This window comes from Engystomops pustulosus, chromosome 1 (genome assembly GCF_040894005.1).
Source record: "Engystomops pustulosus chromosome 1, aEngPut4.maternal, whole genome shotgun sequence".
Taxonomy (NCBI): Eukaryota; Metazoa; Chordata; class Amphibia; order Anura; family Leptodactylidae; genus Engystomops; species Engystomops pustulosus.
The window spans coordinates 199,697,762-199,841,940 of record NC_092411.1 but is presented as its reverse complement, the minus strand read 5'-3'; the positions used below and the strand labels follow the sequence as shown (position 1 = coordinate 199,841,940).

The 144,179-nt window shown below is 41.2% G+C and overlaps 2 protein-coding genes across 4 annotated transcripts; one reads left to right on the top strand and one right to left on the bottom strand.

The window, feature by feature from the left end:
* The first annotated feature begins 13,979 nt into the window (after positions 1–13,979).
* HPGDS (hematopoietic prostaglandin D synthase) lies at positions 13,980–72,530 on the top strand. Its single transcript, XM_072117860.1, has 6 exons — positions 13,980–14,111; positions 31,995–32,136; positions 63,980–64,072; positions 69,484–69,584; positions 70,908–71,000; positions 72,222–72,530. The coding sequence occupies exons 2-6, from the start codon at positions 32,004–32,006 to the stop codon at positions 72,384–72,386; spliced, it is 585 nt and encodes a 194-aa protein (XP_071973961.1). The 5' UTR covers positions 13,980–14,111; positions 31,995–32,003; the 3' UTR covers positions 72,387–72,530.
* Positions 72,531–81,624: 9,094 nt separating this feature from the next.
* Positions 81,625–143,062, bottom strand: SMARCAD1 (SNF2 related chromatin remodeling ATPase with DExD box 1). Of its 3 annotated transcripts, XM_072117830.1 has the most exons (24): positions 142,905–143,062; positions 128,974–129,117; positions 127,100–127,262; positions 125,568–125,715; positions 117,267–117,330; positions 114,193–114,290; positions 112,870–112,968; positions 111,060–111,144; positions 105,353–105,714; positions 98,972–99,174; positions 98,319–98,409; positions 97,263–97,362; positions 97,019–97,078; positions 96,865–96,940; positions 96,596–96,731; positions 95,473–95,610; positions 93,226–93,321; positions 92,516–92,633; positions 92,317–92,438; positions 91,324–91,512; positions 86,859–86,977; positions 86,067–86,249; positions 83,271–83,380; positions 81,625–82,130 (listed from the first exon to the last, which is right to left on the bottom strand). In XM_072117830.1, exons 2-24 carry the CDS (start codon positions 129,080–129,082, stop codon positions 82,069–82,071), a joined length of 2,931 nt encoding a protein of 976 aa, XP_071973931.1. In that variant the 5' UTR covers positions 129,083–129,117; positions 142,905–143,062; the 3' UTR covers positions 81,625–82,068. The 3 variants fall into 3 exon arrangements, with proteins under 3 accessions (XP_071973931.1, XP_071973941.1, XP_071973948.1); XM_072117840.1 differs by lacking the exons at positions 105,353–105,714; positions 111,060–111,144; positions 112,870–112,968; ... (4 more) ...; positions 128,974–129,117; positions 142,905–143,062 and adding an exon at positions 104,840–105,074; XM_072117847.1 differs by lacking the exons at positions 105,353–105,714; positions 111,060–111,144; positions 112,870–112,968; ... (4 more) ...; positions 128,974–129,117; positions 142,905–143,062 and adding an exon at positions 104,720–104,856.
* Between the last annotated feature and the right edge of the window lie 1,117 nt (positions 143,063–144,179).

Sequence of the window (144,179 nt, the reverse complement as noted above, 5' to 3'; positions counted from 1 at the left end):
TTAAATATACTGGGAAACGGAAAAAAATTTCAACTGCAGTGTGATTGACATTTTATTTTCACGGCTTTCACTCTGGCTTTCACTTTGAACAGCTCATTTTTGGGTTGGTACAATCACATGGATACCAAATTAAGGTAGGTATCATAGTTTGAATAGATTTTTAAAAAATGAGTCCTTTTGTACAAAAAAAATCTTCATTTCACCATATTCTGGCACTAATAACTTTTTCATACTTCAGTGTAGGGAGCTTTGTAAGGTGTCATTAATTGCTACCATTTTGGGGACTGTACAATCTATTGACCTCTTTTTATGTTTGGAATATGCAGCAATATGCAGTAAATACCCATGCTGTGTGGGGAGGGCTCAGCCCATGAGCCCTCTCCATAATTCCCTTGCTTCCCATGGATGTACTATTAAAGTGGTTTTTGGCAAGGATTTAATGATCATTATATACTTTGCTTTTTATTTTGTAATTTTTTGTTGCTCTCTTTTTTTCTGGTTTCTGGCCACTGGAAACTCTTACCTCTAATTATATTTTTTTACCAGGCTCAAGCACCATTTCCATTATTAAAGGCCGACTCATCTAGACTACCTTCAAAGGGATGATGATAGCTCCTCCTTCTGTAGAAGGCTGGTTGTGCATAGCTTCAGCTCCAGAACTTGATGCAGTCTTTTTCCAGAAGGGGACTGGATACCCAAAAGCGCATCTTCAATAACCATTTGAGCACACTGCTACATAGATTGCACTTTTGGTATACTTGCCAATGAATAGAGAGTATTTCATTCAACAATCCTACTGTCTCTTGTCTTTCATCCTGGTGGTGGATGCCCTTTAAATCCAATGACCATTGACAAGGTCATCCAGGTTGATGTTTGATGTTACATAATTTCATCAGGATCCATGAAACCAATATGAAGGATGTGGATTCATCATTCTTATCCCTACCGATGCTATGTGCCTCAGCCTAGTCCTGGTTTGAGTGACCTTGAAATATGAGATATGTATCTTTTGTCCCCAGGGGGTGTTGTGCCATGTCAGATAAAGCATATACATATGTGCCACCTGATGAGGACACATGCAGGTTGCAAGTTTATATATTATTGCCAAATATATATTGATTACAGTTTTACGTCTTTGTGGCAAAGAGATAAATTAAAACCTTCTTTTTCTGCCAAAATGTGTTGGTAGAAATTAATTGACCCATAGCTCCAAGCCAGGACCATGTGTCTTTGGAGCATATAAAGATCCTGTAGATAGGTCAGCAGGTTATGGTGGTGTGGCATAAGACCATATGAAGATCCATTTGAGGGCCCAGGCAGATTATGACATGATGGTAAATGACCATAGGAAGACCCATCCACAGATTACAAGCAATCTCTTAGCAAGCAAAGGCAAACCTCTTCCTCACTCAGCTCTTGTATGGTTCATATGCTCAAGAACATTTTCCCTCAATCAACAGCCTTGTGACAAAAACCTCTTGACCTGGATTATTTTTCTAGCCATCATAAACAATTATTTTTCTACAAAGCCAATCATCAGCCCCTCTGTGTATAACACCTATGGTCCAGGCAGCTCATTCACTTCTGGAGTAGCCGGAGGTATCCTTAGAACATCCTGTGACCCTTCAATATGTGTGACATCTGGAAATAACTCATCCTCCTTAAATGGCTCCCCTGCCATTGTGTCAAAGTATTGTGGGCTCTATAAGGAAGTAAACACAAATTACATATAAAAAATAGAGCCTATTCTACTAACGAAAAGCAACAAGGAGAAATAAAATTCACAAGGGGTATCACACATTAGTTAGAAACAAATCAGGATAAAAAGGTTAACGGCTCCATTACAGAACAAAGAAAGTCAAATAAACAAGGATAGAAGGGACATCTCCACTACCTCATAAAGAATTTTAATGCTTCTTGTATCTGTCCTGATAACTGGTCCAACTGATTTTCAAACTTTTGACTGAAGTAACAATTAAATAAAAAGGGTCAAATAAAAATGAAGAAGATACAGTGACAAAGGAGCAAGAATACTGTAGACAAGTTAGGATAACTTACCTAATAAAGAACAGGAATTGACATCCTTTGCCAAATACATCTTTGATGTATATCTTTTTCTATCTCCTCAAACTCCTTTTTAAATATGTAAAGATAGGAGTTCCTACTAAAGTGCCAAAGCTCATGGCAATCATAAACTAGAGTGATAAACCTTTAAACATCCATGTGACATGACACGATTAGTAATCCAAAAGCTAGTTGGTCATGTAATGCAATTTAAAGAGCCTGGGAAAACCACTTTTCCACTAGCCTAAGCAAACTACATCATTGGTCATGAAGGTATCTGACCAACTATCCACTCAATACAGGTAAAACAGATATGACTAGAATATAATCCGTTTTCACCATTCACCAGTCTCTTTTTTACTGTCATGTGCAGCTGGACTTATTCAGCATCTTGTATCTGGTCTCAAGCCCATAGCACATAAAGTAGATAAAGAAATACATGCAGTTACCATGCAAAGCTGCACAAATATCATACATGATCCGGATATCAACATTCAGTTGTATTTATTTCTATTGCCTTGGGAAATTTCTTTGGATTACTTTACAAGTTGCTTCAAACTATTCAGGTTTCCTGATACCATCAACAAGATTGGAGAATTGTAATATTCTTCCATTATGCCTTATGATAAGCAATAGCTTCTATCAGGGCCTTCTGAAGTTAAAGCCTGAGTACAGCTTTGTTGTTTATGTTGTTGCCAATAAAAGGATTATCAACATTCTCTCCTTATCATACTATAAATGCTAACAAAGAATATTGGTTTTGCAGTAGTACAATTCTACATTTCATACTGACGGCAACATGCAAATGCATTTCTGCTTTTGTGTCATACATTTTGAATCACTGTAAGCAGATTTTAACAATTGAGGAGAAAAGCAATGTTTTCTTTGCAAACAAGAAGGATTGAGTCAATTTATGAAAACTTACTAGACTGGGGAAACACTGGTTGGATTTTGAAACCGCAGGCTTTTCAAAGCTGATCCAGAATCTCCAGGAATAATTCACAATGCTGGTTCCTAATATGCAGCACAAGCCCTTTTTGCTTCATATTTTTTATCAGCAAGTTAATCGGATTTGCTTAAAGGACATCTACAACCAGGATGAAAGACTGTATGCAAATGAGCCTGAGGGGCTCAAAGCTCCATTTACACCTATGGGGCCTGAAGCCACTCAGGCTCATTTGCATACAGTCCTTCATCCTGGTGATGGATGCCCTTTAAATCAATGACCACTGCATGCTACCAATGCAAATCGGTGCAGATTAGGATTCCAATTGCAATCATGCATGTATGGTATAAATGGCCTGGCCTCTTTGATAGTACTGTGAAAATCCTTTTTAACAAGACAATACCTTTATATAATTAATTAATTTAATTCTTTTAGGGAAACTGCAATCTCACCTTCAGAGTTTAATACTAATTTTCAGTAATACTGAAATCTTTTTTTATTTCTTACAAAATGTTACTTTGTTTTTGACTGGTTGTATAATTTCATGTACAATTTTTAGCCTCATAAAGTGCTGGGCTTTGTGGCTCCTAGCATCCAATCACACTTCAGCTTTAATATTTACAAAGAAAGGACTCTTCAACACACCTCTGACTGTATACCCTTACACATGGACAGAATTTTAATAATAGTTTAACCAACAATTATTTTTTCGCTAATTACATTTCTGAAAGAATATACAGTTGACAAAATAATTGCAAGTTTATGTTGTGTCTTGTATGCTTAGCTTAATAAAATTAATGGAGAAAATAGCTGCTGAAATGAAGCTAACAGAACTGGACACTCTTCTTAACACTACTGGTCTCCTGATGATGTCAAAGTTTGTTAAGAAATCAATTTGTTGTTTTCATGCTTCATCAGGTTTATAGGAAATTCTGAAATGAAGTCTATTGCATGAGAGATTTTGTCAACAGAATGTTACGGAGTATTTTGTTCAAAAGAAAGATGCAATACATACTAAATAGAGGGTAACTGGATCTGAACCAAAATATAGTAAATATAGCAAAACTCTAAATTTATGTAATATTTACAATAATTCTGTAGTCCCCATCTCTTTAACCATATTAAAAACTATAAGGGTCATTCTTTTGTAGACTGATGCGACCTTAGCAGCTGCCTGAAAGAAATGTCCTTAAACTTTTAATGACGGTCATTAAGTATAAAGGGAATAGTTGCCAACACGGATACTCTTTGCACCTTCATGTCCCTTGGCTTCAGGCTGTTGTCCATTGCCAGTCAACAAGCAAGCTACCATTTATCACAGCTAAGTCCCAGAACATCTAGCGCAACTGTGAAAAACATTACAAAGATGTGATACATAAAAGTCAACTTTGTAAAACACTTTTCTAAATTGTCAACTTTTTAAATTATAATTATTGTTGTTTTATAAGGAACGCAGTAAAAGTCATTGTAGGTGATGCATTACTTCAAATAAGAATTTTAAAGTTTGCTCTCTGTGCTGGATTTACTGTTCTGAATGGTGAATTGCCGAACTGAACTCAGCATGTTACCGCAATCTCTTTCTACCTTTGCCTAATATTTGTAGAAAAACAAACAAGAGATAAACAGAGGATGGCGCCTCGGTGATATCTTCACGTAAGTATGGAGTAGTAAACACAAAGGCCCACAGGGGTGCTACTCACCTATTTTCCACTTGGGTAAAGGTAGAATATACCAACCAAGGGGATCCAACCTGTAAGGTGTTTATTTCATTTTATTGTATTAATTGTATTTTGTTTTAAATAATTTTATGTAATAAACCAGTTCTACAGAACTTTGAAGTAGAGTCAATTCCATTGATATTGATGTTGACACTCCTTTTAAGTTTTTTCCAGTACGGAAAGGTAGCAACATTTTCTGGCCGTATTTTTCTTTGCCCTATATTTCTTTTTGCCTAATATTGACCTATAGTTCATGTAGGAGATAAGAGCTGAAAAATGGTGAGCACTGAGAAACAGTTATACCCCCCAATGAGCAGATCTAAACACATTTAGCTGCTGCTGAGAGGTCCGAATAACTTTTTAGAATGTAATAAACTTGTGATATTTCATTTGCATAAGAAGCCAGTAGAGTCTTTCAGTAGGACTGAAATACAAAAGCAATTCTGTGCTTAAATGTATTACATAGGCTGATACTTTTGGTCTCCATTCTGTGGCACCCTTAGACCACTGGATGAAACTTATTATGTCAGAAGAAGTGGAATATTGTGGTTTGACGAGATCAGGGATTTGCCGGAGTGGACCACGTTTTCCCTAGTGGAACAGCCAAATATGGAATGGTACTTTTAAAGAGGTATTCTTGTCTGGGCATTCACATTCAGTTTAATTAACCTGCCATACATAAACATTTCTTCAATTAGATGATATTAAAAAAAAATGTTCCTGTGTGAAGATAATTTCTCATAAATGTAGTGATATGGTCCCTTAGAAACAAGACTGTGTCCTTGGATACGAGCACCTCTGCTGGAGTGATTGCACAAAGAAAGAAAAGGTTTTTGTATATGAAATATCTGGGAGTTACTGTATGTCCCACAGCCGTCCTGTAGTAATGAATGCTGAAGCCAGGAGGTCAGGCAGGGCTCAATAGTACATGTCTAGCCGGCGCTGCCTAAATGTGAGATGGTCGTATCTGAGGAAGCTATCTAGTTTCTAAGGAACAGCATGGCCACATTTTTGAGAAATTATCTTCACACTGGAACATTTTTTTAATGACATCCAATAGAAAAAAAGTTTATATATGGCAAATTAAATTAAATGTGAATGGCCATATGGGAATACCCCTTTAAGTAATGCAACTAGTTCTGCCAAAATATAATTTGTATGTAATTTAACAGAAAAAACTGAAATCAACACTTTTCAAATTTATAAAACTAAGATTGTGCCAAAAACTGGCAGTATGGGTTAAATGTCTCTTACTAGACTTGTTTCCTACAATAGTCACTAAGTTTAATATGATGAGTGGAAATGTAAATATGAGCTGATTAGTTGGAGTTATGAAGTTTGTAATGTAGCATTCATCTGACATTCCATGAGCCTCCATTGATTTTTAGCTTTCACCCGCTGCTTTTTGGTATAATTGATTATGTCTCATTTAATAGACATCATTGCAGCTGTAGGTCAAGCATATTTTCAGCATGAAGACACCAGAAAAGGTCATATGCTATATATAAACGTAAATACATTATATCAATGCTGTATACTCAGTACATGAACTATGTATGTCATAAAATGTAATGTTTCACATGTGTAAGTTCTCATGTTACTTGGTAGTTTTATCTGAATTGCTCAGGGCATAATGTTTTAGATTCTTCATGTAAGTAATGTATAGAGCAACATTAGGGTTGTTTTTACATTCACATTTTTTTGTTGTCACTTTAGAGAGATTATTGGGGAAATGTATTTCACCTCTCTCTCCAAAAATTCCTTCTGGTACTTGGACACACTTTGAAAAAAAACAACATTAGGTTGTTTAATCAAATCAATCTAGGGTGTGTTCAGATGTTGTCTGTAATATTCCTATGATCTAATGATTTTGGCCCCCTAAGGGGATATTTACTGTGAGCAGACTTGTTGCAGAAATCTCTGTGACTGTCCTATTTATATGAATGGGGCTTGTAGTATTACATGTGCTTTACATTAAAACAACCCTTTCCAGCTTTAAAGGGAACCTACCACCCCGATTCTACCTATAAAGGTAGAAGGGGTGGTAGGTGGATGAATGGGATGTGGGGATAGCCCTTTTTTGGGCTAATCCTCACGTCCCGGGAGTCTTTTACAAAACTTTATTGGAGGCGTATGTAAATTTTTTTATGCGGCTACTGGGACGTGGAGTAGCCGGACATGAGGCTACTAGTCGTGGCTACTCCACGTCCCAGTAGCCACGTTACTCCGCCTACCATTTAATCTTCGGCGCGCAGCTCCTCATAGCTGACGCTTAACAAAATGAATAAAGCCTGGATTTCTCATGATTTCCATTCTCCACCAGGTGAAAGCAGCTCAACCTGAATAATTCTCATGTATGCACTCCTCCTCCTCATTCTCCTCCTTCTCCTCTTTGTAGACTAAAGCAGAGGCAACTGGCTTTTTTTTGCCAGGGCTCTAGCTATAGTACTCTATGTATTTAATTTTTCTGGAGGACCACCTACCCGGTCCTCTGTTTTAAAAAAATGTTGGGAGTGCCACATACAGGCACTCTATGTATTTAATTTTTCTGGAGGGCCACCTACCCGGTCCTCTGTTTTGAAAACTTTTTGGACTGCCACATACAGGTACTCTATCTATTTAATTTTTCTAGTGGGCCACATACCCGGTCCTCTGTTTTGAAAACTTTTTGGGAGTGCCACATACAGGCAATCTATTTAATTTTTCTGGCGGGCCACCTACCCGGTCCTCGGTTTTGAAAACTTTTTTGGACTGACAGACATGTACACTATCTATTTAATTTTTCTGGAGGGCCAACTACCCGGTCCTCTGTTTTGAAAACTTTTTTGGACTGCCACATACAGGTACTCTATCTATGGAGGGCCACTTACCCGGTCCTCTGTTTTAAAAATTTTTTGGGAGTGCCACATACAGGTACTCTATCTATTTAATTTTTCTGGAGGGCCACCTACCTGGTCCTCTGTTTTGAAAACTTTTTGGGAGTGCCACATAGAGGTACTCTATCTATTTAATTTTTTTGGTGGGCCACCTAACCGGTCCTCTGTTTTGAAAACTTTTTTGGATTGCCACATACAGGCACTCTATCTATTTAATTTTTCTGGCGGGCCACCTACCCGGTCCTCTGTTTTGAAAACTTTTTTGGACTGCCACATGCAGGCACTATCCAAATTTAATTGTCTCCATAGCAGCCTCACTCGGTCACTCTGTCATCGCCATGCTGTTGCCCATAATTTTGGCATAATGGTGTGATTGGGCAGCCTCAGAGGCATCCATGCATGTTGCCCCTCCTGTTTCCTGTCCATTTCTGTGATGTTTCCATCATTTTCTGAGATTTCCAGGTTTTTGGCCAAGCTTCCCTGTGCAGAGCCTTGGTCCACTTGCTCGAGTCTCCCATTGAATTCAATGGGGTTCGTTATTCGAAACGAGCACTAGAGCATCGGAAAAAGTTTGACTCGAGTAACGAGCACTCGAGCATTTTAGTGCCATTAGGTCAAACATGTGAAATCCTGATGACAGGTTCCTTATAAGGACAGAGTGTAAAATGGTATACAGAACACAGCACTCTTTTCATTTTTCCATGCTCAACTTCCAAAAGACACAACTTCCAAATATCACAATTTAAAATATTTTTAAATCCTTTCCTGTAGGGGAAAAGACTAAAACAGCTATTTTACCACTTGTTTTCCATTAAAACTTTTACACAGTTCAAAGTACAGTATAAAAAACCATAAAACGATTCTGTAGGTTAGTATTATTAAGGAAACACCAAGCATGTTCAGGTTTTCTTATGTTTTATTACTTTAGAAAAAAAATTACTTTTAGAGGAAAATTAATTTGATTATGTGTTGCCATATTCTACTAGCTATAACTTTTTTATTCCACAGCCGTAAGAGAATATTTAGGATTTGTTTATTCTGGGATAAGATCATTTAATTGGTACTATTTTGGGATACATTTAACTTTTTAAATTGCTTTATATTACATTTTTAGGGGAGGTGCTTAGCCAAGGTTGCTATAGACCCAGAAACAGCCATTTTGTATGTGTGTGTGTTTGTGTCTGTGTGTGAGTGTATTTATTGTATTTTTTGCACACTATATAGTTTATTTTGAGAAAATGGTCAATTTTGCTGGGTTTTAAATTTGCATTATTTTTTTTTTTAATTTTAGCATTTTTTTTACTGTCCGGTTAGGGGACTTCCACATGGGATACCATGACCCTTGGTACAATACACTGTAGTACTTACATTGTGCATTTGTATTGTAACTGTCAATAAATCACTGACAGTTTGCCTTTTAGACCCAGTCATGGACTGGGCCTAACACATGGCAGTCAAAGAGATCTGCTGCCCTGGCAAACCCAAGCACACCACAAAAGTGTTGTATGAGAGATCCGAAAGTGACATTGGGGACCCTATCAGGTAGCAGCCCTGATGAACTGTTGAGTTATACCTTTGTGTGTATTGTTAATAGCAGCATGACTGTGAAATGCATTTATATTCCTGTATTGTAGATGGACTTGGAACAATCTGGTCTACTGGTGTTCTCTTCAACTCATGCACAACCCTACCCCATTAAGTCACTTCTGAAGACTGTAAGCAAAGGATAGGAAGTGTGCTATGTTCAGTGAAGATATCCAATACACCAGTGCACATGAGCACTACAAGTCCAGCTACAATCCTAGAATATAATGCAATTTTTGCAGTCCTGCTTTATAACAACACAAAATGTTTAATGGATTCCCATGAAAAAGTAAACTGCCTGGCTTCCTGCTTGCTGCTCATCTAAGCATGCTATCTAGCATGCTCATCTTACCCCTTACTGACACATAACATAATTGTATGTCATGGTGTTGTTAAGGTTGTATGAAGAAGACCCACAGCTCAAGGCCTCTCCACACAAGGTAGTTGTCTGTTGTATTATACAGTAGATGCATAAACAACCTGTTAGGTGGCATAATCCCTAAACAGCAACAATTCATAACACATCAAAAGGAGATTCTTTTTGGTTGCCATGACAGCTGGGAGCCTTTGACTCAGTGATATCTATTGCAACCTGCTGTGGGCTGATATAGCAAAGCAATAAATTCTGCAATATAGTTTTGTGAGCGATAAGACCTCTGAGGGATGAAACACCCTAGTGGAACTAAAAAGAAATGTAAAAAAAGATTTTAAAAATTCAAATAACCTCCCTTTCCCTAGAATGCTCATTTTCCTTTCCCTAGTGCCCATTGCCAATTTTTTGCTATACATAAAGATTTGAACAAAAAATTGTACAGTTCTCATAAAGGTATCAATGAAAACTTCAGTTGATCAGCTGCCATGACAGGTGGCAGTCACTGAAAGGTACCTATGGATGTCAATCAATCATTACCATTGCAGGCAGGTGTCAAGCAGGTAAGTTGCTGTGAGGTAACCAGTCTTTGCTAAGTAAGCTCCTATGACATCACAAGCTAGCTGCTACGACATAGGATTTTGACAAGCAATCTGTTTTATAATTTTAAGTGGGTTTTAGTAAATCCTCTATAACATCATAAATAGTTTTTTGGTCAAAAAAAAACATTTACAAGCTGCTTTTATATCACAATAGTGTTTCAGTTAGTCAAGTTATTGAGTAATATCATCTGTGCTTCTTCGTGGTTAACTACAATGATCTTAAAAGGTACATACTCAAATAAGATAGAAGATTCTAATAGGTGAGCCTTGTAAAATAGGTAAATTCCTAAGACATTAAAAAATTAGGGATCCTTTGCCATTCTTCCTTACAGATCCTCTCCAGTTCCCATAGGTTGGATGGTAAATGTTGGTGGAGGCCATTTTCAATTCTCTCCAGAGATGCTCAATTGGGAAAAGGTCTGGGCTCTGGCTGGGCCAGTCAAGAATGGTCACATAGTTCTTCTGAAGCCACTGCCTTGTTATTTTAGCTGTGTACTTAGGGTAATTGTCTTGTTGGAAGGTGAACCTTTGGCCCAGTCTAAGGTCCAGAGCACTCTGGAAGAGGTTTTTATCCAGGATATCTCTATATTTTGCCCCCTTCATCTTTCCTTCAATTGCAACCACTTCTTCTGTCCCTGAATCTGAAAAACACCCCATAGTATGACACTGCCACCACCATGTTTCACTGTTGGAATTGTATTTGGCAAGTGATAAGCAGTGTTTGGTTTTCTCCATGCTCACTCTGGTTTTCTCACTCTGCCATAAAGTCCTGACTAGTGGAGGGCAGCAATGATAGTTGAATTTGTGGAACTTTCTCTCCCTCCTGCATCTCTGGAGCTCAACCACAGTGATCTTTGGGTTCTTCTTTACCTCTCTCACCAAGGCTCTTCTTCCACAATTGCTTAGTTTGGCTGGATGGCCGGGCTGAGGAAGAGTTGTGGTTGTCCTAAATTTCTTTCATTTAATAATTATAGAGGCCACTGTGCTCTTAGGAACCTTAAGTGCTGAATAAATTATTTTGTAACCTCAGCCAAATCTGTGCCTTGCCACAATTCTGTTTCTAAACTCCATGGGAAGTTCCTTAGTCCTCATAGTTCTCTTGTGGTCTGACATGCAATTTGAGCTGTGAGGTATTATACAGCCAGGTGTGTGCCTTTCCTAACCAATCCAATCAGACTCCAATAAAGGAGTAGAACCATCTCAAGCAGGATCAGAAGAATTTGTGCAGAGTGTACAATACTCGTATTGTGAACCCCCCTCTCAATGTTGCTCCCACTCTTTGTTCCCCCTGTCACTGTGGCCCCTCTCTCTGCTCCCTGCCTCATTGTGCTTCCCTCTCATTGTGGTACATGCTATGACCACCCTATTTGTACTCCCTCAAATAGTGCCCTCCCTTTCATTGTTCCCTCCAGTCCTTGCTCCCATTTTCCTTGTTTTAGTTTAATAATAAAAATAAAACTTTAGCTATTAATCTTTTCCAAGTCTCCTGAAGAAGCCATACTTCTCTCCCACTGCTATGTGCATTTCTAAAGCCTGTAGGTATTATGACATGGTGATGTGGGAAGCAAAGAGCTCTCTTTTTCACCATTGACTCCAACTATATCTGCCTCCAAAAGGATGCTCCACTTGGGGGGTTCTGGGAAAATATGCAAAGTTTTCCATGATGGCATAAGGAAAACCACACCTTTTTAGCTACCTTGTAAGTCAGCTCCCTTGACATCAAACATGACCTGCAAGAGGCCTTATGACAGTGGTGGCAAACCTATGGTACGGGTGCCAGAGGTGGCACTCAGAGCCAACTCTGTGGGCACCCAGGCCTTTTCCCCCAACACAGAGCTTGAAAGACAAGTTGAGTGACTCTAGAGTGCCACATGTGCCACAAGAGTGACTCTAGAATGCCCAGGATGTGCCCCATTTAGCGCTATTTAAAGCAGCTACTAGGATTCTTCCTGTTCATGGGGGCCCTTGAAGGGAGCTACAATGATAATCTGAATTTCTCCTACTTTCTACCGTATCGCTGTCTTGAAGATGTCATTAAAATTAAAAGCTCTGGCAGAGGAGTGAGCAATAAGTTGGTGATTAAATTGCCTTGTTGTCACTTTGTCATAAATAAGTAGGATTTTGTGTGTAGTTTAGGCACTTGGACTCTAAAAGGTTCACCATCACTGCCTTATGACATGATGCGGGATTAAAACCAACCCAGTATATCTATTTCAGAAGGAACACACTCCCAACTGTAGACAGCACTGTTTCCATCTGATTGGGTCTCCTCAGTACAGCGTAGGGAACTGGTTTGGCTGGGTGAGAGGCTTGTGACGAGGGTCGTGAAGTAAGAGTTCTCCTTATGGAGACTGTCAATTAAGGCCACCATGTAGGGGTGTGGAGTCTTATAGCCATGGATACTCCACCAGGGGGAGTCAGGGCAATATGCATATAAGTTTTCCATGATGTGATAACTAAAGGCACAAGGTAGCTAAAAGAGGCATGGTTTTCCTTATCCCATTCTGGAAAACTTTGCACATTTTGCATTATTATACTTTGCATTATTATCTTTGAACTCCGCTCAAATGAGTTGCATGTTTACAAACTGATTGCAGCCATAGAAATGAACCATTTAGGGATAAGGACAATGCTTTTTAATCATAGATTTTATTTTGTATTTATATTGGGTCATTTAATTTGAATGGCGGTTCTCTTTAAGGTGCTAACTCCTAATAAATATGTTTCACATAGTATAAAATAGAGTGTTATCAGTAATGTAGAATAAACAATAACATACCTAAATTTCTCCTTATATTGGCTCAGTGTAAATGATAGCTATAACTAAGTGGCTCAAACTAACATTGAAATCATGTTTACGACATGGAGAACCATCCTTGTGATAAACTCTATCATTCTACACCTCAAATAAACCTTTAGATTGCTGCCAAAATAATCTTGGGGAGGGCATATCAGCAGCTGTACAGGCTACAAAAATTATTTAGATTATTTAACCTAGACACAAATTTAGACCTAGACTGTTAATCATACACAGTAAAAACTACTTACCAGGATCAAAAACGATGCCAAGGTACCTATGCTGATATCAGATTAAAGCATATCAAGTATTGTATATCAATGGTCTGTCCTCAGAATGAACACTCAGCACAAGCTCCTTTTAGGAGTGATGTGTGCTTGGAAAAACATGGGACACACAGCTTTATGTACCCCACACTATCACTCAGCAAAGCCACATCAAAATAAAATGCTATGGGTGTTAAAATATGGTGCCCCAAGCAAATAACAAAAACTATATAAATGTAGTATTGCTGTGATTATAATGACCCACTGTCACCAACTGGATGCCAGAGATCAGAACCTGACCTTAAAAAACGGTTTAAATCAATAAGAAAGGACAAATATACATATATATAAAAAGTTATACTGATTTTTTTTCCATAAACAAATCCACACTTTTCTCTACACCATGTTGAAGCAGACCCATGGATGGTACACCAGGTTCAATATGACAGGATCGCCATATGTTTGAAAATAAAACCAAAATCTAATGCACGTGACAAATAAAGTTTGAGGCAAAATTGTGTCTTCTAAAAGCTGGGTAGCAGGGACTTATTAATTTGTCTAGTAAAGTGAACTTTAACAACTTGTACTTAAACCTGGCAAATACAAAACTAGGATCTGACCTAAAGGACTTTCACATGAGTGTGTGGCATAACCTAGATTAACCTCTTTATTTAACTATTATACAGTGAATGTTACTCGTCCTATCCTCTAGGGGGCAATATTGAGTTATCAAAGCTGGTTTCTTCCTGTGGGTGGAGTAACTGAATGCAGGGAACAGTTCAAAGTTACTTGTGTCTGTGAGGCCAGGCTTATTGCATAGTCACATATTCTGTGAGCTGAAACAGACGGTTTATACTTTCCTGACTTCTGAAGACTCTGGACTGTGAGGTAAAATTACAATTCTGTTATTCTCTTAACCACACACTGATGGTGAATTTAACAAATAAATAAAATCCTTCTCAACTTTTATATAAAATATGTATAGATTCTATATACTGAAATCCTATTATCTTGATTACCTTTGTTTTAATGTTGCTTTATGTCATGTTGCCGTGATGCTCTCTGTTTTTTGCAGTAGGAAGAGATGTGAACGACTTAAGCTAGGCACATACAGATCGTCAAAGAACACGTTCATCAGCTCTATATTTACTGAACATATTTACTGAGTTAGACTTTTGGCAGATCCACATACTAAATACACAATCGTACCTAGACATTCATGCACAACCAATAACTTAGACTCTACTCTGCCTATGACTCTACTTTGCCCTTAGTTTACCTAGAATAATTTGCTATAGAACTTGACTATGGATAAAAAATAGAATATAAATATCTACAATCAGAGTTCTCCAGGAACTTTTATTCTGTTGATACCTGTCACCGGAATGTGATTTCTAGCTGGTGACAGGTTCCAATAGTCTATGCTATGCTGATTTTAATATGCCTTTGTCAGCATTCAGAATAATTTCAGCAGCAAATAATAGTCTGATTAATATTACCTGGCTCCCTGCCAGCAGCATGTGGTGAGTCCCATGGGAGAGACAGCTGCAGCCTGTGTGGGCCTGTAGCTCTTCATGTATTATTCCTGTCCTCCACACCATCCCCTCCACACCATTCCCCTGCCTGCTCAATGCACATAACAGCAAGTAAGGAGGGGTCATGGAGAGCACTCTGACACAGGCACATTCCTGCTGACAGGTTCCCTTTAAACAAGGCGGCTCCCAACAGATCACTGCCCAATTTCCCACAGAGCCCTAGTAGCTATCTGACCCTATTCTTTTAGCTAAAAACTGTTTCCCTCAGATCCCCACAAAATCAGATGTCATGAGGCCAGGCTGACATCATTGCAGGTCCTCTAGTCTCTTAACATTAGCAAACTGTACCCCATGCACATCTGACCACATAAAATAATCGCAACCTGCATGGACTTCTACTGCTCTTCATGCAGGTTGCTGTGATTTCCTGTGATATGATATGCTGTGATTTTGTGAGAAATATGCTTGGTGTACAGTTTGCTGATGTTAGAAGGCTAAAGGACCTGCAGTGTTGTCAGCCTGGTAAAATGACATTACTGCTATATGGGGATTGCTGTATTGAGCCTGAAGAGGCCACGCCCACCATGACTTACTATAGACATGCTTGGTAAAATGATAAAGTTGAATATATTTAGTTAAGTTAGTTACTAGGCTCTTTGGGAACCTAACACTAGCTGTATTTGTGAAAAATGTGGTGACAGGTCCCCTTTAAAAAAAATTAGCCATTTGGCTAACTATGTATTTTCTGAAAGCAAAAAAGGACATACAGTATATCATATGTAGGAAATTTACTGCTCAATTCAATAATAAGAACCAAACATTTATACACATGCCAGGTGTATAATATCACTCAACATACACATGAATACAAATGACAATGGCAGAAAACGAAATTCATTCCAGAAATTTATTGGCACTCCTACTTATCTGTACCCCACAGTTTCTGACCACTTGTGGGGTATTTCTATATTCAGGACACAACTACGGAGTAAATTTTTGTCTTTAATCCTTTGTAAAAATAAATATTTTGGGGTCATAGAAAATTTGTTTGGAAATTTTTCACACACACTCAAGTCAGAGTTAATTAAGTTCCATGCAACACTTGTGGTGTTAAAATGCTCGTTTTACCCCTTGATGGACTCTTTGACAGGTATATTTTCCAAAATGGGGTCAATTGTTAGAGTTTTCAACTTTTCTGGTATCTCAGTAAGTTTTAAAACTATTGCATCTAGAGGTGACCCCCGGAAACTTGTCAGCGAGTGAAAGTGATAACCCTTACTTCTCGCTCCTTTTCCCTTGCCCACTTCCCTTGTGTGTGTCACTTGTATGTGTATCTGTTTTACCCGCATGTTTTTTAGTTATTATATATTTACATTGCAACCATTGTTGGAGGTGTCCGCAAATGTGACAGCAACCTTCAGCAGCTTCGCTTATCTAAGAAGAATATGTTGTTCTACTGATATACAGTATGTACTCTTGCTCAAACAAAACTAGTCTACATAAGTAAGCCAACCATCCAATATGAGTACAAATGTATTCTGTCCTTTGTTTTGTGCATCTTTTGTCAAATATATATTGTACAACAGTCTTTTCAATAAAGATCTCGGCCCACAAAGGTGCCCCCCAAAATTTTAATGGCACTGCTTACGTTCTGCACTTCACCATGTGCCAATACAACAGGAAACATCCAGATGTGGGGTATCGTCATACTCGAAAAAAGTCAGCATATAACATCCATCTTTTTTTAATTAATGTTTTAAAAGGTTAATTTTCTTATAAAAAGCTGTTTTTAATAGTTTTAGGGGTTAAGGTATAAGAATGGGGTGCTTTAGATGGGTTTCTTATAAATATAATACAGTATAAACCTCTATTAAAATAAATTTCTGACTAAAATAATTTATTGTGAAATTTCCTTGAAAATTTGGAAAGTTGCTGTACAATTTGTAAGCTTTATAAAAAAACATTGAAAAAAATGCCACTGACATAAAGCAGACATACACTCACCGGCCACTTTATTAGGTACACCATGCTAGTAACGGGTTGGACCCCCTTTTGCCTTCAGAACTGCCTCAATTCTTCGTGGCATAGATTCAACAAGGTGCTGGAAGCATTCCTCAGAGATTTTGGTCCATATGACATGATGGCATCACACAGTTGCCGCAGATTTGTCGGCTGCACATCCATGATGCAAATCTCCCGTTACACCACATCCCAAAGATGCTCTATTGGATTGAGATCTGGTGACTGTGGAGGCCATTTGAGTACAGTAAACTCATTGTCATGTTCAAGAAACCAGTCTGAGATGATTCCAGCTTTATGACATGGCGCATTATCCTGCTGAAAGTAGCCATCAGATGTTGGGTACATTGTGGTCATAAAGGGATGGACAACGTTTTTCCAATCTTCTACTGTCCAATTTCGATGAGCTTGTACATATTGTAGCCTCAGTTTCCTGTTCTTAGCTGAAAGGAGTGGCACCCGGTGTGGTCTTCTGCTGCTGTAGCCCATCTGCCTCAAAGTTCGACGTACTGTGCGTTCAGAGATGCTCTTCTGCCTACCTTGGTTGTAATGGGTGGCGATTTGAGTCACTGTTGCCTTTCTATCAGCCAGTCTATACTGATGCTCGGTTTGAACTGCAGGAGATTGTCTTGACCATGTCTACATGCCTAAATGCACTGAGTTGCCGCCATGTGATTGGCTGATTAGAAATTAAGTGTTAACGAGCAGTTGGACAGGTGTACCTAATAAAGTGGCCGGCGAGTGTATGTTTAATCTTTGGTAGTCATTAATTTGGATGGTAGGACCAATCATTAAAAGCATAATATTTATAATTCAGAAAAAGGCAAATTTTCCAAAATTTCACAAAATTTCCAATTTTCTTTTATAGTAAATGCAAAATGTATCCACCAAAATGTCCTGTTAATGTGAAGAACAATCTCAAAATCACTTGAATAATTTAAAGCATTCTAAAGTTATTACCGCATTTAGTGACACATGGCAGATATCAGGCTGTTTCCTAGTCGTGAAAATGAGCTTTGTCTTAAGTGTTTAATATTAGGTGCCCAATATATAATAAAAAAATAAATAATAAATAATAGGACTATAGTAAAGCATTCAGAGAGCTTCACCAGAGGTCACAGTGCAGAGCAGTCTGTCTGTAACTAGGGGTCGTCTGTATGTGTCCTTAAGTAGTGGACGGCCTGTATTCAGTTCAGTCATTATGTTCTATATATGGCAGGTTAAAGCCTTAGTCATATTGCAGGAAATTCATTTAACCATATCTTTGGAAAAATTGGAAAGCAAACAGTCTCTGAAGGTCTCTACAATCTGTCTCTTTGCCTACAGTGATGGGCATTTTCAACTTCCAGTGACTGCTACAGAGATGGTTTGTATGCCACCAAGTTACTCTAGTTGTCTCAGTTGCCTGCGCTCCTCACTTACACTCTGCTCTGACTTTACTGCTTTTGCCTGAAACAGCATGGGGTTACAATACATATAGAATCATGCCCAGCGTCCCAACAGCACTGCCAGTATGTCCCTGTAAGCTCCTTCTACTCACATGGGCAGTTCAGTGCTGCACCCGTAGTATCCTGAGCACATATCAGGGCAACACATATTTTCTGCAGTGCTCCCAATAGATAGCAAGAATATCAGCAGCAGCCAGTGATTGTCCTTGTACAGACGATGACATCGCTGGGGACCTCCCTTCTGCCGGGCGTTGTATACCCATAGGCAGGGGAGGGATGTAATACCTTGGATCCACCCCCATTGCGTCCAATGGCCTTTACTGAGCGTATGTGTTGACAGCAGGAGGGAGCAGGACAAGCTGCATCTCTCCAGCCTTTCTTTTCCACTATATACAACATGCACTTTGCAAATTTCAGGCAAAGGCTGACATCTGCCAGTATATGTCTATGGATATGCTCAGTATATATATGTCAGGAGGTTTTATGGTGTATACACTGAGTGTTTCATATAAACGACATGTGGATGTAGCCCAAGACAGTTCCTTTAAAAACAAGCCAGTTGTTTCCACATACCAGAAACAGGATGTTTACATTGACATTTATTCATTGAACTGCTTCCAGAATGATTTTACAACTTCAGATCATTCTGTTATTTACAATCTAATGTATTAATAAAATGTAGATTCCAGTCTTGCCTGTATGTCTCTATTTATATTCAGTTAGTTATTCAGTAGGACCCAAATTCAATAGATGGTTGATGTTGACTAAGAGGCAGGAGCTACCTATTGGCACTGTAATTAGTATATATACAAATCATTTACAATAGAATGTGAATAGCTGTTTATAATTACGGAATTATTGGATAGCATTGCATAAATGGATATCTGTCTGAGGTGTCAATTTGCAATTCTGAGCCCCGATAGCAAGGTATAGCAGTATAAACGTGGAGAAACATGGATTGGATACAGTTGATGTTACCAGGTCTACATCTCAAGGTAACACAGAGAATGAATTGTGTTGTGTGTATTTAGAATTGGACAGCATTTGGCATGACTCATACAATAGGGAAATAAAGTTCTGTAATTTGACTGTAGTCTCTCTACTTGCCAATAGCATGCTTGTCAGAACTATTTTCATAGTCCAGCAGTCCAACAGTATAAGTTTTGTAAACTCTTTGTATGTATCTCTCCCCTTGTACTTTATACAATCGTAAAGTATTAAAAAAGACAATATAACAATTCCAAACATATTACAATAAAACACAATGGGTTTACAATTTTATCAATGAAGCTTGTCTTCTGTAGTCACAGCGTAAACCTCCCAGGTTGTGAGGCAGAAAAATATCACCACACCCAGGGGTGTAGTAAAACACTCAAAGGCCAAGGTGCAAAAGGTCAATTGGTTTTCCCAATTCACAACAAAATCATTGTTCCATATGATGGTTTGTAATGTAGTATTTTAGTTGTATATGTTTCCTACGATTTGTAAAGCATTAGGGAATATGATGGCGCTATATAAAAGATTATTATTATTATCTAATATTTTTGGGTCTTCCAGACTCTTTTCCAATGGCAAAAATCTGAGTTATCTTGTTTGTTCTTCTGAGATGATGGGTAGGGGGTGTATGAATCATGACATATATGACAGTTTTGTTTTTAGGCATAGTATGGTGAACTATGCCTAAAAAAGTCGCTTTGTGTGACCAGGAAATTGCAACTTTTTTCCAGTTTTATGTCGAGTGGGTGTAGCTAGTGGGCATGCAGCCTCATAAGACAATACCAGTATTATAAATTAATATAGGCTAGTTACATCTCTGACTTGCAGCACTGTACCTGCTTTAATATCTTGGCAGTACATATAGAATGCTGCCATTTTTTTCTATTTCACAAGGTCTATGTATGGTGATATCATCATTCACTAGTAGAAAATTAGTCAATATTAATGTTCACTTTAAGTTAATAGAAAAATATGTTTATACAATGTTCAAAAAGTACTGCATTCTGAGAATTTATATAGTCGACTTTTGTGCCTGTGCGCTTCTGTACTTTGTATTGTTTGTGTTTCTTCCTTTTTCTTGGCAAAGAGAATAGCAGGGATTTGAATTTTTCATACAGAGGATATCATAAGTTCATACTACTGAAAATGTGCCTTCACAATACTGTGCTTGGGAGTCGTCTAAGATTATACATTTGCCACGCCTGTTGTTGCTGGCATAATGTACTTGGAGAAAAAAATGTGAAATACAAAGGTCCTTTATTGATTTTTTTTTAATTAGGTCAACCTGATTCTACAAATAAATAAGTAGAAAGATTGTGATTGGTTCTATTTGTAGCTCAAAGGGCAAATTTACAAAGACATCTCACTGCTTTAGAGTGCATTTGCCGTATATACACTAGTATAAGCCGACCAGAGCATAAGCCGAGGCCCCTAATTTTACCACCAAAAACTGGGAAAAACTATTGACTCAAATATAAGCCGAGGGTGGGAAATCATTGGTCACAGCCTCCCAGTATATAGCCAGCGAGGCCCTAGTAATATATAGCCGACTCCCAGAAGTATATAGTAAGCCAGCCCCCAGTAGTATATAGCCAGCCCCCAGTAGTATATAGCCAGCCAGCCCCCTTTAGTATACAGCCAACCAGTCTCCTTTAGTATAAAGTCAGCCCCCTTTAGTATACAGCCACCCCCCTTTAGTATATAGCCAACCCCATTTAGTATATAGCCAACACCATTTAGTATATAACCAGCCCACCCCCAGTAGTATATAACCAGCCCACCCCCAGTAGTATATAGCCAGCCCACCCCGGTAGTAAATAGCCACCCCACCCCCAGTAGTATACAGCCAGCTAGCCCCCTTTAGTATACAGCCAACCAGTCCCCTTTATTATACAGCCAGCCCCCTTTAGTATACAGCCAGCACTCTTTAGTATACAGCCATCTAGCCTTCTTTACTATAATGCCAGCCAGCCCCCTTTAGTATAATGCCATCCAGCCCCCTTTAGTATAAAGCCAGCCAGCCCCCTTTAGTATACAGCCATCCCCCAGTTTGCCCAGCACATAAATAAAATAAACTTACATACTCTTGATGCTCCAGTCTCCACGACTCCTCTTCTTTCTTCTCTCAGACGGGAAAAAAACCTGTTCTTGCACTGTTCCAGTCAGCGCACACTATAAGGGCATCAGCGGCAACACCACCGCATCATAATGTACTGCCGTGCTTCTCTGCCGGCTTTTACAGCAGAGAGAAGAAAAGAGAGGAGCCACATGGAGCATCGGGAAGCCGCGGCAAGCATTGTGGGTGCCAGAAGGTGTGTATGTAAGTTTATTTAGTGTCCCTAAGCCCATGCCCTCTAAGGTTCTCTTTAAAGGGAACCTGTCACCACATTTTCACAAATACAGCTAGTGACAGATTCCCATAGAACCCTATTAACTAACCTACTTCCTTCTTTTAGCTAAAAATTGAATAAATTACATCCCCATCATTTAACTTTATCTTAATTTATCTTATCTTACCTTGAATCAGAGGAGGCATGTCCTGCTTTCCCAGCCCGTCCCATATACTCCTCGCCATGTCTCATCACGCTTCTCAGCATGCCAGGTGACCAGGGTGATGTCATTGAAGATCATTTCCAGTTACAGACATGGGGTAGACATTGTAAATGTATCTTATCACATGGCAGTATCAGGGCATGATCACAGCAGAACATGCTGTTATGTGGAACACTGAGATAGAGCTCTGTTATATCACTTCATGTCATGTGACCAGTGTGATTTAATCTAAAGTCCTGTGAGATTTCCACAGTCTACCCCATGTATGTATGTTCAAATGAAATAACAGCATGCTTCTAAGAAGGATAGGGGGAAGTAGAAGTCCTGGGAGGCATGCTGTAATTTCATGTGAACAGATACGTACATGGGGTAGACTGTGCAAATCTTACAGGACCTTAGATGACATCACGCTGGTCACATGACATGAAGTGATGTAACAGAGCTTTATCTCAATGTTTCACATATCAGCATTCTCTGTAGCAGTGAGACCTGAGTGAGTAATCACTGAATGTGCAGGGCCTCATTGGACTAACTTAGGCGAGTAATCAGGCGAGTTGCATATAAGTTTACAAACACAGATTTTAATATTACAGCCGTGGAAAGAAACCATTTATAAATGGGGCAATGCTTTTTAAACATTTAGTATTAATTTTGGGTGGGTTCATTTGCATGGCAGGTTTGCATGACTAGGGTTTGTGACGGGAAAAATAAGCCTTTAAGAAGCAAAAGTATTGTCCCATATCAATCTATTTTATCAATCTATGCTATAAGTTAAAATGGTTGGGTAGGGGCTTTTCTGATAAATAAGTATCCTGAAGAATATCTGAAATAATGTGTACATGTTGGCACCAAAAAATGCCTTATACCGTATATACTCGAGTATAAGCCGACCCGAGTATAAGCTGAGACCCCTAATTTTACCACCAAAACTGGGAAAAACTATTGACTCGAGTATAAGCCGAGGGTGGGAAATGCATTGGTCACCCCCCCCCCAGCATATAGCCAGCAATCCCCCAGCAGTATATAGTCAGCCAGCAATCCCCCAGTAGTATATAGTCAGCCAGCTCCCAGTAGTATACAGCCTGCCAGCCCCTAGTGGTATACAGCCACCAGCCCCCTGTAGTATACAGCTAGCCATCCCCTAGCAGCATACAGCCAGCCAGCCCCCAGTAGTATACAGCCAGCCTGCCCCCATGTAGTATACAGCCAACCTTCCCCCCATGTAGTATACAGCCTGCCAGCCCCCATGTAGTATACAGCCTGCCAGCCCTCAGTAGTATACAGCCTGCCAGCCCCTAGTAGTATACAGCCAGCCCCTAGTAGTATATAGCCTGCCAGCCCCCAGTAGTTTACAGCCAGCCTGCCAGCCCCCAGTAGTATACAGCCAGCCTGCCCCCAGTAGTATACAGCCTGCCTGCCCCCAGTAGTATACAGCCTGCCAGCCCCATGTAGTATACAGGCAGCCCCTAGTAGTATACAGCCTGCCCCTACAGCACTTAAAAAAAATAAACTTATATACTCACCCTCCAATGTCAGCGCGGCTCCCTGATGTCCCCGATGTCAGCACGTCCTGTCTTCTTTCTTCTCCGCGGCTCCTCTTCTTTCATCTTGCTTCTCTCATGGATGCGGCCATGTTTTCTTCTAGCAGGCACATCTATGATGTGGCCGCTGCTGACGTCATAGTATGCGTGGCCAGCATGGAAAACATGGACGCGTCCATGACAGAAGCAGGAAGAAAGAACAGGAGCCGCTTAGAAGAAAGAAGACCGGACGCGCCGACATTATGGAGCCGCACTGACATCGGGGAGCTGCGGCAACATCGGAGGGTATATAAGTTTATTTATTTTTAAGTGGGGACATTTTTTTGTAATAGAATCGTGTTTAAGCCGAGGAGACGTTTTTCAGCACATTTTTTGTGCTAAAAAACTCGGCTTATACACGAGTATATACGGTATGTCCTGTTCCATGTTTATCAATTGTTTGAGGCAGATTTTAGACATATTTCCGATTATGGAAGTTCCACAAAAGAGGTGTGGCCATGAGTAATGGCAGTGACTTCACAAGGAAATGTGTGAGCCAATTTTGGTGCAGTTTGTTTTTATTATCACACAGTGATAAATCTGGCACAGTACAAGACAGTCTAGTCTAACTGAGCACTGTTTTACAGAATTTTGATAAATCTGCCTCATTGAATTGATAAAATAAATGTATATTAAACCTTACAATCTATAGTCACTGCTGAAACTAAGAAGTGCAATTATTCCAAAGTAAAGGATCATGCTCAAAGTCTTAGGCTATTGTTGCTATGCAATATATCTTCTTAAAAAAGGAAATCAACAATAGTTTATTTCCAGGAATTTCAAATGATATCCTAAAACATTGCTGACTTAGTCAAATGTCAACTTACAATAGGATATTTGTATTTAGCATTCTACAGGTTTTGTGATATTAGATAAAGATGGGAAAAAACTTCTTGTTCCCAGAGAAGAGTAAACATTAGAGATGAGCGAGCACTAAAATGCTCGGGTGCTCGTTACTCGAGCCGAACATTTCCAGATGCTCGAGTGCTCGTTTCGAGTAACGAGCCCCATTGAAGTCAATGGGAGACCCGAGCATTTTTCAAAGGGACCATGGTTCGGGAATAAAATGTGTTATTTAATTGAAAAAGAATGTCTTCTGATAATTTGCAAACATCTGCGATCTATTCTTCACTGTTCCGCGCGTATATTATCTCCCGACAAGTTAGCAGATGTAAAGAACAGTGAAGAATAGAATAAAAACAGTGAACACAGTGAACACAGTGAACACAGGATCATTTAAGATAAAAACACAGTGCAGAACACAGTGCAGAATAGATTACAGATGTTCGGCACATCTGCTTACTTGTCGGGAGATACGCGCGGAACGGCGCGTACAAAATAGCATGTGAAGAACAATATATATGTGTGAAGAAGACATTGCAGATGTATGGAAACATCTGCAATGTGTTCTTTACACACATATATATTGTTCTTCACATGCTATTTTGTTCGCGCCGTTCCGCGCGTATCTCCCGACAAGTAAGCAGATGTGCCGAACATCTGTAATCTATTCTGCACTGTGTTCTGCACTGTGTTTTTATCTTAAATGATCCTGTGTTCACTGTTTTTATTCTATTCTTCATTGTTCTTCACTGTGTTTTTTTAATTAAATGCTCGATCTCGAGCAGGGGAAATACTCGTCCGAGCAACGAGCCGTCTCGAGTACCCTAATGCTCGACCGAGCATCAAGCTCGGACGAGCATGTTCGCTCATCTCTAGTAAACATCCTTTGCAGTTTTATGTTAGCTTAAAGGAAACCTGTCAGCAGAAAAAAACCTCATATTATTATTATTTTTAGAGCTTTTATATTATTGATTTTTCAAGAATAAATATGTATTTATATTAATAGTACAGCTGACAATCTTTTTCTTCTGTTATCTTTATACATTTCGTATACTCTTAAATGTAAATTATGTTATAAGTGATTTTAAGAAGATTGAGATATTCCAGATCATGTTTTTTCTTATAGTCCAGTGTGATGGAATCATTCATAAAAACAACTTTAAAGCTGAAGTACAGTTCTCCCATGAAGCACAGGAGAATGGTTCTGTGCCACCCTATACACAGGGATGTCAATCAAAGAAAAGAAGAGGTTCTGAGGCAAGGAGAGCTTGACGTTAGTGTTTAGCTTTCTGCCTCTCTGACTTTATACAAATAATTTGCATATCGCTTAAAATTTGATTTTGTGCATGATATCCTGATTATGGGCCATGAAAAAACCTAAAATATCTCTTGCCTTCTAAATGTTTCATAATCAACTTAAAGGGGTTGGCCACTTTTCAATAAATCTTATCCATTAACCATGTCTATGCATATATACACTCACCGCGCCACTTTATTAGGTACACCTGTCCAACTGCTCGTTAACACTTAATTTCTAATCAGTTAAATCACATGGTGGTAACTCATTGCATTTAGGCATATAGACATGGTCAAGACAATCTCCTGCAGTTCAAACTGAGCATCAGTATGGGGAAGAAAGGTGATTTGAGTGCCTTTGAACGTGGCATGGTTGTTGGTGCCAGAAGAGCTGTTCTGAGTATTTCAGAAACTGCTGATCTACTGGGATTTTCATGCACAACCATCTCTAGGGTTTACAGAGAATGGTCAGAAAAAGAAAAAACATCCAGTGAGTGGCAGTTCTGTGGGCGGAAATGCCTTGTTGATGCCAGAGGTCAGAGGAGAATGGGCAGACTGGTTTGAGCTGATAGAAAGGCAACAGTGACTCAAATCGACACCCATTACAACCAAGGTAGGCAGAAGAGCATCTCTGAACGCACAGTACGTCGAACTTTGAGGCAGATGGGCTACAGCAGCAGAAGACCACACCGGGTGCCACTCCTTTCAGCTAAGAACAGGAAACTGAGGCTACAATTTGCACAAGCTCATCGAAATTGTACAGTAGAAGATTGGAAAAACGTTGCCTGGTCTGATGAGTCTCAATTTCTGCTGCGACATTCGGATGGTAGGGTCAGAATTTGGCGTCAACAACATGAAAGCATGGATTCATCCTCCCTTTTATCAACGGTTCAGGCTGGTGGTGGTGGTGTCATGGTGTGGGGAATATTTTCTTGGCACTCTTTGGGCCCCTTGGTACCAATTGAGCATCGTTGCAACGCCACGGCCTACCTGAGTATTGTTGCTGACCATGTCCATCCCTTTATGACCACAATGTACCCAAAATCTGATGGCTACTTTCAGCAGGATAATGCGCAATGTCATAAAGCTGGAATCATCTCAGACTGGTTTCTTGAACATGACAATGAGTTCACTGTACTCAAATGGCCTCCACAGTCACCAGATCTCAATCCAATAGAGCATCTTTGGGATGTGTTGGAACGGGAGATTCGCATCATGGATGTGCAGCCGACAAATCTGCGGCAACTGTGTGATGCCATCATGTCAATATGGACCAAAGTCTCTGAGGAATGCTTCCAGCACCTTGTTGAATCTATGCCACGAAGAATTGAGGCAGTTCTGAAGGCAAAAGGGGGCCCAACCCGTTACTAGCATGGTGTACCTAATAAAGTGGCCGGTGAGTGTACGTACCTGTGTTTTTGCCTCCTGTGAGAGCTTCAGCCTTTTCCTGTTATCCACATGCTTTATTTCAGGCATCAGGGGTAGCGAACCCACTGGACCACCGGGACCGATGACATAAGCCGACACCTGGATCCGGAATCTAAGTGGTACCCGGTTTCCACCAGAGCCTTGGACTTGCTGCGGCGTGGTACCACCGGGTCGTTCCACAGGTGCTATGAACTCGGTGGCAAAAAAGGCGAGGTACAAAGACGTTAAGCAGAATCGTACTTGGGGACAGGCAAGAGGTCAGAATGGGCAGCACGGGATCAGAGTCGGGGATGTAGGAATAGGTCAAGGCAGGCAGCGGAGGAGCATAGTCAGGAATGGAACTGGGGTCACAATAAGAACTCACAATAATAGCACAGGGCATGGAACACAGCTTTCTCTAGGGCACAAGGCACAAAGATCCAGCAGAGAACACATGAAGGGGCTGGGAATTTATCATAATTGGAAGCCAGCCAGCAGCAATTATCAGTGTGATGGCCCTTTAAATCTCAGGAAGCCAGTGCGTGCACGCCCTTGGAGGTGGGGTTGCACACGCTGTATCACCGGAGTCAGTGCTGGATCGCGTGAGGTAAGTGAACCAGCGGGCGAGCAGGGCAGCGGAGAGGGGCACGGGTGCTCCTGCGATTTGGGAGTTGGGTCGCTGGAGCACCTGTGACAGTACACCCTCCCCCCTTCGCCCTCCCTTTTTTTCTTGGACTGGAGGTATTTTTGCAGCAGGCCACCATCCAAGATGTTATCCTCTGGCTCCCAGGATCTTTCCTCTTGCCCGAACCCCTTCCAGTCGGTAAGGAAGAACTGCTTCCCTCTAACTGTCTTCATATCCAGGATCTCCTTTACCTCGAAGACATTGGTGGAATCAGCCTCAGGAGCAGGAGAAGTCACTTGCCAAGTGAAGCGGTTCAGGATGACTGGCTTCAAGAGAGACAAGGAAGCAGTTCAGGATGCACATGGAGGGAGGAAGGCCAAGCGCTTCAGTACCTCAAATGGACCCAGGAATCGAGGACCAAGTTTATAACTAGGAATCTTCAAACAGACATAGTCCATGAAGCCGGAAGATGTGCAGGAAGAACAGGTTGGCAAGGTGTGGAGCTGATGCAAGACATGGCTGAGGAATAAAGTGGGACATCTTGGAGACCTGGTCGGTTACCACCTAGATGATGATATTGCCCGAGGAAGATGCAAGATCAGTAATAAAGTCCATTGCCACGTGAGTCCATGGGTATCGGTAATGGCAGAAGACCAGCAGGTTTAAGGTGAGATTGCTTGCTTCGGGCACAGGAAGTGTAGGTACCCACAAAATCCCATACATCCTTGACCAGATCTGGCCACCAGTAGAAACAGGAAATGAGGGCGACAGAGCTTTACACCCCAATGTGCCCATCCACATGTGAGCAATGTCCCCAAGTCAGTATCCTTTTCCGAAGGGCAGGTCGGGCATAAGTCTTGCCAGGAGGAAGTTGCCAAAGGTCCACTGGGGCAGCAAGAACCAGCCATTCAGGAGGAACGATATGTCTGGGAGCAGGATCTTCCCTAACAACATTTAAGGAACGAGAGAAAGCATCGGCCTTAACACTCTTCTCTGCAGGAGAGAAATGTATCAGGAAGTTGAAATGGGAGAAGAAGAGAGCCCATCGAGCTTGCCGTGGATTGAGACGCTGGGCAGTCTGGAGGTACAGGAGGTTTTTGTGATCAGTATAGATACTAACTAAATGACAAGCACCCTCCAGAAGATAGCATCATTCTTCCAAAGCAAGTTTAATAGCCAGAAGCTCCCGATCATCAATAGAGTAGTTCCTTTCTGCAGCTGAAAAGGTCTTGGAGAACAACCCACAGGTGAGAGTTCGGCCTCAGGGCCCCTTCTGGGTGAGAAAGGCTCCGGCACCAACGGATGAGGCATCAACCTCTAGCAGGAGCGGTTTCAGGCCGGTGATGGAAGAGTGTCTGCTTGCTTCTCTGAAAAGACATCAGCAAAGTCCACATATAGAGCAGGGAGACCCACCAGAGGCATGGAGGACTTCGGTAGCGAGGCGGTGTAGACGAGATAAGGCAGTTCCAGACAATGTGTCTGGCATTCGGGTCCCCAGCGGAGAACTTCACCCATCTGCCAGGCAAGCACCAGTACATGCTGCTGCAACCACGGAAGGCCCAGAAGAACTGAAGACCTGCACTGTGTTAGCATGTAAAAAGAAAGTCTCTCCTTGTGCAAGATGACAAGATGACCAGCAACTTCTCGAGACGAACCACAGGAAGACGGTACTCAGAGACCAGGGTAGCATCCACAAAGTGTCCTTTTGGACCGGATTCCAGGAATGCAGAGGCTGGAAAAGGATTACCTATCTGCTCTGTCCACCTGCATCGGTTCCTCTGCAGCTGTCATGGCAGGTGGCTGAAGCAGTCTTTGGAATGCAGGAGCCAGACGAGGAAAATTTTGGACACGAACTTGCGCTTGCTTGAGAAGTTGCTCCTCAGAGCACTCCATAAACTGGATATCAGTGTGAGTGGCCAGAGGAATTAATTTACTCAGAGTAGACGGCAAGTCACATGCAGACAGCGCTTTTTTAACTTGTCCCCAAAGTCCTTTTTTAAAAGGTCCAATCAGGGCTGCTTTGTTCCAGGCTAGTTTTAGAGGCCAAAGTACAGTAACCGAACCACATAGTCACCAACAGATGAGTCCTCTTGACACAGGTTCAGGAGAGCGGTCTCAGCTGAAGACGCCTGTGCAGGTTCCTCAAAGACAGACCGGAAGTCAGCGAAGAAAGAGGTGATGTCAGCTGTAACCGGGTCTTTTCTGTCCCAGAGAGGATTATCCCATGCCAGGGCCTTCCCGGAGAGGAGGCAGATGATGAAAGCCACCTTAGCCTGTTCCTTGCCGAGTCGGCATAAGCCGGGGGCTTATAAGGGGGCCCTGCACAACTTGGTGTGCTGGGAATTAATCACAATTGACAGCCGGCCAGCTCCAATTATCAGTTCGCTGGCCCTTTAAATCTCAGGAAGCTGACGTGCATGCGCCCTAGGAAGCGGGGGCAGGTGGGCCATACTGCCGGAGTCGCGGCAAGGTAAGTGAACCAGCGGGGTCTGGGGCATCGGAGAGGGACACGGGTGCGCCTGCAACCTGGGAGGTGGGTTGCAGGAGCACCCGTGACACCATTCATAATGGCAGCATCCAGTGTGTCTATTTTCTCTCCGTCCATCCCACTGATATACACAGGGAAAGGGGAGGAGGGGAGGATGAGTCATAATCTCCTGCTGCAGGTCCCTCCTATTTACCAGTGTAGGATATTTGTTTAAATGTCTATACAGAGTGCACAGAGTCTGAATACAGCAATAAAGGCAGCCTCAGGGATTATTATTAAGGCAGCAAAGGCACATAGGCAATTTAAAGAGTTAAAGAGTGGCCAACTCCTTTTAGTGGTATTACTGAGAAATGTTTAGGAACCAGAAAAAATGCAACACCACAAAGTTACAGAGAAAGGTCACTGGAGCACATGTATCATATGTCTGGCTTTGTCAATCTGTTTTGGTTTGATAACTCAGGGAAGACTGCAGAAAACTAGACAACGGAGAACTTTGAAGGACTTTGAGAAATTTGGAAGGCTGTTTTAGGCACAAAAAATTTGCAAATGAGCACATGCACCATGAAATGTCTCAACAGTTAAAGATAATGGCAAGCAGAAAGTTTGATACATGTGCCATTGCCATTGCTTTTCTGACACAACTATAGTACCCCTCAAAAACCCTTCTGACCTTAACATCACTGCAAAAATCATACCAAGGGGCACATTTATCAGGGCTTGTACTCCAGATTCCTGGGGTACAACCCCTGATATAAGTGTTATTCCTGGGATAAGCCTGGAATTGCAACTCCATACCAAATGGGTGTAGAGGAGTGTGAAAGCAGTGTGGCTGGTGCCTAAGTGGCCCAGCATGTGTGTTCCTATCCCGTGCCTGCACCTTGTGGGCACAGCACAGCGCAGCTGCCCACCTATCTAGCCACTCCTGCTTCCTGATCCTGTGGTTTCTGGAGAATGGAGGCACTAAGTGTGATAAATTTACTCCAATGTTTTTCCATGCCTGAGCGATACACACAAACTTATATCAAGTAAACAACAATATCATTGCAGGAAACTTGACCTGACTGACTGTTAGGCTCTTTCTCCAATAAACACTGATCAATGTAATTTAACAATTTAAACGGTAAAAGGAAGGAGGAGGCGCCCATGAGTTGCAGATGGTTGTCATGGCCGGGCTACCATAAACGAATGCTTATTTCAACATGCCCAATAGATTGCCTGTCAACAAAAACTGGCAGTCTATACTCACAATAAAGTTCATTAAAATGAGAAAAAAATAAAAAATAAGAGTAAAACTCTTTTTTAATTAAAAAAGTTACAAAAATAAACACACACAAAAACTCCAAAAGGGAATATAAAATGTCACCTAACCTGTATATTAAACACTATAAAAACACCCCTTCAACCGCTTGTTAAAATAATTAATAAAAAAAGATAAATCAACAATTTAATTATATGTGAAAGTAGCATTAATAAAAGATCCATCTCATCTTTCTAAAATTAAGCAACAATATGGGTACCTTACCAACAATTGATGTAAGTAATAGCTTATGGACACATTTTTTTCTATGGGCTCAAGCACATGGCCGTGGTTTATATGGATCCTGCAAGACTTAGAGCAGCTCCTATTTACGCCAATGTCTGTGGCTTGGACAGTCTTGCCTTTTGTTTCCAGGGCTATACACTAATTGCCTAGAGATATATTTCCAGGGGCCTACCTTTTTTACTATATTGATTGATAAGTGATATTTGGGGACTGCATCATTGGATATAGTTGTATTACTGCTATATGGTAAAACACCATTGGGTGTATACTACATAGGGTTACAACCAACCTAAGGCCAGCTATGATTTTGCTAGTATCAACCATCCTTACTCTAGGACAATATTATTGATATGTGACTCCCACTATCTCATATATTATATGTGAAGTAACAAGTAAGTAGTCAGGTACTTTTACAGTTACCCATTTCTTCTATTTCAGGATTAAACCATGCCGAACTACAAGCTGACCTATTTCAATTTCAGAGGAAGAGCTGAGATTATTCGTTACTTATTTGCCTATACAAATACTGAATTTGAAGACCATAAAATTGAATTTAGTGACTGGCCTGCACACAAAGACAGTAAGTTCTGATAGTCCATGGATTCTATATTAATTTATAACACTTAGTTTATGTGGAAGTAAAAATACTGTTAGTCCCAAATGTATGCACATATATATTCTTCCTTATAGTCTTATAGAAAAGTTCTAGGACTTCTGTGAAGAGATGCCAATACAGTAGTGGCCTGAGCTAAAATATAGACAATGGGGCAGATTTATCAAGTGTCTGAAAGTCAGAATATTTCTAGTTGCCCATGGCAACCAATCACAGCTCCCCTTTAAAATAATCATGAGCGCTGGTAAAATGAAAGCTGAGCCGTGATTGGTTTCCATGGGCAACTAGAAATATTCTGACTTTCAGACACTTGATAAATCTGCCCCAATATGTATGAAAGTATGAAATGACTGCAAAAAATATACATTTTTAACCACTAACCATATCAAGTATGTACAATGAAATTAGGGCCACCACTATACAATCCAAAATGATGTATTCTTTTATGTTTAAACAGCCCAAAAAGACACATGACAAACATAGCTACAATTTGCTTAAATTCGTAGCATCTTTCCTTTTTTTTATCTTCTCTACCTTCCAAAAGCCAAAACCTTTCTTTTTATGTACAGTGCCCTATGAGAGCTTGTTTTCTTGGTGGCACCAAGTGCCTTATGAGAGCTTGTTTTCTTGTTTTCTTAATATGTCAACAAAGAACTGGAAAATGTAAAAAATAAAATAGGTGGATGTGACACAGAAATGTTTTACGGGCTTTGTTTTTTGGCTTTGACTATAACTTTGACTACTGGTCTGTGTTCCAGTTGTGAACTGAAACTTTGCATGCTGTGGGTTATATAAAGGATCATTTGTGGAAGTGCTATTCTCTTTTATTTTGGGATCATGCAGTCAGCTTCCAAGGAGTGCACCCACTATATTTACCTTTATCACGGGTACAGTGTCCCTCATTAAAGGAAACCTGTCATCGGCAATTGTCCTTATAAACCACTGGCAGTATATTGTCAAACAGCTTAAGACCTTCTAGGCACAAACCTGTTTAATTATCATTAGTAATTGTGGTCAATATTCTACTGTAGAGAGACTGTGTGGTAAAGATCTAATGTCAGTGATAGGTGGCATATTGATATCCATATTCTTGAAGGGGTTGGCCACTTTACCTCATGTTTTTTGTAATGTGTGTGTAAGTGTGAGGGACAGAATATTAGATAATTTACCAATATACATCTATTAATAGTTCTGTCCTACTTTATTGATATGTAAAGTGAAGCCTCCTGTCTTTTAATTCATCCACCAGACCATAAAATGGCTGCAGATGGAGGGTCATGTGATCTATATCTGTCCATGAACAATCCCCCTGCCAGGACCTTGATCTTATGTTCATGAATACTATCATAAGTTCCAGGCAGGGCAATTGTTAGTGGACTAAATAATATCATATGACCCTCCATCTGCAGCCATTTTATGGTCAGAAATGTCTGGCTGATGAGGTAAAGACAGGCAGCTTCACTTTACATATCAAAAAAGAAGAGCAGAACTTTTAATAGATATATTAGCAAATTACTCATATTGGCAAACATCCTGCACCCCCCCTCCCCACACTGACACACACATTACAAAAAAAATATGAGGTAAAGTGACCAACCTCATAAACGCGTGTCACGTGAGGCAGATTCATGCTGCTAAGGAACCTTTCCAGTATGATATATAGACATTACATCTGATACAGAGGCTGACATGTTGAATACCATAATTAAGCTTATGGAATTTTTTGTAGGCTGTGTTTACATGTGTTTGCATTGTGTTTAAAAATACATTGCAAATACATTGGGAAAAGCACATCTCAAAATACATTTATGTTTTTACTATCATTAATACTGTTGTGTTTTGGGATGTGTTTTGCCTGAAGCATTTGCTGTCCCTTGCAAAACACAAGAAAATGCATTGTATAAACGCAGCTTTAGAATATACAGGTAGCATTTCCATGTAGCATTAGGTGGGCCCCCATAATCAATTTCACTGGTGGGCCCTCGTCCCTGTATGCAATGTATAGATATACTTACAATACAAAATAGGCAATTTACAGACTGGGTCAACGGGTTAAAAATTAGCTGAAAAAAATAAATAAAAGTATGATAATACTTATACTCACCTTCACTGATCTCGCACCACTACTGTTCCCATGGTCCCCAATCCCTGCTGCTCTCCACTGCATACTCCCATCCTTCCACAGCAGGAAATACTGGTAATACTGGATATTCCCAATTTCTCAGCATTGAAAGAGCAGAAACACAGAAAATACAAGTTAGGCTGACTACTCACAAATGTTGCAAAAATTTACATCAGCCTGGAATCTTCTTTTCACAGATCCTGGTGAACTACAGTCCAAAGGGTGAAAAACTATCTGACTACCACATGGTTTACTGCATGTAATGCAGCATTGTGCTGTTTGTTTAAAATATGTATGGTACACCACCTATTCAGATGAGTGTTTTTCACATCGGCATGTTATTAGTCAATGGACTTTTTCAGTGAGAAAGAAACACAGTAAGCACTATTTCTTCACACATGCCTTGCTGATAGGGATTTTTATGCAGGGCCCCAACAGCCCTCTTGACTTTTGTAAGGTGAGTCCTAATTAACCCTTTGAGGGAGGATGAGATAGCTGCCGGCAGTGAGATGACAGAGTAAAAGAAAAACACAGTCCGGTCTTCCGATGCACTCAAATCCAACCGTTTATTTCAAAAAACCCCAGCTGTATTTTAATACAGAGAAATCAGCATTTTGGGTGTTGTATGAAAGGAGATAAGGCACTTAGATTCTATTGGACATCAGCACATTCTGGGAAAAAAGTTAATTAATTGTGCTCAGTTCTCAGAGACCTTGTACACAGATATTGTTTATACTAAGAAGAAGATAAGTGGACTCCAGAATCATAATATAATCAAGGACAGACTGGCTTCTCATTAAATGTCAAAGGGTATTAGCTGACAGTCACGCAAACAGGTTACATAAAATGAAGTTTGAATCATGACATTAACTTGACAATGGTCAGGGAACATGGCCGCTGTATCTAAGATGAGACCAGATTTACTGGACCCACTGAGCGAATCTGCTCAGTTCCAGCTACTCTATAACATGTTGCTTGCACATCAGACTGCATTTTCTTGGTGACTGGTTCACCTAAACTCTATCAAATCCCATAAACATTGAGGATTTCTTCTCCATTGCTTCTTGATATTGCAGCACACAGGTGTGGCTTCATACAAACATACTCCATTCCTCGCCATAAAACATACAGTTTAAGTTTGATGTGCACATTAGCCACAGTTTTATGTCATAAAATGTCAAAATATTTTTAGTTTTTTGATATAAAACAAACAAAATCGGATTCTTATCATGTTCTTTTTCCCTACATTTATCAATAAGCAGTATAGAGCATAAAAACAACTTGATCCACAGGTCTGTTGGGAGTTTCTGCAATCCGTTTGCTAGCAGGAAGTCTATCGTATAATTCTGGTAGTAGACAATAAATATGTTGCAACTAAAGTTTGTTGCAAAATGAACTGTATAACATTGCTGTTAAAATATTTCTATCCTCTTTATACCCTATTCACGCATAAAGATGTCAGAATGCCTTAAAATCAAGTGGCCATATTCTTCTTTCCTTATTAGTATTTCAAAGGTCCTTAGGTATAAGCAGTAAACCAAGTAGAGAATCAGAATTTTCAATCACATTCAAGTCTTAGGGCCGTTCCACACTTGAGAGTGTGATGCGATGAACTCGCAACGCATGCTGCCCATATCGCACGGCCCAAACGCTGCAAACCAGGACTGAACTGACATGCTGTGGAACGGCCCTTAGGGTAGAACCAAAGTTGTTGGCATACACAAGACATAGAAACATTTACAATGTGGAACTCTTAAACACTATATTTTTCTTGGGCAAAAAGTTAGATATAGGTGGATGGATAAAAATCAATACAACCCGACAAAAGAAAAACATATATTACCAAAATGTGAGTGAAATTATATAACACCTCAATCTAAAAATATTGAAAATTGTTCCACCACCAATGCACAATAAAATACAGGACAAGCGCAGTCCACATAACGTCCCTTCTGCATTGGTTAGAACTGTGTATAGTATTTGTATTACAAGAGTCGGCAAAAAATATCTGCTTGATATACAAGGCCTAACACCAGAGAAACAAATAACTGATGAAAAAAACAGGCAACTATATTTATAAAACAATTGATTTTATTAGGTATACTTTAAAATTATGAAAAACATGCACAGTCTTCAATAATCTGGCGCCCCCTGCACTGTTTGTGTGCACCTTTAATGTAGAGCATGCGACGCAATTCTGTTGAGCCGCTGTAATAAAGGTGACTCACAGTCCTAATCGCCACCAGAACGTCCCTGTAAGTTCAGAATTATGTGGTGTGGCAGACACAGTGCAACCACGAGATAATACTGGCACATAAACTTTAATAAATGTGGGTCAGATTATGTGTAGAATATAAAATCAGCAGTTTTGAAATTTGATCTACAGACAACACAGTTGGAACATTCATTAATAGTATCCCAGGGCTCGTTATGGTGGCACAAAAATAGTACTGTAATTTTGCCAGTGAAGTTAATTTTTGGTGCAAGGGTTTCATAAATTGACGCACAACCAAAAAGAGTCTAAACTGACTCCACATTTAGGAGGATGAAATAGAACTCGGTAGACCACCTTTTAGTTGGTCTTATTGTGACCAAAAATTGTGCCAAAATAAATGTTGGGAACCGAGAAACGCAGGAAAGCCAATAATAAATGCCCCTCAGTGTGTTTTTAAGTAATTTCAAAGTATACCTAAGAAAATCAATTGTTTTAGATGCACTATATCTGCCTGATATGACACTATTTTTTTGTTAAGTAATAACTTTATGTAGTATAGCTTAACAGTTACAACAGAGTGTTTTACCAATCACAGCATATAACGGGGCTGAATAAAGTACAAAGTAAAGTGCAGTATATACAGAAATAAATTGGTTCCGTTTCTCCTTGGGTGAACAGTACATATAGATTATATAATGTCTGAATGTGTCTACAGGGTACTTCGGCATACTCATTTGTGTGTATGAATATGTATGCAGTATTTGTGGCCCACAATTTAATCCCATGTACTGTATACACAGATTCTGGATACATTTATGAATGGAGCATATTTGTTATGAATGTGATCAGTTGCAAGATTAAGATGTGTGTATTTGTACAAATTTTCCTAAATTATGGGGCCTGCTATTAGTTGTCTTCAGGACTGTTTGCTTTGGTAATTATAGTGCATTTGGGTTTATCCTAACAACCTCTATTAGAGTCTGCCATTAGGAAATCAATAAAAATGGCTTGTAACGGTGTTAAAACCCCTAAGGCACACCTGACTGTGGCATAGTGGTCTCTTGACTAAGGGATGGTTAATTGGTTTCTCACCTCTTCAGGGGCTACAATGTTTTTACATTTTTGGAGGGGTTTCTGTGAGCTTATTTGCTATAGATTCTCCTGAAGGCAGACATTACACTGGATCTTTAACCGCATGTTTTTCTAGATTTTCTGAAAGTGGACTGCATGTTAACACACTTGGCTTTGGGACAGAATGAAGAAATGGACTGATCACACTTGGAGTCAACGTAATGTAACATTTAGATATTTAGCAGTCTACAGGTTTTGCTTCACACTATACTTAACATTTTTGCAATCTTCCCTTTGTACATCTATATAATCCTAGACCATGTGTATTTGAGTTGCCATGATCACACATTTATTATACAAGAACTTGCTAAGCAAAGTAACCATTATAAATGAAACCTACAGAAAACTACACCTGCTTTTTCACATGCTCTTTGGTTTGAGCTTGGTGAAAGAAAGCTCAGAACTTTGAATAATATGCTTCATAAAAATTGTATCATTTCAAGGTCACATTGTGTGAGAGAAAGAGAGGAGGATGATTCCCTTGGGAAAATACGTTTTAGCAGCTGTGAAAAGGAAGGGTTGTCTTAATAATTTCTTACGAACATGATCCCGAAAGATGTTTAACAACCAGAATTTTAGATAACTTCAGGGATGTAGCTGGCTGCAGCTGAGCAGGGCAATAGAGTACTGTGTGATGACCTGCACTAGCCGCAAGTCAGATAAGACAAAGTAAAAAGAAAATTTAGGGTCGTCTCGAGTTTTGTTCTTTTAACATTTTTAATGTTTACGCCAGGAAAGCTCCTGATGTTCATGAAAAATGTGTCCATACACTTCTACTGTTAAACAGAGGCCAAAAGAGTAAACTTTTGCCCTCTGTCTGGTCAGTATACATCAGTACACTGTGGCAATTAAAGAATAGAATAGCACTGATATATTTCATCCTGCTGGTTACTTCTGTTTTAATAAACTATAAAAGCCCATGTAAGACATATGCCATTGTATGGCATCCATAACCAACATCACTTATATGGAAACATTGGGTGTGCTCAAGTGATGTGACTATCCATATATGGACAGGGAAACAGCAAGAAAACTGCTTGAACATCATCATCATCATAAAATCATTGTACTGTAGGCTGTCAATGATTGCTCCTATGACTGCTGACTGAAGAGGAGGGTCTGCTAAGAAGACATATTACACTGTATCCCTATAATATTGGATAATTTGGAGCCAAAAAAACTGAAAAACACACAGTGCATCTCAATCTTAGAGGATGAGCTGAACAGGAGATAAAAATTCACACCTTGTTATGTAGTGCATTAGACACAAAAATATAAATGGCATTCCAGAAGCTAAGGGTGCGCCCACACGCATGTGTTTTCAAACGCATCAGAACAGCTGAAAAGAGGAGAATTGCCTGATTACATAGCTCTTAATATCTTTAATGAACGCATGTGTTAACGCAATATTAACAAATGTGTTCACATAGCATTAACATAGCTAAAACTGCCTCAAAAGTTATAATGATTTAGTTTGAACGAGCAATGTGTGAACGAAAATGAAGGCTGCTGCAGCCTCTGAATCCCAGTATGTGAAAAAGAAGGGGAAACAATGCATAAAGGGAAATGCAAGAGCAGGCTTAACAGCAAATAGTAACCAGAAGTAGAGAGACTGAGCACATTTATTATATTGCAATTAGTTAGACTACATGTTTCGGAACAGCCTCTCCTCTTCATTAGGTACACATTATATACACTACAAAACATTATCAATAAAACTGCAAGCGTATAAACATGTATTCAAATAGTTTAAAATAAAAGATGTAACCTTTGGTTAGTAGAAGTAATTACAAGTAATTACAGTAGCTGTAATAGTACTCTATGCGGCTGGAACGGCGGCTCGAGTACTATAACTTCAGCAAAACTGTCAGTGTGACGTGGCCAGATGATGGCCACGTGGCACTGTAAATAAGATGCACAACTCGATGACGTCATCGCTCGTCGTGGCGTCATCACAGGGCATGGCGCATTATCCTGCTGAAAGTAGCCATCAGATGTTGGGTACATTGTGGTCATAAAGGGATGGACATGGTCAGCAACAATACTCAGGTAGGCTGTGGCGTTGCAACGATGCTCAATTGGTACCAGGGGGCCCAAAGAGTGCCAAGAAAATATTCCCCACACCATGACACCACCACCACCAGCCTGAACTGTTGATACAAGGGAGGATGGATCCATGCTTTCATGTTGTTGACGCCAAATTCTGACCCTACCATCCGAATGTCGCAGCAGAAATCGAGACTCATCCGACCAGGCAACGTTTTTCCAATCTTCTGCTGTCCAATTTCGATGAGCTTGTGCAAATTGTAGCCCCAGTTTCCTGTTCTTAGCTGAAAGGAGTGGCACCCGGTGTGGTCTTCTGCTGCTGTAGCCCATCTGCCTCAAAGTTCGACGTACTGTGCGTTCAGAGATGCTCTTCTGCCTACCTTGGTTGTAACGGGTGGCGATTTGAGTCACTGTTGCCTTTCTATCAGCTCAAACCAGTCTGCCCATTCTCCTCTGACCTCTGGCATCAACAAGGCATTTCCGCCCACAGAACTGCCACTCACTGGATGTTTTTTCTTTTTCGGACCATTCTCTGTAAACCCTAGAGATGGTTGTGCGTGAAAATCCCAGTAGATCAGCAGTTTCTGAAATACTCAGACCAGCCCTTCTGGCACCAACAACCATGCCACGTTCAAAGGCACTCAAATCACCTTTCTTCCCCATACTGATGCTCGGTTTGAACTGCAGGAGATTGTCTTGACCATGTCTACATGCCTAAATGCACTGAGTTGCCGCCATGTGATTGGCTGATTAGAAATTATGTGTTAACGAGCAGTTGTACAGGTGTACCTAATAAAGTGGCCAGTGAGTGTATATATATATATATATATATTCTACTGGAATAATAGCATGCTAAGCACCAATCAATATACAAAACCCCCAACTTATTAATACAAACCCCCCCCCCCAACATTTTTATATAGCCCTGCTCTCATATATGTAAAGGCTTCGTTATTTACCACCCAATTAAATTATATACAGCTCCCATATACAGATCCCCTACAGCTTAAATACAATCTTGCCCCACATATACAGTCCCCTCCCAGCTTAGTAATATACTGTACCCGATATACAGCCCCACCAGCTTAGTAATATACTGTATCCCAGATACAGCCCCCTCCCAGCTTAGTAATATACTGTATCCCATATACAGCCCCCCAGCTTAGTAATATACTGTATCCCATATACTGCCCCACCAGCTTAGTAATATACTGTATCCCATATACAGCCCCCTCCCAGCTTAGTAATATACTGTATCCCATATACTGCCCCCCCAGCTTAGTAATATACTGTATCCCATATACATCCCCTCCCAGCTTAGTAATATACTGTATCCCATATACAGCCTCCCAGCTTAGTAATATACTGTATCCCATATACATCCCGCAGCTTAGTAATATACTGTATCCCATATACTGCCCCCTCAGCTTAGTAATATACTGTATCCCATATACATCCCCTCCCAGCTTAGTAATATACTGTATCCCATATACAGCCTCCCAGCTTAGTAATATACTGTATCCCATATACATGCCCCAGCTTAGTAATATACTGTATCCCATATACAGCCCCTGCAGCTAAGTAATATACTGTACCCAATATACAGCCCCCCCAGCTTAGTAATATACTGTATCCCATATACATCCCCTCCCAGCTTAGTAATATACTGTATCCCATATACAGCCTCCCAGCTTAGTAATATACTGTATCCCATATACATCCCGCAGCTTAGTAATATACTGTATCCCATATACTGCCCCCTCAGCTTAGTAATATACTGTATCCCATATACATCCCCTCCCAGCTTAGTAATATACTGTATCCCATATACAGCCTCCCAGCTTAGTAATATACTGTATCCCATATACATGCCCCAGCTTAGTAATATACTGTATCCCATATACAGCCCCTGCAGCTAAGTAATATACTGTACCCAATATACAGCCCCCCCAGCTTAGTAATATACTGTATCCCATATACAGCCCTCCCAGCTTAATAATATACTGTATCCCATATACAGCCCCCTCCCAGCTTAGTAATATAGTGTATCCTATATACATCCCCCTAGCTTAGTGATATAGTAATATATAATATATACAGCACCCCCCAGTATAAAATGATTATGACCCCATATAATATATACTGAATCCCCCCCAGTATAAAATAATTATAGCCCCAAATAATATATATAGCATCCCCCCAGTATAAAATAATTATGGCCCAATATAATATATACAGCACCCCCCCTAGTATAAAATAATTATAGCCCCAAATAATATATATAGCATTCCCCCCCAGTATAAAATAATTATAGCCCCAAATAATATATATAGCATCCCCCCCAGTATAAAGCAATCATAGCCCCAAATAATATATATATAGCATACCCCCCAGTATAAAATAATTATAGCCCCATATAAAATACATAGCGTTCCATCATTCCCCCCCAGTATAAAATAACTATGGCCCCATATGATATATATAGCACCCCCCCCAGTATTAAACATTTTTGTAGTCCCATATAATACATACAGTACCTCCCCCCCTCCCAGTATAACATGACACCTCCCCACACACTTATTAGCCAACTAATTGGCTAATTAAAGTACATGAAAAATAATAAAATCATACTCACCTGCAGGCAGCTGCTTCCTCGACGCGCGGCTCCAGTCTTCATGTGGCTCTTCTGTGAGCCACGGCTCCGCACAGTGACACAGGCAGCGTGATGTCATGATGCCTATGTCACTGCTTAGAACGGAGCGACGCAGCAGCCGGAAAGGTGCGGCGTCGCTCCGCATAAAAATCTTTAAGACACAGGCGCGATTTATTTAGCTGGTGGGCGATTCGGGCGTTACTGGACGGCCGAATCGCCCACTTTAGAGCGGCAAATTTCGCCGCCCTTTACAGGGACCCGCATTCTGCCGCCTGAAGCGAGATTTTCATCTCGCCTCACGGCAGGGGCGACCCTGCCTGTTCTCACAGGAACAGGATCTTAATGTACTCAATGTACTGTCAAAACATGATAAGCAGACACTGCAGAGAAGAAGGAAAACAGCAGCAAGGACAAATTATCTCTGGGCAGATTACACAAGATGGTGTCTGAATCACAAGATGGCATTGAATGACAAGACCATTTGGCGTCTGGAGAGAAATATGATATCTCTCACATTTCCCTCCTTTTGAGTCTTGAATGACCTGTAACCTCCTCAAGCAACCTCCTCAAAGTCCAAGTACTTCAGGTGGGCTAAACCCTCACCTGCTGGACTTTTTAAGGTTTCACCAGATTCCCGGGAGGCCAGTTACTCAAGGGTTACAGGTCTGCATACTCAAATCACATAACTGAGTTTTCAAAGTTCACAGGATTGTTGTCTGGCTGGTTCTTTAACAAGGCAATAAAATCCTCCACTCCTGCTGTCCAGATGGGACACGGTTTCAGTAATTACATGTCCAGTAAAGTTGATTCCGTGATCAAACTTTATGGCCTCTTGGAGTCCAAACCTGCAGAAAATCTCACTCACCAGCTTCTTGGCTGTGGCTCAGGCAGTAGCCTTGATCACAAGAAAAGCTTCTGGCCAGCTGAAAAGAGATCAATGCACACAAGCACAGATTCATAAGTACCACTTTTTTTGCCACTGATCACTGCATATTAAGTGTAGAACCGTCCATCTTCTCCTGCAGACTTAGAGCTATCTACAAAAAACATCTGGGTTAAACAGTTACTTATCTGTAACATGGGAAAAACATGGGAACCCAGTAACATGGGCAAAACATGGGGACCCTCTACCCCCCCCCCCCTTCTGAATCCTGTAAGGCTGGCAACAGATTGGCAGGATTCAGGAGTCTGAGCTGTCTGGCCATGCTCAGATACTTGGGCTGTACTTGCGTGAGGACATTGTGCAAGTCATGTGAGGTTTGCACAGTAACTGGGTGATCTAGGATCAACTCACTGGCCTTGCTGAGCATAGTGCTGACTGCAGCTACTGCTCTGAAGTGATGTGAACTAGTATTCTTGAAAGCTCACCATCAAATATATTCAGTTAGCTTCAAAAAGGTATCACCTGATATCTTCACTCTTCTTCTGCTCTAGATGGCTAACATGGTACAAATCTACACTACTAGGAACTTGGAAGAATGGAACTGAAAACCCAGCTTATAAAGTTTGCACAGTTAAGCATCGACTTAATTTTTCAAAATGCAAAAATTAAGGACTCATCCTGGAAGGCATCACACTACGCAACCCTACCCGTAAAACTTCCAAGAGTTGCTTTGAAGAACAGCTGTGCATACGGACATCTGAAAGACATAATTAAGATTCTTTATAACAACAAGAGAAAAATACAGGAGGAAATACATGTCCTTAAGACACTACTGGAACGTGACACAGTGAACGTGAACGTGAACGTGATGAAGGACAAACTCCAATTATATTACCATAAACTTCAGGATATGATGATCAACAACAAAAAAAGAAGAAGCTCCATAGTAAGACAAAAATCTCCATCACCACAGGCACAAGTGCTCAGCCAGTTCACCAGAGCAGTGTTGTGAACCTTTCCTCCTATAAACCTGACAAACATGAAATGTCAGTTCTCTCCAAAGGTCTGTCCTTCTGCCCTGCAAGATCTGTGGACAAAATTAAACTCTGCAATGACATGGAGGAATTCTTTTGAAAAATAAGACTCAGAGAATTTTTCCATGACATAGACTTTCCTGACAGCACAGATTTGGAGACAGGACAGTTCAACAGCAACCCAACAAAAAGATCTACCTGGACCCCAAATCAGGAACCAAATCAACACTGGATACATACATTGACCGTTTTAGAAGAAAAGTGAAAACTAAAACCCTGGAGAAAAGAAAAAAACAAGTCAATAACCTAACCCTATGGGAACAAAGGCTATTAGATAATTGAAAGCAAACCCAGATATCATCATAAAACCTGCAGACAAAGGGGGTGCAATTGTCCTAACAAATACTTCTGGCTTTATCAAGGAAGCAAACAGACAGCTGTCCAACCCCATTCATTATAGTAAACTTGAAAGTGACCCCACAGAGGCCTACAAGAATCAACTAATTGATATGACCAAGAAGTTTTCAACTGATATGCAACACATGGTCAACCTTCTCATCCCAGAGGATCCCAGGCCAGGCTGTTTCTATATGCTCCCCAAGATACACAAAGATGGCAATCCAGGAAGGCCTGTTATTTCTGGCATTGGCACCTTGACGGAAAGCATCTTAGGTTGGGTGGAAAATATCCTAAAACCCATGGTCAGAAGTACTCCTAGCTACATCCAGGACACTTCTGACCTTTTAACCCCTTAAGGACGGAGGGTTTTTCGGCTAATTTCTCGCTCTCCAACTTCAAAAATCCATAACTTTTTCATTTTTACGTGTACAGACCTGTGTGAGGGCTTATTTTGTGCGTAACAAATTTTACTTTCCCGTAATGTTATTTATTTTAACATGCCGTGTACTGTGAAGCTGAAAAAAAATTCCAAATGTGGAAAAATTGAAAAAAAACCGCACGTACGTCACGTTCTTGTGGGCTCAGTTTTTACGACTTTCACTCTTCGCTCCAAATAACACGCCTACTTTATTCTTTGGTTCGGTGCGATCGCGGTGATACCAAATTTATATAGGTTTTATTGTGTTTTAATACATTTTCAAAAATTAAACGAATGTGTACAAAAAAGAAAAAAATTTTTTTGCTATCTTCTGACGCTAATAACTTTTTCATACTTTGGCGCACGGAAATGTGTGAGGGGTCATTTTTTGCGAAATGAGGCAACGTTTTCATTGCTACCATTTTGAGGTCTGTGCGACATTTTGATCATTTTTTATTTCATTTTTTATGTTATGTAAAAAGGTGTAAAAGTCGCATTTCGGACATTTGGGCGCCATTTCCCGCCTCGGAGGTCACCGCCGGCCGTAACCGTTTTTATATTTTGATAGATCGGGCATTTTGGGACGCGGCGATACCTAATATGTCTGTGATTTTTACTGTTTGTTATGTTTTATATCCGTTCTAGGGAAAGGGGGGTGATTTGAACTTTTAATATTTTATTAATTTTTTTTATTTTTTAAACTTTTTTTTTTCTTTTTTTTTTCACTATTTTTTAGACCATCTAGGGTACATTAACCCTAGATGGTCAGATCGCTCCTACCATATACTGCAATACTACAGTATTGCAATATATGGCGTTTTTGCAGGTCTTACATTACAATGAGCCACTGGCTCATTGTAACGAACCTGCATAAACCATGTAGCCTCGTGTCAAGAGAAGACACGAGGCTACCATGGTAACCGATCGCCGCCCCCCGATGACGTTCGGGGCGTGGCGATCGAAAAAAAGATGGCGGCGCCCGCGCGCCGCCGTCTTTTAAACGCCGCCCGCGACTTTGCGGGCGGCGTTTAGAGGGTTAATAGCCGCGATCGGTGCAAGCACCGACCGCGGTTATTAGCGGTGGGGGTTTTGTGCAAAATGCAAAAACCCCCACCTCTGTATGAAGAGGACTCAGCCCGTGAGCCCTCTTCATACATCCCTTATACCTCTGCGCCGTAGAGCTACGGCGCAGAGCGTTAAGGGGTTAAATAAGCTCAAGACTGTATGCCCACTTCCTTATGGTACAATTCTGGCCACCATGGATGTGGAATCTCTATACACTAACATCCCCCATAAAGATGGAATAGCAGCATGCCGGGCACACAAGAAAAAGCACACCCTACCAACAGAACTAGTCACAGAGCTCATACAATTTGTGCTCACCCACAACTATTTCTCATTTGGAGATGATCTGTACCTACAGTTTATGAGAACATCAATAGGTTCATGGTGTGCACCACAGTATGCCAATCTTTTCATGGCTGAACTGGAAGGTGCTTACTTATCTACATGCACCACAAAGCATGATCTACCTTCATTATATTGATGACATTCTGATCATCTGGACTGCAGGTGAGGAGGCCCTGCTTCAATTCCATGAAGTCTCTAACAACTTTCACCCCACCATCAATCTGAATCTAAGCTATTCAGATAAGGAGGTACATTTTCTGGATACCACAATACAAATTAAAGACAGATGCTTAACCACAACAATATTCCATAAACCAACAGACCGAACAGCCTACCTGAGAAATAACCGCTTCCACCCCAAAAATACCAGACAGTCTATCATATACAGCCAGGCTATATGCTACAACCGTATCTATTCACACAAGACAGACCTGGAAAAACACCTCCTGGAGCTCAGGGCTGAATTTCACCAGTTGGGCTACAGTCCAAAAGTGACTGACAACCAAATAAGAAAAGCAGCAGCCATCAACAGAGACCATTTACTCACATATGAGGAGACCTAACAGGAGTCAAGAGTACCCTTAGTAGTCACTTACAGCCCACAACTGGAGATCCTACGTCATATTGCCAAGGCACTCCAACCAATTCTGCATAAAGATACAGGACTAAAAGAAATATTCCTAGTCCCTGTTCTCCTGTCCTTCCGGCAGCCAGGGCTCTCTTGTCATGCCTCACAGGTTTTTAGTGTGTTTATTGCAGTCCTGCGTAAATAAGATGTCCCTGTATTTATCAATGTGTTGTTTTAAAGTTTTTTTTAATATCCTTTGATCATCACGGTCTAGTGTGTATAAAATGCTGTGAATTTTCTGTTTCATGCATAACATCATTTATGATGAAGAGAACTAGTATTCGAAAGCTCACCATCAAATATACTCAGTTTGAAGTTGCTCTACATGGCTAACACGGCACGAATCTACACTACTTAGGGGCTCCCCTCACAACTGAGTCTAGCCGAACTGAATAGAGAGCGTCTGGAGAGGCCACCATGTCCCTGGACTAGGACACCTGTGGAGTGACCTAGATACTAAAAGGTTTGCTGTCTGGGGCAGACAGGATTGCCAGCTTAAATGTGAACAGACCTTAAAGTTGACAACACACAGGTAGTATTTGCTGTGGGTTAGTCGCAGTTGCATGTCTATTGGTTAACCCAGTACTAGAATATGGCATGTATATTAAGTGTTAGCTTTTAAAACCTAACTTTTATTCAAGATAACAAATGTTACAAACCGACACAAATAGAGGAATTCACCATTTATAGCACGGCGTCACTGTTATCCGTATGCTGGTTATGTGCACGTATAATACATTTTTCATATGCACTCAATCACAGCATACTAGAAGCAAGCTAGACAGTGTCCAGACTCAGTGGGTGGCCTAGTTGGGCAATTCTAGGGGATCAGACCTTTACGGCTGATTGACCTATCATTATTCTATTTAGCCTATGCCTGTGAATTCTAGGGATGATGTATTTAAATGTGCAGTACCTACTACAGTGGGTACAGAAATTTGTTTCATTGCAGCCAATTGATAAAATAAAAAATGTTATTTTTTTCTCATGAATGTACCCTCTGCACCTAATCTTGACAGAAAAGAAACAGAAATGTAAATATTTTTGTTAATTTAATTAACCCTTCAAGAAGCAACCAGTTAGTACATTTGGACATTACCTCAAAAAAACTAAAAGGGAGCATTGAAGCTGCCAAAAAATCCTCGGGTAATAATGACTATGAGAAAAAAATACCCAGGATTTTAAGGAGGGCAATATTTTCAATGTTCCGAACCCACGCAGTGGTGATCCCGATTCCGAATTAGATCCCTCGTCCTCTGATTGTGAAGTCTCAGATAGTGACTCTCAGAGAAGAGTCACATCAGCCCCAGGTAAACAGTACCAATATCAAACCAACAGAGGCGGTACTGATTTCTCCACAAATAGAGGGGGACAGAGGGGAAGAGGACGTGGCTCAAGAAGAAAAGCCAGAGGCGGTTTTTTAGCCAGAGATCCTCCGATTTCAGACTATATGGTCAGGCAGAATCAACCCAAATAATGAAAAAGTCCAGCTTTGCAACCTCCCAGCTCCAATCTAATAACATGTTACAGATCATCAATCTGTCCCATAGAGAACTAACATCGATGGAGAGGAGGGTATTGGGACTTGGGCTTTCATTTGTACCGACGCCAATGTTTGATAGATTTAACTGGGTCAAGGACCTACAGTTATTCATTAGAAAATTAAAGTGGAAACAATTCTTCGTTCAAAACGATAGGAGAAAATGTTATGAACTTGTGCTGGAACAGAATGATCTTGAATGCCTTGAGCTTATTAATGAAAACGAACAAAATCTGGGTGAAGGCCCTTTCACTGACCTGAAGAGACCATCAAGGAAATTCCCCCCTGTGAGTAATGACTCCCCACTAGATGTGTTCCTGAGTTTGGTTATGGAGGATTTAAAAACTCTTGATGACCTCAAACAGGGTCCATACACAAACATCAGTAAGGAAGAGCATCAATGTATCCACAGCTTGATGAGTGATGATTCGATAGTCATCAAGCCCTCAGACAAGGGGGGAAACTTGGTTATCCTAAACAGGGAACAATACATAGGCATGTGTAAAAATATCCTGAGGGATGGGGCCTGCTATCACGTATTGGATGAGAACCCAACTCCTACCTTTACAAAAGCCCTTATACACATCCTTGATGAAGCTAGATCCCTTAGTTTTATCAGTGAAGTGGAAATGGACTTCCTCAAACCACAACATCCAAAGATTGCGACATTTTATAGCCTCCCTAAGGTCCATAAGGGATGCAATCCCCTTAAGGGACGCCTGATTGTGTCTGGCATTGACAGAGTCACACAAAATGCCAGTCTGTATGTGGACCGTATTCTCCGTCCTTATGTGCTAACACTATCATCGTACGTAAGAGACACTATGGACGTGTTCAGGGCCGGCTCCAGGTTTCAGTGGGCCCCTGGGCGACAGTGCCTCACTGGGCCCCTTAGCAGTGAACTCATGTGGTGGCATTAAAAACGCAAAACCTTAAGATACGAATATTAATATACACCCCCCCAGTCAGGCACCATTAATTAATATACACCCCTCCCCAGCCAGAATACAGTAATAAATATACCCACCAGGCTCCAATATTCCACCCCCCCCCCAGGCTCCATTATTAATATACACCCCCCCCCCAGGCTCCATTCATTTACATACACCCCCCCCAGACTCCATTCATTTATATACACCCCCCCTCCTCCCCCCCAGGCTCCATTAATTTATATACCTCCCCCCACGCACACACACACCACCCTCCATTAATTAATATAGCCCCCAGACAGGCTCCATGAATTAATAAAAAACACATTATTAGTGACCAGCTAAAAATAATAAACGCTAACTTACCTGAAGCGTTGCACACATCTTCTACATCTTCCGAGTGACAGCAGTGTCTGTCGTGCAGCAGCAGGGACGCTGGCGGCGTGACGTCATCACGCCGGCAGCGTCCTGCACAGTATTAGACGCTCCGCAGCAGAAATACATCGGCAGCGCCGATGCATTTATATTGTGTAGTGGTCCACTTGCGGTGCCGCCCCTTGTCAGCCGCGCCGGCACTGTGAGTACGGCGCTTATCTCAATTACATCGGCGAAGTATGCCGATGTAATTGAGCTTACTTATGTTGCCAGTTTGTGCTGTGGGCCCCTCTGGGACTTCTGGGGCCCCGGCACTTGCCCGGGTAAGCCGGGTGCTGGCGCCGGCCATGGACGTGTTGAAACGAATTGAGGGTATAGTGGTTGACTCAGAAACCCTTTTAGCATCTTTGGATGTTGAAGCTCTGTATAGTTCTATACCCCATGATATCGGGTACCATGCTGTGAGCACTTTCCTTAAAACTAGGGGGACTCAATTTAGAGAACACAACGAGTTCACGTTATTCCTCTTAACCCCTTAACGACTTGGCCTTTTTTAGTTTTTTCACTTCCATTTTTCACACCCCACCTTCAAAAATCTATAACTTTTTTATTTTTCCACATAAAGAGCTCTGTTATGGCTTATTTTCTGCGTAACAAATTGCACTTCGTAGTGACGGTATTTAATGTTCCATGGCGCGTACTGGGAAGCGGGAAAAAAATTCCAAATGCAGTGAAAATGGTGAAAAAACACATTTGCGACGTTTTCTTGTGGGCTTGGATTTTACAGCTTTCACTGTGTGCCCCAAATGACAGGTCTACTTTATTCTTTGGGTTGCTACGATCACAGCGATACCACATTTGTACAGGTTTTATAATGTTTTCATACATTTAAAAAAATTAAAACCTCCTGTACAAAAATTTTTTTTTGATTTTGTCATCTTCTGGCGCTAATAACTTTTTCATACTTTGGTGTATGAAGCTGTGGGTGGTGTCATTTTTTGCGACTTTTGATGGCGTTTTCATTGCTATCATTGTTAGGACTGTGCTACCTTTTGATCACTTTTTATTAATTTTTTTATATTTTCCAAAATGGCAAAAAAATGTCATTTTTGACTTTGGACGCTATTTTCCGTTACGGGGTTAAACGCAGTGAAAAACCGTTATTATATTTTGATAGATCGGACATTTTCGGACGCGGTGATACCTAATGTGTTTATGATTTTTACTGTTTATTAATATTAATATCAGTTCTAGGGAAAGGGGGGTGATTTGAATTTTTAGGTTTTTTTAATATAATTTTTTTTTTTTAAACTTTTTTTTACTTTTACTTTAACTATTTTTCAGACTCCCTAGGGTACTTTAACCCTAGGTTGTCTGATCGATCCTACCATATACAGCCATACTGCAATATGGCAGTATATGGGGATTTTACTCCTCATTCATTACAATGTGCTGATAGCACATTGTAATGAATAGGTTAAAACGAGACAGCTTCGGGCCTTCGTGAGGCCCGATGCTGTCATGGCAACGGATCACCGCTCCCCGTGACGTCATCGGGGAGCGAAGATCCGCGCCAAGATGGCGGCGCCCATGCGGCGCCATCTTTTTGAAGCCTCCGGCAGCATTGCCGGAGGTGATCGCGGTGAAAGCACCCGCGATCGGTGCTAGCACCGATCGCGAGTGTTACCGGTAAGCCTTTGCTGCAATATGCAGCAAAGACTTACCGGCTATGGAGAGGGCTCGGCCCGCGGGAAGGGGTTAAAATTCGTGCTTGAGCACAATTTTTTCACCTTTAATGGCAGATTCTACCACCAGCTCAGGGGGGTTGCTATGGGGAGCTCGTGTGCTCCCACAAATGCTAACCTCTTCCTGGGCTGGTGGGAGAAGGAGATCGTCTTCCAAGACAATATGGAGCATTTCGCATCGCATATCCTTTTGTGGATTAGATTCATAGACGATGTCTTGATTATATGGAAGGGACCTCAAGATCTATTTAAGGAGTTTGTTGCGACTTTTAATTCAAACCAGATTGGTCTATATCTTACCTTGGAGATTCAAGTAAAACCATCGCCTTTCTAGACCTATCTATTACAAAAACTGAATCAGGTAGGCTGAGTACTAAGATATATAGAAAATCGACAGCAACAAATTCCCTTCTTTCATGGAGCAGTTGGCATCCGAAACCACTCAAAAGTGGCATACCCAAGGGACAATATCTTCGGGTGAGGAGAAATTGCTCCGATATGTCGGAATACTTATCGGCAGTTTCAGATCTGAGATCCAGATTTCAGGATAGAGGATATTCTGATAAGGTCCTGAAAGATACGCATCAAGCTGCAATCATAAGCAACCGGGATGATCTTCTTACACCCAAAATCAGAGACTGTTCAAAAACTACCACATGAATCATAGGGACCTATGATTCTCAATACCAATCAGTGAGGGACATCTTGGCGACACATTGGAAGATCCTTAAATTAGACCCTGATGTAGGAGATCAGATTGGTGATGTTCCCCAAATTACATATAGAAGAGGTCAAAATCTTCGGGATAAGTTGGTCCACAGTCATCTTGGACCACCTTCTGGGGACATCCTGGCAACAGAAAAACTGTCGGGTCTGAATGATCAAATTAGTTATAGTTGCTTTCTATAATCCACCGATGTGGCTTAGCTGCCTAGTTCTTTCATTTCAGACTTAATGATCAAACTGAGATGATCTTGTCATCCCTCTTTAGGGACTAGTGTGTTTCACTTTATCTCATGTTCCCGCTCTGGATAAATGTATATCAATGTGTTGCCTAGATATATACATTCTATATTCTGGTAGGGCCAATTCATGTGCTTTAGTGCTTGGCCCATTGCAATCATATGTAGGATACCCTCTAACCCTAATTATCTGACTACATAACTGTACAAGTGAGTGATTTCTCGCAGGGATCTCTTCCTATATCTCTACTTCAGCAATGCCTTGTATGTTAAGTGAGGAACCGCGATACGATCCCTCTTTTGAACCTTTATATGTTTTAACCTGCCGTGGGGACTTTACATTAACTTGTTGATCGCCACGATACCTGGATCCGATCTTGATGTGGTGGGTCCCGACAGGTACTGTGGATATTAGTATTCCGCGAGTCAAGAATCCTGTTACAAGAATGGACAGGTTATGCGAGTCCTTGTTGTGACATGATTGGTCGCGCTAGGACGAGCCCTCTTCCAGATGGAGACGCCGCGATTGGTACTTCCCCATGAGAGGGCGTGGCGTTTCTCTATATAATCCGCGCGCTCCCTCAATAGTGCCGGAGCCTGTTGACAAATGCACGCACAAACAATAGGGTGTTAGTGTAATACAAAATCCTATGATCTACTCTATAAGCCTCTGATGATGTGCTTCCAATCTGGGAGCGTTGAAACGCGTAAGGCGGAGGAAGCATATAGGAATGAGTGCATGATTTGTGTGACTAGCACCTTAGTAGTGTGTTCGATACGAGACACATTGCAGTGATCAATAATTGATCAAACTAGACTGCATGATTGCGTGACACACTTCACTCAGTGGGAGATAGGGTGGATAACATTGATTGGGACCGTGAAAAATAGGGGTTCCCCTGAATCTACCTTTCAACACCCACTGAATTGCCTGTTTTATTAAATTTTGTGGCTGAAGAGTGGCCTCAGTTTTAGCAAATAATTAATAAAGTTTTGCAGTTTTAAAGTGTTCTAAATTTTCAGGCAGTAATAGTATGTTAAGGCTCGGCCTCTTTATTTGTAGTCCAAAATTTACATGGTTAGAACTTTTGAACACTTTAACTTACCAAAATGATTTTGAAATTGTTTTATCGTGATACATTCTACTGCATGATAGTAGTAAATTTTGGTGGATATGTTTTGTGTTTATTTATGAAAAAAAAACAAATTTTTGAATTTGTCATATTCAAAGTTTTAATGAGACTGATTTTTAACCCTTCGGGCAATGCAAAGTAATTAAAGCAAAACCCGCCATGGTATGTAAGAGGTTAATCACTGCACACTGATTAACCTTTACTTTTCAGGATCTCTGCTTGCTGTCAGGGCACTGTCCTGAGGAGGGGGGGTTACATTCTTTGACAACAAGCGTGGATCTGAAGAAAATATCCTCGCTGTACTCAAGCTCCTCTTCCTAGGACCCAGTTCCCTCCTCAGTTCGTGGGATAGTGCAGCTCCCTGGCCAGCCTGTACCGCATGCTGTGTGGCAGAGGAATCCCGAGGCCCTGGCAGCTCAGCATCGCTATTTTCAGATGGTGCAGCAGAACATGGGCCAGGGATCACTGCTGGTGCTTTGTGGGCTTGTGTAAATGGTGGGGATCCTGCAGTGCCGTGCTCCGGGGAGGAGGAGTGACGGCTGAGGGAGCTCGGGTGGGCTTTCAGTGCACAGACTCGGTGGCCTCATCACCTTTAACACCCCACACCAGGGCCGGATAAAGGTGGGTGGGGGCCCCTGGGCACAAACTGGTGGGGGCCCTTCCAATAATGTTTTTCGAAGTATATAGCCAGCCAGCCCCTGTAGTATATAGGCTGTCGGCTGCCGCAAAGTAATAAACTTTATACTTACCTCACCTTCCCTTCCAGTGATCCCACGATGCTGCAGGCTCTTCCTCGGTTTTCGGGCAGTTGCCGGCTACAGAAGACACAGCTGCCATCGCTGGGGGAGATCGCCAATGCATGTAGTGATCAGATGCCTACAGCGTGATGTCAACACTCACCGCTGGCGTCCCATCACAACCTGCTGCCACCGAAACAGTGCATCGGCGATCTCGTCCAGTGATAGCATAACTGACATAGCTGACATCCTAGACTCTATATGTGATGCTGCGCATCACACACAGAGACAGTCAGCGACTCAGCTCAGCTGTGGGAAACTGGTCGGGGCCCCTTTTAAAAATGAAAGTGGTGGGGGCCCCGGGGCTCCTTTAATCCGGCCCTGCCCCACGCACCTTCAGTGCTACCTGGTGCTGGACCTGCATCTCCTCCACCACTCCCGGGACTATGTGTTTGGCCTGGAGGGGACTGTCATCCGCCTGTGCTTCAGGCTGGAGGAGGCGTGGAAACGTAAAATCTGAGCCTGGCTGTGGGAGGTCTGCACCATCCTATCTCATATACAGGCTTTTCAGGCTATCTTGGTAGGTGTAATAAATGCTCTTGTCTGTCCCTTTTACCTCAGGATAACCAAAGCACAAGCAAACCAATATGTTCCTGTGTCCTACTTTTATTGCAGCCTTTCTTCCTTATTTCAGCTTTAGCAATATAACCTGAGCAATAAAAGAACCTGAAAAAGTGTCTAATGACTTAACATTTTACAGACAGTTCCTGATAATATCCTCAGAGCTGAATCATGATGGGAAATACCTAGGTGTATAAAGAGTGAATCATTAGTCTCCTTTCCTTTTCTCTATGATACTTGCTATGTACAGGTAGCCCTGCTGCACTGCTAACTAAAGGAATAAAAATGATAGGAAAAAGGCATAGAAAATTTGCTTTACCTGATTGAGTTTATTGCAAAGTTTACTACAGTGTTATCACCTTCTTTATTCATTTTGGAGATAAAACATAAACTGCTTCAAAGGTGTGATCTTGCTTTAATTACTATACAAGGATTGTGATTATTTGGGGTATAACAAATTAAAAAAAACAATCTGTTAGATACATTAGTTGTTCTGAAGAGTTTTTTAGCAATAAATATGAAAACCTTAATGAGATACAAAATCAAGCAGCAATATCAGGCATATATATTCTCATAAAATCAATATATTTTACTATACAGTAAACTCATTTATCAAATTAATGATTAATTAATATGTAACAGAAAAACATTTTTTGTTCCCATAGCAACTAATTTAGCAGATTTCATTTTAATTTATAAACTTAGAAGGAGCTATGACTTTGGTTTGGTATACTAGACCACCAAAGTGTTTTAGCGTCTCAATTTGATAAAAGTCCAACAAGCCAAATCAAACACCTCTGGCCGGCGCCACACAGGGCGCTTTGTCTGCGCTTGCAAACGCAGACAAAGTCGCGCCCACCGGGGCGGGCCTCGGCCCAATCGCATCGGCGTTTCTATGGAAACGCCTGCGATCGGGAACGAGCCGCCGGTGTTTTGCGTTAATTTAACGCGAAACACCGGCGGCTCGTTCCCGATCGCAGGCGTTTCCATAGAAACGACGATGCGATCGGGCCGAGGCCCGCCCCGGTGTGCGCGACTTTGTCTGCGTTTGCGTTTGCAAACGCAGACAAAGCGCCCTGTGTGGCGCCGGCCTCTTTGGCTTTGATGCACCTGATGTGGCGTTTAGCCCTTAGGCCCTTTCCATACTCACAAGTGTGATGCGATGAACTCGTATCACACTCGCATCCCATGCTGCCCAGATCGCACGGCCCAAACACTGCAAACCGGAACTGAAATGATATGCTGAGTTCAGTTCCGGTTTGCAGCGTTCGGGCCGTGCGATCCGGGCAGCACGCATTGTGAGTGTGATGTGAGTTCATTGCATCACACTCCGGAGTGTAGAAGGGGCCTCAAATGACCCTGTGTACTTTAGGTTGGGAGGAGTTCAGTGCATGCACTGTGGCATGTACAACTGATTAAATTGTTTTGTTTCTGACCATGTCTGTAATAGGGATACTGGGCATAGAAAGACAGAAAGGACTGTGCGCCCTAAAGCCTAGCCCCCCACAAACTGAACTGGTACCCTACTCCTGCACCTACTACCTGCTTGATCTCTACGGTCATGTGACATGTATGAATGTTTTACTAACTGGGCACTGTTCCCTTCCTAGACCACTGTGCACACACAAAACAAGACAAATGGAAAATGCAATCAGGAGTGGTAAACGGTTCAGCATCGCAACAGATGGAGCATACAAGAGTCAGATCGCAAAGACATAGGGGCAGATTTACTTACCAGGTCCATTCACGATCCAGCGGCGCGTTCTCTGCGGTGGATTCGGGTCCGGCCGAGATTCATTAAGGCAGTTCCTCCGTTGTCCACCAGGTGGCGCTGCTGCGCTGAAGAGCATCGGAACGCACTCAAGTTCACTGGCCTATTCCTAGTGAAGGTAAGTGCAAGCTCCGCGACACATTTTTTGTTAAAAATGCGTCGGTTTTTCCGAATCCGTCGGGTTTTCGTTCGGCCACGCACCCCGATTTCTGTCGCGTGCATGCCAGCGCCGATGCGCCACAATCCGATCGCGTGTTCCAAAATCCTGGGGCAATTCAGGGGAAATCGGCACAAATCGGAAATATTCGGGTAACACGTCTGGAAAATGCGAATCGGGCCCTTAGTAAATAATGAATACCAAACAAAAGATAACCCAATCCTCAATGTGCAATTCCTATTACTAACAGAAGACATGCAATACCAATGGAAGTATATAGGACACCCAAATAACTGACTAGTTAATAATGTAATTCCAAACTCAATCCATATTCAATAATATACAACTTTATTTAATCGGCCATCAAAAACATACGGTTAAAAACATACTTAAAAATCACAAAAAGTGTGGCGGTGGTTTAAAGTATTACAATACATGTACAGTAAATGTAAATACATTCAAAGTACCAAACAGACAATAGTATACAGAAATGGGCTGTAACCAATTATATTACCCACCAGGGTGTAGTGTATAGCCACAAATCGTGTAGCACAGTAAAGCTGACCACCACCACAGCACCCCGACGCGCGTTTCGCCGTCGCTTCCTCTAGGGGGTGTGCTGTGGCTTGGTGGGCGCCCAGTATATATACAATAGATCCAAAATAGTGAGTACCTATTTTGTTCCGGGAGCCATGTTCCGGGAGACGAACGACGCGCATGTAATGTGCGTCATAGTGAGCCGGAAGTCCGGCGCCACCAACGAGACGCGCGTATGAGCCAAAATGATGCGCATCCCACCGCCATCTTGGAGCCTGGCAAGAGTAAGGGAAAGCCGTTGATAGCCTTAATTAGGGTAAGTATGGCCTGTCATACAAAATGAATGGCAGGAATCTCTATTATTAGAATTTTGAAAGTAAACATTAGACTGTAGTTGATCAATCTGTAAACATTAAACTGGAATTAGGCATACATTCATATGAATAGAGGTAGAGTGACATTGCTTGATAAAAGTGAAGGAAAGTAATGTAAATGGGACGAGTTTGCAATAAATTGTGCAAGAAAGTGCATGTCAGTGCAAGTGAAAAAGTGCTTGTGAAGTGCCAGTGCTAATAATGAAAGTGGTGCGTGCATTTCAACCAAATGTAAATAACCCCCTTATAGTCAGTAAAACAGAGCCAGAGATCAAGAACCAGAAGAAAGACAGAAACAAACTAAAGTAGAAACTGAAAGGAGCTAGCAATACAAACAGTTTGACAGGCAAAGAAAGATGGCACACAAAGAGCTTAAATCAGAGTGTTCCAGATGGAACAACCCTTGTTGGTCCAAAGCAAGGATTGTAGAGAGTCAGCAATCCAGCAATAGAGCGTAGTTTAGACTGCGGACTGAAAACCACTGAATAGAATTCAACGCCTTCTCAGCCAAACAGCAGAAGACCGAGACACAGATTTAACATTGTCACTCTGAGCACAGTAACTTTCCCTCAGGGAAACAATGGGTACCGTATTTTTTGGCCTATAAGGTGCACCGGACTATAAGGCGCACCTCTAATAAATGCCTGCTAAGACATCTAGGTTCATATATAAGGCGCACTGGAGTATAAGGCGCAGGATCAAATGCAGTACCTAAAAATGACCAGCAGGTGGCAGACCTGTGCACAGTTCAAGCCAGCTACACTTCCCGGGAAACTTGTCTTCAGCATGTCAGAGAGCTCCGATCTCAGAGGTATGGCTGCTGAGGGTTAAAGGAAACCTACCACTTGAAGTGGCAGGTATAAGAAGGAAATACCGAGCACCAGCTCAGGGTGAGCTGGTGCCGGAGCTTATTTTTGTTAGTGTTTTAAACCGCTGTATCGCGGTTTAAAACACTTTTTAAACTTTATAGCCAAAGCTGCTTCGGCACAGGGAGGTACGCGCTGGGCGCTTACCATGCGCGCGACCGTGCGCACGGCTACATAGAAAGTGAAGGAGCGCCGAGCGTGTACCTCCCTGCGCCGAAGCAGCTTCGGCTTTAAAGTTTAAAAAGTGTTTTAAACCGCGATACAGCGGTCTAAAACACTAACAAAAATAAGCTCCGGCACCAGCTCACCCTGAGCTGGTGCTCGGTATTTCCTTCTTATACCTGCCACTTCAAGTGGTAGGTTTCCTTTAATGAAGGTGATGCAGCATGGGTTAAGCAGTCTCCCTCTGCCCCTTCTCCTTTCCTCCTCAGCCAGGGTGTTATTTCTGTGGGGTTCTCTGTGGCTCCTTCTCTTTCCCCTGTTACAGGGCTGTCAGGTATGGGGGATTGTTTACTGATGATGGTGATTGCCTCGTGGTCGGCACTATGGTAGCTCTGGTCTAGGGGAGGGCAGGATGGGCACAATGTTAGTTGTGGTGCCAGGGCACTTCAGGAGCTAGGGACCCTGTGTACTGTGAGGGAAGGTGCAGGAAATTTCTGGGGATGGAGCTATTAAACACTGGTAAATGTACAGTACATCTTGTCTGTAGTACATTTCTGTATAAGTTCATATATAAGGCGCACCGGCCTATAAGGCGCACCTTTGATTTCGGAGAAAATTAAAGGATTTTTGGTGCGCTTTATAGGCTGAAAAATACGGTATATAGATTGTTGCGGTGATCAGCAGTGACAAAAAAAAGTTTACAACCTGGTATTTGGGTGGACTGAATCATGCTCATGACTGAGCTTCTGAAACCTTTCAGCAGATCCAAACCACTTGGTTTATTGGATAGTTATCTCCATTTCAGTTAGCATCAATGTTTTAACAAAAACCAAATAGACTCTTACAGAAGCCAGCTAAGTCTGCATATAAAATTTAAATCACAGCTGCTTTCCATTTGACCGGCTGGGGTATGCTAGTCAGGATTCCTGTATTCGAAACTTGACAAAGAGAGAAATCTGAAGCCATGTAGGAAACAGTGAAATGCCTGTGCTCCCTTTTTCTGCACTATGAAAGCTCCATTGACTGTATTTATTTACATTCTCACAGGCACGAAATGAATGTCACACAGTATATAGGAGACTATTTATTCACTGAATCAGCTTTCCTAGTCTTAATATCCATATTAATAAAAATTAGTTTGAGGTTGAGTTTTGATTGAGACCTTTAGCCTTTTTTTCAGCCTGGTTTCCTCCAGAATTTCTAGCAAAATGCTCAATGGGAGTTAGTGTTGCTCAGTGGCTTGTCAGAATGTATTTTGTAAGAGAAAATGCATTCTAGACCCCAAAATGTTAAAAGTCGTAAGCAAGAAAAATAATTACATCACATAGTTGAAGCATAAAAGATGTAGCAACCAAAAAAAAACCTTAAGGGAATAGTTATTTGCTGAGAGGACTGCACACAATTATATATTTTACATGTCTGTCCTTTATTGAATGTGGTCAACCATAAACAGATTTACAGGGATGTTTCAATTATTCAATACCGTATTTTCTTTTTGTTTGACTGGTATTGTTAAAATCCAAAAAGGTTATAGCATCAGCCAGCAGGGTCAGACTGGGCCACTGGTGTATCAGTGAAAGTACCAGTGGGCCCTGACATGCGCTGACTTCATTCACTGATTGTAGTTCTCTTTGCTCCAATTTCTGATGACTCTACCACCTGCTGATTCCTTTGGGTCTTCAACTCTATCTGCGTCTTCCGAACAAAGTTAGTTTTGAAATAACTGACACTCCCCACAACATCATTGTGCCTCTCTGCTGCTGCTTGCAGAAGGGCGGCAGGGGCTATATGATGAAATCATCACCTGTCTTTCTGTTTTTTTTTTTAATTACACTGCAAGGTAGGTACGATTCTACACTATGAGATGGAAGATCATAAGAGGGGGCGCAAGTCAGAGCGGGAAGATGAGGGGACCACACTATGAGGTTGGAGATTAGAGGGGACATACTGTGAGGGGGGAGATGAAAGGGGCCACAATTAGAGGAGGAGATAATATGGTCGTGCAATAAGAGGGGGGGAGATGAAAGGGAGCCAACAATAGGAGAGAAGAGATGAGAGCAGGGACTACAGTATTGCAGGATTTTTTTACTGATATATAACATTATGCCAGCGGCATACTGTTATAGATCGTGCTGACCGACAAGCGTGGGAGTCTCAAACTTCACAGCAACGAATTGTCAGAACGGAACATTTCTAATAAATGCCATAACTCTGGAAAAAAAGAGGGATCAGCGCCATATGGGCATTGTCCTGTGTGTTTTAAAGACAGGAATCACTGTGGCGCAAATACTTCCACAGCCGAGGATTGCCTCCAGTTACCTGCTCCTCCACTTACTCTTCTCCTGCCTCCTTATCCAGTCAGGATCTGGCCGGTGCCACCAGTTTCAGCACAGCTATAGGGAAACAAGAGCAGCAGGCCATGCTGGAACACATCAGTCTGGGCAAAAGACCTCACAATGCCCAAAGTAGGGAATAATTCCATCCTAACACCCTGGATGAAATAAAGCTATTTACAAAAACAAACTTTTTAGAAAAACCTAAACAATGTTGAAGAACATAAACTTTTTTGTTCTTTTGCCACTAGCATGGGAACATCACAAGCCAGGTTGACGCACATGCTTTGTGCATATGCCAAACATGTGGAATTCCACTTTACATATCCTGAAAAAGCTGTGTGAGTAGCAGTAGGCAATAGTTGAGTTGCTGGATGCCTTGGGGAGTTAAAGTACTGACCATATGAGGATATGTAATTAGTACTGTCAGTGGCACTGCACTGTATCAATCAAGTGAACTAAGGCAGGACAATTAAGAAATACACAGATGCAGCTAAAAGTTTGCTGCAAATAGTACTAACACTGCTCCTTTATATTATATTTGTATTGCTGTATGATCCTGGAAATGTGAATAGTACTAATACTGGCCCTTTAAGATATTGCTGTATGATGCTGTCAATTATTTAAAATTTGCACTTGTCCCTCATCACATCAGCCTCCACTCCCTACCTAATTGCCCTGAAAAGGGCAATTGTATGTATTGATAGGGGCATTAAGACAGAAATTAGGAGGAACCTCAATCTACCTCTTTCTCCTGTTTGTACATTGGCCTTGTACCCTTATACAGCAGGGTCACATTACCTAACTAGCCAATCACAGCCAAGCTCACACTGGGGCAGGGCTGCAAGCTGGTTGATTGGCTGCTTATCAGTCAACCAACTTGCCACGTTTTCCCCAAAAACCTGAAGCCTGAGTGGCAGCCTGTTATTTGGTTTTGAACTTTGCATTTTAGGTTCGCTCATCAATTGTAGTCCAAAACTTACTATGTTATAAATATGTAGGTGTTTCTACCACAATCTTGTAATGATATACCGTATATACTCAAGTACAAGGCAAGTTTTTCAGCACAAATAATGTGCTGAAAAACCATAACTCTGCTTATACTCAAGTCTATTAAAAGAAAAGTGTACTCACCTTCCGACGCCCCTCTGGCAGGTCCTCTTCTGTACATCAATGCTGCGACATGTCAGTCTCGCTGACATTCTAATGTGTGCGCCGCCATCGGCACACACTCACTATGATGTCAGCAAGTGGCTGATGTCATGGTGCGTGCAATGGACCATGCAGGGACACAGAGCCAATGTCGTAGCATCAATGTATAGAAGAGGACCTGCTGGAGGGGCATTGGAAGGTGAGTACCCTTTTTTTCCCTCATAGGCTGGGTATATCTCAAGGAGGGGGTCACAGGTTACATACCAGGGACAGGGCCTACTGGGGGGGGCTGCTGGCTACATACTGGTGGGGTAGGGGCTGATGGCTATATACTGGCGAGACAGGGGCTGAAGGCTATATACTAGTGGTAGGGGATGCAGGCTATAAACTGTGGGGGGCAGGGTCTGCAGGCTATATACTGGGGGGCAGGGGCTCCTGGCTATATTTTGGGGGGCAGGGACTACAGACTATATACTGGGTGGGCAGGGGCTGCAGACTATATACTGGGTGGGCAGGGGCTGCAGACTATATACTGGGGGGCAGGGAAAGCTGGCTTTATACTGGGGGGCAGGGAAAGCTGGCTTTATACTGGGGGGCAGGGAAAGCTGGCTTTATACTGGGGGGCAGGGGCTGATGACTATAAACTAGGGGCAGGGGAAGTAGGCTATATGTGGGAGAACAAAGGCTGCAGGCTATATACTGGTGGGGCACGGGAAGCAGGCTATATACTGGGGGACAGGAGCTGCTGGACATATACTGCGGGCAAGGGGCTTCTGGCTATATACTGGGGGGGTGACCAATGCATTTCCCACCCTCGGCTTATGCTCGAGTATGTACTAAAAATATTTAAAAAATACTCTTTTAAATAGTTAGAAGAGTAAGAATACCATAGGTGCTAATTAACATATTGGGAGAACAGTATGTATTGATTTATTTCCTTTTCAATTTTCTTGCACATGGTAATCTCTATTGAAGTCTCCAGGAGTAACAAGAAGAGATGTTGGCAAAACCAAAAATTCCTCAGCAACAACTATTGTTTCTTTCCACTTAATTTCTCTAGCAAACTTTTTCTCTCCTACTCTTTCCATTCTCTTTCACTTGCTAATCTTTCTCATACAATTAGGTAATTTTACCTGTGAACAATCTGAGACGCAATTTGAACAGCTTGGCACCAGGTTTTGTGTTACTAAATCATAGATCATGTATTTTCTGCCCCCATACTTTAGCATACAATGTCTGCCCTTAAAAGTTTTGACTTACATGGTTTCATTCATTGCAATCGCTGATAATTTTCTATTGACGGTAACTCAGATCTTAATTACATAGCAATTTTATCACTATATAATGTTCTGATGATTGATCAATAACACGGAATCGTTGAATGAGGGATACGATTCCTTTTCATGTGTTCATTGAAGAAATTGCCAGGAGTGCTTATGGAAACAGTAAATTTACCCCTGTTTTTATTTCCCCACAGAATACCCCTTTGGAAAAGTTCCAGTATTAGAAATCGATGGTACTGTTTACTATCAAAGCCTTGCCATTGGGAGATACCTAGCCAAAAAAGCAGGTAAAGTCATTTGCTCTACACACACACATATGTATTGGTTAAAGATATACATTCATATTGATGGGCTGATGTGAAGATAGTTTATCAATATACGATAGGTCGGGGTTTGATACCTGAACCCTGGCTGATAAAATGTTCCTAGTCATTGCGGAGAGTATGAAACTCAAAACAGACAGTTCAGTGTAATGAACGAGGTGAGTATTTGCAGTTGAAAGGGAGCTTATCTGTAGTAACAACGATTGGACCCTTACCAATTCAGGACCCATTTCAAAGGTCAATTATCAGTATTTCCAGCTTGGATACCCATTTAAGTGCCATAACGGAGGTAACTACTGCAACCACATCCAGCTGCTGTAAAAGCCAGAAAACTCCTCCAGTGCATAGGATGATACCATAATAAATGTCACTGCTGGGTGGGGAGCACTGTTAGGGCTGTTAGGAATTTAGAATAACAGTTGAGGAATTCCATGAATATGTAATGTGGAAGGAAATGACCTTGAACTGACAGAACTGAAGACTGAAGTAACACAGCATAAGGAGAAGGGAAGGTGACAAGAGCACCAACGAGATTTCGGCTCTTACACATGGGAAAATAGCTTTCCAATGGAGAGACAAGGGTTGTGAAGACTAAAGTAAAAATTCTTTTTTAAAGCTGCAAAGGAGAAAAAAGCGCGACCATTTCTTGACTAGTAAAAGAATAAAGTTCTGAATAGAGATGAGCAAGTATACTTGTCCGAGCTTGATGGTCGTTCGAGTATTAGCGTACTCAAAACGGCTCGTTGCTCGGACGAGTATTTCGCCTGTTCGAGAACGAGCTTTCACTTAAGGAGTGAAGAACACATTGCAGATGTTTCCGTACATCTGGTAACTTATCAGAAGACATTAGTGCAGAAAAGGTGTTCTTCACAATAGTATGTGAAGAACAATATGTGTGAAGAATCCCTTGGTCCCCTTGAAAAATGCTCGAGTCTCCCATTGACTTCAATGGGGTTCATTATTCGAAACGAGCAATCGAGTATCGGAAAATGTTTGACTCGAGTAACGAGCAGTCGAGCATTTTAGTGCTGCCTCATCTCTAGTTCTGAATTTAAAAGGTGTCTGCTCACCTAATCGAGTGGTACTGGACTGATAGAAACTATCAGATAGCATCTGATGAAGAGTCCAGTACGGACTCAAAACGCGTCTTGCTTTTATAAGTAATTTGTTTTAAATAAACAAGAATTCTTAACTACTTCGTGGAGTCCAGCGCTGATCATCCAGGAGTATTTGCATCAGGAGAGCCCTGATTAACCAAAGACTAAAGTAAGTGATTTAGGAGTTAGATACTATAAATATAGATACCAAACAAACTCACTGCTTTGGAGGATAGCTTACAGATGAGATTAAGTGTTTGGTAACATTATCTCTAATGTTAAAGGGAACCCGTCACCACTATTTTCACAAATACAGGTAGTGACAGGTTCCTATAGAGCTCTAGTAACTATCTGACACCCTGCTTGTAGCTAAAAATTATTCTCCTGAGATTCCCATATATTCAACTTTACAGTTTTATCTGGTAACTAAGCATGGCTACAGTGAGTCTAGGTGGGCGTGGCCTCCTCGGGCTGAGTCCAGCAGCTTCTCTCCATCCCTATTGCTGTATGCTGCTATTATGCTGCTATAATGTCATGTGACCAGGGTGACATCATCTACACTCTACACTCTACACTAAGCATATATGTCATGAAATCACAGCATATTTTATCACATGAAATCACAGCAGGCTGCATGGAGAGGAGTAGAAGTCCATGGAGGCTGCTGTGATTGTTTTATGTGGTCAGATATGTACATGGGGTATAGTTTTCATATTAAGTAGCTTAAGGACCTTTGATGATGTCACCCTGGTCACATGACATTAGGCCACGCCCCCTGACTCGCTCCAAAGCTGCCTAGATACCAGGCAAGATTATAACTCTGATTTTATGGGGATCTGAGGGGAACAATTTTTAGCTAAAAGCATGGTGTCAGATAGTTACTAGAGCTCTTTAGGAACCTGCCACTACCTGTATTTGTGAAAATAGTGGTGACGGGTTCCCTTTAACACTATTCCACATCTCAGACTGTTTGTAGAGTATAGTAAGTATTTTAATACACAAACAAATAACTGACCATAGCAGGGTTTAACCCCTTATCACCGACACTAGTTTTCAGCTCAATGACCAGACTCGATTTTTCAAATCTGACATGTCTCACGATAATTGGTTATAACTTCGGAACGCTTTAACATATCCCGGTGATTTTGAGAATGTTTTCTCGTGACACATTGTACTTCATGTTAGTTATAAAATTTAAGTGATAAGTTTTGCGTTTCGTTCTGAAAAAAAGTGAAAATTTGGCAAAAGTTTGTAAAAATTCTTCATTTTCCAAGTTTGAAATGTTCTGGTTTCCAGACAGGAAGTAAAACTACCCAAAAAGTTTGATAATTAACATTTACAGAATATCTGCTTTATGTTGGGATGATATTTTATGCTTCCGGTCATTTTTCTAGGATGTTATGAGGTGCAGAACTTTAGGTGCCATTTTTCTTATTTTCATGAAAATTGCCATAACTCACATTTTGAGGGACAACTCGGCTTCCAAGTGACTTTGAGAGGCCTAAATAATAGTAAAACCTCATAAATTACCCCACTATAGAAAGTTCACCCCTCAACGTATGTAAAACAACTTCTATTAAGTCCATTAACCCTTTAAGTGTTTCACATGGGTTAAAAAATATGGACCTGCGATTTAGAAACTATGGAATTTTTTTGGAAATACATTCATTTAGGCCAAAACTGACATTTTCAGAATAAATTAAATGATGAAACGCACTGCAACGCTTGATGCCCAATTCCTCCCGAGTGTACTGATACCACATATGTGGTGGTAAACTGCTGTACGGGCGCACGGCCGAGTATAGAATGAATGGAGGCGCCGTCCACAGCAGATTTGTATTGTCACATTGTACGACCTATAAATTTTTATTTTTTTTGGTAATGCGATCATATGAGGGCTTATTTTTTATGGGATGAGATACAATGTATAAATAATTTATTTTGGGAGTCTAAAGCTTATTCATGAGATATTAACTATTTCAAGGGGGACACAAACAAAATCATCAATTTTTATTTTGGATTGTGAGCATTCCCCCCCCCCCCCGCTCACCGTAACGTAAAAATAATATTTTATCTTTATTCTCTGGTTCACTACGATTGCGGTGTTACCTCATTTATATAGTTTTTCTTATTTTGCTCAATTTTCCTGAGCAAAACCAATATCGGAGAAAATCGCATTGTTTTTACTATTGACAACTTTTCAGGGCCATAACTTCTGTATTTTTCTGTTGTCAGATCTGGTTGAGGGCTTATTTTTTGCGAAAACAGTTGTTCTTTTCAGTCGTATCATATTAGGTACCGTAACTTTTTTTGATCACTTTTTAGAACATTTTTTGTGATGGTGTTTGATGAAAAATTGTATATTATGGGAAGTTTTTCGAGTTTTTTTTTACGTAGTTCACCGAGCGGGTTCAATATTGATTTAGATATATTGTACAGATTAATACGGACGCGGTGATACCTCATTTATATAGTTTTTCTTATTTTGCTCAATTTTCCTGAGCAAAACCAATATTGGAGAAAATCGCATTGTTTTTACTATTGACAACTTTTCAGGGCCATAACTTCTGTATTTTTCTGTTGTCAGATCTGGTTGAGGGCTTATTTTTTGCGAAAACAGTTGTTCTTTTCAGTCGTATCATATTAGGTACCGTAACTTTTTTTGATCACTTTTTAGAACATTTTTTGTGATGGTGTTTGATGAAAAATTGTATATTATGGGAAGTTTTTCGAGTTTTTTTTTACGTAGTTCACCGAGCGGGTTCAATATTGATTTAGATTTATTGTACAGATTAATACGGACGCGGTGATACCTCATTTATATAGTTTTTCTTATTTTGCTCAATTTTCCTGAGCAAAACTAATATTGGAGAAAATCGCATTGTTTTTTCTATTGACAACTTTTCAGGGCCATAACTTCTGTATTTTTCTGTTGTCAGATCTGGTTGAGGGCTTATTTTTTGCGAAAACAGTTGTTCTTTTCAGTCGTATCATATTAGGTACCGTAACTTTTTTTGATCACTTTTTAGAACATTTTTTGTGATGGTGTTTGATGAAAAATTGTATATTATGGGAAGTTTTTCGAGTTTTTTTTTTACGTAGTTCACCGAGCGGGTTCAATATTGATTTAGATTTATTGTACAGATTAATACGGACGCGGTGATACCAAATATGTACGTGTTTTGTGTTTTATATACTTTATTTGCATTTTATGTGTTACTGGGGAGATTATGGGACTTTTATTTTATTTATTTATTTAATTATATTATAAAAAGATTTAATTTTTTTTTTTTTTACTTTTTTACATTTTCTACTTCTTGGCTTGAATAAGCGATCATCCGATCGCTTATTCAAGCCTTTACACTGCAATACCCTTGTATTGCAGTGTATAGTGAAAGTAACTGAGCATGCTGCGCATGCTCAGTTACTTACAGCCGGGTCCTGCGGTGAGAAGAGGAGCCGACAGCCCCGGGTCACTCGTCGGAACCCGGGGCAGCGGCAGGAGGGATCGGATCCCCCGGTAAGCACACCGGGGGTGTCCGATCCACGGGGGACACACTTGCACGCCGCGGTCATGCTTGACCGCGGCGTGCAAGGGGTTAAACACCCGGGATCGGAGTTTTTCCGATCCCGGGTGTTAGTGCCGGGTCTGGGCTGTGATATCACAGCCCGACACCGGCACCAGCGAGACCCGGTGTCCCGAAAACTTCTTCTGATGCGCCGCCGTAGAAAGGCGTCGCATCAGAAGAAGTACCCTTAATGACCGCCGTAAAAACCCGATAGGGCGGTCATTAAGGGGTTAAGGAAGAAAATGAACACAATTATTATACAAATATTATACAATGGCTTCCTTTGTTAACATTATTGGAGATCATTTTTAATATTGTATGTGGGAAGGGGGTGTGCTTTTGCTTAGTTTGTAAAATATGATTTGTAAAGCGCTACGGAATTTGATGGCGCTCTATAAAGATTATTATTATTAAAATATCAGCATCCCTCAGGTCCCCTCACATAGAGATCTGTATATTGAGATGACTATTGCCTTACATCTGATCTCCCTTTGTGTGTTTAAACAGCTCTGAAAAGGGAGCATTATATATTATGAGAATATACATTAATTACTAGAAGCAAAAAAATGGTCCGCCGTGCCATCCTTCTGTGAAACTGTAAATGTTTTATTTCTTTGTCACAGTGAAAGCCATAAAACCATAATAAATCAGCAGCAGTTCACAAACACATATAATACAGTAATTGCATCTATAAACAATTTTTCCATAGGTCTTACCGGAAAGACTGATTTGGATGACCTTCGCGTTGATGCCATATTAGACACCATTGATGACTTTGTATCCCTGTTTCCTTGGAGTGGAGATGAAAAGGTATAATGAGTTATGTAATACAGCCCTATAATACTATCCAACTAGATTCCAACAGAAAAATGGCACCAGGATTTCCCTTCATTTTGGATAGTTAAGTTACCGTATTGGGGTTGTTTAATCACATGTGGAACCACATGAAGCGCTTTGTGGCACAATTACCAAGGTCCACCGACTGTTCCAGACAGCTTTCTGTCCCACACATCACTGCTCCTTCTTTTAAAGTTGGCATGTCTGTGAATTGGACCCTGTGCGCTAGTGGCTTCATAGTGTACATTGCGCGTGCATTGATGGCGCGTGTCAGTGACGTTGGTGACAGAAGACTGGCCGAAGCAGCCGTGGATGTTGCTAAATTGTGACATGCGGTGAATATAATGCGCTGAAGCCAGAGCCCAGAGGGCCTCTGAAAAAGCCACCAAAGAACTTCAGACTATGGCTACATGCACACGAATGCGTGACCATAGACAGACCGGCGCCATGGAGAGGTGGATGGGCGACCCCTCGCCTCTCCACATGTCCTATCTTTTGCCCCATGTACAGGGCGGTGTGGTGCCGCACGTGTGCAGCCATTGCCGTCTATGGGGGAGGTATGTACATATGGTAGTGTGCATGGGGCCTTAATTGAATATTTTTTCTAAACCGTTTTTAAGGCTGATGCCGCACAGCAGGATTTAAAACAAAGGTGTAATTGCCTAATTCAGAACACAACTTACAGGACAGTCAGTATTTTTACTTTAGGGGTTATATTTAAGTGATAGATTTCCGTTCTCTTCTAGGCCTTTAACAAGTCAGTCAGAGATTTTGAGCTAGGGAATAGTATTCAGTAATAAAACCTTAATTTACAGTATAATGTCATAAGATCATCAGATATTTATTGCATTTTCTAATATAGTACAGAGTTTATATTGTTATTTTATTAATTAACTTTGCATTACCTTTGTGATTAAAAAATACAGTTTAACCCTTTGATTTTTAAAGCAATCTTATATACAGTACATGATTTTCTCCACACCTGCCTAAAACTTTTGCACAGATCTGCCTATGTGCACTACTGTACTATACAACAGCAGGTACAGCAAATATAAGAGCTAGTGCAGTATTAAATTATGATTAGGGATCTGAAACCTCTAGCCATTATGCCTTTAGTGTATACAGGAAAGGGTTAATTGTTATGTAAATTTAGGGATATAATTTAATACATATGTAATCTTATTTTTGTGGTACATATTTTTTTTTTCCAAAAAACTCTTTCTTAATATGAATGATTATACTGTTGCTGTCCTTTGCCATTTCTTGTGTTATACTGAGGAGTATGGTTTTCTCTAGGAAACGAAGGCGTACATTGAGAAGTGCGGTGTTAGCGTCTTGTCTGGCTTGGAAAAGGAATTGGGAGAAAATAAGTGGTTTGTTGGTGGATATGTAAGTACTCAAACACCCTTTTTATGTATGAAAATATAAGTCTGTTATAGGTCTGTGACACAAGCGTAGGGATTTATATTAGTAGCATTGAGAATAGAAATTTAAGCATATGCTAGGAGAAAAAAAAACCCCTTAGAAGTCAATGACTTCCTCTGCGTATTTAGAATAAGCAAGCAAGCAAAGGTTTTTGGATGCTTTCGTTGAGGTGTGTCCCTGTCATTCAAAGACCTAGTTCACACCTGCACTGATCTGTTATAATATCCATTGCTTTCAACGGACAGTGTCCTCTAGTCAAGCAGTGGCCCCTTTACACAAAAACAAAAAAAATCAAAAGGACACATGGAGGTACGGTTTCCCAAGGGTGGGGGGGAACTGCTCCTTTACAGCCACTCTAAGGTGCCTAGTGCGTAGTCACACATCACATGGTAATGAAAGGTGCTATATAACATATATTTTTCTATGTAAAAACTAATTTTTTTTAATACAAAAACTCTTGTATGTACTATGCTCTGTGGGGACTGGGGGAGTGCTAAAAATGGGTCTCCTGGTGACAGGCTCCCTTTAAATCTAATACTAAATGTTATTAAATTGGACAGGAATCACAAACTCATTGCAGATTTCATGTTCATGCAGTTGTTATAGTTGAAAATGCTTAAAGGGGTTGTCCGAGACTTCTTGAAAAAACAAATTCTGGCTGGGAGCAGGCTGCTTAAAAAAATAAAGATGTACTTACCTTCCGGCGCCCTACGCTGCTGTTGCGCTGCTCCGTGCGCCATGTATACAAAAATGGCCGGGGGAGCAGTGCTGGACTCAGCTTCCGGCCATGCCATGCCAACCCGTCCCTAATCATAGCATTGTATATGCGGGATGGATGGTTGTCGGGTCCGGCCGGAAGCTGAATCCAGCACTGCTCCGCGGCCATGTTTGTTTACATGGTGTGTGGACCGGAGCGACAGCAGTGTGGGACACCCAGGGGGCGCCAGAAGATAAGTACATCTTTATTTTTTTATGCAGCCCCCCCCCTGCCGGCCACCTTTTGTTTTTTTTAAGAAGTCTCGGACAACCCCGTTAAAAAGAAGGTTCTGCATCTTTATATGAGAGCAACCCTCACAACGGATTAAATCATGTATATTTTTAAATAGGGTTTTACAAAATACTAGCAGTGTATGAACCCATCCTAGGTACAAGCCATGCACTTATAATACATTTCCCCCTCATCAGGTAACCTGGGCGGACCTCTATTGGGACATCTGCAGTGATGGTATTGAACACTACCAACCTGGCTTTGCCAAAGATTACCCAAATCTTCTGTCTCTCAAGAAAAGGGTAAAGGAGCTACCAGAAATAGCTGCATGGATTAAGAGAAGACCACAGTCACAATATTAAGAAACAGAGCCTAAAGACCAGGATTCCAGCCTTTACTATGGCTCTCGCTTTTCATAGATGAAATTCATATACTGCAAATGTTTAGCTGATATTTAATTTCTGTATTAGCATGTCTATATATTGCTAAATAAAATTGATAAGTCAGTCTCTGTGTTATTCTTATTACAGAATTGTGAGGTCTCTGGTGATACTTGGTGAGTATTTAAATGGAAACAATCACCACATTTTCACAAATACAGCTTGTGACAGGTTCCTATATAGCCCTATTAACTAATTTAGCTAAAAATGGTTTCCCTTACAGCAACTTTATGTTATATTCCCTGGCATCAGAGGGGGCGTTTCCTGCTCAGCTTCCATCTACTCTTCCCCATGTCCCATGCCTCTTCTAAGTAATCAGCATGTGACCAGGGTGATGTCATCTAAAGCCCTGTTACATACTTGGGGTAGATGCTGCAGATGTATCTGATTATATGAAAACACAGCATACCTCGATGGAGGCTGCTGTGATTTCATGTGATCAGATACATACATGGGGTACACATTGAAGATGTAACAGGACCTTAGATGACATCACCTTGGCCACATGACTAAGTGCCCAATTACGTAACAGAGCTCTCTCTCTCAATGTATCATACAGCAGCATGTCCTGGCAGCAAGACCTGTCAATTAGGAACATTCCAATGGCAGGTTCTCTTTAACCCCTTCACGCTCCATGGCGGATATATCCGCCACGGAGCTGTGAAGGTTGTATGAAGAGGGCTCACGGGCTGAGCCTTCTTCATACAGAGATGGACTTTGCTGCATATCGCAGCAAAGACCCATGGCTATCACCCGCGGTCGGTGCTTGCACCGATCGCGGGTGTTAACCCTTTCTTTGACGCCGGCAAAGTCGATGGCGGCACTTCAAACGTGGCGGCGCATGGGCGCCGCCATCTTACCTCCGATCGCCGCTCCCCCGAACGTCATCGGGGGGTGGCGATCGGTTGCCATGGTACCCTCGGGTCTTCGTTTGACCCGAGGATACATGGCTTCTGCCTGTGGCTCATTGTAATGTATACAGTGCAGAAATGCCATATACTGCGATACAGTTGTATTGCAGTATGTGGCAGGAGCGATCAGACCATCTAGGGTTAATGTACCCTAGAGGGTCTAAGAAATAGTTGGAAAAAAAAAAAGGAAAAAAAAAAAAGTTTAAAAAATGTAAAAAAATAATAAAATATTAAAAGTTCAAATCACCCCCCTTTCCCGAGAACTGATATAAAATATAATAAATAGTAAAAATCAGACACATTTGGTATCGCCGCGTCCCAAAATGCCCGATATATCAAAATATAAAAACGGTTATTGACGGCGGTGACCTCCGGAACGGCAAATGGCGCCCAAATGTCCGAAACGCGACTTTTACACCTTTTTAGATGACATAAAAAATGATCAAAATATCGCACAGACCTCAAAATGGTAGCAATGAGAACGTTGGTTCATTTCGCAAAAAATGACACCTCACACAGCTCCATGCGCCAAAGTATGAAAAAGTTATTAGCATCAGAAGATGGCAAAAAAAATTATTTTCTTTTTTGTACACATTCGTTTAATTTTTGAAAATGTATTAAAACGCAATAAAACCTATAAATTTATTATCACCGCGATCGCACCAAACCAAAGAATAAAGTAGGCATGTTATTTGGAGCGCAGTGAAAGTCGTAAAAACTGAGCCCACAAGAACGTGACGCACATGGAGTTTTTTTTCAATTTTTCCACATTTGGAATTGTTTTACGGCTTCCCACTACATGGCAGGGAATAATAAATAACATCACAGGAAAGTAAAATTTGTTACACACAAAATAAGCCCTCACACAGCTCTGTACACGGAAAAATGAAAAAGTTATGGATTTTTGACGATGGAGAGCGAGAAATTAGCGAAAATACCCTGCGTCCTTAAGGGGTTAAATATTTCTGTAACAAAATTGAGCAGATGACTTCTGTGTTCTGTTTTTTTCCCTTAGACCAGTGTTATGATTACTTTATTTTTATATTATCACAATTTCCCCACAGGTAAAAAACACACGACTACGCATCTACATTGCTTTTTACAAATCACATTCATTTTAACTGGATTACGCTCTAGTATACCTGCAAGAAAATCTGTGCATAATACGCGGGGAAGATTTATCAAAAGTGTTTGGTTGCCATAAGCAACTACAATAGTTTTGCTCTCAGAGCTCAGCCTTAAAGTGGTATTCCAGGAATAAGTATAATTCATATACAAATGGGTCCTTAAAATATAAGCTAATATGTAATTAGTTATTTCAAATATCGCTACCCTTAGCAGAAAATGCTGTGGATATACACTGTAATGGAGAATTAAAATGCTACTGGCCCTTTAATCAGACCGATTATTTTCTCGGTGCAAAGCAGACACAGGACAGAAGATGGCCGCTGGTCACATGCCATGGGCAGGTCATGTGATCACCACTATGTTTGTCTGTAGTCAGTTGGTTGCAGTGCATCCAGTATGGCCAGTGTTGTGGCGAGACATCATACCAGTGAGGCATACCTCCCAACCGTCCCGCTTTCAGCGTGACAGTCCCGTTTTATGGGCTCTGTCACGCTGCCACGGAAAGGGGAGAGAATGTCCCGGGCCCCGCCCACTTTTTCCGCTTTGTCCCGCCTCCTCCAGCCCCCGTAGTTAAGAGCTGCAGAGCAGCCAAGGCATGGGGGCTGGTAGGAGGCGGGACCAGCCCCTGCTCCCTCCTCACATGATATCTGCACCAATCATGTGAGGAGCGAGCTCCGCCCCCGGCTGGCCACGCCCCCTCCGCGCATCCAGGGGAGAAGATGGAATGACAGAAGGTAAGAGACTGAGGGGGCAGGGGGGCCACAGGGAGAGGAGCCAGGAGGAGGATGGAGGCTACAGAAAGGACAGGGGTGCTGGGGCACAGGAGGAGGACAGGGGGGGTGCTGAAGGCTACAGGGGGGGGGGGGGGGGGGGGCTACTGGAGGAGGACAGGGGGTGCTGGAAGCTACAGGAGGACGGGGGGGGGCTGGAGGCCACAGCAGGACAGGGGGGGCTGGAGGCTACAGGGGGGAGCTGGAGGCTACTGGAGGAGGAAAGAGGGTCTGGGGCACAAGAAGAGGACAGGGGGGTGCTGGAGGCTACGGGGGGGGGGGGGGGGTTGGAGGCTACAGGAGGAGGAAAGGGGGAGCTGGGGCACAGGAAGAGGACAGGGGGGTGCTGGAGGCTACAGGGGGGGGGGCTGGAGGCTACTGGAGGAGGAAAGGGGGAGCTGGGGCACAGGAAGAGGACAGGGGGGTGCTGGAGGCTACAGGGGGGGGGGTGCTGGAAGCTACAGGAGGACAGGGGGGCTGGAGGCTACAGGAGCAGGACAGGGGGGGGCTGGAGGCTACAGGAGGAGGGTGCTGGTGGGCAGGAGGAGGCTCGTGGGGGACAGGAGGAGGCTGCTGGGGAACAAGAGGAGGCTGCTGCGGGACAGGAGGAGGCTGCTGGGGTACAGGAGGAGGATGCTGGAGGACAGGAGGAGGAGGCTGGAGGACAGGAGGAGGAGGCTGGGGACAGGAGGAGGATGCTGGAGGACAGGAGGAGGAGGCTGGAGGACAGGAGGAGGAGGCTGGAGGACAGGAGGAGGAGGCTGGGGACAGGAGGAGGATGCTGGAGGACAGGAGGAGGAGGCTGGGGACAGGAGGAGGATGCTGGAGGACAGGTGGAGGAGGCTGGGGACAGGAGGAGGATGCTGGAGGACAGGTGGAGGAGGCTGGGGACAGGAGGAGGATGCTGGAGGACAGGAGGAGGAGGCTGGGGACAGGAGGAGGATGCTGGAGGACAGGTGGAGGCTGAGGACAGGAGGATGCTTGAGTAGGCTGGGGGACAGAAGAAGGCTGGAGGGCAGGAGGAGGAGGCTGGGGGACAGGTGGAGGCTGCTGGGGGACAGGTGGAGGTGGGAGGAGGCTGCAGGAGGACAGGAGGATTCTGGAGGGGACTGTGGGACTGGAGGACAGGTGGAGGATGCTGAAGGAGGAGGCTGGAGGAGGACAGGGGGGCTGGAGGCTACAGGAGGACAGGGGGGGCTGGAGGCTACAGGAGGACAGGGAGGGCTGGGGCTCAGGAGCAGGACAGGGGGGGCTGGAAGCTACAGGAGGACAGGAGGAGGCTGCTGGTGGGCAGGAGGAGGCTGCTGGTGGGCAGGAGGAGGCTGCAGGGGGACAAGAGAAGGCTGCTGGTGGGCAGGAGGAGGCTGCAGGGGGACAGGAGGAGGCTGCAGGGGGACAGGAGGAGGCTGCAGGGGGACAGGAGGAGGCTGCTGCGGGACAGGAGGAGGCTGCTGCGGGACAGGAGGAGGATGCTGGAGGACAGGAGGAGGAGGCTGGGGACAGGAGGAGGAGGCTGGGGACAGGAGGAGGATGCTGGAGGACAGGTGGAGGCTGAGGACAGGAGGATGCTTGAGTAGGCTGGCGGACAGAAGGAGGCTAAAGGGCAGGAGGAGGAGGCTGGGGGACAGGTGGAGGCTGCTGCGGGACAGGAGGAGGAGGCTGGGGGACAGGAGGATGCTTGAGGGGGAGGTCGGAGGACAGGAGGATTCTAGAGGGGACTGTGGGACTGGAGGACAGGTGGAGGATGCTGAAGGAGGAGGCTGGAGGACAGGAGGCTACAGGAGGAGGCTGGAGGACAGGGGGCTACAGGAGGAGGCTGGAGGACAGGGGGCTACAGGAGGAGGCTGGAGGACAGGGGGCTACAGGAGGAGGCTGGAGGACAGGGGGCTACAGGAGGAGGCTGGAGGACAGGGGGCTACAGGAGGAGGCTGGAGGACAGGGGGCTACAGGAGACCACAGGAGGAGGATGGAGGACTGGAGGCTACAGGAGGATACATTATGAGGAGGATAGAGAACAGGGACCACACCATGTGAGGAGGGTTGGGGATAGGAGTACAGATAGGATTATGTGTAAGTTTGGGGAGATAAATAAAAGTGGAAAACGAAAACGAGGATAAAATTAAAGAGGGCTTTTACATGTTGCAGATTTGCTTTATGGGATATTATACGGGTCCATGGGGGTGGGGGGTGGCCAAAGTAAGGGGCACTTTACTATGTGGGGACCGTCAAGGTTGATATTATACTATGCTTGTGGGTGGGTGGGACAATGGGCGTGGTTTAGAAAAAGGGGGAGTGGCTTTTGTCCCTCTTTCTCTTGTCCAAAAGTTGGGAGGTATGGTGAGGTGATGAGCAGTGATTGCAGTTACACATCATTACTATGGTAACAGGACAGTCTGTTACATCACTGTGAGCAGAGCATAATAGGGAGGAGAAGTTACTGAAAACTAAATGATCATGGGGCTTATAGTTTCCAGTGGCGGCTATCTTGGTGATAACTTTGCCTACCTTAGAAATCCCATAACATTTTGTGAATCATAAAATCAAACTAACAAAACTCAATGTAATTAGTCATAAAATGGACTTTAAATAAATTCATTTATAGTATTATGGGTTTTTGTATCAGACATTCATATTCCCGGAAGACCCCCTTAATTTTCCCTGAACAGTTTCTAAAATAAAAACTTAGAATACTTTTGCTCTCAGATACTTTTGATAGGTGGTGGCCTAAAAGGTGAAGATACTGTACATTTTCTAATTTTTTTTGCCCATGGAAAGGTCTTGTGGAGAAATTGAAGGTCAAGAAAGGAATACATTCTCTCACCTTAAAGCACAGAGCTGCATGTGTATAATCACAGGGAATAAATGGCCGCCAGCCAGACAAGTCATTAAAAAGAAACCAGTCATGAGGATCTCAGGCAACAAGCCGCTATTGTCCTGTTATGCAGGACAGTGACTGCATTATCATGATTTGGAGAGAGTTAGCATTCTGTAGAAAAAGAACATTGAATCCCAATACTAAAGAGTCACTCCTGGGTTTATTAAAGGGATTGTGTCAGCATAGCAAATGGCTGTAATTGGGTCCAATGTATTGTGACAAGTACTTTCACCATTTACACTTATTACAAAATCTGCAGCCTTACTGAGATAACTCCTTTTGTCCTGGTTGCTGGCGCCCTCTAGTGGTAGCTGTGTTCCATCCTGAGCAACAGCTGATCTGGCCGAGTCTGCGCACAAGCATTCCCCCAGCTGCTCTGCACTACAGATCACTCCATGGCTCCTCTCCACACTGAGAGATCAGCTGACACACTGCAGCCAATAGGAAGTGAGAGAGGAGGAGGGGCAGAGATTGTGCTGTGATGGCCAGTGCTTACTAACTTCACATGTGCTTCCAGCAGCAGATACAAGGTAACTGCAGACATACATGACTATCTGCTGCACAGAGGAGTCCCCAATAACATGGATCATAGCAATACAGCAGCCCTCTCCTCCCTCCACCATTAGTCAGGTCACACAGGAGGCTGCAGAGATAACACAAGTAACAGGCTGAGCTCTGACCTCTCCTGATGCAGTCCTCCTCCTGTACTCTCCTCCATGCACTGTCCCTCCATGCTACCCTGCTCTCCTGCAAAGGGGTCCCTGTGCCTGACTAGCAGGGAAGTAGCTAAAGATCAAAACATGTGAGAAGCTGTCACCTATTTATCTATCCAAGTCCTATTATCTATCACCTGTCACCTATCTCATATCTATCTATCTTTCATATCTATCTCATGTCTATCCATCCATCCATCTCTATCTCTTTCACAGAAAGATGCAATTAACGGCTCCAAAGTAACATACAAAAATACAAAAGTTTATTAGTAAAAGTCATAAAAACAACTGAAAAGGTCCATGTTATTGCACCTAATTTTGTAAAATCAATGCATACATGTAGAGCAAAACAATGTATTCTCACAGCATCATGGTCGGTCAGGAGGACAGTAAAGTGTAAATATGTCGGAGGTCTAGAAAAATGCAGGGACGGCAAACTCCATGCATATCCTCACGTCGAAGTCACTTTGGAGTGACGATAAACGTGGGGTTTGCCTCCCCTGCACCCTCCTAGACTTCCGCCATGCATGTCAGCCTGACCGACCATGATGCTGTGAGAATACATAGTACGTGTGTACTATGTGCAGTGTCCTGTGTATAGTGCAGAGGGCGCCAGGTTCAGGATTTTTGGCGCACGTTCTTCATGAATCTGGTGCCCCCTGCACTGCCCCGACAGTGCACCAACTTTTTTGCACTTTTAACATGGGGCGTGTGACACATTTCTATTGGACTTTGCATGTTAAATCTGGCGCACGGTCAGGCTGAGCACCGGAATGCCCCCTAATTTGTTGTGTATTTTCTTATTCAAGTATGTATTGACATTGAATAAAAGGAGAGGAAGCAGTGTCAGGGCTTTGGTAGGTGACACACAGCACAATAGCAGATTCCTGCTGTGCTGGGGATCAGTAAATGCAGGGACTATTTGAGCACAGCAGGTGGAAGGAGTCTCTGAAGGCTGATCACTAGGCCCCTCCCACATCTGCTTCTGTGTGGAGCAGAATAGAGGCCGAACAAGCATCATAATAACAAATAAAGGTATTTTTACTTCCAGGTAACCATTACAAATAGATTTTTGAAATATGTTAACCTCTTTGACAGCTTTATGTAGTAAGTAGTTTCGTGGCATAACCCCTTTAATGATCGCTGTGTGGCAGTCACTGCATATATGATACTGTACCAGTTCTTTGGGCATGCTCTCCTGGACTGAATAAAAATCCAGTGTGACAATTGAACAAGTGTGCCTTGTAAAAAATGACCGAAACCACCAATAGTTATAGGAGTGAGGTCAACATCAGGGTTTAGTGGGACCATGCATACCAGCATACAGAACACATCGCATAGTAAAAATGGTTGTATATTCAAGAAATACAATCAGATCAGCTGCAACCGTGGACCAGTTGGATTTAAAATAAAATTAAAAAAAAATTAAAAAATAAAATTAAAAAATCAGCTTACCATGAAGCAATGTCAGGTCAGGTTAACAAAGATGGTTTGTAGGATGTGTGTGATCCAGGTAATATGACAGCTTCATTTACCAACACAATGATGTCACATCCTGGCTTTACTGATGTCCATCCAAACAAGGTTTAATATAGATAATAAATGATAATTTTCCCTTTGACACAAAATAATCAGGAGAGGGTATGCTAGTGTGACTTCTGCTCAAGACTCTTTACAGACTATTGTTTTTTTGTACTGCCCCCTTTTCTGCATAACTATTAACCCCAAGAACATATATCATTGTAAACCAGTCTTTATCCTGGATACCTTGTGGTTTGTGGGCCACAATCCTCACAACAGGCTCCATTTAACTTCTAGAAGATTATAGAGAAATGTCACCTGAAAATGGTACACATTGACTGCACTGGCCTTGTCCTTTGTTACTACATTTGCAAGCCTAATGTGGCAAATACAAGGACAGCAGACAAAGATCCTCTCTAGTGCCAACCTCCGCACTTGATTACAAATCATATGAGTAAAAGAAATCAGACAATACCTTTGTGAGGCTGAGTATATTTGTTGATGAGCTTTCGAGAATTCCAGTTTTCTTTGAAGGAGATTATGTACAACACGTCTGACTAAGAAAACTAGATTCTCAACTCACCACCAAAAATACACATTACAACACTACATATATAATTTTAAGAAATGCTGGCTTTTGTTGCCAAGTCATGAACCTAATATTTTGTAAAAGTATAAACCGAAAGCCCATGTAGGAGCCACCAATGCCAGCGACACAGATGCCCAAAGTACTGTCCAGGGTGAGCAGACAGCAGGCAATGAATGTATGTGATAATGTACAATTGCAATGGTAGGTTTCAAGGAACACTGGATAAATGGTTTAAGAAAATAACACCAAATCTACAAATCTGATCAACACTAGAATACTGTGCAATTAAAAAAAAAAAAAAATCCTTACTAGGTCAAATAAGGTAATTGATTTATGAGTCAACTATATCTAGCGGTAATCAATAGTCTCCTACTTAGTGTAAAAAAAAAAAAAAAAAAAAAAATAGATAAGGGAACAGATAGCACAGTCCTTGGCATCTGTAAAAAGGCACCTGAGGTAAGTGGCAGTTCATGGAAAATTCAGGAAGCTTTACTCATCTTATTAAGTCTACCATTATGTTGTGCAAGGGCCCTTTCACCTGACCATATTTACACAACAGATTAGAAATACTTTTAGTAAAATTACAAAACTTTCCACAAAATACTAAACAAAAAAACCTGCTGCTAAAACAAAGTCTACTGATTCAACACAGATGACTCTGCAAATATTTTATTTTTGCAGTGTAAAAAAAAACATTAAAAATTTATTCAATGGCATAGAGAAAGAAAACATGTACCAACAAAACAGAAAACATACAATTTACACACATACCTTGTCATAGAGCATTAAATAGGTAGGAGATGATATACAAAAATACTGACATCTAAAGAACTAATGAATTTGTTACAAACATCAAATTCTCATATCAATAATGGGTTTTGCAAAAAGTTGTTTATTCAGCTGCCGCAGGTAAGAAAGTACATTTTAAGTCATATATAGTTCACATTTACTAAATTCATGTAAACTGGTAGCAGCTCTTCATAAAAGGACAGTATTGGAAAGCTGTACAGGTGGTCAGAGTCCTAAAGACCAATGGCTTTAGACTGCATTTCCAGAAACAGGTGGGCAGCAAAAGGTTGGGTAGTTGTTTGTTGTTTTTAAAGACCTAGTGATGTTTTTAGAAGTGTTGCCATGTCAAGAGGTATGTTTCCTTCATCTCCTACAAGAGGGGAAAAAAAAAAAAAAAAGTTAAAACACAACCACCACATTCGCAGTTTACTAAAATCCATGTTATATAGGACCTGGCCATGCAGTAACAAAAAGCCACCCGCGTCACAAAAACACACAATTCCTCACATTTAACTACCTAATCATACACCAAACCCAATCATACTGTGACCAATGCATTTCCCACCATCGGCTTATACTCAAGTCAATAGGTTTTCCCAGTTTTTGGTGGTAAAATTAGGGGTCTCGGCTTATACTCGAGTGTAGAGGGTAAAAGGTATTACCATTTCCAAAAATTATATGTAATAAGTTCTACTGTACAAATATTCCAATATACTTTCTGACTTATTTTTTTTAGATCTCCAATTGCTGTCATTCTATAGAAAGCTTCTACCAGTGGACAGAAATCTGACCACGGTCACACAGGTAGTAAATGTAGAGATAATACACGTCACTCTAGGAGAGTAGTTTTTCGGGTGCTCGAGTAGGCTACTAAACCATCGACAATTTTCTCAAAAAGAATACTTGGCACTCCTTGTTCGTTTTCATTTGAACATGATACATTTTTTTATTTATTACAAGTGGAGGTTTAGAATGGCAATCCAATTCAAAAATGCAACGTTTCGGTCTACGCAGAGACCTTCATCAGGCACGGATTGCATGGTATATTGAGAAAGACAGGTGGATAGATGTGCGGTGCTATGACCGCTAGAGCGCTGGGGAGTGTAGCAGCGGACACATCCTCTCAGGAGGAAGGCGCTATAGCGGTCATAACACTGCACATCTATCCACCTGTCTCTTTCTCAATATACCATGCAATCCGTGCCTGATGAAGGTCTCTGCGTAGACCGAAACGTTGCATTTTTGAATTGGATTGCCATTCTAAACCTCCACTTGTAATAAATAAAAAAAATTATCATGTTCAAATGAAAACGAACAAGGAGTGCCAAGTATTCTTTTTGAGAACACAGGTAGTAAAGACAGAAGCTTTAACTTCACTATCTGTGTATCCGTGTTGTTGGTTACAATTGTACTTGTTATAAAATGCACCAAAGTGTTGCAGCAGAATGGTGATCCAAGATGAAGCGCTGCGTGCACAAATATGCATTTTAAACCGAATACGGTGACATACCTGTATCTGATGTGGTCATATCTTGCTCCAGTCTCAACTTCTGTTGGCTAATTTTTAACATGGACTCCTCTATTGTTCCTTTGCCAATCAATCGGTACACTGTGACTTCCCTTGGAGAGATCAAAGAAATGTCATACAAAGTTTTCTGATCTACTTGCATCACCGGGTGTACGTGGATGTACAGAGATATATTTGACAAGTTGTAATATTTTTTTTTTTTTTAAGTTTCCAGGGTCAGAAATAACGGACAGGTTTCCATGTATGATTATGAGGACTGAGGTAATCTCTGATAGTCTCCTAGTCATGAAGTGGTGGACCTATCAATCAATCTACTCTGCTGCAGTAAAAAGTGTATGTTAAAAAGGAATCAGCAGTTTAGACTATAGAAAACTGCAGTCAGTGTTAGACAGTAGTCCTGGAAAGCTGTGTAACCATACCTTTGTGTGCACTCAAGATCTCCTACAGCAGAGCACTAATCACTGTACTGCTGCACTGTACAGCCCCCTTCCCCAGTATAAAAACAGATGCCTGAACACAGAGGGCGGTGCTAGGCAGCCGTACATTGAAACGCTCTCACACACACCAATTCATTACAAGGAATTCAAGTTCAGCTACAAATCAATATAATGAAATGTAAATGCACTTTACACATTCTTTCGGCTACTTGCAAAGTGTGCACACACACAGGCATGCAAAATCTTGTGTTTCTGGCACAATGGGGATGGTCCACAAACAAGGTGATAATCTTTTTTACTAGGGATATAAAAACAGAATACACTGTGGGGTAGGTATTGACCCACATGTTGAAATGTGTGGATTAATACAGATCCAATACAGATCCACTGTGGTGCTCAGGAGGTGGTTACACAGATTTCCAGGGCCTTTACTTCAAAGATGCAGACAGTGTTGGGTATTAAAACTACTGACATATTCCCTTTAATAAGACATTGCCTCCCTTTTAGGGATCAATGGCTCATTCCTTAAAAGTAAACCCATCCCCAGGGATGTCATTTTTAGATGTGACAAGTTCCAATATCAAAAATCTGCATAGAATAGGCTATGTTATTATAATTTATATTTTAGACCCTCTAGGGTACTTTAACCCTGGATGGTTTGATTGTTCTTACCATATACTGCAATACTACTGTATTGCAGTATATGGCATTTTTACATAGGATTTATTACAATGAGCCACTGGCTCCTTGTAATGAATCTTCAGAAACCACGTAGCCTTGGGTCTGACTAAGACCAATCGCCGCTCCACGATGACATCACAGGGTGATCTCAGCTGCATCATTTAAATGCCACAGACATCTAAAAAGTATGTTGATGTCAACTAAGTACGGACAGTCCACGGAGTCAAGAGTCTTGACGAATTTCAAAAGCAATCGGCTTTCTTAGACATCCAGCATCTTAATGCATCCCAATGGAGTTCCTCTAGATACAGGCAAGTATCGTAAAGGGTGGTACTTTATCTTTCATTTAGTTGGAAACCACCACTTTTGAGAAGTAGGTTGATTAATGAGTGTAAAATGCATATCTCTATCTCTACATATATTTCAAAAACAGATGTGTATATGGGGAAAAAGTGATTTAGATTCAGAAATACAGCAATAGTTAAAAACTATTAAAAGTAGCTCATTTTATGGGAAAAGTACAAACCTTACCCTATACACCTGTAAATGGCTATATATGCTAGCGCCATGACAAAATAGGTTATGATAACGAGTGACTGATAGATATGTTGTTGCAAAATGGAGATGACCTTCGTTAATATCATGTACAAATACTAAAAGGTAATAATGCTATGACAGTAGACCATCAAATGCACCTTCAAAGTCTCAGAACTAAGTAACGTACACTACTAAAGATACAGGATTCTTATAATATTAAAGGGGTTTGGGTATGAAATAAAGTTCTCAAATTTTAATCCCCTAATAATATTTACACAATAAAGATCATTTTAACCCCTTACTTTACAATTTACTCAGTTTTATTGGTGTTTTAGCTCCTATTACTCACTGATGGTCATTGTAATATTCCAGAGTGGGCAGGGACTTGCTAAGCAGACACTGCATGATCCCTCTAGTGCTTGAAGATGTTGTGTACTGACAATGTGCTTAGATTATCAGGGTACAGCTTTATCATACTCCTATCAGGTATCTTCGGCGCACAGCTATGAGGAGCTGTGGCCGAAGATATCTAGAGGGAGGATCAAAGATCATTTTCCTAATATGCAAATTTTCTACAGAGGCAACTGGGCCTCAGCTCCGGCTACTCCACGTCCCAGTAGCCTCTGTAGAAAATTTGCATATTAGGAAAATAAGTTATAAAAAGATTGCGGGGACGTTAGGATTAGCCCTTAAAAGGGCTATCCCCACGTCCAATAGATGCACCTACCACCCGATCTACCTTAATAGGTAGATCCATGGTGGTAGGTTTACTTTATATACAATATTAAAGAAGAGGAACTTGTCAAGCTAATTAACCCCCTAAACTAAATATATTTTCATAGACTACCATTAGAAAGCATTGCCTCTGTCCCTTAATTGTCCCTCTACATGCCTGTAAACTCAGGTACTAAAGCTGTATGAAAATGACCTGAGAGATGTCCAATAAATCATCATATTCAGCAGTCCAGTTTATTCATGAGTGTGATGCACAGCCACACCCCCAGTGCTTGACTGACTGTTTAATGAGGTGACACTCCTGGTGCTGGCTGTCTCTATGTGCTTCCTGGTGGTCACGCCCCCTGCAGCATCTGCAGGTCATCACCTAATTATTGCAAGCACTTACTTGGTCTGCCCCACTCTGTGGCACCGATCTTCCGCCTGCTTGTCATTGTAAGGATTGCAGTCAATGTCATGAAGAATTACAACATTTGCTGATGTAAGATTGATGCCAAGACCACCAGCCTTCGTGGATAGAAGAAATATGAATATATCCATGTCATTATTAAACTGATCTATGAGATGTATCCTGCAATGAAAAAGTCTCTGGTTACATTTTAATTGTGCATAAGATACACAGACAAATCAGCATGGACAGGAAACTGACTTGAAACAAGTATAAGAGAGCAAGTCATCTGGTACAACTTTAAGAATTCACACAATCTCATATCTGGGGTTTTAAAATTTGCAGTCATTGTGGCAGGGCAGCAACTACAGATTACAGCTGTGTTATATTGTAATGAAGCAGAAAGGAATTTACAAAGCAAACCGATAGAAATTGTGGGGAGGGGGATTTATCTAGAGCTGGTGCATTGTGTATCAGTATTAATAGTTCCTACTCTGGCATAACATATGCCTGGTTGAGTTCTGGGGCAGGTCTTTTTTTTTTTTTTTTTTTTTTTTTTTTGCTACAAACTGTATAGGCTACAACAAAGCAGAACATCACTGCACACTTGGGGCATGATTGGCATGATTAACGTCTTCTGTACGTAATTACAACAAAAATTGGAAGCCACAAAAGATATCTGCCTCAAATGACAACTATAACTTAAATCCAAAATGGCTTGTGTGCTCTGAACAATATGCCACTGTCTAAAATAAGTAGAAATAATAGAAGTGCAATATACAATTTAAGTACCTTTCAGATATTTGAGTTTTCCCATCTAGTCGAATATATCGATGCTGATTATGTTTCAGGAAAACTTCTAGAATATCTAACATCATGGTGAATTGGCTGAATAGAACCACTCTGCTGCCCTGCAAAAAAAAAAAAAAAAAAATTAAAATGTATATATTCACTCATTCCAGAACAGCAACAAGGTTCTACAAGAATACAATTTAAGACCACCTGGACGAGCCAAAAGAATTTCTTTGGAGAAAACAGATCTGACTTCTTTGGATTGATTTTACACAAATAACCTAAAACCTCTACATATTCTGGTTAGAGGTTATTTTAACAATATGTGGCATAGCAACAGGTGTATCAAGATAAATAATAATTCCTTTATTTATATAGCGCACACACAGATTCCGCAGCGTTACAGAGCCTGCCAAAATCGGTCCCTTTCCCCAATGTGGCTCACAATCTAAATCAACCTACTGGTATGTTTTGGGGTGGGAGAGGAAACCCACGCAAACACAGAGAGAACATACAAACTTTGCAGATGTTAACCTGCAGACTTGAACGCAGGTCCCCAGCACTGCAAGGCTGTAGTGCTAACCACCATGCCACCCTATAAGTCATATAATTTATTCCGATCTGCTGAAAGACAAATTAACCCCTTCATGACTCATGGCTATATTTGTACACACCTTGTGCACACCCCCACACCCCAATGTCCCATTTTACACACTCATATCTCCTGAACCGTGGCATCTATAAACACAATTCGGGTTTCATTAAATGGGAGATTGGATCTAATCCCGATAGCATGAGATATTTACTTAAAATTGCAGTAGAAAATACAGATCTCAACAGATCTAGCCAAGGCTTCATCCACACGCGATATGCCCGCCGTGTGCTGGAGAGGAGGAGGAGGTGACCCCTCCTTCCTCCATAGGAAATAGCGGCGCATGGCCGCACACTCAGGAAAAGATAGAACATGCTCTATCTTTTCCTGGTGTGCAGTGTGGATTGGTGCCACACATCAAAATGTGTTATAAAAACTATATACAATTTTACAGCTTATTAAAACATGTGAATGGGAAAACCGACAAATATTTTTTCCACATTTTTAAAATATTTGTCTGATAATTGTATATATAAAAAAAAAATTTAAAATAAAATACTTCTAATCAAGTCTCATGTCACAAAAAAATTTTGGTTAAAAAACTAACCAGGAATGTAATTTTAAAGGGGTTGTGTCACCATTGCACATTGCTGTAATTGGGTCCAATGCATTGTTAAAAGTACTTTCACCATTTACACTTATTACAAAATCTGCAGGCTTACTGAGATAACTCCTTTTGTTCTGGTTGCTGGCGCCCCCCGGTGGTAGCTGTGTCCCGTCCTGAGCAACAGCTGATCTGGCCGAGTCTGCGCACAGGGAGTCAGTCAGCTGTTCTCCACTACAGATCACTCCACGGGCTCACAGCTCCTCTGCACACCGAGAGATCACCTGACACACTGCAGCCAATAGGAGGTGAGAGAGGAGGAGGGGCAGAGATTGTGCTGTGATGGCCACTGCTCACCAGCTACACAGGAGCCTACAGCAGCAGATACAAGGTAACTGCAGCCAGACATGTCTGCTCAGAGGAGTCCTCCCCTAACATGGATCATAGCAATGTATCAGCCCTTTCCTCCCTCCACCATTAGTCAGGTCACACAGGAGGCTGCAGAGATAACACAAGTAACAGGCTGAGCTCTGACCTCTCCTGATGCAGTCCTCCTCCTGTACTCTCCTCCATTCACTGTCCCTCCATGCTACCCTGCTCTCCTGCAAAGGGGCCCCTGTGCCTGACTAGCAGGGAAGTAGCTAAAGATCAGTTACATGTGAGAAGCTGTCATCTATCTATCACATATCCATCTATCACATATCCATCTATCCATCTATCACATATCCATCTATCCATCTATCACATATCCATCTATCCATCTATCACATATCCATCTATCCATCTATCACATATCCATCTATCCATCTATCACATATCCATCTATCCATCTATCACATATCCATCTATCCATCTATCACATATCCATCTATCCATCTATCACATATCCATCTATCCATCTATCACATATCCATCTATCCATCTATCACATATCCATCTATCCATCTATCACATATCCATCTATCCATCTATCACATATCCATCTATCCATCTATCACATATCCATCTATCCATCTATCACATATCCATCTATCCATCACATATCCATCTATCTATCACATATCCATCTATCTATCACATATCCATCTATCTATCACATATCCATCTATCTATCACATATCCATCTATCTATCACATATCCATCTATCTATCACATATCCATCTATCTATCACATATCCATCTCTCTATCACATATCCATCTCTCTATCACATATCCATCTCTCTATCACATATCCATCTCTCTATCACATATCCATCTCTCTATCACATATCCATCTCTCTATCACATATCCATCTATCACATATCCATCTATCACATATCCATCTATCACATATCCATCTATCACATATACATCTATCACATATCTATCTATCACATATCTATCTATCACATATCTATCTATCACATATCTATCTATCACATATCTATCTATCACATATCTATCTATCACATATCTATCTATCACATATCTATCTATCACTCTAGTGATTTGGTTGCAATTCCTTACAAAATACACAGAAAGAGATTCAATCAACATGCAAAAATACAAAAGTTTATTAGTAAAAGTCATAAAAACAACTATTGCACCTAATTTTGTACAATCAATGCATACAAGAAGAGCAATTCAATGTATTCTCACAGCATCGCGTTAGGTCACGCGGACAGTAAAGTGTAAATATGTCGGAGGTCTAGACAAATGGAGGGACGGCAAACTCCATGCGTATCCTCACTTCAAAGTGACTTCCTCAGGGGTAAGTGGCACTTTGGAGTGACGATACACGTGGGGTTTGCCTCCCCTGCAACCACCTAGACTTCCGCCATGCATGTCAGCCTGACCGACCATGTTGCTGTGAGAATACATAGTACATGTGTACTGTGTGCAGTGTCCTGTGTAGTGTGCTGGGGGCGCCAGATTCAGGATTTCTGGCGCACGTTCTTCATGAATCTGGTGCCCCCTGCACTGCTTTGACAGACTGCACCAACTTTTTTTGGTGCACTTGGGGCGTATGACACATTTCTATTGGACTTCTATTGGATCAGGAAATGCAGGGACTATTTGAGCACAGCAGGTGGAAGGAGACTCTGAAGGCTGAGCGCTCTATAGCACTGAGGTGTGGAATAACTGCCACTGTCAGTGCTGTGCATGTGCCTGGCCCCTCCCACATATGCTTCTGTGTGGAGCAGAATAGAGGCTGAACAAGCATCATAGTAACAAATAGAAAGGTATCTTTAATTCCAGGTAACCATTACAAATAGATTTTTGAAATATTTTAACCTCTTTGGCAGCTTTTTGTAGTCAATTGTTTCGTGGCATAACCCCTTTAAGCTGCTGACAGATTCCAAAAGGCCATGTTATGCTGATTTTAAAAATGCCCTTCTAGGCATTTTGAATCATTTCAGTAGTTTATAATAGTTTCATTTTCATTACTTGGCTCCTTGTCAGCAGCATGTGGAGAGTGTGCGTGCCCATGTAGCCTCATGAATTCGCCCTTTCGACCAAGTCATCCCCCTCCCTCCCCTGGGAAAGGCAAGGGAGCTGCATGAGTGTGGAGGAGAGGAGACAGACACAGGCACACAGGTTACAGCTTCCCCTCCTTCAGGGTCTTGCATGCTGGTGGCAGGAAGCCAGGAGATCAGAACGAAGATACTTTTAAAATCAGTATAGCATGGGCTATTGGAACCGGTCACCATATAATGTCCGATGAGGATGAAGTTTGGCACGATTCTTCAAGATCAAGTGTCCATTTTCCTGCATGTGTCGCTTCCCCACCGAGGTCCGCCGGAGTTCACCTTCTTCCAGTTCCCTTTTCAGGGACAAAGCACCGGTGTACGAGTGCTTTGTCTTGCGACACAATTTGAATTTTAAAACCTGCAGTTTGTCCGTCGGCCACACCCCAGATGTATCACATGCAAGTCAGCGCGATTGCGCCAAAATCCGATCATGTGCGCCAAAAACTCCACTTAAATGCGGCACAAATCGGAAATAGTCGGTAAACCTTACGAAAAATGTGCCGTGCGGACCCTTAGTAAATGTGACCTAATATGTACTTTGAAGCCAACTATTTGCACATGTACACAGAAACGCTGCATTTAGATGAACGTATGCCCACACGGTTACCGACATGCAGCATATACGTCCACTCCCGCCTCCATAGAAATGCACTGCTACCACCCCTCCCCATTCGGTTGTGTGATTGCAACCTTAGTGTAATAACTGAAAAGGGAACTGGAAATGAAAAGGAATAACAGAACAATAGATCACAATACCTTATTCTTAATGTCAGACAACAGCTGGTCAAGAACCTCAAATTTTCCAGAATCTAATAGCAGTGCCTTTTCAAGTCTATATTTTGAGAGACTTGAAAATTCAGAGCAAAGTCTGTGGAGCTCAAAGTCTGTCATAACTTCCATGTCTTCAAAGATGAGATCAGGATTGGCATCACGATGTGTTGGTTCCTATGGATTGAAGTATGACAATAAAATAGTAAGCGATTAACAATAAAATAAAAAAAAATAAAAAATACTTTCTGCCAACAGACAACCAAGAGCCAAGGACAAATTGGTTTCAGAAAAAAATAGAGCTATTAGAAGGGCCCAGCAAATGACCCGAGTAGAACCCAATAAAAAAAAAATCTAAGGAAGGAATGAATGCTCAGAGTTCATACAAGGAGCTTTTAGAACCTTGAGGATTTCTAGAAGTTTCTAGTTTCTCTATACATCTGCAACAAAAGCTTCAATTAATTTCAGCTAATTTTGTGAACATCTTTGCCAAGGTAGAGTGGATGGGTTGTTATTGACAGAAATTCTATTTCTGAGAGTCTATTTTAGAAGTTATTAATTTTTCATTCTCACGTTTATATAAATTTAGGGTAGGGGGGTGTCGTTATATGTGCACACAATATAATGTATATGTATGCTCCAAATATGTGGTATACACACCCCTTCAGTTTTAATGTAGTGCCTTTAGGGCAGAGCTATGAGGTGGAAGGTGGAAATTCATGTCACTCCCTGACTACATAGTGCTTCCACCTCATACTGGCTCCTGTGTAGAAATCCAAGTCCCGGGAAGTCATTGCATATGTATACGATAGGTGTTTGAGCAAGAGTGGAAAGACTAAAGTACAGACTGTGGATATGTTGACTCACAGCAAATCTATTACAGAAATTTCTGCTAGATGTGAACATATCCTGGCTAATCACCCAGAAATAAATGATCAATTTGTGGAGAATTGTTCACCTGCTTGCACAGGGATAGATTACCTTGAGCATTAGTTTGGACATGGAGCGCAATTTTTCTGCTGTATAATATTGCCTGTGTAGCAAGGGATGATTGGCCATTTTTCTTAAGTGCATCATTACATTGCAAAGCTCTGAATTTTTCTCTGAAAGAAAAAATAAAAATCATGACTAACCTGCAATTGTGGCTAGAAAAATAAGAACTTCATAAGTATTATTGTACCTGGCCCTTCAATAGATCTCTTCAGCTTAACCATTAAATCATCATACAGCTGCTGTTGCTTCTTAGACATTTGGCAAAAAGTAATATGATCTTGTTTAGGAGGCAATTGCTTGAGGACCTATGGAATCAGAAACAATTTAACATATTAACAAGGCTGGATGAAAAACCTCTATAATGTAAAAAAAAATCTCTCTTAAGAATGTAATCCCTAGGGTCTGGAAGCAAGAGCTCTCCTTATGGAGAGTTTGCCAATAAAGGCCGCCTTAAAAAGGCGTGTGGAGACTAATGGCAATTGATGCCTGACTAGGGGATTCTGGGAAATATGAAAATACATTTTCCAAGGGGTGAAATGGAAAATAATGCCTCTTTTTTTCTTCCTTGAAAGCCAGTAAATAAGTTCTCACTCAGCCAAACCCGTTCCCTATACGGTACTGAAGAGACCTAACCAGGTCAAAACTGTGCTGTCTACAGTTGGGAATCTGTTCCTTCTGGAATACATATACTGGTTTGGCTTAATCCCACATGATTGTTATTAGGCTTCTTGTAAGCCATGCTTGGTGTTAAGGGGGCACTTAATATAATCCTTGAAAGGGGTCTAAAGTGCTTATCAGAAAGTACAAGTTCAAACATCATGTTTGAAGGATTCAAGCATTTCATAGACCCATACCATATATCTCAAAGAAAATATCAGAACCTCCAGTATTTCTTACCTCACTTTTAACTCTTTTGAGAATAAATGGCTTCATGATCAACTTTGCGTGGGCAATTCTCTCCTTTTCAAAAGTGCTTTGCTCATCAGTTGATTTCTAAATAGACAGATTGGACAACATTGGAATATATAAGTACCTACAGCGCCATCTACTGTCAGGAAAACCGCTTTACAACTGCTAAGCCTGGACCCGATGGCCTTTGTAAAGAACTCATTCCAGAAACCCAGTCTGACATAAAGAATACAAAACTTTTGGCATAGAAGTCCCAAGACCTTTCAGTCTACGCTTTGTAACATTTCAGTACATTATCCGTCTAAGTGACAAGTTAATAAAGTAGAATTAAAAGAAAACAAAAAGGTTCCAGCCACAAACTGGTCAAACAAAGTTAAAATTCTCCAAAGGCTTCAATGGGCCAGGCACATGATGTCACAGGATACATCTAGATATCTCACAGACTTGGGCCACGCGCACACGACCATGTGCACTTTGTGGACTGCAAGTAGAAGAATGTGATTCCCTACTAGCAGGCCCATCCGACATTGGCATGCGAGTGCACTGGGAGTATGGAGAGAGCTTACAGGCTGAACTCTCACCATACACAGCGGGTGCCAGCTGTATAATACAGCTGACACCCACCTGGTACTGCAGTTAAGCGTTTAAATGCAGAGATTGAACCTGGCCACAGCACGGCAACATTGCTGCCTATGGGCACTGCCATCTTGGATGGCCAATTGCCCCCCCCCCATGATGTCATTGGAGGGTGGCGATCGGTATTAAAGGCAGCCTACAGTCTCAGAGAGTCCTGCAATACAGTAGAGTTGCAGTATATAGTTTGAGCAATCAGACCCTCCAGGGTTAAAAAACAAAAAAATAAAAACAGTAAAAATCATACACGTTAGGTATTGCCATGACCGAAAATGCCCGTTCTATCAAAAATAAAAAAAGATTATTCCGGCTGTGAACGTCCAACATGTCCGCTACTATTCGCCATTTTTCAAACCATGAATATTTGTATAAAAAGTGATCAAAAAGTCATATAGGTCCGAAATTGAAGTTAATATGCCAGCTCATAGCGCAAAAAACTGACACCATGTAGGTCTGCACACCAAAGTGTGAAAAAGACATACTTTTGAAAAATCTACTAAAACCTATATAAATTTGGTTTCCTTGTGATTGAATCAACCCTAGAATAAAGAGGAGGTGTCATTTGGAGCACAGAAAAAAAAAAAGAAGTAAAAACAGAGCGAACAAAAATATGCCACAAATGTGGTTGTTTTTTTGTCAATTTCACCGCACTTTGATTTTTTTTCCAGCTTTCCAGTATATTGTATGGAATATTAAATGGCGCATTTAAAAAGTACAATTTGTCTAGTAGATATCAAGCCCTCACACATCTCTGTAAACATAAAAAAACTTTAAAAATATAAAGTTATCGCTTTTGGAAAAAACAATAACTAAAAAGGACCAAGTCTTGTAAGGGTTAAACAGATTATAGAATTACTGATCAACAAAATTACACAACTTTGCTCTAGATCTGTACTTTGTAGTTCAAAGATTTTATATATAGTCAAGGCAGCTTCAGAACACTTATTTACAGTAGTCTTTACCCTCAGTGTTTGTGGGGCTGGCCTAAATGTAATTTGGTAGCGCTTCTCCTGTGTGTACCTTACTCCAACCAAGAACTACCAACTCATTTTGGCAACTTTGATGCAGATGAAGCAAACACCACAACAACAGAGCTATTTAATTACATCATGTAACAAATACTTGTTTAGAATATAGAGCATACACCATAGCATACAGAAATTTTTTATGGTATATAGATTTCCACCAATAGATGGCACTCATGAGTCTTATTATGTACTACTGTGTACTAATATCCACTGCACGTGCAAACACAGGCCAACCACACTGAATCAGTTGTACATTCGGATGATAAATTTATAATAAATATTTTTTAGCACCATCATATCCATACTGAGACATTACAATCCATGATTGTACATCCACTATGTACATACACCTTCACATTTCCGAGGAGTATATTTAACCAATGATGCAGTAAATAACACAGGCACACTTATCAAAAGTGTCTGAAAGTAGGACTAAGTATGCTGTGCCCAGGTCTAAAGGCTACATAGTCTGCTCATGCTGCACTCTTTATAAAACTTTGCACCTCCTATTAGTTGGCCTGGTTTACACTAAAAAACTGACCATAATTCTATGAATATTGTAAGCGTTTCTTACCGCTTTGGAAGAGAACATTCTCTTGATCTCACTAGTGCTGCTGCTGAACATATGAGGCATCACAAAATTTAGCAGAGACATGAGTTCCAGCAAGTTATTTTGGACTGGGGTCCCGGTTAGCAGCAAGCGATTCTTGGCCTGTTGGGCAGGATGGAAAGAGGTTAAAAATGTTATACAGCATCTCACAACAAGCACATATTTCAAAGCATCTCGCAAATGAATGTTTTATAGATATAAGCATACCGTCACGAAAATGCATCTACCTCTACTTCATCTACTTCAAATATGACCATGGGGAAAAGCAGACAATAAGGAGATAACTTAATTTCCATCCCCTTATAAAAATGGCTGGACCATTATACAAGCTCTTATAACTCGTGTCACCCCCTCATCCTCAGACTGTAACCCCTCGCCAACAAAGACCTCCCTCTATTGCTTCATATGACTGTTACTCCGAATGTCTTATTTTATTTAACCACGTTCCATGAAAATCTGTAAAGTGCTAAGGAATTTGAAAAGCCCAGCTCTGCAGTCTCGTTTTTTTTGTGTTATTTTCTCCTTCTTGTGTAAATGAGGCCACTTTATACATGGGAACATAACAAAGAAAAAAAAAAAGTGTCACTACTTTCCTATGTGCACCATGCTAAAATGTAAAAAAAAATTTAAAAAAATTGTGTAATATAGATTGAGGAATGAACCCTCAACAGCAAATAATTTTCTTGGCCCAGCAGCATAACAATCTCATATTTCACCTACTTCAAAAATACCACATTTATGATTAATGCTGAATTCCAATGCAAATATAATCCTGTACTAGCACTAATATTTACAGATTAGTGTGCATCAAACAGCTTGCAAGTGCTTCAAGTGCAGACACAGACTTTGACACTGATATATTGTAGACCAGGATCTGACCGGGCGAACTGGAAAAAGCCTGCTTGTTGGAGCAGTGTAATTTACTGAGGTCATGAACACTTCATATGCATTCAAGTTCAGATTTGCTCCTCTAAAGAAATGAATTAAGTCAAATGAATGGCCTTGATGTTTAAAGGCAAAACTCAAGAGGCTACAAGTGCGTGGCGTAAATTCCCTTTATAAATGATGGATGGTCAGTGACACTCACATTTAAAGTCATAAGGTGCTGATAGCGGATGGAGCTCATATTTTTTAGCATGTGACCTTCATCAAACACGGCATAATTCAGCTTGATCCGCCGAAACAAGCCACGATCCTCAGCACTGCTAATGGCACAATTGTACCTGCAAATAACACACACACTTTATAAACCAACTAAAATTACAGATGTTATGAGGTTTATTCACCACAAGGGGTCCCTGTTGTCTCGATTACACTAAGCTAACGGCAATAACTAGGAAAAAAAGAAACACTTACGTTGTAACAATAACATTAAATTCTATCACATTATTTAAGATGTCATATCGCAAATGCTTTCTTTCTTCCTGAGAACCTACAAAAAGAACAACAGGACATCAGAGCTTAATGTAAACTTTCTGTGAGGCTCTATGTAAAAGACTACTATACTTACCATAATATAGCAGGATGTTCAGATCTGGGCACCAATGATTAAACTCTCTGACCCAGTTATCTGCGAAGTGAAACAATGTTGTGGGATACTTTATGAATAATACGTTTATACTTGCTATATGCTTGTTATGAGTTTTTACTTCAAGTGATCTATATAACACACACACTTTAGAATAAACTCTTTAGACATGCACAGTATTAAGCACATTAAAGTTTAGTGATGAAGTAAAGGGATGACTACTAACCCAACGTGGAGGCTGGAACCACCACAACATGTGGGCCAGCGTCTCCATTCATGTAAAGATGAGCAAGGAAAGCTATCGCTTGAACGGTTTTTCCGAGCCCCTGCAAAGTAAGATTTAAAAAGAGCAAAATGAAATCTTCTGCAATAATTGTGCCAAGATCTTCAGCTGACCCCTTCTTTGTAGAGGACAGGTATACATTTCGCATCTACATTGTCTAGGGCATCTACATTGTCTAGGGCATCTACATTGTCTAGGGCAGTGGTGGCGAACCTATGGCACGGGTGCCAGAGGTGGCACTCAGAGCCCTTTCTGTGGGCACCCAGGCCATCACCCCAGCACACCAGACAGGACTCGAAGAATCTTCCTGCAGTTCCAAGCAACTTAAAATATGCTGCTTTCGGTCATATTTTGATACTTACTTTGCTACTTGGGACTGTAGGAAGAGGGAGAATGAATAGACAGGGCCAAATTATCTTTGGAGGACCTCCTGCTGGCCCCTACAGGTCTACAGAGGGACACTGGAAAGAATCTAGAATCATGCAAATTTTCCATCTTTCTACTGTGTTGCTGTCTTCAGGAGGCCAATATGATTGTTGAAGAACATGGAGCAGTAAGTTACACTTTAATTTTTGGTTGGCACCTTGCAATAAATAAAGGGGGTTTTGGGTGTCTTTTTGGGCACTCAGCCGGTGAAAGGTTCGCCATCACTGGTCTAGGGCATCTACATTGTCTAGGGCATCTACATTGTCTAGGGCATCTACATTGTCTAGGGCATCTACATTGTCCTCAACCTGGGGGTCGAACAACCAAAACACAAGGGTCACCTAAAGCCATCAAAGGCCCCGATTTTATTGCGTTTTTGCAGAGAATCACATGGTTTGGGGTCACCGCAACATGAGGAACTGTATTGCGGGGTCACAGTATTACAAAGGTTGAGAACCACTGGTCTAGAGCAACAGAATCCAAATGTTAGGCTGGTTTAGTTTACTGTTTTGTTAACAAAATAACAGACATTAAAAGATGGTTCTGAAATCATACTAGTGAAACAATACTAACCATCTCATCTGCCAAAATGCCGTTCACTTTATGCTTGTGCAGGAGAGCGAGCCAATTCAGACCAATCTTCTGGTAGGGTTTAAGCACCAGGCTATAGACAGGAAGTAATGATTATGTCATGTCATCTTAAACCTCTTAGGAATCCATAACCGAATCAGTTACATGCTCTCAACATGCAAAACATTTCCCAACACATGTATAGTAATGCCATGTAAACCTTCCCTGAATGTCCCAACTTATCACATTTACAATGTCCTATTGGCCTCGGCACCTGTTGTGTGAATGCTAGTCTAGTGTGTATACACATAGCACCTACTTTTGGCAGAAGAGCTCCCTGCATAAAGTCTAATGCACGTGTAGAGCTGCTAGCCTCACAAACCTGTTTAATATGGAGATTTCTGCTGTGGATTATCTACAAATTCCACAGCAAATACACCCATGGTAAATTTGTACTATGCATACATAACCTAGATATAGTATGTGTAGTAAGTTTAGGTACAAAAGATCATGTGTTCAGGGTGCAAGCAAGATTTGTCAAATGAAAAGACACCAGCGGTATCTTACTAATCCCTTTAACTAGTTATTAGCATTCATAAGGGGATGGGGATCTCATCACACCACTAATATTCTTGCATCCATTTTGCCGGAATCACCTCTCTGAGAGGATAGAAGGTTGCTCCACATTCCATCCACTTTCTCCATCTTCAGTAATTTGTGTAACTTGTTTCATTAGCTTCCTTGAAATATCCTCACATTTATTCATAAGCCTCAAGACCACTTCTCTTTCTTTAATCAATATCTTGCAGTCCCAGATCAAATCTATCGAAAGAGTGTTCACTTTGTTCACTTTATTAACCTGCACAGAAATAAATATTAAGCAAAAGGGTAAAAATAAAGATCAAATCTACGTTTTGAATTTTCTTAGAGTATACAAATTCTTAGGCTTTTGGCTAGACAACTCTTATTAAAATTTGTTAGCGTAGACGACATTGTAAATAACTTTTAACATTGAGTGCGTCCTAACCGAGCCAGGAGAACAGGAGCATTGGTCAGCATAGTGAGCATGGTTACATAGGATTCCCATTTCTGTTTGCCCAAGTATGTAGACAAGAATTTTCTACAGTGTTGGGTTCAAATGGATTGATGATGCCCATTTCCATCTGTGTGCCATCCACTGTTTTTGCATTTCCATAGACTGCAAAGAGAAATTCTAGGACACAAACATGGATCAGCAATTGGGCCTGCTCCAAGTTCCTGGCACTTCCACCCTGATCCATGAAAAGCTCGTGAAAAAAAAAAAAAAAAAAAAAAAAAAAAAAAAAAAATAGCATGTGAACGAAAAGAACAAGCTTACAGGATGCAAGGTCCTCTGGATTGTGCAATGTAATTTCCTCTTTTTAATGGATATGGAATGAAGAAAGATTTTAGCAGATTGGAGTGCCGGTCACACCTTACTTTCTTTCAATAAAGCCTCTTTGATGACACATGCACCGGACTAAACAGAAGACATTGCTTCTTTACCTTTACCAGTCCATGTGAGCGGCAAGCTCAAAAATGTCTTGTACATTACTATGTACTATTATCTCTTTATCACCACTCCTATACATTGCGAGACCCCTACGACCTCAGGATTAAAGTCATTACCCTCTTTGTTCCCACCCATATATCGCAGAGCCGTGTTCCATTTCCTACCCCAAAGTGTGACCTCCGCTTCCTCACTTGTGACTAGACCCACCGGATGGTCGATAGCAGTACTACTAGTTTTCCTATGTTGTAAATTGGCACATGTACGACAAGGATATTCAAAGCTGCAAAAATGTGGGGTCTAACAATTTCAACAAGTGGCCCTGGATATGGAAGACAAGCAAGATGGAATCCATCTAGCTTAAGACAAGGAAATCTAAGGATCTCAATTGCACATCCTGAAATCTTGCACGAGTCCTCAGGCATGTCTCTATGACTATTTTCTGATAGAGCTAGATATACATTACATATGGCTTTACAATAACTGTTCCTCTCCAGCAGTCTCTGGAGTAGCCATGGCATGTTAGACTGACAGGATACTTAAGGGCTTTGCGGTATATCCAAAACACGCAGATGGGGAAGCTGGAAGAAAGTGGCTAATGCTTAAAAAGGATTTAACATAAATCTAAGTGTTCATTGGGGTCTTCCATTTATTACTAGGCATCAAACGTTTATTCAAAGAATTGTTCAAGATTTAAAAAAAAAAAAAAAAAAAAAAAAATGTAATCACGTGACTGCAGATAAGAGACAACAAGTAGCTGAAAAAGGAACCGACAGTAAGTACAACTATTATACTGTAGGTCCAATGGTCCAAAATTCTGATAGAAATGTTACAATCACAATCATCTTATGGATAAGAGACTTGTCTAGTTCACACACATTGGAGAAAATGTTACAACCTTGATCAAATGGCATTTTATAAGTCCTTGGTAGACACTTCATCAGGTCTACCACTGTAGGCAGTTTCCAGAGTAAGGTTTTAACCCCATAGGGGTAACACTACACACACTCCGTAGCAGAGAGTTTTCTTTACTACCCTTTATTCACACCACACACTTTATCGTTCTTCAGAGATCTCTTTTGTTCGGCTACACTGCCCAACCAGATTGAGAAATATTGAGACTATACAACTATTTTTGCATTTCCAAGTAACTAACTGTGGAACTACTCAGAGGACTCCGACTACACTCCACACACACACTCCTGATATTGGGGGGCCAACATGAATGTACAAAAAGCTCTGAACCCCCTTCACACCTCTACAGCCATCTTCATAAAGTAGGTCACTGGTCAGATACAGTATCCATTAATATAGTTAAAAGGAGTTTTGCCACTAAGGACATTTCTAGCCAACCTATGAAACGTTCTAACCCTCTCTGCAGACCACCACCAGAATCTGCAGTAATATAATTTATTCACGCCTCCGGGATGGAGACAGACGAGTTCTGGGAGCCGGAGAACTCACAAACTCGTTTCAAATTTCGGGTTGGGTAGCAAGCAGACAATGCAGGGAATGTTATTCTCACGCACTATTTTCATATTCACTACGCCGACACCTTGATGTCCAACAAGAGATTTGAAAAGAGCCGCTGATATCATCCATGGTCAGTGCCTCCATAATGTTTTAAGTCCTAGTCAGTTTCTCCATAATTTTGCCAGACATGGTCCATACTTCCATAATATTGTTGTCAATCATGGTCAGTGCCCCCTTAAAAGGGGTATTCCCATGAAGACAAGATTCTTAATATGAAGCCAAAGACATTTTTCTACGCGCTATAGAACTGAAGAGGCATCAGAAGTGGTTACTCCTGCAGACTCAACTCTCAGGAATCATGTCTTTTCATTTTCACATGATGTTTTATAGGAAAATGAGAGGGGAATACTAGAATTTCATATTCCCATCTGAGGGGGCCTGTAGTTCAATAAGGACAAATCTGGTGACCATTTCCCTTTATGGAACTGGGCTTGCAGGATGCCACAAACCCCAAAATGCTAAATCAAACTACATACATTTATGAGGACATTCATTTGATCCTGTAGACTAACCATTTAGGAATGTTCTGTACTTGTAAATGCAGGTTACTCACACATAAGCAGATGGCAAACAATTAATGACTTGTAGAAACCTACTCAATCAAAACTACTTGGATAGGAAATGATCTCCCTTTAGTCTTCATTCCAGGTAATGCCTAGACACAGTTCAGATCAGATGTAATTATGTCATGTATAATACTCATACACTAGTAGAATTGGGTGTATACAGAGTCATACTTCTAGCTCATGTTGTATTACAGCTCCATACTGCATTCATTAACCGTCAAGTAACTACAAGGACTATGTACAATGTACAGAAACTGTAAAAACAGTAGCAAGGTGGAAAGAGACTCACGAGATGGTTGTGGCCAGAAGGAGGCAAAAAAAAAAAAAAAAAAGAAACTAAGGGTGTAAGAGCCATCAAGTGCAAGTCTTCTGGCCTCCTACACTATGATGTTAGGCTCTGCACAGCGAGGACAAAAAAAAGCCAATTATACATACGCAATACTACTGCTAACAACGTTAATAATGTTTTCAGAAAATTAAGGAGTAATGGCACCATTTCTACAATTCCTGGTCTCAGGCAAAACCTTTATTGGTCCAAGGGCCTAATTCATACACTCAACTTCAAGGGGCTGCTTTGATAACCAGCATCCTAGAAGCACCAACTACCACAGTACAGCACAAAATGCCACCCCTGAAATAACAGCACAGTAGAGAAATAAATACCAACCAGAAACCAAATACTGCATTCAGAGTCCGGAGACCAGATAATTAATAATGGATCTGCATAGTATGGTTCCAGGTTTATATTAATACAGCGCCCAGAGCAGCTTACCAATGCTAGATTCCCCCTTTATAACTCACTTTGCTCCGGATGCTGGAGCAGAACAGGACCCAGAACTGGTGTGGTCTTGTCAGGTGTACTCACCACTGCTCAGGATCCAGCAAAAACCAAAGGCTTTGCCATTTCTTCCTGGTTCAATGACCTGGATGATGATGCCACCCCATAGCATTTTACCAGGATTAAAATCAATTAATTTCAGGCGATTGTCTGCTCTTGCATACCCCTCATAACCTGCACCTCCATTAGGACATCAAAGTTAACAAGAGGTAGGTAATACCACAAGCACTGCTGCCTGGTGAAAATATAGTTGTAAGGAATAAAACGGCATGATCTGTGAGGCCAAACAGGTTACAAGGATGCTCCTAGCCAAAAAACTGTTAAGCAGAAATCTAAAACCATACAATGAAGACATGTATTAAACCAGCATCACCTTGAAAACCGACTGCAAATCAAAACTTGTGATTGTGATTTATGAAGTCCTTCTAGATAAATTTACAAAAGATGACAACATGAAGCATTAGTATAAGCCTCATGTAAGTAAGCTTCGTAATACTTTATCCATAAGCTTACCAGATTGTGTAGGTAATATTGATGACATCCTAGCACCTAGAGCATTAAGAGCTGGACACCTGGAAATATCTTAACAGATGCACCAAGCCCCTATTAGACAATGGGATACTTGCATGGATTTAAAGGAATCACTATACTACCGGTCTGCAAGATCCCAGAAAATCTTAGGAATATAATATTCAAGACACCTGGCCGAGAAGCCGGGCTACACGCCATGCAAAACTCAAAATATATTGTTGAAAAAAAACGAGGACCGTTTCAAAAGCAGCAAAATTGAGAGAATGATAGAAATACCACAATCTATGTACTGGAAATGAAACCTTATGGGGGAGCTCCACTGCCATATAGCAATCCTAATATAATTGAATAGAACAATGAATATGCTAGTTATGAGGATATAGAGAGATATATATATCTCTCTATATCCTCATAACTAGCATATTCAATTATATTAGGATAGATAGAGATAGATAGATATATATATATACACACACACACACACATATAGATAGAAGTCTAACATGCTTCAGAATGGTAAATTCTGCAAAACGTATAATAAAAAGGTGTTTTTCCACACATGCAGTACACACATAGCACATAATCATTCCTTGGCAGCTTAACATCTGCTGTCTGTTTTCTGTGCCTTTGGAACATGATTTTGGGCATGTACGTACAACTACCGAAGGATATTTGGGTGTAGATGTTAAGTAACAAGTTTAATCAAATAAAAGTAAAAAAAAAAAAAAAAAAAGCCCCGTCAATTCACAGCAGGTCTACAGAGCATTTACAACATTATCCCCTCGCCAAAGGGGAGAGGAGAAAAAAAAAATAATAAAAGACTGACATCAGAAGGGAACAGCAGCCCTTTAGCAAATACTTTTACAAAGAATTAGCTGAGGCGAAGCCCAACAAGTTTAGCTGTGAGCTGTCTAATAGACAGATGTTGTCAGAGCAGCCAAAAGCTTCAGGCAAAACGTTTCTTTTCCCGTGTGCACGGAGCAGCCTGTGACTCTGTGCTGCAGCTTTAGCAATTACATCTCCTGTGTACCCTCTTTTCTGTCCCCATGTTAAAAGCATTACAAGAAAAACAAAACAAAAAAAAAAAGTCTGATGGGACTGTAAAAGTTGGTGCGATTACCCATCACACTTACAAAGAATGCCCACTTCTCCACTCCTACCTTTGTCTCTAAGTGTTTTGTTATATCACACTGCGAGACATGGCATCAATCTGCACAAAAATTATACGTATACAGCACAATACATATGGTACACAACAAGGCCGCTTTTGAAGACACTTCATATTTTTTTTTGTATTAAGACATACTTGTAAATTCTTGAAACAAACTATCGCAAACAAATTTACAGTCACAAATGTTTAAAAGCAAGAAAACTAATAAAAAAGCTTTAGAAAACTAAAAGAACTTACCAACATAAAGTTAGTCTATCCAAATGACAAAAATTCATTGTTCTGAGGCAACGAGGAATCTGACACTCTCTCAGAAAATGACAGCAATCAGCAGGCAGAACAAACATAAATTTCACTTACAGGTGAGAAAGAAGCAGTTAAAATGAGGAGAAAACGCTGCTGTAGAGGAAAATGAGAACAATTCCTGCTGGCATCTGGAAGCATGGAGCTGCCCTACAAGCTGCTTCTTCAAGCAGTCACAATAGAAGGAAAAATCCTGCTGCCACATTCTTGCCTTCTGCTGGACTTTTCTGCAAAAGTAGCTAATAAGAGACTGGCAAAGTTCTCCTTCTGAAGGTAAAGCTGTAATGTCTGCCTCAGCAGAGCTCTGAACCAAGTTTCTAGGTTTCTGAATGACTGACAGCACTGCCAGCCAATCAGCTTGGATTTTTCTGAAAATCACCCCTTAATTTATTCAAAATTAGGTCATATGACACTATATCATCTGCTATTGGCTTAGGATGAATCTAGTGTTAGCCTACTCAGGAAAGGCCACCCATCAATGCCTTCTCTAAGATTGTAGACACCTCTTGCCTATAAGCATAAAAGGAGTATTAAAAGAAAAAAAAAAAGTTATGTAGTGTGAAAACTTACCAGAGAATCCCAGGAATGGAAGGGCCGGAGCTCTGTGATCCTCTGTGCTTTCTTTAAAGAGCACTGGGGGATAAGGGAGAGCTCATCCAGTGAAGCATCTTGCAAGAAGCTGACAATTCTAGTTTTATATTCCTCCTCCATTGTTTCTTCCCCACTGCTGTAGTCTTCATCCAGAACGCTTCCTGCATCCGAAGCAGACTCCTCGCTCTCCAGGTCTTCTTTAAAGTTGTTGGTGTTATATTTGTCTTTAGATTTTTTCTTTAAACCATTTTGCATTGGTCCATCATAAGGATTTTTGTTCGGCTTATTTTTGTCACTTTCTGAAGCTCCTTTGCCATTAGCCACATTAGTGGAAGCGTCATCTGTTTGTGCAACACAAATATAGCTTTAAATACAATTTCTGTAGGTAGCAATTGAAACTTTATTGTAATACCACCTATAAATTTCCTATTAGAAAAACCACTACAAAACACTTATGTTTATGTTGAATGTTTGTAATTCTAATATAAGGGGGCAAAAAAACTAGGTTTTATAGGTTTCTAACATTAATATGGAGATGGAAAATTCAGTCTTCAATAACATTATGGTTGGTCACATGCTGCGGTCCCCAAAATCACACGTTCAAACATTATTCCCTCTTTTTTGACACAGTGGGAGGAACTAATAAAGGATGCTCCAGCCTGAGCCCAATGACTGCAGGAGATCACTCGTGTCTATTGGTCTGCACAGCTGTGCACAAAGATCTGTCACCAGCAACTATTCTGCTTACACTAAAAGGATGAAACCTCAGCATGTAATGTAAGCTGGGCGAGAAGAACACATAGTATTGTACTTATCTGCACAATCCAATTCAATGCACGCACGGATACAAATACAAACTATATATTATAGCAAGTAATGAACATGCATAAAACTAACTCAATCAGCAGACCTCTCATGCAAATACATGGGAACAGCATAATAAAAACACATGATGAACAGTTGGTGGGGATTTGTCCTGAATGCAAACAACCTCTAACATCTGTACTTGCTTCATTGGACTGTTATACGATATAAATTCCTCTTGCAATTTGCTTTTTATCTCAACTAGCTGTCATTTTGCTTCATAATTTAGAGCTCTGCTTGCTGTCAGCGAATGGTGACAATTCTCATCAACACTCAGACTGAAGCCTATACAGGCAGTCTATGTCCTCTCTTTGGTGACAGCTTGGTATACCCAACACTAGCAGAGCATGTGTGGCTGGAGACACGGCAGCAATTCCTTGACTGGTATGACTTGCCAGTCAGACTGACAATATACAACACATAAGAGGACATCTGTCAGATAGGTGTACTCAAAGGTTCAGGATGTGTATGGGGTGGGACAACGAGAATACAAACGTATATCATATTAAAATACAGAGTGCCGTGAAAGACTCTGGGGAGCTAGACTAGGAAATCTATTGGGACTCTTACTCATAGATCCAGGCACCGACTATGGTAATCTTATATTTGTTATCCATATACTTTCAAATTCTTATTATTGTGCTAGCGCGTCTTGGGGTCCCTGGTCCCTGACTTGGCTTCACAGGCAATACATTGTCTCCCTGCCCTCCCCCCAAATCCCCTCTACATGAAGCAAGGATTCCTGTCCACTGAACTGTGCTCAGTCCGTGGGATCTGACCAAAAACATTCATGTGCAGGAAGCCCAAAAGGCATCAGTAAGCTGTATTTTCTTTTAATTTATTTTAGGTAGTTTAAATTCCCAGAAAGCTCCTTTACTCAAAGTTTATCCCGAGTAACTATTGCCTCAGCTTAATGGAGTGAAATTCCACTTAAAGGAAACCTACCACTTGAAGTGGCAGATATAAGAGGGAACGGAGCTTATTTTTGTTAGTGTTTTAAACCGCAGTATCGCGGTTTAAAACACTTTTTAAACTTTATGGCCAAAGCTGCTTCGGCGCAGGGAGGTACGCGTGGCTCTCATTCACTTCCTATGTAGCCGCGTGCACGGTTGCGCGCATGGCAAGCACCGAGCACTTACCTCCCTGCGCCGAAGCAGCTCCAGCCATACAGTTTAAAAAGAGTTTTAAACCGCGATACTGCGGTTTAAAACACTAACAAAAATAAGCTCCAGCTCACCCTGAGCTGGTGCTCGGTAGTTCCCTCTCATACCTGCCACTTCAAGTGGTAGGTTTCCTTTAACTAGTTTATTGTTTAACTCTTATTGTTTCATCTCACTCATGGCCTAAACCGCAAATAGAATCACTGAAGTGAATTGACATGCTCAGTTCAGAGATTTTGGCCAGGCAAATACTACAATTGCACGGAGCAAGTTTGGTGGTCCAAACTAATTTGTGGACAACAGGCTTTAGTCTGTTATGTACACACGTCGACTTCACCACGGATAGTTCTATAAACACATGAGATCAGGCTGGGCTCACATCAACTTATGTTTCCATTAATACGCCCTTTTAAAGAAAGAAGAACGCTTCAACCTGAACCATCAACTGAAGAGCTTACATTTAGCATTGACTCATCTAACATTTACTTCCATTTACAGGAGGCCAGCATCCAACATGCAAAAGCATGGTTTTTTTTTTTACTGTTACACAGTAAAAATGGAAAACCGCCTATTGTACATGAATTTTGCGGGAGCACTGTTCTGCTACTAAAATAGAACCAACATACGTTAGCACACGGACAAAAATAACATCTGTGTGCATGAGTGCTGGGTTTGATCTATCTGTTGGTAATTTGAACATTGCAAGTCCTGTTCCTGAATAGAAAAGAGTGGCCGAAATGCAGTGTATATGCAAACTTTATATGCCAACGACACATAAGCCTCATGGACACTGACCCATTGTATTTGGCCAGTAAAATGCACACTTCTGCTGTTCCCTTAGCACCCATAAAAAAAATAAAACCTGTGCACTAGCCAACACTCCGGTCTATATCTATAACCAGTAGTCACATCCATCAAACATAATGGCATAACTGGTGGTACTATCAAGTTACATTTGCATGTGTGTATGAATGGTTTTCTTCATCTTTGTAGGTAGTGCAGAGCTAATACACCAACTCAGTGGTCCCCAACCTTTTTGCATTTGGGGAGCAGCTGCACCCTAAAATAATTTTCAGGGACCAGAACCGTGGTCCCTGGGGAAAAAAAAAAAAAAAAGTGTACATAGCAAATACCCCATATCTAAATCCAACCCATATAATCTGTCATTTCCTGTAGCCCCGATCTAAAATACCCTTTACTGCAGCCTGCCTGTATAGCGCTCTTTTATGTAACCCCCTCTTGTTACTGTAGCCCCTTTTATAGTGCCTCTTATTTGTAACCCCCTCCCTTTTCTGTATTCCCTCTCTTTATAGTTCCCCCTTTTCTGTAGCCCCCCTTTTTATGCTACATATACTACATAAGAATATGTCGAGTATAAGCAGAGGCACCTTACTTTACCACAAGTAACTGGGAAACATATTGGGGCAGATTTATCAAGCTGTCTGAAAGTCAGAATATTTCTAGTTGCCCATGGCAACCAATCAAAGCTCCCCTTTAAAATATTCATGAGCACTGGTAAAATGAAAGCTGAGCTGTGATTGGTTGCCATGGGCAACTAGAAATATTCTGACTTTCAGACAGCTTGATAAATCTGCCCCATTGACTTGAGAATAAGCCTAGTGTGGGAAATACAGCAACTACTCATTAATAAAATGTCCAAAGCAGAGCGCCCTCAAAAAAAGCAATTCCCCCCGCAATGCCCCCTTACATAGACGTGACTCTTGCCATCTGCTGGGAAGCCGGGGAGAAGAGGAACCTGGAGCCGTGGCAGAAATAGAGCGCTGGAAGCAAGTAGAGAGTTTTGTATTTTTAGGTCTTTTGGCCGCGGCCAAGGACCGGGTGTTCCATGGCCCGATTTTGGACTGCAGCCCGGTGGTGGAAGACCACTGCACTTCCTGAATATAGATATAAAACTATATGGGAGGACATATATTAAATGTGATTTGCCCTATAGTGTGAACTGTGACCTAGCATTAAGAGTTTTGAAATAGTTCACTGATTTGTATATGCGTGCCCTTGTTCTACGCGAGTCCTGATGCGATATAACACATACAGATTATATGTCATTCTATACAGCTCATGTCATCTTCCCAATAGTGTGAACTGCGACCTAACATTAAGTGTTTTGAAATGGTTCACTGATTTGTATATGCGTGCCCTTGTCCTAGGTGAGTCCTGATGCCATATGACATATACAGATTATAACAAATGAGAAAAAACATTTGAATTATGTGTAGAGTTGTGAAGGTTGAACACTGAGCATTCTCAGTTCACATACAATTAGGTGCAATGGATTCAGGTGCCCGTTGATTGCACATCCGGTATAAGAATGCGGGGCGCACAACAGAAAAAATGCAAAAAATGACTAAGTCTGATAGAACGAAACACATTGGTTTTTTGCAGTGTTCATAATCGTGATGCCTGGATTTTTATCTGGATGAAATAAAGCTTCTATTTCATATGGATTTCCATCAATGTGCTGTTTTTTTTTTTTTTTTCCCTTGTGTATGCTGTTGAACCGATGGTTTCCCAGAGCACGGAGAAGTAATCCAAAGTCCAAGAGCTTTGTGGGTGGGCTGGACGCAATTTGTTTTTGTTTTAAGAGTAAGGACTAGTTACTGTCCGAAAAGCATCAGCAAGTCATTTTTGAGTGAGACACACTAATCTTTTTTCAGGTTTTTAACCTTTTATTTTATTAACTTTTGGGAAATGTTTATCCTCCCTGGTGCTGAAACCTCACTCATCGATTCTAATCTAGTTCAAATCGAGAGGACCCATCTGTGTGTTCGGGTGCATCAATATACCAGCCAAATTCCTGAGTGATAAGCTGAAGAAAAAACTTTTTCCTTTTGCTTTTTGATAGGCCAGAACCAAAGCAACTTTGAGTTAAAACCGCTCAAATAAAGAGACAACCTATCATCAGAAGAACCAAAATTATTGTGGAGACTATACAATTCTTAAAAGGAAAACAACTATTAAGAAGAAAACAAACCAGACTTGAGGTCACGTCACGCAAGAGGCGTGCATAATTAGCAGAAAGTCTTTTTCCAGGCGACCCTGGCATTTCAACATTAAAGAAGACCAGCATTGGATCGGAATGAAGAGGAGGACAGGCAAGTATGTCCGGTTTGTTTTATTCTTAATGGTGGTTTTCCTTTAATGGGAATCTGACAGCAAAACAAAATCACAAGAAAATAATTTCCACCACAAAACCTCATCGCCTCCAAACTCATCACGAATGAAGCCCTACTCTTCATCACATCAGCCCTTCCTTCACTCTCCTTCATGCGTCCTATTCTTACAATTTAAAATTTCAGCTTCTGCTGTGGACATCCACATTGGCCTCCTGCCTCCTACACTAGTTACACAGAAGTACATCTGCGCAGTATTAACACAGCAGATATACTGCACATGCTTCATACTATAAACCTTCAGTGTCAGGACGGTGTTTAGGGGATGCTTCAGGCAGGATGCCCAAGATACAAAGCAGAAGCTGAAGTTTAAAACAAGGGGCAAAGATTTTGATGCATGTTAAAGAGGAAAAGGAATGGCTTATGTGATGAAAGGGGAGCAGTGTTGTATTAGAAGTGGAGGGGATGCCCAATGCCTTAGGTCATGTGACTGTCATCACAATGATCACTATAAAGTTTAATATTTGTTACCTTCCTCATCTTCGGCAAATAACTTTAGCGCCTCAAGTGCTTCATGAAAAGACCAGTCATGCTCCTGAAGTACTTCTCTCAGCTCCTGTCCAAATAAAGCATTAGAGGATCGTAAAAAGTTCTAATCCAATTAGATATAGTTCTGGAAGTTAATGCATTTTGCTTTAAAAGTGGAATCTGCCAAGAGAGGAGTCTCCTTCAGTATCCCTGCACAAGGCGCCTTCCGGTATCCTTAAATTTTAGGAGATGGATGCACAAAAAAAAAAAAAATTGCACACTTTCATGATTTATTAATAAATTGCTTCATGTTGTTCACCCCATTAGACAAATAACACAATAGATGAATTGGTAGTGAGCGATTACGGGTGCAATGATTTTCAATGTCTGTCATTTTTACCCCCCCCCCCCCCCACTTGATTTTTAAATGATTCCCAAACAGAGCTCCTCACTGCTCAAACCCACCACCAGTGTGATTGAGTTACTGAGCTTCTGACCTTCTGCTACAAGCTGCAGCAGTTAGGCAGATATATCAATCTATTTTTCGTAAGAATTCAGTCGTTATTTTCGAAGAAAAAAAAAAAAAAGGTCTGGGACACATTTATTAAGGGGTTTAGACATTTAGGATACTGTAGATGGTAAGGGTCCCAAACTAACCTGCTAGGTCCTCTTTAAAGGACATCTACCATCAGGATGATTGTAAACCAAGCTCACTGACGTACTGGTATGTCATTCTTCCGAAGACCTGAGGATGTCTCGTTTTCACCCATTGATTAAAAATGTGCGATTAGCACATTGTAATGAATGAGGAAAATCCCCATATACTGCCATACTGTCTTTTTTTCTTTAATTCTTCTTAAAGGAGTGATTATGAGTTGAACAAGGTGGGAATCTGCTGTATAAGGATTTCTTACCATGTAGTGTATCATGTGTAAACACTCATGTAATATAATAGTGTTGTGATTGGAAATTTCACAAACATTGTGGAAAAAATATGCTGCAGAAACCTCAATAAACGCATCAGAAACCAGCCGCTTAAAGCGGTTTACCCCACAAAAGAAAATCTCAACCCACTAGTGATGTTAACACAATAAAGATCATTTTAACCTGTTACTTTACAATTTTAATCCGTGTTATTGCGGTTTAGCTCCGATCACTCCCTAGGATGCTCAGTGTAAGATTCCAGGGTGTGGGCGGGGACTCTCTAAGCAGACACATTATGAGCCATCCAACTCTGAGCTGACAACGTGGTTCGCTTATCAGGGTACAGGTGTATACACATTTTCATCTGGCTTCTGACATAGTACTAACATACTGACACATAGAAAGAGATGAGACAGATGAGATGCCCATTCCAATGAGGCATGACAGACATTTACACTGTCAGCTCGGCTGCATATCTGATCTCACAGATATGTGCCTGCCTCCCCCTTTCCCCGGATAACTTATCTGCTTGTAGTTTGCAGCTTCTCTTTCCTCACCATGTGCTATTTGCTGGCAGGAAGTGAATCAGTGAGTCTCTAAGCTCGGTGCAGGCTACTGGCAAAGAGCAGAGCAGAAATCCAAGATGGCGGCCCCAACCCCAAATCAGAAGTTACAGGGTCGTATCTAGGGGAAACTGAAAATGTGCACAGCAGGACTGATAGAGACAGGTTGGACTTATATCTGTGAAATGCTGAATTAACAGGGTAACTGCACAATGTCCACAGTTCTGTTTGCATAGCAAAGAGAGGAAAATCCAAAAAAAAAAAACTTAAAAACCCTGAAGCTTATATTAATCATGCACAGTAACCGTGTACAGCTGCTCACTTACTTCCTTATCCAAATCGGGAAAGTGTTTTTGCAGCCTTTTGACGTTGGCTTCTTGTTTTTCAAATTCATTATCAGAATCAGAACTGTCATCTACAGCAAACTGAAAATAAGTTATAGAAGTCAATTTTAGATCCAAAGGCAGCTTACACTAAAGTTATTGCAGGGTACATATTCAGGATTGAAAGGGCTTTAATCATCGAGACACTCATTCTTTACCCCCGGGATATGGGATAAATGCCCCAAAGCTGAAACATCACCTCTGGTGATTTGTTGGTTAAGAGGAAAGTCCCTTCTTCTGCCTAAATAAAAAAGGACTTTCTGAAAAGTATACAGGATCGCATACGAACACAAAAGCTCAATAAAAGTCAAGGGAATGCAGGACGAGCTTATCAACTGCCCTGACTTTTGAAATAGTTGATCCCAAATCACTTTTCATTGTACGGCAGCTCAGGAGGAGTTACCCCAACCCTAATTACATATACACACACACACACACACACACACACACACACACACACATATATATATATACACATACATATTTATTCGATAAGTATACTTGTGTACAAAATAATATGTAACCCATTTCAGATTAGGTGGCCACAGTGCAGAGGACAGGATTCTGGCCATCATAATGTATATATGATGCATGTAGTCCCTTCTTCCTCATAAAACATTGGCGCTAAACTGTAATTATAATAGTAGTGAAGAAGGGAATTCTTGCATCCTTTAATCACAATGATGCTTGGTGTCACGTTCCCTGCCCTGTGGTCTGTCTGCGAAATTCATCCATGGTCTAGGACTTACATACCAACTAAAGTAGGGTGACTCTGGCGTTAGCCAACAGCAACCCAGTCAATGTATAATGCTTTGGCATCCCTGTGCCTGAAACAGTGGTCTGGAAAGACTACAGTTGGCATAACAGTGACTCCAAATTGCTAGAAATTAATCAGGCATCAAAAAAGCTCATTTAGTCTGATGTGTAATTGAACAGTACTAGGGCATGGACTCTGACTTGCAGCATCATAGATGAATTTGATGATCAGTGTTTCCTCACAGGACTATGGTCCCATTCCAGGATAATGCTTCCGGTTCAGAACAGCAGTAGTGGTCTGCATGTGAAAGACTGGATATGCACCACTGAAGCACATATTAGAGAAAAATATACTTTTGTTGAAGGCAGAGCAGGACTAGAGAGCGTTGGAAGAGTGATTTCTGGCTCTGTTATACAAAACACCATGACTGCAGTCAATGTTTCACTCAGTGATTAAAGCATCTCTCTATCCCAGTCATACGCCCTTTAGTTAGAGAACCAGGTACTTACAGAATCTGATTTTTTCTTCTTTGAGACTTGTCTTTCATTGCCATCTTGTTTAGACTTCTGTTTAGGACTGTCCTCCAGCTTCCTTTTCCGAGATGATGCTTAAACAATAGTTATATTCATAAGCAACTATAACATTTAAACTGTAGTAACAACAATGATAAAAATAAAGTGTGTCCACTATCATCATAGCCTGACATGACTATATATGTTGGACTAGAAAATAAACAGACATCCAAAGTTAACACTTACAGAAAAACACATTTGTTATGGGCTGGACTGGAGTAAGGAAACAAATAAGTTCAGGCTGGTCTTAAGCTCACATCAGTAGCTCTGACATGCAAACCACTCAGACAGCAGCACATAGGGGATGACAATACTTGACATATTTCACTGCTCCATAACTGGTAAAAGCTGAGGTCATATAGATGAAAACTACAGTAAACTAGAAAAAAAATTTGAGTCTCCAATGTTTTGTACTTTTATTAGCTTGTCATCTGAATGCAACGGATTTAAAGCACCCATTAATTAATTATGGGGCTCTATAAATAAATTATACTTCCAGACCTGAAAATGAGCAGTTATTCATCGAAATGCACACATCTGTATTTGTAATATATAACTACAGAATTTTCCATAAAAACAGTATCCTATTCAAAACCTGAAACAATACACCCATGAATAACACATTTTAGGGCAGTTTTATTGCTGACATGGGCCTAGGGGTTCTTAAGATTTTTGGACCCGTTAGACTAGAAGAACAGAACCCTGACAGTAAGTTCATCTTGAAGATGGGCCTCCGTCAGGTTATACAGGACATTAATACATGCATGAGGGCGGAGAAGCATCCAATGGCAACTAAAATACTGAATCTGAGCCTATTAAGAGGTTCATGTGTGTATATTAACCATATTATACCATTTATACATTTGCCACTGCAGGAACATATACTGGGCAGTATAATGGCCATACATGCCATTTTTTGTCTGTATTGCCAAGAAGTTAGGTTTTCAGATACTACAGAAACAAAATTGGGGGAGGGGGGGGGGGGTGTTGGTTGACATACTGAAGTTGTTTCAAAGAATCAGTCATAACATACCGTGAACATAAAGACATGTCAAACTATTCTTGTTCAACAAGGGATTTTTCAGGTGACAAGATAATGATGCAGATGGAAGAAATGATGAGCTATATAGTGTGATCCAAAGGGGAAATTCTTTCATTGCTTTGATCATCAACCAAACTTTAGGACATACCCGGGGCAGAATTCGCAACAACCAATGAACAGAAAAACATTTGGAACATTAAAATTTGCAGACGGAAAATGACAGACTAGCAGGCAGCAGAAAATAATGGTCATAGACAAAAAAATTAAGTAAAAGCACATGAGCCACCTGGAGTGCTACAAAGTGATAGTACAGTTAGTTTCGGCATACTACTTCTAAATATTTGCTAACTTCCCAGGTTTTTATCCCATTGAGATACCTGTGATACAGTTTATGATGCAAATAATCTAAAAAGCAGATGTTAAACAAGGTCTCCGCGCCTTACAGGAACAAAAAAAGTGCCTGAAGTGAAGTTGCTTGCTAATAAAGGCAAAACATGCCTCCTCCTGTTTAAAACCTTTTTAAATGTGGGCGACAGCTGCGTGATGATATGGCAGAGCGCCCCACACGTTTCTGTGTGGAGACTCGCTTGTTGGCAAAAAGCACTGGCAGTAACTTTTAGATAAATGTGCTACGAACATCAAATATTTGGAGTCTATGTTATGTTGGAGTAATCTGGAAGATTAAGTGTATATTAAATAACACTGCATGGAAATTATTATAAAACTGAAATGTGCAGAATTATGAATGTAATGGGGTATAAACAGCAGTGAATCCACATGCAAACTTTGACACATTTAAAAAAAAAAAATTTATTAAATAGACGAATCAAAACCTGTGCATTGCTGAATGATTGTTTCTGGTGTTGACAATTTTCAAAAGGAAAGGAAAAGGATTCATAAGGTAACGCCGTTTACCTCACATGGGTGAGATGCAACTATATTAGATTTAGGCCTACATACTTTTTAATTATGCAGATGTTATCCTGGTTGTTTCTTTTTAGTGGATTTAAGTGGAAATGTTCTGGTATATAATGAGGCACATTTAATACCATGAAATTACAAAGGAAAACCTGCACAAGAATATTTGTGCTCTCTCTGGCCTCAGCAGTCTGCTGGCATAGATCACTGGTGCCATGGCTGCAGTTGTGACATGGAGTATAGTGCATGCCATCCTGAGGAAGCAATTTTACGCAAAATGTGCGTTGGAAGAGTCTCCATATATCTAGCGGTTCATCACCCATGGGTAAAATCTCCTCTGTATATATATTGATCACTTGTAAGAATTATTGCTATACTGTACCTACCCTTTTTCCTTATATTATGGATTATGGCTTTTATTTACACTACAGGGGCAAGATACTAGTACAATTACATTATTTGTACTTGGATCTACTATCTTGTACATAGCAGTCGGGTGCACGATCACTTTATATTTCCCTTGGGTGGTTTTGCCTTGAGTGGATGGGAATTTCTCTTTGGCCAATTTGTGCAATACATCAATAATTAAAAATTTAAGTGTTTTAATGTATGTTTTTAATTAGAATTAATAAAATGCAACAGATTTTTATGGCAATTTTGGCTCAGTTTTGTTTTCTGATGTCATGTTGTTATGTGGGAGGAGTTGCTTTTTGTCTTTTCGATTGATTTCTTGAGAATGTTGTGGTCAAAAGCAAACTAAAGCCAGGTGGGGAGGACCAACAAGTCAGTGAAGAAAATAAAATGGTTGAGCCAACTTCTGAATTGCAGACATATAGGCTTATTGGGCTTAATACGTTGTAAAGGTAAATTGATCAGGATTTGGACATTCAGCACCCATGCTGAAGAGAAAAGGTCCAGCAAGTGACAGGCCTTACATTATTATTGTTGAATTGCTAAAATCCCCCTTGAAAAACAACAATATGGGGGTCTCACAACTATTATAGAAGAAATTACAGTGGTTCTCACAACCACTGCTAATACGTGAACATACCTTTCTCAAACTGATCTACACCTGCAGCAACTGCTTCTTCTAATGTGTCAGTGGACTCAATAAGCTGAAAGGGGGAAAAAAAAAAAAGTGTGATTACAGTTCATATGCTTTTAACATAATGCAGTAATATGGCTTTTCACACGGGGGAGATTTATCATTAGGCAGGATTTTGAGAAGTTGTCTATGTGTTAAACTGGCAGGTTTCCAACAGTTGCATGTTTAACATCCGCTCATTTTCTGCCTTTTTGCAATGTTTTTGCACAGGAAATTCTCAGATACCTCAAAACATAAAATTGAGCAAAAACTTCCCCCTGTAGTAGCAATGGAGCCACCCTCCTATGTGGTGTAGTTTTGCGATTAAATTTGCGTTTTTTCGAAAATTCTCAGTTGATAAATGTGGTGTTCCACACTCTGTGGTGTATTATTTCCGTCATTGCATGACTTTAGATTTGCCGTTTTTCCCTAGTACAAAAACTGCAAAAAACGTTTGCGCAAACATTTGCAAAAATTATACGCCAAGAAGCTACATATGACCAATGATAAATCTCCCCCATCTTCTCTATGTCATGAGCCCATTTCAAGAGATAAGATGGCAAAAAAGGGGTATTCCAGGAATAAGCATAATTCATATTCAAACGGGTCATAAAAAAAAAAAAAAAAGCCAATATATAATTAGTAGAATTAATATGCTACAGGCTTTTTAAAATCAGTCCTGTGACTGTGGAGGAGACACAGGACAGAAGTTGGCCACTAGTCATGTGATCATCACTATTTTTGGCTGTAGTCTGTTGCAGTGCATCCAGTATGGCCAGTTTGTGGTGAGATGTCATTTCAGTGACAATGTGCAGTGATGGAAGCTTGTATTGTACTAATGGAAGGAAACAATTAAAATTAATTCATTTGTAATACTGTGTGACCATGTTAAGGCTATATAGAAATCATATCCTTTTAAGTTATATAGCAATCCTGCTCAAATGACATCTATCCATGCAATAGTTTCTTTTACGCTTCGCATTAAGTGATCACATTTGTACATCACCATGACTTCCAAATGGCAAGTCTATATAATAAATATTGTCCATCCAACACAGGTATAACCAAGGATTTTGCCCTTGGTGTAGAAGCCATGGTGGTCACTAGTGTACAAGCCTTGATAAAGTCGCAGCTCTTAAAAATGTGTGGCAAGGAACTGCATCCAATCACCCACTTATTTCACCTCAAGGAGAAATGGGGCATGAAGGGGGCTATGGCAAACCACGGAGTGGGCCAGTGGGGGGCGTTCCTGTGAACTGGCTCCTGGTGCAAGTTAAAGCACATGATACGCATGTTAAGCCGAATGAGAAATACAAGTCAGATCTAGGTGGACACTTTAATAGATGTGTAAATTTTACCTTTTCATCTGTAAAACAAAGTAATTTCCAGAATATACAGTATATTGAATGCAGAAGATTCCTGGTAGATAGTATTTAACTGTCTGAGACACTGGGAGACAGATAGGTATTATTACACATGAATAGCGGTAGCGATATATTGAAATATTTCCCTTTAATCCCTCAGTAAATATGAGCAGTTCAATACACCCATACACTGTACAATCCCCTCAGTCCTTGTCCAGAATGTGTCTGTCTGCTAATGCTTCTTATTCAACATGTGGAGAAGAGGCAACAGTTTATTTGCATCTAAGCTGGAGCTGCTCAAGGATAAGAAGGGAAGAGTTACATAGCACTTTCATTTTTCTATTGGTTTTTCCGCATAGTCTGTGGACCACAGGATAGGGTCTAACTTGCTGATTGGTGGGGGGTCTTAATGAAGAGACCCCCCACCAATCACAAGAACAGATGGTCAGATGGTAGCTGCAGGTTAGCCAAACTGGAATTTATTTAGTACATAAAGGGAGTGCCAAACGCAAATACTTAGGCAAAATAGTGAATAAACTTACTTGTCTCCTGATGTACAACAGGGACATGCTTTATAGGTAGAGGTCACCACTAAGGCTAATGAATTGCTGCAGCAATGACCTGTCTGTAAAACAAAGTTACAGAACAGTCAATCACTGCTGCAGCCCATCTCTTGCATTTGTATGATTTCATCGCTCAAGACAGGTCCCAGCAAAACAGAAGAGGTCAGGTAAGTTTACTGTAATTACCTGAACACATTGAAGCAGCTTTGTGCACATAACCTCATCTCAACTCCCCCCATCTAATCATGTGTCACTGAGATAGTTTGCAGAACTATGGAAGATTTACACAACCTCTTCTCCAAGTGTCCAGAGACTTTCTGCATGAGGCTGACCGGGATCAAGAATAGCTGTGAAATGAAAGCCTCTGGTGTCATTGCCAGTAGGAGCATGTGATCAATACGAAAAACTAAATTTCAGTGTAAATATAAACCCCCTGGTGATTGCACCTTAAGGACCTTGGATGTGGATACTTTATGGAATAACTCTGCAATAGTTTAACGTGACCAAGTCATTCTGATGGGGTTTTTTGTAACACGTTGATTTATTTTTTAGTAATAAAATTAAATTCCTATGATCTATCCTAACTTTTCATAATCGTCAATTTTTGGTTAAAAAGGCAATTTTCGCCTGTTATTAATAATCTGTCACATGGAGTAAAGGAAACTGAGAAAATGGAATTTAACCCCTTATGGACACAGCCATTTTGTAGCGCAAGGCTCAGTGACATTTTTTGGATTCTGACCTGCGTTGCTTTATATGGTTATAACTTTTGAACACTGATACTTATCTAAACCATTCTGAGATTGTTTTTCCCCCACATATTGTGCTTCATTTTAGTGGTAAATTTGGCTGATAAGTTTTGCGTTTATTTACCAAAAAAAAAAAAAAAAAAAAAGATTTTTTTTTTTTTTTAAATTTGCCATTTTCGAAATTAGAAATCATCGCGTTTTCAGGCAGATCGATTTACCACCTAAATAAAATTGCTGAATAACATTTCCCACCCTCTCTTGGGTTTTGTACGGAGGACTTTTTGTTTCCTTTTTAAATGTTTTTATTGGTTTTTTGGTTTGGTGTGTAATATTCATGTTGTGTTTATATTGAATAAAGATTGTACATTTTGGAATAGCACATGTCCATCTTGTATCATTGTAACATTTCCCATATGTCTACTATACATTTTCATAATTTTTGAAATGTCTGGATAATTTATTTTGACGTCACGCGGCTTACAAATAGATTATCGATATTCTGTATTTTCAGAATTTACCGTATATACTCGAGTATAAGCCGACCCAAGTATAAGCAGAGGCCCCTAATTTTACCACAAAAACCTGGTAAAATCTATATAATTTTTACTCGAGTATAAGCCGAGTTTGGCTTTTCAGCACATTTTTTTGTGCTGAAAAACTAGGCTTATACTCGAGTATATAAGGTACTATTTTGGGGATAAATACTGGTTTTAAATGAAATTTTACATTTTTAGCATTAAAACCTCCTGTATAATCAATGTATAATCATTTTCAAATCTGCACCCCTCAAGCTATCAGAAGCAGCTTTTACGAAGATTGTTAACCCCTTGAGATCTTCATAGTAATTGAATCAAAATGGAGGTGAAATTTAGAATGGTCAAATTGTGCCGGTTATACGTTTATTTAGCCCTAAAATTTACACATTTCCAAAAGATAAAAAGAGAAAACCCACCATACAATTTGTTATGAAATTTTTCCGGAGTGCAGAGACCCCCCACATGTGGCTGTTACTTGTTTTATGGGCGCACAGCGAGGCGCAGAAGGGAAGGAGCGCACTGCAGCTGCCAGGATTTTAATTTCCTCATTGGCCCCTTTCGAAGGCTTTAAAATTTTCGTTTTTTCGTTACTTTGTTCTCCAGAATAATACTGTTGCATATGTTTTATTGCATTTTTAGTGGGATTCAATAGGTAAAAATCATAATTTTTGGCAGGTTTTTAACAGATTGCTTGTTCATGATAATACTCTGCAATACTCATGTATTGTAAAGTATTAGCAGTGTCAGCCTATGCACACGCAAACATGAAAAATATACATTGTACCTTATATTCCCAACCTTCTTACTTTTGTGAATTTTGAGCAAGGGAAACTGAGGAAATGGAACCCAATAAAAAAAAAATAATAATTATATTCTAGCGAGATATAGTATTTACAGAAACATTTATAAAATGCATAGCCGTGGTTGGTCATGGCACGTCATGCACGGAATACCACTGAAACCTTTTTTGCAGTTGGTGGGACTTGGGATAGGAGGTGCTGTCCTGCAACTATCCTGCTGGCATCATTTGATGTTGTAGCCTTGATTCTCCACCCTGGTGTCCAAAAATAAAAATTTTTATTACCATATATAGTCGTGTATAAGCCGAGTTTTTCAGTACAAAAAATGTGCTGAAAAACGTCCCCTCGGCTTATACACAAGTCTATTACAAAAAATGTACCCACTTAAAATAAACAAACTTATATACTCACCCTCCGATGTCAGTGCGGCTCACCAATGTCAGCGCGTCCAGTCTTCTTTCTTCTCCGCGGCTCCTCTTGCTTCGCTCATGGACGCGGCCATGTTTTCTTCCTGGCCGTGCATACTTTGACGTCAACAGCGTCCGAGTCATAGATGCGCCTGCTAGAAGAAAACATGGCCGCGTCTATGAGAGAAGCAGGAAGAAAGAAGAGGAGCCGCGGAGAAGAAAGAAGACGGGACGCGCTGATATCGGGGACATCGGTGAGCCGCGCTGACATCGGAGGGTGAGTATATAAGTTTTTTTTTTTTTTTTTTAAAGTGCCATGGGGGCAGGCAGGCTGTATACTACATGGGGGCGGGCAGGCAGGCTGTATACTACATGGGGGCGGGCAGGCAGGCTGTATACTACATGGGGGCGGGCAGGCAGGCTGTATACTACATGGGGGCGGGCAGGCAGGCTGTATACTACATGGGGGCGGGCAGGCAGGCTGTATACTACATGGGGGCGGGCAGGCAGGCTGTATACTACATGGGGGCGGGCAGGCAGGCTGTATACTACATGGGGGCGGGCAGGCAGGCTGTATACTACATGGGGGCGAGCAGGCAGGCTGTATACTACATGGGGGCGGGCAGGCAGGCTGTATACTACATGGGGGCTGGCAGGCAGGCTGTATACTACATGGGGGCTGGCAGGCTGTATACTACATGGGGGCTGGGTCTGTGACCAATGCATTTCCCATCCTCGGCTTATACTCGAGTCAATAGTTTTTCCCATTTTTTTTGGTATATATACGGTACTTTTTCCGGTAGTCCAGGTAAGATACCTGATGGCCACTCTTTTTCTAAATGATGAATTAATTTTACATGACCATTTGCACCAGATTAATAGCCAGTTTTAAGTATGAGACCCTAGACTTCCTAACTGCGCTGCAGGGCTACAGCATTTGATCCGCAAGGTCTACTCCTCCCATGTTATTATATTGCTGTCTGCAGAGGGGTTTTGAAGTGGTGGCATTTCTCCCACAGACAGGAATAGGGCTGCTCTCATGAGCACGAATGGTGGTTGGCACATGCACAGCCTTTTTATCTTTGTATTTTACTAGCAATTAATGATCATTGCAAAGAGCTTTCCATTCCCCGACTTATTTTAAAGGTTGATCAGTGCCTTTGGAAGTCCTTTTTGCGTTCTGATGTTGCCACAAGCCACAGATTTTTTGGAAAAGGGCTCTAAACAGGGGCCCACTTGTATAAAAATTAACAAACAAGTGATACCCCTTGTCCAACAGTGGGTGAATTAGGTGCCAAACTATTCAAGGGGTAATGTTTTAATCTTTACCCTCAAATCCTCGAAAATGGAGGACCTTATAAACTTTCATTCCATATTTGGCTCTTTTGCTTGGAAGATATTGTCTGAATTTTAACCTCTTAACAACCTGGCCCTGTTTACTTCCATTTTTCACCCCCCAGCTTCAGAAATCTATAAACTTTTTACATTTTTCCGTATATAGACCGCTGTGGAGGTTCGTTTTCTGCGTAACAAATTGCACTTCATAGTGATGGTATTTAATTTTCAATGTTGTAATACTGGGAAGCGGAAAAAAAAAAATTCCAAATACAGTGAAAATGGTGAAAAAAAACGTTTCTTGTGGGTTTGAATTTTACGGCTTTCACTGTGCGCCCCAAATGACATGACTACGTTATTCTTTGGGTTGGTGCGATCATGGGGATACCAAATTTGTATAGCTTTTATAATATGTTCATACATATGACAAAAATTAAAACCGACTGTACAAAAGAAAATAGTACTACGGCCCGTGTCAGTAAGGGGTTAATCTGCCCTCTAACACCACCATGGATCCGTCAATTGCCAAATATTTTTCAGGCATATAAAAATGCTTGACGAGAGGCCTAATGTTAAATAGCCGATGATGGCTGGGGTCACCTGCTGGGGGACATAATGAGTTGTCACTGTAATGAATGAAGCGCATTATAGCTTCAAACCGTTTGTGCGGCATCGTGTCCAGAAACATAGGGGTGTCTTACACTACATCATTTAACCAGTATGATCTGATTGTTGGCTTTTTTTTTTTTCACAAGGCACATGTTCAAAAGAAGGCCCCAAAATATCAGCATTTCTCCCTGGTCAACTGGCTTCCGCACAAATTTGTTTGTTGGACTGTTAGATGTATTAAATCTTCTGAAAAGAAAAAAAATCTTCTTCTCAATAGCCTGCGGTGTCTATGTTAACGCTGGGCACAGAAACAAGATCTTGAATTTGTGGGGCATACGATTCTGCGGACAGCCAGTCTGGGTCATTACTCTTAGTCCTTGGCTGATTTTCGCTCAGCCTGGGGCGCCTTGCTACAAGCTCATCCCTGTCACTACATGACAATGAATGGACAAAAAGTTCATCATCAATCTCACTTGCAGTATCTGTGTCGGAACAGATCATCGCATAGACTTGCACTGCATTAAACATCCACTGAGCCATTTTCAGAAACATTAAAAAAAATAAATAAAAATTATGTTGGAAGAGGATTTCTTGATAATTATTTGGTCAGGATCTATACCATTATTGGTGTTGGGGAGGTTATCAGGTATGCTGGTATATTGTGACCAGACCACATTCTATAGTGCTATTTTAATTGTTTTTAGAGATGTGACATAATAAAGCTCTGATATAATTTTCTTCTACATGCTTTGGTATGCTCTATGGGTCCCTAATACACACCAGCTCTTTTGTGCTCATGTGCAACTTTCTTTGTAGGCAAAACATGGCCAGATCTAAACAGTCAATGTCAGTCTTATAAGGTGGTATAAGTATCCACTTTTGGTAGGATGCAAAATGCTGTCAGTTTTCAGTCACGTGAAAGTGTCCCCAAGATTCACAATGAAACTATTAGGCTACATTCAGTGTAGCCGTAGTACGGCAGGCATACATCGGCACTGCGGAGAGGAGGAGGGGATGAGCGCTGCTCACCCCCGCCCCTCTCCATAGGAAGATACAGCATACGGCGCCGTATCATGGGAAAAGATAGGACGTCCCATCTTTTCCCAGGCTACGGAGCGGTACGGTGAAGCACGTGTGCTGCACTGTACCGCTCCCGTATAGGGCCGCGAGCACATAGAAGTATGGGGGACGTATATCGGCCGTACATACGTCGGCTGTACATGTGTGTGAATATAGCCTTAGGCTGTACATGAGGCAGAATGTCCTAGCCAACTCCCATAGAAACCCAGATGTCGGTACTGACATGCAAAAGGTTAAAGGGAACTGGTCACCAAGGACCTCACTTTCAAAGAAAGGTTGTAGGAAGCCATTACAGCAGTGAACTCTGTGAAGGAGCAGGAGGGAGGAGATATACAGGAGCATATAGATTGGAGCCAAGGAGGGAGCAACAGACACACACACGCTATTTTTTGGAAAGGCATCAATAACAAAGCTTTCTGTCAGGGTGTAAAGTGAATTATAACACACAATTATATTGTAATGCAAATATTGTATACAGAAAGGCAGATCTACAATGCAGCTATAATGGGCTTCCGTAACCATTCTTTAGTGAAAATGAGGTCCCTAGTGACAGTTGTTTGCTGACAGATAAAGGGAACCTATCACCACTCACAGTTGCTGAAGGTGGTGGTTAGCTGTATTATACAGCGGAAACTTGCTGTAGATGACACAAACTTTGTGCCATCGCAATAGCATCACAGGAACCACAACCCAACACCAACATAATGGTATGTAGCAGGCGAAAATTTTATGTGAATGAGACCAATCTTCAATAATCACACAATCAAGTGTGGCATCAATCATAGAAGTGAAAGCTAATTTGCAAATGGTACAAAAAAACATTACTTGTAACAATTCCTCATTGGTCCTTTCTGGGAAGATTTCTTTAAGCCTCTTCATTTTGTTATCTTTGGTGTCATTAATCTGAGAGGGTAAACTGATTTCAGTAGTGGAGGGAGGGCTTTCATCTTCAGAATTATCAGAAAAGCCATTCCTTAAAAGAAAAACAAGTCAAATAAACAAGTGTGATGCTTACATGTCACTCACAGAAAAAGGGGGGAAAAAAAAAAAAAAAAAAAAGGGGATAGGATTTTTTTAAATCCGGTGTAATATATAAAACACAGTTGCATCATATTTAATTATTTTTGTCATGCACTGCTTGTTTATTTATCCATTCATTTATGGTTACAGAAAAAGAAAACGTCTGGATACCAAAAATGCAATAGGAATTTTTTCTTATTATTGGAAGTCCGTTTTTATGGATACATTAACATTTTCAACTTTTACATTATCTCTTTGTGCTGGTTTCTGTGAAGAGTTGTAGTTTTTATTGGTACAGTTTTGAGGCTGGCTTATGAAGCACAAAACGTTCAAGCAGTTTAATTGCAACTTGCCCGTTCCGCATATCTGCCATACATGTTAAATGGTCAGCCAAACAGAGATCTGCATGTTGAATTTTACATTTTGTATTGGTGTAATATGTACAGAAAAATTCCAAGAGAACCCAAGCAAGCAATCAAGGCAGTTTATAATATATACGAAGGAAAAGAAAAAGAATGTCTGAGGCTTCATTCCCATAGCTGTGTGCTCGCCAGTCCTGGATCCCAGTCAAGCACAGGGCCAGGAGGAGGTGGGAGGGATGAGCTCCCCACACCCCTCCATAGCAGATATGCGGCTGCTTGTCTGCCTAAAGTATAGGATGCAGTACGTCTGCCCCACCAGGAGCCATAGAAGTCTATGGTGCCGGGATCTGGTTGCAAATCATTGCCACATGAATGAGCCCTAAAAATGGACAAATTATGTCTTGTTGCTTTTTAGAGTGTAAAGGGAAATAGCACACAGTCCAAGCAAAGGTGGTGTGAATATTGCCTAAAAACACTTTAAAAGGACATCTACTAGCATATTTAGGGGAGGTAGACCTAAGGAATGCTCGTTACCTTAGAGATTAAGTAGGAGCCCTTCTGGCACATCTGCTACACTGAATAAACAACTTTCTAACAATATGCAAATGAGCAAATGCGCTCAGGCCTCCACTAGTTGAGCGTCTCCTGGATCCGTCCAAAGATAAAATATGCACAACTCCTCTTTGAGATTCCCCCCCATGTCGGCCGACCACAAGAACTGCAGAGAGACTGATGTCTTTCGGCTGTCTCATAATCTCCCGCATGTGCGTGAGCAACATCGCTTGCACAGCCAGCCGGAGAGAAGTGTGGCTGCGCAATGAGTCTGCAGCACTGTGGTGGTATATGTCCTTTAATTGTGGTGTTACAAAAGCCTTAGTCTGGTCACAAAGGAAGACTACATAACATCTCTAAAAAAATAAAAAAATAAATACAAAAAATATCACAAGGAGGAAAAGTCAGCGACTGAGTACTTACTCTTGTCTTGGGTGGACTTTTCTGTGTGTGGAGCTGAGACCTGGCTGACTTTCACAGGCTTCCTTTTCAGAATCTGAATCTAGGAAACTAACACCTTTACTTTTATTAAACAAGGACACATTGGTCAGTCTCTTATATTCAGGAGTTTCTGGAATGCTGGTGACTGCAGAGGAAACACATGAAGATATGTTTAAACATAATAAACTAAAAAAAATACTGCTATGCAAACTTATTTGTAACCAAAGATTCACTACACTAGTGAAAAATAAAAGGTCACAAAGGCGCTCATAGGGCAAACACCCGTTGGTTCAAGGAAATCCTATTTCTGGTGACAAAGGTCAGGTTAGCTATGCTCTCACCTGGGGTAGTGCTCAGTGCATAACTACTCAGAGTGTGTCAAGAGATGATGTAGCGCTGCAGTGCTCCTACCAGTTCCTCCTTGCAAATGGCAGTGGATTAAAGGGAAAAAAGAGGTGCTTCCTCAGTGTCCTGCTACAACGATTTCAGGTTCAGCCAATGTTTGATCACAAAATCATTTTATTCACAAAGTGTCAATTAATGAACAACACGTTTTGGGGGCGGACCACTCCCTTCGTCAGGTTCTTAAATATTCGGGATCTAGTTGGAGGAGGAATATAGCCGATTGAAAAGCAGTGGTAATCTAAAGTGAGGCTGATGTGTTGGTGCGGAGTACACGGCTTACCACGCTCCACTGCTGCAGCAAACCCTCCAAGGCAGGTGCCTCTCATGCAATATTTAAGAACCTGACGAGGGGAGTGGTCCGCCCCTGTAACGCGTTGTTCATTAATTGACAATTTGTGAATAAAATGATTTTGTGATCAAACATTGGTTGAGCCTGAAATCGATGTAGCAGCGCACTGAGGAGGCTCCACTTTTTTCCCTTTAATCCACTGCCACATGTAACCAAAGATAGAAAAGAAAAAAAAAGAAAAAAATACAAACAAGTATCACTGTGCAGTCTTTTTTAGGACTAGATAGAGATTTCAGTACATCTCTACCAACTGCTCAGTTATGGCATATCCAAAGTTTGTGCAAAGCTCTTCAAGATTATAAGGGTTCTCAAATTTTAATCCCCTAGTGACTGAACTCATTTTTAACCCTTCCTTTGCAAAATTAGTCCATTTTATTGCCGTTTTTGTTCCCCTCACTTAGTGATGGGTGTTGGTGGGCACTGGCTGAGCAGACACTTCATGGTCCCTCTGTGCTATAAGATGCCATATTCTGACAATGTGGATAGATTGTCAAGGATTGTCTACGCTTTCACTTAGCTTCTGAACATTGACTAGTATCTGACACATAGAAAAAGAGAGATGAGACAGAGTCATAAGATGTATTATAAGACACAATGATACACTCAGCTCTGCAACCTCACCTACTCAATAAATGTGCTCATCGCCTCCAACCCATCCCCTGCAATACAAGAGAAGTTAGAGGATACTGCTGACCATGGTTTAGAGCAGTAATGGCGAACATTTTAGAGACCGAGTGCCCAAGCTACAACCAAATTCCACTTATTTACCGTAAAGTGCCAACATGGCATTTTAAGTAATAACTTACTGCTACCCGTTTTTCTACGTCTTTCAATCGTATCGGCCCCCAGAGGCCACCAATACAGTTGAAAGGAGGGCAAATTCAGACTCTCATTGTAGCTTCTCTCCAGGGTCTCTCTGTAGAGGAAGAATTAAGTTGCCTGGGACTGAAGGAAGATGAGGTGGATTTGTTCCTGTCTGGTGAACTCTGTCCTGGGGTGATAATCTGAGTGCCCACAGAAATGGCTATTGTTATCCTGAATATATTCATGGGAATACCCCCTTAAGTTGTGAAATTTAAAAAAGTGTGGCAAAACATTTTACCTGCTATAGTATCTGGAGTGCTTGGTCGGCTAGAACTTTCATTTTCCTTTGAGCCTTGGTCCCCTTGTTTATTCTTATCAAAACGGAAGCGGTCCAGGTTAAAGCTCATGTCTTCAAAGACACAAACACAAAATCTAGAAGAAACTGCAAAAGAAAATCAATCAGTTTTCCCCAGGAGACTAATGATAGCAGGAAACAATGTAGTAGTATAATGTCTGGTAAAGTGTAATAATATAAATACATAAAATTTTAAAGAAGGCACATAAAGTTGAGATTATTTGACAATACAGTAAGTAATAACATGTTCAGGTAAAAACATGCAATTACATGTACTGCTCACTGTAACAGTCAGTGAATCTGCTGCACGGAAGAGCTCTGGAAACCCCTCACCACCCCACCCCCCAAAAGCCTTTCTGGGTCCTTTACATAAAACTTTATGGCTACATTCAGACGATGTATACCGCCGTACGGTAGGCATACATCAGCTCTGCGGAGAGGAGCAGGGGATGAGCGGAGCCATGACTAAACCCTTTGGCCAAGACTACTTGCTGTGGAATTTTAATATTTGCCTAAATAAAGATTGCTAGTGATTCCTGACAAGGCTGGATATCGGAATTTTTTCAATGAGCGGAGCTCACCCCTTCCCCTCTCCATAGGAATATACAGCGCACGGCGTCGTATCACGTAGATACATAGAAAGATAGGACATGTCCTACAAGCTACTGAGCAGTACGGTTGTGCAAGTGTGCTCATACTCGGGAGAAATTGGGTAACAAATTTTGTGGAGCTTTTTGTCATTTAATTCGTTGTGAATTTTTAATTTTGGGCCTCAATTCATGTATTGTCCAAAAAAAATTCAAATGTTACATTTTTGCTCCATTTTGTTTTTACCCCTGTAAAACACCTAAAGAGGGTTAAACTTCTTAAAGCTGGTTTCTTATACGTTGAGAGGTGTAGTTTCTATAATGGGGTAATTTATTTGGTTTTATTAATATAAGGCCTCTAAAAGTCACTTAAACTGAGCAGGTGCCTGTAAAGAAAGGTTTTGACGATTTAAAAAAAATAAATAATTTTTTGAAAAATTGCACCCACAATTCTAAGCCGCATAATAACCTAGACAAATGAGAGGATGCATTAAAAGTCATGCCAAAGCAGACATTCGGGAAAGGTTATTTATAAAGTTATTTGGGTGCCAAGACTATCTACTTGAAAAGCAAAGAAAGAAAAAGAATTTTACTAAATTTTTGACATATTTCTATTTTTTTCATAACTAAACACAAAAGGCATCATCCAAATATTTCCACTAATTTGAAGTACAATGTGTGAAGAGGAAACAAACAAACAAACAAACAGTCTCAAAATTACCTTGATATGTTAAACTACTTAAAGGTTATAACCACTTATAGTGACACAGGGCAGATTTTTTTTTAAAAATCGTCTTGGTCCGGAAGCCCTAAAGTGACTTGGTCCTTAAGGGGTTAAAGTAAGCAAACAAACAAATAGATTAAAACACAGTAGGGAGTCCCAAGTACCACTGTAAAACTAGGAGTAGGTGGATCAAAAAAGGTGGTCTTTGGACTTTTCATTCAGACCACTGGAGGAAAGAGTTTGGAGTTTATAGATCCCGTTGTTGGAGCCTTTTGAATCTGTCGGGGCAAGCTGGATACATTTGTTTAATGGGCATAATGAGACATAAACCTCTTGCCACTGAAGCCGCTTTTCACTTTCCTGACACGGCCCATTTTTTCAAATTTGACATGTGTCACTAGAAATGCTTATAAAGCTTTGAAATGCTTTAACATATCCAAGTGATTTTGAAATTATTTTCTTGCGACACAGTAAAACCCAATATAATTATCCCATTATAGAAACTTGGGCCCCTTCTACACTTGCGTTGTAGATCACGTCAGAGTTTGATCAGGGTGCGATCAGGGTTTGGTCAGTGAAAAACGCATTTTGCATCAGAGTGCAATCAGTTTTCAGTCAGAGTTTGTTCAGTGTCTCAGTTTTTCACGCGTGTTTTTTAATGCAATTTCAATGCGTTTTTCACACACAGATAATGCGTGAAATGGACTCAGGGTTGAGCTCTATCTTTTCTATGGCAATTGATGCGAGAAAAACGCATTGCACTTGCAAGTGTCTCAGAGTGCAATGCAAGTCTATATCTCCATACCACACAAGTCTATATCTCCATACCACGCAAGTCTATATCTCCATACCACGCAAGTCTATATCTCCATACCACGCAAGTCTATATCTCCATACCACGCAAGTCTATATCTCCATACCACGCAAGTCTATAAGTCTATATCTCCATACCATGCAAGTCTATATCTCCATACCATACAAGTCTATATCTCCATACCATACAAGTCTATATCTCCATACCATACAAGTCTATATCTCCATACCATACAAGTCTATATCTCCATACCATACAAGTCTATATCTCCATACCATACAAGTCTATATCTCCATACCATACAAGTCTATATCTCCATACCATACAAGTCTATATCTCCATAGACTTGTATGGTGCACTTTTCACACATATGACTTGCAAAAGTAGAGCATGCTGAGATTTAAACGCGCGTTTAAAAAAAACGTGCATGTGTGCGTGAAAAAAAATGCAAGTCTGAAAAGACCCATTGATTACAATGGGTCAGAGTGCAATGCAAGTTCTGTGCATCAAAAGCACGGGCAGAAAACGCGTGTGAAAAACGCAAGTGTGAAAGGGGCCAAACCCCTCAATGCATGTTAAACTACTTTGATGAAGTTTGTTTACCCTTTCATTATTTTACAAAGGCAAAAACAAAATTGTGCGCAATTTTGAAATTTTTGGGGGGCTATACGAATGTGTTTTTCATAAAATGTACATATCCTCAGTGGATAGAATAACAAAACGCTCCAAAGTTTGATACCAAATTTCAACCAAGTATAACAATACCCCATATGTGGTGGTAACCTGCTCTATGGGGACATGCCAGGGAATTAAAGGGAAGCTGCGCCATTCAAAGCAGATTTGCATTGTCACTTTTTATTGGCTATACAATCTTTAATTTTTGACAATTTGGACAGAAGTGCTTTTTTTCTGCAAGATTAGATGCCCTTAACAAAACTCTTATGACCCCATCACATGAAGTATTTGTAAATGCATGGAGGAAAACAAAATTGTGAATTCTGGTTCTTTTGTAGGTTTTTGGGGCTGTAAAAAATTCCATAAAAATATTTTCTCTTTACACTATTAATCACTATGATTACAATAATACCTCATTTATATAGTTTTTAAATATATTTTTACAATTTTAAGAAAAACTAATAAAGAGTACATCTTATTTGTTTTTGTATCTTTTCTGAGACATACCCTATATACTCGAGTATAAGCCGACCCCAATATAAGCCCAGGTACCTAATTTATCACAAAAAAACTGGGAAAATCTATTGACTAGAGTCAGAGACCCTAGTGCAGTTCCAGAGTATTATATGTTAGAATTGTTTCCTGACGTACATTTACGTTGTATTATGCTAAGAGGTTAAAGTATCTACCACCAGTATCAGGGATTGTAAACCAAGCCCATGGACATACTGGTGTGTTTTAAAATAGGCATTAATATAGCCTCTCAGGATAATTTGCATAATGTTTAAAGCCTTTCCCCCCCCCTTTAAAACAAGGGCATGAGAATCTTAAAGAGGACCTTTCACCTCTAAAAACTGCACTAGGAGGAGCTGCTTACTTTAGTATTTAGTATGGAAAATTGTCAATTTTGGTTTCCTTTCTTTTTGCATCTTTTGGGGGTCGTACACTAAAAATTTTTTTTTAATGGCGTTCACCAAGCGGGTCCAATAATGTGAGTTATTGTACAGATTGTTACGGATGCGGCGATACCAAATATGAAGGTTTTTTTGGCGATTTTTTTTTACTTAATTAGATGTGCATAGGGAACGTTAGTGTTTAGGGGACTTTCACTTTAATTCTTTTTATTACAGAAACTTTATTAAGTGTTTTAAACTTTTATATTTTAACAGGTTGGCTTGAACAAGCGATGCTTTGATCGCATGCTAAGTGTGCTACATTGTACAGCCCGGATGACCCCGGGACTGCCATCGGGAAGTGCAGGGGTGGGGGTCCAATTCACACGAGATGCCCTTATATGCCGCTGGTTAACCCCTTATCACCGACACTAGTTTTCAGCTCAATGACCAGACTCGATTTTTCAAATCTGACATGTCTCACGATACTTGGTTATAACTTCGGAACGCTTTAACATATCCCGGTGATTTTGAGAATGTTTTCTCGTGATACATTGTACTTCATATTAGTTATAAAATTTAAGTGATACGTTTTGCGATTCGCTCTGAAAAAAAGTGAAAATTTGGCAAAAGTTTGTAAAAATTCTTCATTTTCCAAGTTTGAAATGTTCTGCTTTCCAGACAGGAAGTAAAACTACCCAAAAAGCTTGATAATTAACATTTACAGAATGTCTGCTTTATGTTGGGATGATATTTTATGCATCCTCACATTTTTCTAGTATGTTATGAGGTGCAGAACTTTAGGTGCGATTTTTCTCATTTTCATGAAAAGTGCTAAAACTCACATTTTGAGGGAAAACTCAGCTTCCAAGTGACTTTGAAAGGCCTAAATAATAATAACACCCCATAAATTACCCCACTATAGAAACTTCACCCCTCAACATATGTAAAACAACTTCTATTAAGTCCATTAACCCTTTAAGTGTTTCACATGGGTTAAAACAATATGGAACTGCGATTTAGAAACTATGGAATTTTTTTGGAAAATACATTTAGGTCAAACTGACAGTTTCAGAATAAATTAAATGATTGAAACGAACTGCAACGTTTATATGTGGTGGTAAACTGCTGTACGGGCACACGGCCAAGTATAGAATGAATGGAAGCGCCATTCACAGCAGATTTGCATTGTCACATTGTACGACCTATACATTTTTATTTTTTTTTGGTAATGCAAACATATGAGGGCTTACTTTTTACGGGATGAGATACAATGTATAGATAATTCATTTTTTCCCCCCGCTCACCATAACAAAATATTTTATCTTTATTCTCTGGTTCAGTACGATTGCGGTGATACCTCATTTATATAGTTTTTCTTATCTTTGCTCAATTTTCCTGAGCAAAACCAATATTGGAGTATATCGCATTGTTTTTACTATTGACAACTTTTTAGGGCCATAACTTCTGTATTTTTCTGTTGTCAGACCTGGTTGAGGGCTTATTTTTTGCGAAAAAAGAGTTGTTCTATTCAGTCGTATCATATTAGAGAACGTAGCTTTTTTTGATCACTTTTTAGAACATTTTTTGTGATGGTGTTTAATGAAAAATTGCATATTACGGAAGTTTTTCGTAGTTTTTTTTTTCCGTCGTTCACCAAGCGAGTTCAATATTGATTTAGATTTATTGTACAGATTAATACGGACGCGGTGATACTAAATATGTACATTTTGTGTGTTTTTGTGTTTTATATACTGTATTTGCATTATATGTGTAACTGGGGAGATTATGGGACTTTATTTATTTATTTATTATTATAAAATGATTTAATTTTTTTTTTATTTTCACATATTTTCCACCTTTTGGCATGAACAAGCGATCATCCAATCACTTATTCAAGCCTCTACACTGCAATACAGGGGGGGGGGGGGGCGTAGTGTCAGAAGAAGTACCCTTCATGACCGACGTAGTTTCCCAAAAGGGCGGTCATTAAGGGGTTAAGCACCCGCAGCTTCTGGCGCTCTGTTTAGGAGCCGGTGCCAGATGTTTGACGTAATAATACTGCAAAATGTGAAACACGCCTCCTGCCATGCACTAATATTACGGCAAATGTCGGGAAGGAGTTAAAGGGGTATTCCCATCTGGGCATTTACATTTAATTGAATTCATTTGCCATATGTAAACATTTCTTCTTTTGAATGTTATTAAAAAAAATGTTCCTGTGTGAAGATAATTTCTCATAAATGTAGTCGTATGGTCCCTTAGAAACGAGATAGCTTCCTCGGATACGGCCACCTCTACTGCAGTGATTGCACAAAGAAAAAAAAAAAAGTTTTTGTATATGAAATGTCTGGAAAGTTACTGCACATCCCCAGCCGCCCTGCGGTAATGAATGCTGAATCGAAGTGGTCAGGCAGGACTCAACAGCGAAGGTCTTGCCAAAATGTGAGGTGGTCGTATCAGAGGAAGCCATCTCGTTTCTAAGGGACCACATGGCTACATTTATGAGAAATATGGAATTAGACTTACCGGTAATTCGGTTTCCACTAGTGACCATGACGGCCCCCACCCGGAGGATGCTCCTATATCCTGTAGGGACAGGAAGTTGCAAGAGATTAAAAGCTCCTCCCTAGCACCCAACACCAGTGTCTACCAAAGTACCACCTGGAAGGATGCAAGTGCAAAAAAATTTACATAGAACCATCTCCAAGAAGGAAGGAAGGGAGGGAAATAATGGGGGGCCGTCATGGTCACTAGTGGAAACCGAATTACCGGTAAGTCTAATTCCATATTTCCACCACGTTCCATGGCGGCCCCCACCTGGAGACTTACCAGATTACCCCATTATTTGGGAGGGACCACCGCCTGCAGGATTTTCCTGCCGAACGCCAGGTCTTCCTGGGAGGCAATATCTAAGCGGTAGTGCTTTGCAAAGGTCGAGGAACTTGACCACGTTGCTGCCCAGCATATCTGGTCCAGAGATGCACCCCTTTTTTCGGCCCACTATGTTGCCATGGCCCTAGTGGAATGGGCTTTAATGTCCCCCGGAAGGGAGGTGTTTGCGGTTTTGTAGCAGAGAGAGATGGTGGATTTTATCCATCTGGCTAAGGTCGCTTTTGAGGCTTTCAACCCTCTATTCTTTCTCCCAAAGTTGATTAATAAATTTGAATCCTTACACCACTCTTTTGTGGCTTCTAAGTAAAAGAGAACACATCTCCTAACATCTAAAGTCTGCCACTTTTTCACGTTCAGATTTAGGATTTGAACAAAAAGAGGGAAGAATAATTTCCTGTCTACGGTGGAAATCAGACACAACTTTGGGGAGGAAGAGGGGATCTAGTTTGAGAACTATCTTGTCGTCTAAGATTCTTAGAAAGGGTTCCCTGCGCAAGAGGGCATGAATTTCCCCCATCTAAGTTTTAGATGTCGTACGTCTTGATGGTACAGTGGACCCTGTAGAAGAAGATCCTGACGATAAGGTAGATGAACAGGATTATCTATAACTAGTTCCTGAATGACAGGGAACCAACTTCTTTTTGGCCAGTATGGAGCAATAAGAACCATTAATACCTGCTCTGTTCTCAATCTCTGTAAGACTCTGGGAATCAGGGGTATGGGAGGAAAGGCATAGACTAACCCTGACCCCCATGGATGACTGAAGGCATCTAGCCCTGTAGGAGAGCCCCTAGGGTCTAAGGAGAAGTATTTAGAGGACTTATTATTTAGGTGGGTCGCGAAAAGATCTAAGGTTGGAGTCCCCCAGATATAACAGATTACCCTGAAGGTTTCTGGGTTTAGCGACCATTCATGTGGATCTAATGTAACACGGCTTAAGAAGTCTGCTTCTATATTTTCTGTACCCTTGAGATGGATAGCTGAGAGGGATAGAAGATATGTTTCCACCCACATAAAAATCTGATGTGATAAAACTGTCAAAGTTTTTGACTTTGTGCCCCCTTGTCTGCGCAGATAAGCTACTGTAGTTGTGTTGTCAGAAAGGATTCTTACATGTTGATTTCTTATGTGTAAGTAGCTCTGTTTGAAGGTTTCTAGGACTGCCTTTAACTCACGGAAGTTTGAGGACCTAGAGAGAGTCTGGCTGTCCCACTGACCTTGAAGATAGTGGCCTGCTAACACAGCCCCCCAACCTATCAGGCTTGCATCTGTTCGTATTGTCAAGACCGGGGTTGGATTCCACCAAACTCCTTTCTCTAAGTTTATGGGATTCTTCCACTATGATAAAGAATGTTTGACTAAAAGGGGAATTTTTACCTTGTGGTCTAGATGTAGAGGGTTTTTGTCCCAGACCCGGATTGTCCATTCCTGCATAGTCCTTGTGTGGTTCTGAGCCCATGCCACGCACTGGATACAAGACGTCAGAAGACACAGAAGACTCAAGAGCTGCTCGAATCCTTTCTCTGGAAGAGACTCACATTTTCCTTTATTTTTTGGAACTTTTCTTTCGGTAGGAAAGAACTCTGTTTCACTGAATCTAGTTTCACTCCTAGAAACTTTTTTACTTTCTCTGGTTTTAATTTTGATTTTTTCTCGTTTATGACCCAACCCAAGTCCTGGAGGAGACCTATGACTACCTGAAGGTGAGTTTTTAGTTCTAATTCGGTTTTGGCAACTAGAAGTAGGTCGTCTAGGTAAGGTACTATAACTATGCCCCTCAACCTTAGGTGGGCCACTACCTCTACCATAATTTTTGTGAAAATACGAGGGGCCAAAGAGATCCCAAATGGTAAGGCCTTGAATTGATAATGAAGTATTTTTCCCCCCAGGGAACGAACTGTGAATCTGAGATATTTTTGGTAATCCTGACAGATAGTACGCATCTTTTAGATCTATTGTACATAAAAAGTAATTTTGACCTATAAGGGGGGATGCTGACTTTATCGATTCCATTTTGAAGTGTTTGTATTTTATAAACCTGTTTAACTTCTTCAGGTTTATAATTAGTCGGTAAGACCCATTGGGTTTTTTTTTTTACCAAGAATAGAGGGGAATAAAATCCTTCCCCTATTTCTGCCTCCTGGACTGGAACAATCACATCCATCTGAAGTAACTGCTGGATGTTGGTCCAGAGATGGAGAATTTGTTTTTCTGAAAGTTTTGGTGGGTTCTGAAAATGTTGTGGGGGAATATGGAGAAATTCTACCCTGTAACCTGACTGGATGGTCTGGAGTATCCAAGGGTTTGGGCAGATTTTTTCCCATTCGGACCTGAAATAGGAAAGTCCCCCCCTCCCCCCCCCCACCTGCAAGTCATTGTTTTTTTCTGTTTGTGGTTGGGGTTAGAGAAAAACCCACGACCTGCCCCTCCTTTTGCATAGCTCCATCTCCCTGTTTTCCCTTTGCCCCTAAAGGGAGTTTTCTCTTCCCTGGAAGTACGAAAGGGAAAGGAGGGTTTTTTTTAGGGGGAAGTCTATTTACTGGAAACCCCTTTTTTCTGTCTGCAGCTTTTTTAGAATGGAGTCTAATTCGCTGACAAACAAAAATTCGCCCTGGAAGGGTATACCACAAAGCATAGACTTAGATTTTATATCACCACCCCAATGTTTTAACCAGAGAGATCTCCGGACAGAATTGGTTAAGGCCGCCTCTTTGGCCAAAAACCTTAGAGCCTCCGACGAAGCATCCGCTAGAAATGCTATGGCAGATTTGAGGAGGGGTAAAGACTCTATAATGGATTCTCTTGAGGTCTTATTTACAAGATGGGATTCTAATTCTGATAGTCAGAAATATAACGTCCTGGCGACAGAAGTGGTGGTCTTAATATTCAATGAAGACGTCTCCCAAGCCCTCTTTAGCAAGACATCAGATTTACGATCAAGGGGGTCTTTTAATTGGGCACTATCTTCAAATGGGAGATCCGTTTTTTTAACTACCTTAGCGACCTGGATGTCAACTTTAGGTATTTCGTCCCACAATGCATTATCCTCAAATTGTAATCTGTTTCGGAATTCTCTAGGAACCGAAATTCTTTTTTCTGGTTCCTTCCATTCTGCTAACACGAAATCTTTTAACGTGTCAACTACTGGAAATAAACTTTTCTTTCTATATTTAAGTCCCCCAAAGAGGTCATTCTGAACTGTATGGTTGTCTAGATCTTCGGACGCAAATAAGTATTTTGTGTGCCCCTGATCCTTGGAATGTACCTCCTCTAAGTCTTCTTCCAGTCTTTCATTCATAGAACCGGAAGGAAAATCTGAATCCTGATCAGAAGAGGACGACTGAATATATCTAGGTTTTTTCCTAGGTGGTTCGGGTAAGTGAGCAGCAGAGGAGGATACTTCCTCCTTTATTGCGGATCTAATTTCATCCATTAATGACGATCTTTCCTCCTTTAGAATTTTAGCTAGACAGTCTGGACATAGACTCTTTCTATAATCCTCAGACAATTTAGAATTACATAGGCCACATCTTTTAGAGGGTTTTTTAAGGGGTTTATCTCTCTCTCTCTGTTCTTTCTCCTTAGGTTCTTTTTGCTCTTTTCCCTAAGAGAAGCATACATGATAACAGTCAATAGACAGGTATGAAATGTATGAGAGAGAGAGAAGCGGTCAGCCCAGGGCTTGTACTTACGGGTACCAGGACCTGTAACAGGTTAGATGCGTCATCAGCCATGTTGCTGGAAGCACCAGAGCCACCCAAGATAGGGTTCACCAGGGACGCTATACGAGTGATCTGGCGTGCCTGGAGAGGCTCTTCCCTCCTCCCCCTTCCGGTTTGACCGGAAGTGATCGGACTCCTGCACTGTGTCCGAGTCCTCCGAGGTCGGGCCTTTGGGGCCGCCCCTGATGACGTGCCCGGCGCCCTGGTGACGTGACTACCGGAAGTCGCGTCATCCCTGATGACGCGCCCCGACTTCCGGTACGTGGCTACTCCGGAACCGCGCACCTGAGCCGCGCGCGCGCCACCATAATGAAAACCTGCCCTTCTGCTAGAACCCTCCACCTGCCGAGGACCGACGCCCAGACTCGAACGCCGGTCCCCGAACAGAAGAAAAGGCTCCAGCTAGCAGGTATCACCAATCTGCCTGCTTGCTCCCCCGTATCCGGCCCAGCATTAGTCTCCCCCAGGGACCGCTGGATGGGCCGGATGGCGCGGGGGCTGGGGAGGAGGTGTTTTTTTGTTCCCCTCCACTGGGTTGTGGAGGCGGAACTATCAGAAAAGAAAAAGTTAAAAAGTTAAAAATAAAAAGGTAAAAATTAAAAAAATCTCTTGTGTCTCCATAAGGAGACTCTCTTGCATCCTATATCCCGTAGGGACAGGAAGACACTGGTGTTGGGTGCTAGGGAGGAGCTTTAAATCTCTTGCAACTTCCTGTCCCTACAGGATATAGGAGCATTCTCCGGGTGGGGGCCGTCATGGAACGTGGTGGAAATTATCTTCGCACAGGAACATTTTTTTTAATAACATCCAATTGAAGAAATGTTTACATATGGAAAATGAATTAAATTAAATGTAAATGCCCAGATGGGAATACCCCTTTAATGCTTTAAGTTGAAAATGAGACAAGTGTCCGATTTCAGATATTATATGGTTTGTTGCTGTTTAGTAAAATTCTTTATACTGCAATTTTGGTTTTATTTATTAAGTTTAACTTGTGAAAAATTGCTCTGAGCAATAACGCAAAAAAATTACCGAGAATGCCTGTAGGGAAAGGGTTAAAAGGAATCTGTCATCAAGAACAGGTACAATAAACGTTACTCAACCCTTACCCCCACTGTGCCTTCAAAGATCAGTGCAGGAGCCCCACCATGAAGCCTCCGCACACCAATAAAATCATTCCCCAAACTTTTGTGTTAGCCAAGCCTATCCTGCCTGAAAAGATCTGCATTTTCCCCACAGCGCTCAGTGCTAAATTCCCCTTGCAGCGAGAGGGAGAGCAATCAAAAGGAGGAGTCGCAGTTCACTGGCAGCCGGGAGGAAACATGACCCTCCTATTTAGAACTTGACTCTTGTCAACTCATTTGCATATCAGAAAAATGGCTGTAATTGAAGAGATTGTCCAGTTTCTAAGATAAAAAGTTCCCTAATTTAATGTTTAGAAAATGGCCTAGAGGTTTTAATGATATCAAATACATTTATATCCCCATGACTTGCTCAGCTCATTCTCCCATCTGCCCGATAACGACATGTAGGCCTACCGATGTCTGCCGATTCCTGCACACATCAGAAAAAGCAGGTGCTGTGTCCATGCACAGACATGGTCATGAGCCCATTCTTTGCACCTCATTAGAGGCAAAGATGCTCCCATTTCCCCTTTCTCCATCCCAGGGCCGATTGCTGCACAGCGTGTACGGTGGATGCGCACTGGCAGCTTGGCAGAAGATAAGGATGATGGGACTTTAAATCTATTGGATATGCGGGTGGCCATCTTAGTGAATAGAATAGGAGAAATTAAGGACAAAAGGTAAAAAAAAAAAAAAAAAAAAAATATATATATATATATATATATAAAAAGATTACACTGAAATTTTAGAAACAAATGAATGTGTATCTAAAGTATCAGGTGAGGAACTGGAGGATTCAAAAATAAATAAAAATATTTAAAATTAATAAGAAATAACCCCCTTTAAGGAATATGTCTGAGGTAGGGCTGTACGGGTTCTGATTTGACACAGTGGCTCTACTTACCCTTTGCAGGCCCAGAAATCATGTGACTGCCAGCTGTGCACTGCATATACTGTAACTACTTCAATGCTATCCAGTGAAGAAAGGAGAAGGCATAAGAGGCAATAAACCACTTCTACCTTCTCCCTACGGTCTATGGCTGTTTCTGACAGTCAGAGACATGGTCATGCTCTTGGATGTTAGTTGGTTCGGTTCCCGATTCGGAAGCAAAGACAGTGAGTGGTTGGGATTAAGTGAAAGGGGTTTGCCCATGAAAGAAAGTTCTCAGATTTCAATCCCCTAGTGCTGTTTACAAAATATAGACAATTTTTAAACCCCTTACTTTACAATTTTACTCCTGCTATATAGATTTTTTTAGCTCCCATCACTCAGTGATGGTCAATGTAAGATTCCAGAGCGTGGGCAGACAGAAGTCTCTAAGCAGACACTTTACGATTCCCCTAGTTCTGTGAGCCGACAATGTTAGCTTTTCAGGGTACAGGTTTATATGCACTTTCATTCAGCTTCTGCACATCGTACTGTATCTTACAAAATAGACAGAGGGATGAGACAGATCAGAGATGAGATCCATGAGATGCATATTACACATCACAATCTCAGCTCTACTATGATGGGGGGGGGGGGGTTGCGGGGAAGGGGCAATGACGTCATCAGCTCTCACAGCACGGTATAGGCGGAGCCAGTTCGCCATTGACAGGGAGTTGAGGAGTGAACACGGACAACAGCTATTGATTTGGCGTCGATGTTCAGGGTGACTCCTTATTTGTCCATTTACATCACTAAGAGAGTATTCGGTGGAGGCCAGAGATGGGTGCAAAACGTCTTCTAAAATCAGCAGTAATCAGGATTTTTAAAAAAGTGCAGTCTGCAGCACTATCCCATTCAGTCTTTCCAGCTGGATGTGACATATACTAAGTAGAGGGAGGCCAGAGAGATGCCACCCTGCCAGTAAAGGCCTATGCAACACATTTAGCATGTACAGCAGGAGCTTTCTTGGTGTGTGTGTGTGTGTGTGTGTGTGAACACAGCCTTAGGCAAATGACAGTCAGTTACCCTTTCTATATGAGAGCCTTTATATGACAGAATTGTAAGATGGCCACTTTAGTAGGACTGTAGTGCAGGAACCATGAGGCAGACATCTTTCTTCCCTCTATAGTGTGAGACGTCTGCCAACAAAGCACAATAGGTTATGTCTGACATAAGCGACCAGTGTACAGGGGAACACCATGGCGGTTCTAGAAGTGTCTGCCCAGGTTACATGCGATGCTGGGGATTTCTGACTACTCCAGACAATGACATAAATCCTCCATCTTCCAGGTCTCCACTGTACCCGCAGTATCTCTCCCTCCGCCGTGCAGACACACACGGCGCCCCCAAGGCATAATGCTGCCACACAAAGACACCGGCCGGCTTCTCCTCACACACTTCCTGTGCGACAGACAGGCAGGACCGGGACTATCGGCTCCCCCTCCCTCAGCCCTAGGGCGCCGCTCAAGTCTCCACACATTCAGCCCTTATAACGGGCTGCGAATTCCTCACCTCTTCCTCCGCTTCCCGCGGGTTCCTGGGGCTCTCACAGGACGCAGCTTGATGACGACAACACTCAAGCCGGGACCAACAAGACGCGCCACTGACAATGAAGGCGCGCACTAATTCTGTCAGAGAGTGACGTCACCACCACGCACTGCGCTGCGCGGTTACTATAGCAGCAGCGGGGCTTATTCCGTAGAGAAATGCAGCACATACATATCGTATACATACACATAGCTTTATACTGTGTGTGACCACTGGGTATGTTTATCCGATCGGAATGGGGAGGATTAGAGATTTTAGTCAGACATTTGGTTCCAATGATTCCACAAAAGGCCTACTTCACACCTGCGTTTTAACTTCCGCTCTTAACTTCCCTCATTAACTGTTGTGTTTTTCCATCGGTTTTATTGGCTTCCATTAGTTGATGTAAAGAACCAGGGCTGACTCTGCAGAATTACTATTGGAAGTGATCAGACAGACACTAACAGAGCCCAATAAAAGATCATTGAAGTCAATGCACATTTTTAAGTTATAATCCTTCTAGTCATGGGGAATAGTGTGTCCAGCTCCTTCACACCGCTGCCCTTTATCCATTTGCATATACATATTTTACTCCTCTACTTTAAAGATCCCAAAAAACGTGCACCATAAATCCTAAATCTGCTGCCCTGTGCACTATACAGTCATGGCCATAAGTTTTGAGAATGATACAAATGTTAATTTTTACAAAGTCTACTGCATCAGGTTTTATAATGGCAATTTGCATATACCCCAGAATGTTATAAAGAGTGATCAGCTTAACAGCAATTAATTGCAAAGTCAATATTTGCCTAGAAAATGAACTTTTTCCCCAAAAACACATTGCAGGCCTGCCTTAAAGGGAGCAGCTAACATCGTTTCAGTGATTGCTCCATTAACACAGGTGTGGGTGTTGATGAGGACAGGGCTGGAGATCAATCTGTCATGATTAACCCCTTAATGACTGCCGTATCTGATTTTTACGGCGGTCATTAAGGGTACTTCTTCTGACGCGTACGCCTTTCTACGGCGGTGCGTCGGGTCAGTATAGGTCCGGGTCTGGGCTGTGATATCACAGCCCAGACCCGGCACCAACACCCGGGATCAGAAAAACTCAGATCCCGGGTGTTTAACCCCTTTCAAGCATGACCGCGGCGTGCAAGTGTGTCCCCCGTGGATCGGACCCCACCGGTGTGCTTACCAGGTGATCCGATCCCTCCTGCCGCAGCCCTGGGTTCTGACGAGTGACCCGGGGCTTCCTGC

Excerpts from the sequence above, each read along its gene's own strand:
- HPGDS (XM_072117860.1), top strand. The coding sequence starts at position 32,004 with ATGCCGAACTACAAGCTGACCTATTTCAATTTCAGAGGAAGAGCTGAG. Across the intron at positions 32,137-63,979 it reads CTGGCCTGCACACAAAGACA|AATACCCCTTTGGAAAAGTT; the intron begins GTAAGTTCTGAT and ends ATTTCCCCACAG. Across the intron at positions 71,001-72,221 it reads AGTGGTTTGTTGGTGGATAT|GTAACCTGGGCGGACCTCTA; the intron begins GTAAGTACTCAA and ends CCCCCTCATCAG.
- SMARCAD1 (XM_072117830.1), bottom strand. The coding sequence starts at position 129,082 with ATGAGCTTTAACCTGGACCGCTTCCGTTTTGATAAGAATAAACAAGGG. Across the intron at positions 112,969-114,192 it reads AGAAGAAAAAATCAGATTCT|TTTGCTGTAGATGACAGTTC; the intron begins GTAAGTACCTGG and ends ACTTATTTTCAG. Across the intron at positions 93,322-95,472 it reads GAATGTTCTCTTCCAAAGCG|AAATCAACTGATGAGCAAAG; the intron begins GTAAGAAACGCT and ends CTGTCTATTTAG.